The sequence below is a fragment of the Simochromis diagramma genome, unplaced genomic scaffold (genome assembly GCF_900408965.1).
Source record: "Simochromis diagramma unplaced genomic scaffold, fSimDia1.1 OVJJ01000348.1, whole genome shotgun sequence".
Classification (NCBI taxonomy): domain Eukaryota; kingdom Metazoa; phylum Chordata; class Actinopteri; order Cichliformes; family Cichlidae; genus Simochromis; species Simochromis diagramma.
The window spans coordinates 2,592,090-2,736,268 of NW_024386755.1; the positions used below are offsets into that span (position 1 = coordinate 2,592,090).

General features: G+C 40.1%; 2 protein-coding genes, 1 long non-coding RNA gene and 1 other non-coding gene across 4 annotated transcripts in view; 1 reads left to right on the forward strand and 3 right to left on the reverse strand.

Annotated features, from left to right (window-relative positions):
- The window catches only part of LOC120729632, a 14,921-nt gene extending 8,696 nt beyond the window's left edge, over nucleotides 1-6,225 (reverse strand). The window contains exon 1 of the mRNA XM_040025377.1: nucleotides 5,268-6,225. Coding sequence (XP_039881311.1) covers nucleotides 5,268-5,642 — 375 coding nt within the window. The 5' untranslated portion in view covers nucleotides 5,643-6,225. The remainder of the gene's footprint in view (nucleotides 1-5,267) is intronic.
- Nucleotides 6,226-22,406: 16,181 nt separating this feature from the next.
- zgc:153039 (uncharacterized protein LOC767698 homolog) lies at nucleotides 22,407-105,250 on the forward strand. Its single transcript, XM_040025388.1, has 13 exons — nucleotides 22,407-23,337; nucleotides 26,184-26,318; nucleotides 27,748-27,885; nucleotides 28,022-28,324; nucleotides 33,811-33,918; nucleotides 33,999-34,110; nucleotides 55,068-55,225; nucleotides 63,120-63,202; nucleotides 70,876-71,000; nucleotides 91,176-91,368; nucleotides 100,351-100,525; nucleotides 101,840-101,986; nucleotides 102,790-105,250. The coding sequence occupies exons 1-13, from the start codon at nucleotides 23,118-23,120 to the stop codon at nucleotides 103,743-103,745; spliced, it is 2,853 nt and encodes a 950-aa protein (XP_039881322.1). The 5' UTR covers nucleotides 22,407-23,117; the 3' UTR covers nucleotides 103,746-105,250.
- A 1,506-nt stretch (nucleotides 105,251-106,756) lies between these two features.
- Nucleotides 106,757-107,699, reverse strand: LOC120729657. Its single transcript, XR_005694970.1, has 3 exons — nucleotides 107,303-107,699; nucleotides 107,114-107,206; nucleotides 106,757-106,973 (listed from the first exon to the last, which is right to left on the reverse strand). It is a non-coding gene; the product is annotated as an uncharacterized LOC120729657 (long non-coding RNA).
- A 6,930-nt stretch (nucleotides 107,700-114,629) lies between these two features.
- trnaf-gaa lies at nucleotides 114,630-114,702 on the reverse strand. The gene has a single exon. It is a non-coding gene; the product is annotated as a tRNA-Phe (tRNA).
- Nucleotides 114,703-144,179: the final 29,477 nt, after the last annotated feature.

The window sequence follows — 144,179 nt, forward strand, 5'->3', positions numbered from 1 at the left end:
TTGTTATTAATCTCTGTCTCTCTTCCACAGCATGTCTTCTATCCTGTCTTCCTTCTCTCACCCCAACCGGTCGCAGCAGATGGCCCCGCCCCTCCCTGAGCCTGGTTCTGCCGGAGGTTTCTTCCTGTTAAAAGGGAGTTTTTCCTTCCCACTGTCACCAAAGTGCTTGCTCATAGGGGGTCATTTGATTGTTGCGTTTTTCTCTGTATGTATTATTGTAGGGTCTACCTTACAATATAAAGTGCCTTGAGGCAACTGTTGTTGTGATTTGGTGCTATATAAAATTGAATTGAACTGAATTGAATTGAAGAAATTCAAACTGAACAGCAACATATTATTGCTGAAACTTCCCCTTGTCTGAACATTTGTCCATTTTCATTGCCTTTTTAATCATAGTGCCTTAAAAAACCCTATCTGCCCCCTTATTGATTTGGGCTTTTTTTTTTTTTGCATATATGTCACACTTGAATGTCTCAGATCATCAAAAAATATTGGACAAAGGTAACCTGAGTAAATATATAATATAATATATAATATATAAGCATTTTTCACTGATAAGTAAATACAAAATCATCATTTATAAACTGCATTTTATGTTTACTCTTGTACAGGAATGACACTGTAGGGGTATAAAATTTTCCTAAATCACAATTAAGTTAGTAATTGTGGCATTAAACCATTAAACCTCACCAGTTAAAACCTGACTGGTCTGTATTCAAAATATAGATCTGTTTATTGCTAGTACATATATATAAAATGTTGATGACTCCACCTTTTTTCAAAGATGTTCTCCCTCCTTCTCCAACCTCACCCAATCTGTGCATCTTAGGTGACAGATGACAGGTGGGTAGTCGCTTCTCCTGACTCTTGACTTCAAGCCATTGGTATTAAAGCTTTTTCACATGACTGTAGTAGTTCTAGTTCCCAGTCTGTTGATCCATCTGATTCATCTTTTTGGTTGTACCTGTTTGTTTTTGTTTTTACTCTACATCAGTCAGACACTTTAGTCTATAGCGCCAATCTTGTTGAATGAATGGATAAGGGGATTGAAAGGGGTTTTATAAAATCAGTCTTGCTGTTTTTATATTTGCCTTCATCAGAGGCACTAGTAATAGTTAAATTACATTTCAAAAAGGTTACCAAAGGGGATTTATTTGACTGTACAAAATTAACCCATAAGAACCCACGGTGACACCTTTACACATTGAGGAAAGTTCCTGTTAAATTTTCAACGTTGACTTGCTCGTAGTTTTCCTGACACTGGACCTTTTTTTTTTTTTTTTTTTTTAAATGACATCAGAAACAGCAGTATGCGACATTACGTGATGGCAGAGCTTCAGTTCATCCTTTGTCATTTTTTTTTTTTTTTTTTTTTTTTTTTTTTTTAATAAATAGGACAGGGGGAATGAATGAGAGAAAGAGGGGGAGAGAAAGAGAGAAAACCAAAGGGGAGAAGAGACGGTGAGAAGGGGGGGGAAGAGAGAGAAAAAAAAAACCCAAACAAACAAACTCCTGGGTCACCTGTATGGAGAAAGAAAAAAACAAAAAAAACAAACAAACAGAGGAGACAGCAAACAAAAGAGCAACATAATAATAGAAAAAACAAAGCACCATCACAATAAACTAGCTAGTCATAGATATCAATAGTTACTAAATAATAAACGATATTGTGCAGCACGCAAGATAGACAGCGCACAATGTGCTTTGAGGCAGCAGCCAAGAAAGCTGTAGTCCGCGTCTGTGAATACCCGTGTGTACACCTGTGTGCATACCTGTGTGGATCAGCATGCTTGCATTCCAAAGGTTTCTCCATGTAACGATCTGCTAGGGAGTGTGGGGAGCCACAGCCCCGTCCTCCAGGGGACACTGGACCTTTTATGGGACACTGAGTATTTTATTTGGGGTAGTGTATATTGTCTATGAAACAAAATATCCAATGCCCCATAAAAGGTCCAGTGTAATGTAACAAAGCAATAAACAAAACAACAAAATACAAAAAAAGATTTAAAAATGTGCTTATCACTTCCCACAAATATGATACACAAAAAGGGTTGAAACAGCAGGCAGCACTTAGAATTGGAGATTATGTATCGGAATTTCAGGAGCAGGACCACGCCTCCAAACATGCTCCTTCCGGCTGTCATCTGGGTCCCCCCAGTCCTGCAAGCTGATCATTCTTGTTTACGTGCCCCATCCTCCCTCCCTCCCTCCTTCTTCTCCATTCTTCAACTTCTTCAATTCTATTTAGTACACGGGGCTCTGCCAGGCCCGGGAGCCATTGGCAGTCCCCTTCGAGGCCTTCCCCAAACCGCAGCTCAATTCATGTCAAAGCATTGACTTTTACCTAGTAAAACACTGTCAAAGTTAAAATGAGGACATGGGCCCAGCTAGTGAAATAATAGATTTGAAGAAGTGTGCATGAAGAGAGAACATGGAACAGCTTTATCAAGTAATAGGCTACAGCTCTGTTAAAGACACTAACTAAATAATAAATAAATACATAAATTCTACTGTAAAAACATTTCTTTAAAAGAAAAAACCCTGTAATTTTAGTAGGCCGAATCTGATCTACACAACTGGCGTCTGATCTTGTCATAGCTATGTAAAGCTTGCAATATGTCACAAATACAACGACAACTAATAACAGTGACGTGAGCAAAGTTACCAAATCTTAGGTCCAGAAAAGCTTTTGCCGTTTGTATTTGTTAATTTATTTGTTAATTTATGTCAACAGATATTTTTTTTTATAACTAGAGCCTGAGTAACATTAGCTTGAATACTTTAAACAGAATATGTTTTGACAGTAGTGCCAGTGTGACACTCAGCACTGCATGCTAACACATGCACTTGCTGTTGTGCTTATGGGAGCCTGGCTAGGCTCACAGTTTTCACATAAAGCCCATCCCTGAATGGGTAATTATCTCAACAGGGAAAAAAAAAGCTACAAGGTATCTTTTGATTTTGAAAACTAAAGCAGTGATATGTGGAGTAGCCAGACTAAGCTAGCTTAGTTAACAAAAAAAGTACATACAATAGTAAAGTACCTAACTCAAAACTCGTCATACAGTTAACTTTATTCCTGTAGATGTTTATTGATATTCATTACTTACTTGCTGGCCTTGATGTGCCATAAGAAGGCAAACAGTATAGATGTTAACTTTAGGTACACATTAAATAAGCGGTAACCTGAATTCTAGGCATGCTGGCAAGTGTATTTTGTTTTCTCTTGAAACACTCAGACTTGTTTCCATAGGTTTCAAGTGTTTCTGTGCTGAGCCAAGCAATGCTGTTTTGGCTTTTAGTGTACCTTGGAAGTATTAATAATCTTTTAATTTAATTAATCTAAATCTATCTATCAAGAGACACTTGTTCGATTACGGGTTTTTGGCTACTAGTGTTGTGCAGGTTTTGGTATCGATCCAGTGCCAAGTAAATACAAGTTCAGTATTGGTGATACTGATAATTTTAACTTATGTAAGGACTTATGTAAGGAAGAGTAGTGTGTCAAGATTTATGAATGACTGATGAATCATCATTAGTTTGCCAATTATAAACACACTCTAGGGACCATTAAATACCGGTGAATGTACTTTGTACCATACTTTGTTAATGCAACAAATTCCAACTTTCAGCTTTTTATCAGTTTTTTGAAGACCTGAAATGTAAATTTGTCTGTCTTTGAAACACTTCAAATACATAATGATAAAATAGAAATAAATAAATAAGACAGAATATGTTTCTGTTCTAATACAATAATTAATTCATTATTATATTTATTTATTAATTTAATCTACAAATGATACAATATAAAGGTAATCAGTCTGCTAAAATAACAACTATGATGACCAATAATATGTGAGTACAGAGTCAGTCTCTGTGCTGGGGTTCTAGAGCTGCCTGAGGGATATCTTTCCTCCTGTTCGTTTCTTTTGCTTTTCCTTCCAGGAAAAAACTTTTTTGTGTGCTCCTTCATATCTTTATATAAGTTAATAATGGTTGAGGGACCAGCAGAAAATTTCCTTCCATCTGCTGCGCTTTCTTACTGCAGCCTACATGTTGCTACTCAGAGCCGCTGAGTCACATGACCGCAGGACAAATAAACACACCAGAACAGGAAAGAGGGTGACAAAACAAAATGTTCAAGCATCGGTCCTCTCGTGCAGAGAACTGGTGATTGCACAGACATCTAGTGCTGTGTGATACTGCAGATTTTGGTACTGATCTGATACCAAGTAAATTCAGGGCCAGTGGTGCTGATACCAATACTGATACAGATACTGATACATTTAACCTATAAAGGCAGCATGTCATAATTCATGAGATAACTCTTAGTCAATTTGCAAATTCTGAACACATTTTATTTAACACTGCAAAATTATGAGTTTTACTTTCCACAATAATGACACCTTGCAGCTTTTCATGTATTTTTAAACTGGGTTTTCTAGAGACCTGAAATGTAAATATGTCTGTCTCTAAAGCACTTAGGGTAAGCTTGCTGTTTAAATGCTCTATATGGTATAAATAAAATAGTCGTGACAGGTAACACAAAAAAAGATCAGACATTTTTGATAGGGCATGTTTGAGGTGTATTTTTTCATAAAAAAAAATAAAGAAAGAACTTTGCAAATCAAAACAAAGTATTGATCCTATCCCTCTAGTATGAATCTTATACCAATTCAGCATTGCTATCAATACAGTTGGATAGATTTGAATTGGATAATTGGCTTTTCTTGACTGGTGTTTCAAAAGCAGTGATGCTGTGAGACAGGTCATTGTATGTTTCGGGGGTTAAGGGAGTCTCAGCACCAACTGACAGACTCTTCTGGCTTTATCTGTTTGATTTTTATTAGCGCTGTCACATTACAATTCATAATAATGGTGGTCAACAAAATCCCAACAATATTATTGCAATACATGTGTGAAATGTGGAAAGGTATAATAGATAATAAGTTTTAAAGATATTAGGTATGATCTGTAAGTATAACTGCACAAAAGCTTACAAAAACAACAGTGATATAATCAAGTCATGATCTGGGTTATAAATGGTTATTGTCAGTGCAGTATTATCTTACCAACAGTAATAACTCCCTCTTGTGAATGTAGCATTGGAGAGTTAGGAAGTGGGTTAGACAATCAATTTTTTTTAAATGTGCTATCAGGTTTATGGCTACTATCCCAGAGCCCAAAAGGCAGAGTACCTACCTAGCCTACCTAGACCACATTGTGTTTAAGTGGAAATGCCAGAATTTCCCTAAAGGACATCCGACCTGCACATGTGGCGGGTGATCCTCAGGTGAGGCCTCTCTGTTGACATGATTAGATCTCATGCTGGGATGTTTTGGGAGGCAAGATATGGCAGATGACCAGGTCAAGCACGGCAGCTCCACAGGATGCCGACAACAGGGGCACCGCACAGAGCACATGGGTTGACGGCGTAGCCTCGCTCCCTCTCCAGCTGCTACACACTGACCACACATGGTGTGAGAGCATGGCAGGATCAGAGTGATGTCATAGTCTTGTTTACAAGCTGGACAGTGGGGGAACTGCTGCAAACAATCTGTGTCTTTGTCCTCATCCTCTCCCCTTCTGCATCTTCCCACAGTCAACTCCTTGCTCGTTATTTCAGAAGAACCGTGTTTCATTGCTATTTAGGTGTTCTGTCTAAATGCAATGTCATTGTAGATACACTACATCAATTTTTTGTTTGAAATCCACAGCTGTCTGACTGTATGTACACAGCCATGGTCTTCACAAGGCATCAGTCAGTAGAAGCAGCATTCGAAATCCGTTCTTCCAAACAAAAGAGACCACGCGTGCAACGTCTGTTTATAAAGATGTCCTTTTAGCAAACCACAGAGATGTTCGAATGGGAAGTGGTATCCTCCTATGGCCTTTCACAAAGTGAAACTGCAGAATAGGAGGAGCCCAGCTGAATAGATGTATTCTTGTTGTGGTGTCCAGTATGCCTCCCAGCTGGTTATGAAGGGGTGAAACCGGTGGAAAGACCAAGCAGATAAAATATGGAAAGACAGAGAGACAGACAAAGAGAGAGAGAGGGAGTAGGAGAATATGATTAGTGGGGAGCAGGAGAGAGGAGGCCAGCCTTTTGAAAGGTACTTATTGCCTGGCGTTGCCATGGTTATGGCTCTTCCTGCAGCTGCAAGATAATGCACCACAAAAACCCACTTGTGCATGCAGGCATACACACACACACACACACACACACACACACACACACACACACACACACACACACACACACACACACACACACACACACACACGTGCACAAAAGCTTGCAAAAACAACAGTGATATAATCAAGTCAGGATCTGGGATATTATTTGGCACTAAAAGATCAGTGTTTTGTACGTTAAAACAATAATTAACGATGACAATGTGTGTGATAAAAACATCTTAGACAAGCATGAACAGACTTCTGTGATCAGTGTGATTATCTGTTTTGGCAAGGTCCCCGGTATTCCTCATGAGAATTCCTGTGAACCACGATCACATAGCTGCAGTATTGCTTAACATAATACCAGAGAAGTTTGTCAAAGCCTGTAATCTCAAAGGGCTCACACAAATGTATGAATTTGTTAATGTAGCATGGGAGAGTTAGGATTCAGAAGTGGGTTGGACTAAGCACATTTTTTTCATATTCAGAGAAGGGTTTGGGGGGCTAGTGACATATGGGTATTTTCTGTCTTTGCGGAGCAGTCAAGATATACAGGAAGGTGGGGACAGAGAGAAGGGGAAGGGCCGTAGGTCAGACCCGATCCCAGGCTGTTACGCATCAGGCAAGTGGCACATGTTCCCTCGCTCACCCACTGAGGTAATTGGCGCTCAAGAGGAGTTATTCGATTGCTCCAGTGAGCCAAATTCATACATTTAGAAAATACTACACCATCTGTCCATGGTATCCCAGCTACCATGGGGTGAGAGGCAGGGTAGAGACAGACAACAGACAACCATTCACACTCACATTCACGCCTATGGGCAATTTAGAATTACCAGTTAACCTTACCCAACTAAGTGCATGTCTTTGGACTGTGTGAGGAAGCCAGAGTATCCAGAGAGAACCCACAGAAACCCGGGGAGAACATGCCAACTCCACACAGAAAGGCCCCAGCCAGGTGGTAGAATCCAACTCAGGACCTGCTGATACTAATATATTGCGAAATAGTACCGAAGTTCACGTGTAGACTTGTTGTTATCCCATAACACTTTCAGCTATTGTACTTGTCCTTGCTGATATTTCTTTCAACAAGCTCCACCTTCTTTCTTAATGACTCACTTTCTCAACTGCTATGTGAAACAGTGAGCCTGGAGTACCTGAAAAGAATGCTCCCAAAGTACAGGTAGCACACCTGAGGACCTGAAGGTTCAAACCAGATATTCCCTTTAAAAGAACTGTCTAACAATGCGTCATGAAAATAGGGCACATCCATACAAAAACATTGACAAAATATTTAACTACATATATTTAGTTTATTTGAGAAAATACATTTATGATGAAAATATCTCTTGCTGTCTATTACACTCTACATGTGTGACTGCAGTGACAATTAAATGACCTGAGTAGTGTGCAAAAAATATTTTTGCATTTTGCTCACCATATAGAGATCACTCGGGAAAGGCGAGTAGTGAGTAGCTTCCACTGCTGAATTTTCTTGTCTGTGTTTCTGGTGTAATGGTTTACACAATCATTTAATAAAAAAAAGATTCACAGCAGGAGACACAAATCCCTTTGGGGTTGTGTAAGGAAAGGCATATGGTGTAAAAAACAAATCAAAGATGGGGAGTGGAGTTTCTTGTTGTGGTGACCTCATGTGAATATGGGAGCTGCTGAAAGTAGCTTGCTGTATTTTCCCTTGCAGGAAACATTCAAAGAATGCCACTTGAATGTAAAGTGCATTCATGGGGAAACCTCAGCTTGCTTGCTTTACCCATATAGCATGCATGTCTGTTCTGGAGAGGGTCTCCTCCAATGGTTTCATCACTTTTATTTTGGCATCTTTTCTTTCTATGATGGTGATCCAAAACAAACTGGATTCCTCTATGAGCTTGACCAGTACTGGATGTGCCAATAGCAGCAGTTGAAACAATGTTGTTGTCACAAAAGCCTTCTCTAGCCTAGTGCCTTATGACCCAAAACAGAGCACTATAAGAGCGAAATTAACTACAGTATTTCATTATGAGTTCCATATGTCTGCATCATGGTGTCATAACTGGTTACTATAGTCTGGGTCTATGTGGTGCCTCTCTGGTCTTATTTGCACTGAGGAACCAGAGTCAAATATTAACTTCGGGCTAAGTCAAATACACAGACTTCTTTCTCTAAAAGCTCACAGCTTTGGGTATCGTTTAGGTTTTATCCGATACCAGTACCAAACCGGTACTTTTGAAACGGTGCCGGTGCTTAAACGGTGCTTGAACCGGTGTTTGAAGAATGAAGAACACACACTTTGTCCAAAAACCTCTCATGTTTAGCTGTTTTTTTTTGTAAAAAAGATAACAATGTTAGTCTTTTCTGCAGCTATAGAGGATATATGGTATCACTCTTGGCTGGAAGCAGTGCCTAAACAATGGAAAAAAAACGCAAACCTTATCCAAAAACCTCTCATGTTTAGCTGTTTTCCACTTTTTCTTTGGTCATTTTAGCTTTTTTGGCCAGGGTGAAGGGAGTATCTGCCATCAAACAAGAAGACAGCCGCATGTAACTACGACGGTGTTTGCTAGTTCACCTTACATGCATTAATTTAATAACGTGGTTAGCCTACTCAACGTAAATTACACACGAACAACATTAAGCGACTCACCCAGAGAAGAACGGCTGCTGCTGCTGCCATCAACATCCGTCATCATTTCTGCTACACTGGCAGGGCTAGGGGCCAGGACTCTAATCTTTGGGTTTTTGGGGGATGTTGCTAACTCCGGGTCCGATAACAGGCACCACACCCACAGTAGATGTGCACGGTGTGAGGTCTTGCAGCAAGCTATCAAATACGGTGCATTTCTCTATGCGTCACCAGGTGTTTCATCAGATTCGAGGAGTTACCTCCTTTGCACAGTATCACCTTAAAGCACTTGTTGCAGGCTGCTGAGTTTGCATCTTTTGCTGTGGAGTACAGCCAGACTTTTGACCGCTTCTTCTTGGGCATTTTTAATCTGTAGCTCTGCTCTAAAAGAACGTACGTACCTGGGCCTGCCTACTATCCTTGGAAAGGTAAAATGATTGGCTAGAATTCAAAGTGTGTGACATCTTAGGGAAAAAAAGCACCGAAATAAAGCACCGAAATGTGCGCTGCTTTTCGGTCTGGTTACCACCATTTATGTTACCACCGGTACCCATCCCTACTCACAGCAAAGCCACAAGCCCCTCTCAATACACACTTTATTGTGGTGAACAAGTGAAAGAGAAAATAGCTGAAAGGAATCTTGATGCCAGTATTTCTGGGACTCTGCTTGAGCTTTGTAGACTGAAAAGAGACTATATGATTAATATGAAATGATTTCTGAACATATGCCCCAATTTTTATGGCAACAAAAAGAAGAAGAATGGAGGTTGAGGAACCATAGTTAAGGAAACCATGCGTCCAGGAGCGGGTTATGGCGCATAGCAGTAAGTATGCTGCTTGTGCTCGCAGAGAAGAGGAGGAGATAAAGCAACAGTGTGACTCATAGTTACAGTGGGGCAAAAAAGTATTTAGTCAGCCACCGATTGTGCAAGTTCCCCCACTTAAAATGATGACAGAGGTCAGTAATTTGCACCAGAGGTACACTTCAACTGTGAGAGACAGAATGTGAAAGAAAAATCCATGAATCCACATGGTAGGATTTGTAAAGAATTTATTCGTAAATTAGGGTGGAAAATAAGTATTTGGTCACCTCAAACAAGGAAAATCTCTGGCTCTCACAGACCTGTAACGTCTTCTGTAAGAAGCTTTTCTGTCCCCCACTCGTTACCTGTATGAATGGCACCTGTTTGAACTCATCATCTGTATAAAAGACACCTGTCCACAGCCTCAAACAGTCAGACTCCAAACTCCGCCATGGCCAAGACCAAAGAGCTTTCGAAGGACACCAGGAAAAGTATTGTAGACCTGCACCAGACTGGGAAGAGTGAATCTACAATAGGCAAGCAGCTTGGTGTGAAAAAAATCAACTGTGGGAGCAATCATCAGAAAATGGAAGACATACAAGACCACTGATAATCTCCCTCGATCTGGGGCTCCACGCCAGATATCATCCCGTGGGGTCAAAATGATCATGAGAACGGTGAGCAAAGATCCCAGAACCACACGGGGGGACCTGGTGAATGACCTGCAGAGAGCTGGGACCAAAGTAACAAAGGTCACCATCAGTAACACACTACAACGGCAGGGAATCAAATCCTGCAGTGCCAGACGTGTTCCGCTGCTGAAGCCAGTGCATGTCCAGGCCCGTCTGAAGTTTGCCAGAGAGCACATGGATGATACAGCAGAGGATTGGGAGAATGTCATGTGGTCAGATGAAACCAAAGTAGAACTTTTTGGTATAAACTCAACTCGTCGTGTTTGGAGGAAGACGAATACTGAGTTGCATCCCAAGAACACCATACCTACTGTGAAGCATGGGGGTGGAAACATCATGCTATGGGGCTGTTTTTCTGCCAAGGGGACAGGACGACTGATCCGTGTTAAGGACAGAATGAATGGGGCCATGTATCGTGAGATTTTGAGCCAAAACCTCCTTCCATCAGTGAGAACTTTGAAGATGAAACGAGGCTGGGTCTTCCAACATGACAATGATCCAAAACACACCGCCCGGGCAACAAAGGAGTGGCTCCGTAAGAAGCATTTGAAAGTCCTGGAGTGGCCTTGCCAGTCTCCAGACCTCAACCCCATAGAAAATCTGTGGCGGGAGTTGAAAGTCCGTGTTGCTCGGCGACAGCCCCAAAACATCACTGCTCTCGAGAAGATCTGCATGGAGGAATGGGCCAAAATACCAGCTACTGTGTGTGCAAACCTGGTAAAGACCTATAGTGAACGTTTGACCTCTGTTATTGCCAACAAAGGTTATGTTACAAAGTATTGAGTTGTATTTTTGTTATTGACCAAATACTTATTTTCCACCCTGATTTACGAATAAATTCTTTACAAATCCTACCATGTGGATTCATGGATTTTTTTTTCACATTCTGTCTCTCACAGTTGAAGTGTACCTCTGGTGCAAATTACTGACCTCTGTCATCATTTTAGGCGGGGGAACTTGCACAATCGGTGGCTGACTAAATACTTTTTTGCCCCACTGTACTGTCCCGATTTGCGATGTTGATAACCAAAACAAAATACCAGAGGCCCAGAAGGATGCAATCAAACAGATGAGTTTATTGAACACACGCGTGGGACGATATACACTGCAAAACATCAGATGTAGATCTCCGCCCAAAAATACATTTCAGATTACTTTTATAATGTCAGGGTTGACGCCCCTTCTTGCGTTTTACAAGAACATAATTTGTATCTTATGAACATTATTTGCATCTTTTACAGACAATGATCATTTTTAAGAGCTAAATGCAGACACCGAAGTTCCCCTCTCTAGCATCTTCTTCCAAATATGGCGATGAATTCAGGCCCTGAAGGTCCCCATGGACTTGTCCTCCTCTTTGGCCCATCTTCTATCACCTGTTACTAAGCAAACTCAAATGCAACAAGAAGCTGAATACATTCAGGCCTTCACTCAAGCCTGTTTCTAGATTATATGTATTATATGTGTTTTGTAGGCATGTATGCAGTTTTAACCTTCTATAGCTCCAAGTCACTTACACCATGGATTGTCCAGACATCGCGCCGAACGAGGCTTACAACCTTTAATTAATTGACCGAGCTTCAACTCTTTAATAAGCACAAAATGCAATGTGTATAAAATGGTTATAGCTGCACCTGTAATAAAAATGTTAATGTAATGCCAACAGCTTCAATAAATGCTTTAATGAAATGATGATTAATTTGATTATGACTTAATGCAAAGTTAATTAATGCAATGGTAATAATGATAAGTATGAGTAACAGTAAAATATTTTCCTCATCTCCACATTCCCTCTCTTAACGTCTCTTTCACCACACCGTTTGTTGTGTCACTCCTCGGCCCACTCGGCCACCTCCACGCCCATCAGTGGCATCATAGCCACCGAACTCACCGATTCAGAGTTCACGGCCCTGGTTATTACCTTCTCCAGCAGTCATCTGGCACAAGGAATGAAACAACAACCACAAGTGACCAAAATTCCCAGGAAACAGGCAACAGAAAGCATTACAGACATAACAAACCCCTTCCATTGTCCAAACACGGATGTCATCCAGCTCTCCAGCAGGTTGTCGATTCCTGAGTGTTCATGCATAGTTTTAGACAGAGTTTTCAGCCCTTCCAGAGCTCGAGTTACTGAGCCATCTGGGGCAGTGTTGTTGGGGATAAAGGTACAACACATGTCTCTGAACATGACACATACGCCCCCTTTCTCCGCCAACAACATGTCGAGGGCCATTCGATTTTGCACTCCCATTAGCGAGGTTGGACCCAACTGCTCCGCAAACCCTTCCATGGCGTCTCTGGTTAGGTTACATCAGTGGTTTCCAAACTTTTTTTGCTAGGCCCCCCTTTTTTTTACAAGAAAAATGTTCGCCCCCCCGCACACACACACGCACACATCCTCCAACCACACACACCCATATTTTGCTCCATTGCGGTTTATTTCACACCTCAAACATTTAGTAAGCCATTAAGCAAATACAAGTAATCTGCAATAAATGGCAGGTAGTAAGGAAATAAACTATTAACTCTTTTACGCTACGTCCACACCTACACGGGTATTTTTGAAAACGCAGCTGTTTCGTCCACACGTAAACGGTGTTTCGAATCACCGAAAACTGAGATTTTTTAAAACTCCTTTTTTGCGTTTACGTGTGGACGAGGAATACAGAGTTCATCACACAATGTCAAAGGTATGTGCCCTTTTTCACGTCACGCTGTGCGCCACGTTATTGTTTACATGAGATGAATTGCAGAATGGCAGATAGAGACAAAATACCGTTTCTGTTAATCTGACTATCTTCAGGTTTTCCACGCTTACATACACACACAGTTACTGTCCCTCTATTTAGAAAGGCAGAGGCGTCACGGTGTGATTATTTTACGTGTAGTTGTTTTTTCCCCTGTGTAATAATATTCAAAATTGCAATCAAATCAAAAAATGCCTCTGTGCAAAATGGGTTTAAAAACATAAGCAGCTGTAGGATGCTGTTTGTCCGTGATTTGAACCGGGGGACAAATCGTGGCAGGATCAGCCTGATATTATTTGTATCCCGCTGTAACTTTACTGTATAAAGAGCTAACATCTCCAAAATGTCAGGAGTAGTTAGTCATTACAACAAGTGTTTGTGAACTAAAAATCAAGAATGTGGGATACTGTTTGTCCGTGATTTGAAGAGCCCAGTGCGTGCTCCCGACAAAGGGAAAACCAATTCTGCAGGGGAGACCTACCTCGGCACTTGTGCAGGTGAAACCAAAGGGAAAATATGCTTCACCATATTTTCTAGTCTTTGGCTTAGAATGAAGTTGGTTTGGAAATATATTCAGCGATGCTTCATCTCCTGCTTTGCGTTTCTGTAGGCGCCCTGTGCTAGCAGTGTCCAAGAGTTTTGTTTTTTTCCCCCCTTTTCATACCGCGCCCCCCCTGCCATGGCCCCACACTTTGGGAAGGTCTGGGTTAGAGAGTCTCAGCACGTTATAGTGAACATAATTTATGCGATCAACATTCTTGTTTGGAGTTACCCAGATGAATATACTTTCAAATCCTGAAGCTACTTGGTCTGCTAGTTTATACTCATTTGGAACTCCCCTGGGCACTCCTATTGAGTCAATCCAGGTGGGTGAATTCAATCTGGGGTCATAAGCATGTGCCCCCTGGGTCCCTCTCTTTGCCAAAATGTGTCTCTTATGTCTGGCAGCTAAAGTGCGTGTTTTGTGTTGTGGTATGGCTTTTACCTGGTTTCCGATCAGCGGGAGTGGAGCTCCCAGCCGTACCTTAGCACATGTCCCTTCACTCCCCTGAGGAACCCGAACCAAAAGAGTGTTGTGTCCACAATAATAATACAACCCACTTCTAGCAGATGTTCCAATCAGAGTATTCGGGTCACTTACATTGTTTGTGGTTCTTCCCGTGAGTGTGACAGCACACCAGCTTGGGTCAATTTCTCCCAATTTGTACTTTACCTCATCCGTTGAAAACTTAAAACATGTATAGTTGCCTTGTCTTGGCATAAATGGTCCCACTGTTGTCTGCTTTGGGATTGGTGGAAAAACACTAGACAACAGAGTGCAGTTGCCAGTACTCACTGCACTTTTAGTCAGCCACAGCATACAGTCGTAGCCCCACTTGTCCTCTAGATACAGTGGTGCGGGCTCCATAAACAAACATGGTCGGGCTGAAGCACAGGCAACACAATCAGATATGTTGTTCTTTAGCATTTTGAGCCACCCAGTCCAGCCATAGGTTGCTATCACTGAAACCAGTGGCATGCTCAATTAGTTCCTGAGGCTGGACTGGTCTCCCTTTTGGTTCTGGCTCCTCTTGGGGTGCAGTTAACGACCCGTTCCTCAATTGCCCTGTTGTGTTTGTTACCGAAGTTATTGTTTTGTCAATTGTGTTTGACACACAATTGAACACAATTTGAATCAACAAACTCCACCTTCTTTCTTAATGACTCACTTTCTCAACTGCTATGTGAAACAGTGAGCCTGGAGTACCTGAAAAGAATGCTCCCAAAGTACAGGTAGCACACCTGAGGACCTGAAGGTTCAAACCAGATATTCCCTTTAAAAGAACTGTCTAACAATGCGTCATGAAAATAGGGTACATCCATACAAAAACATTGACAAAATATTTAACTACATATATTTAGTTTATTTGAGAAAATACATTTATGATGAAAATATCTCTTGCTGTCTATTACACTCTACATGTGTGACTGCAGTGACAGGAAGGAAAGGCATATGGTGTAAAAAACAAATCAAAGATGGGGAGTGGAGTTTCTTGTTGTGGTGACCTCATGTGAATATGGGAGCTGCTGAAAGTAGCTTGCTGTATTTTCCCTTGCAGGAAACATTCAAAGAATGCCACTTGAATGTAAAGTGCATTCATGGGGAAACCTCAGCTTGCTTGCTTTACCCATATAGCATGCATGTCTGTTCTGGAGAGGGTCTCCTCCAATGGTTTCATCACTTTTATTTTGGTATCTTTTCTTTCTATGATGGTGATCCAAAACAAACTGGATTCCTCTATGAGCAATGAACATGGCTTGACCATTACTGGATGTGCCAATAGCAGCAGTTGAAACAATGTTGTTGTCACAAAAGCCTTCTCTAGCCTAGTGCCTTATGACCCAAAACAGAGCACTATAAGAGCGAAATTAACTACAGTATTTCATTATGAGTTCCATATGTCTGCATCATGGTGTCATAACTGGTTACTATAGTCTGGGTCTATGTGGTGCCTCTCTGGTCTTATTTGCACTGAGGAACCAGAGTCAAATATTAACTTCGGGCTAAGTCAAATACACAGACTTCTTTCTCTAAAAGCTCACAGCAAAGCCACAAGCCCCTCTCAATACACGCTTTATTGCGGTGAACAAGTGAAAGAGAAAATAGCTGAAAGGAATCTTGATGCCAGTATTTCTGGGACTCTGCTGGAGCTTTGTAGACTGAAGAGAGACTATATGATTAATACGAAATGATTTCTGAACATATGCCCTAATTTTTATGGCAACAAAAAGAAGAAGAATGGAGGTTGAGGAACCATAGTTAAGGAAACCATGCGTCCAGGAGCGGGTTATGGCGCATAGCAGTAAGTATGCTGCTTGTACTCGCAGAGAAGAGGAGGAGATAAAGCAACAGTGTGACTCATAGTTACTTAGAGTGGTGTATAAATGTGTTTTATGTCAAACATGGTGTGGTAGTCTCGGCCCTGATTTTTTTTTAGGACTCCTGCTCTGATGTATTTCTCCAGAACCTGAGAATTTCATGCTCTTTCTTCGGAACAGTGATTCATGACATCATTGTGACTTATATAATCAGCAAGAAAAATAGAAAACTAAATGAAGATACTTAGTGCTTTCACACTTTTACTCACCCCATCCTAACTTTCACACCTAACATAAACATATGCGAGTAGAACACATGAATGGAAATGGGTGTAAGGCTTGTAAAGACGACGGTATTTGGCAGAATCAGACAGCGGCGCATAAATGGGCGGGCTATGCTGCATGCTGCTTACTTCACTGAACTTTCTGCATCAATGTGGATAAAAGAGGGGAGGAGATATAATGAAACAAACACAGATAGGTTAAATTGTGTCTGCTGTTGCATGAATGAGGTAGATGGCTCGTCAGTCATCTCCGTTGTGTGCTCCTCCAGGACTTCTGCTGCTGCTGCTGGTGACAGGAATGATTTTTACCCACCGACCTGAAGTTCATGCAACATCACTGTCTTTGCAGTTCTGCAAAAAATGTGTTAGGGATGAACTGATGAATAGATTTAAAAAGCAGGTGAGGAAATGATTTCTGCATTCTATCAATCTACCAAAGTAACATTAAAATGCTAAATGTGGGGATGCTGATAAGCAGTTTTTAAATGTACACATTTTAGGAGGCACAATTATAACATTTATTTATATTTATTTTGAATTTTTATTGAAAGACCTTGACTCTTTTTGTTTAACAAAGTGAGTCATTTTCATGAATGCATGGATAATGTGCTGTTGTTGATGTACTCAGGTACTCAAGTGCAGCGTCTCAGAGAAGCTGCCCTCTTCAGTACGGCTATGTACCGCAATACGACCCGCAGAATGGAATAATAAAACTGTAAGTACAACCGAAGTATGTTTAGCAAAAACAGTTTGTCAACAAATATAAGAGTAGGCTACCAGACATCCTACTCTCAGTAAATGTATGCGTCAGTGGCCACTGACCAAGTCTCATTTTATTTTGTCTGCATGTGTACAGTATAACTTCAGTTATTTCTTACTTTTAAACCTTTTTTTCATTTAGTTAACTGCAATAAGCTTCACCAAGAATACAGAAGACAATTAAACAAAGCAGCATTCTTGTCTTCTGTTCAAACAGCAATTTCTACTTTGTTAAAAAGTTCAGTAACAGCTTGTGTTTTTAAGGCTGCCTCAAGGGCTTAGAAGAGGTATAATGTAAATAGTGGATCACAGTCAGTTGTGTCACATGCACAAAACTAGACAGAAAAAGTTCTGGCACATACTCCACAGACTTCCATGGAAGTAATATAATCCCACTACGTTGCACTTGCCAAAATCTGCTGCTATTCCAGTCTGACAGCATTGTCAGTGTTGTTACTGGTAACTATAATAGATTTTTACTGTATATACACTCTGCCCTGACTCTGCCCATAGATTTATAGATGATATATTTGAAAATCTGCAAAACAACGAGCAACGAAGTGACATGTTTAAGGACATCAAGCAGCAATTCTGTGAAGTGTGTATTTTAAGTTATAGTCTATCACTGGTAGGGATGGGTATTGATAAGATTTCCGATTCCATTTTCGATTCTGTTTAACGATTTGATTATTTATCGATTCTCTTATCGATTCTTATTTTTTTAAAAAAAGAACACTAAGGTCGATTAGCTTAGAACTTTGTTTTATATCTTCTCTTTGAACAAGATAGAAATTTAGGAGTAACATGGCCTTACAAACCCAACAGTGAGATCTTAAGAGATCCACAGCCTGCGGCTCTTCAATGGGGTGTCACAGGGTCCCCAGGAAAATAAATTGTAAATGTAAAATAATAAAATAAATATTCTTCTGTAGCAATAACAAAGTATAACATAAATTATTCAGTAGCAATTACACAAGAATATCCAGTAATGTCCCTGCCTACAATTAAACACATTCACTTACTGAAAATCGGGGCATCTGCTGTGGCAAATGGGTGCAAGCCTTTTACCACAAACTTAGTCACTGCTCGGTGACATTCGTCTATCCTGGCCTGAAAGGAGACGCTACCTGTAGACTGCAGTGAGAACTGCCAGCATCTGAGCCAGCCAGACTCTGTCTGTCTCTCTCATCATGGTCACCTAAATGCACAGTAATGGCAGGTTTTGTAATAAGGCAGATCGCGCTACCATAATATGCACTGTTAGTTGATTATTTACCTGCCATATTAACAGGAGAGGACGTGCAAACGTTACCGCTGCTGCTGGGCTGAGATTCACGAGTCCGGAGCGGAATTAAAAAACACGACATTCATTTAAGGTTATCGTGTGTTTTGTGAGCAAATGCTTTTGCATATTCGTAGTGTTTCCTCCCTTAAATGAAATATCTACTTTGCAAGTATTGCAAGTTGCCCTGTTGTCATCCGTATAATCAGTATAATCAAACTTTTGAGCATTTGAGCCGCCATGTTTCCTGCCAGGTAAATGGCGCTCTGCAACGTGGTGACATCATTCGGGGCGAATCGTTTGCAAAAATGGCAAACAATTCCAAGGAATTGAAACAGTGGGAACCGGTTCTCAACAAGAACCGGTTTTCGATACCCATTCCTAATCACTGGTCCTGTGCTATCAGCGAATGGCACTGTGCATTGTAAGACTAGCAGTACTGTAGCCCAACTGCATCAATAGGTAGGCACCTGGGAGGCCCAGTCATGTCTCCTTGCATAAGCCCCTGCAAACACTGCTAACAATAAGAATGCGGACGTACTGACAATTTGTTCTAAACACAAAACACACCTGATTGTTGGAATTAATATTAGGTCTGCAGATATATTGCTAAATATCAAAAGTGATTAAAAGTAAAATGCTTTAATAAAAAATCATTGAAAAAGCCAACAACAAACATTTTAATCATTTCTTATCAAATGAGATTCACTGAACTGCGATAACTTCACATCAGCTGTAAGACTGACTAAAATGTGCAGTTCAAAACTCTCGAAAGAGAAACAAAGGCCATAACAGCTAAGATAAATCTGATAAAGACTTTGGAAGGAAAGAATTTAGCATGACCCCGCTCAGACTGCCTGCTGCTGTTCGCCTATGAGCGAGAGGTATGGCATGGAAGAAGCATCTAAAAATAAACTTTGCATCATTCATGTTCATTCATTCATATCGTACATGAGTGAAATTCTACTGAACTTAATTCCTTTTCAAGTCCTGAATGAAATTCATCAGAAATGGACACAATCCAAAGTTCACATTGCCAACATTAAGATGCTGGCGCGCATGATGGTGCAGACAACTGTAGGCCTTTAGTAAACACATATTGCCCAATCTGAACTTCACTGTGGGAATGATAGGAAGTAATAACATGCATTAAGTGGACAGATAGACCTGAAAGAAGGTGGCACTGCAAATTTATAAGGCATGATATTTTTCCAGCATTACTGAAATGATTGTTTTAATGATTTTTTCTGTTTAATATTTTGATTTGTAAAACTGAGGCTGCAACATTACAACTCAGGCTTCAAACGATCTTTCAGTTTGCTGATTCCAGTATAAGTTTCACATACAAAGCTTTACTATTTTCCCCTAAAAACAGGTCATCTGGATGTCATCATATGTTGATATGCTCTATTTGTATTGTTGAACATTAATGGGACCACGATACCGTCACGTATGTTGGGATTGTAACCGATAGCAAAGTTGTAATCGTTTTTGTGTTTGTGTTTGGTTTTTTTTCAAGCTCCAGGAGAAGCATGCTGACGTACTGGCATCCCTCCAAATGTTACACGACGGTTTAGAGCAGGCTAAAACAAATCAGAGCTGCTTGGTTGACCTGCGTGCTATTGTCCGCAATTATCTGATACTTGTCAAAAATAACGTTCAGGTAATGCATCATAACACTACTTTTCCTAAATGTTGTGCAAATGTTTAAGGCGATAAAAGTCAAATAAGGACCTGCACCTTCTTGAATCTATGCCACAAAGAATTAAGGCAGGGAGGAAAAGGGCGTCCAACCTGGTACTAGTAAGGAACAAATGAAGTGGCCAGTGAGTGTAGGCTGTGTATATAGTTTGTTACAAATACGGAGAATTCAAACTACTTGACAACATATACCCTTGGAAAAGACAGAGAAAAAACAGGAATATTTAGAGAATGAGTACAAAGGGGACACCATGTAAAAAAAATACTTGACTAAAATACTTGACTTCATCTAATTAATTGAAGAAACTCACTTGTTTCATGTAACACCTGAGGTGCCCTTGGTGTTGCTTTTATGATTAATGAGACCCAATGAAACCATCTTTAATTTTTCAACATACTGCGTCTTATAGATGACACAAATTTTACATATAGATTTGGACACATGCATGCTATCAGCAGCCTTTATATAGAAATGTTTGTAGTTTTTCTGAAAAAAAAAAAGCCAATGAATGCTTAACTGAGTTCTTCTTACTTACAGAGTGGTCTGGTGACAGCGTCTCCTTCGGTAGTGCAGCACTGCTCAAATGAAACCACACTGAAAAAAGTGCTGGCTGGCTCCAAACAGCTACTCAAAGGAAAACTTGAGCTCTTTGCTAAGGAGTGTCCACAAGGTTCACTTAGTAAAAGGAAGGAATCTGATCCTGATCGAAGATGTGAATGAAGTACGCTGAGAGGACCCAGGAAGAAAAGACTGGGAGTTGGAACATTGTGACATTTGCATTGAATGGAAGGATGTTTAAAGGTAACAATCTGCGAGTGCTCTGAGTGCAAATGGATGATGTAAACCTCACATGGAGGAAATGCTTCTGCAGAAAAGTTTCCAAAAGGCAACAAGAGCAGTTTTTAAAGACTCTAATTGTACAAGTGAAAGAGAAACCTACATCGGTGCATGGAGACAAGTGCTAGCATAAAGCCTAATAACATGCTCAACATCACCGTGATAACAAGCTGGAACTGACCAGGTATAATTTTTTATACACTGCTTTGCATTTGAAGAAGAACACACAGCTTACTAAGGCTGCCTTTAGTTCTGCAGATATTTAATCCTAAATCACAATAGTGGATAAATTGAAGTTTGGACCTCATGCTGGCATGAGAAAATGTTTAGGGATCACTGCAGTCAATATGCTCAGATCATCCAACTAAGTTGGGAAATGTGAGAGTGTACTCAAGTTTGGAGCCAAGCAACTGACACATCAACAGATTGCCACGCACATTGCCACGCATGACTAATATTAAGACATTCCATTCACCTTGAATCACTTGGATTTAAGTGAAGGAGCCGACAGTGACTGATAGTAGAGTTGATAGTGGTGGTGGCAGTGTGCTTTAGATCTAAAAGCCCACTGTTTGTATTTACAAAGATATATTGCGCAACCAACTGTGCCAGGAAAATTCAAATTGGCTTTTAAGATGAGGAAATCTGACTAAAGTGCTATTTACTCTCCTGGCCCACAGATGAATCATGCAAGGGAATCTGTGTAATGACTAGCTACCTACAAATGAACAAAGTCTGTCTGTGTGCTCATACTTGTTATGGCAAAGTGCAACAGAAACTGTGACTGTAGCACCCTCTGTAGGTATGAGGTTGCATTAATCGTATTGTGTGTCAATATGCATCAGATATTGTTCATCACCGTCACCACCTGTGGATGGCTCCTAACTCTGTGTACTTGGCCTGGAGTGCAAGGAATTGATTAAGTTTATGAGAATTTTGTATTCTACAACAAAAGTGATCATAATGACTGCACTCATGTCTCATGTTAATAAATAACAGATGGATGTGTATGGATGCAGAGAGTATGTGCTATTCTGCCTTATTTCTATATATTCTGCACAAAATGTATGTATGTGTTTGCTTATTTAAAACATGTAAAAGTGCTGCTCAGTTTATATATATGTATACGCTAGCCAATTATTGCTGAATGATTGCAGTGTCCATCAAAGACTTTGCTAGAGACACTTTTTTGTTATTTATTTATTGTGTAGGACTTTGGACTGTCTGTGGCAGCAGTTGGACCACTCTGTATTATGTGGATCACTTTAATTATTGATATTAAATGAACTTTTAAAACATAAAAAACCTATAAAATGTAATAGCTTTTTAAAAAAAATTACATTTTAAAATTACAGTGTAAAGTTTTTGAAGGAGCATGACTGATCTGTGTTCATCAATGTTCAGTGTGCCTTCGGCAATTTCACAAAATAATAAAGTATATAATAATAACAATAAGCCTGCATTTAGTATGTTTTCTGTCATAATTTCAAGTTTAGAATGGTAACTTTGCATTGTAACATTGTAAGACCTTGAAGGTATCCAGGTTCACAAGCGTAATAACTGGCTAACCTGATGCAGCAGGTGGCCGGAAAAATGGACTGCTGTGATTGGCCAACCCGGTCATATGACCAAAGGCAACAGGCAGGCACCAAGGGGCGCTGGAAAATCAGAAAATCAAGACGCTGCACTGATTGAAAACACAGGACAAAACCGGAAGCTGTGCACATTGCCTACAAAATAAAACATTTGTATAGTCGTCTGTGCTGGCATTAAAAAAAATCATGTTGGTCTTCATATGACACGCACACATATGAAAACCACACGGTAGCTCTTCATACACCTGCCTGCCGTTTGCATCCGGGGTAGTTGGGCATAATTACATTTCGTTCCCTGTGTTCTACTGTGGCAGTTTTAACCGGAAATCACCGCTATTAAGACAAAATGACATTCCCGTGTCACATGATATTCTTCTATATAGTTGTATGAGATGTTACGATACAACAGTCGCTTGATGTGGCATTTAACAGAATTATAACGCTATAGGAAAGGCCTACTCGTTTTAAAATGTAGGTTTAACACGCATTTGTATTTTATTTTTTTTTAATTATTAACATAACCACTGCTTTGCTATGTAGGTAGGTAAAGTTGATTCTTTTTGATGAGGACTCGCCACTGATACACTTGCTTCGGTTTTTGAAACGGTTGGAATACGCTCATTTGTACGCTCGAAGATATTCCACGAACCGGGCAGACTTCAAGAGTTAAACTCTGGTGTCTGATCGCTCAAATTTATCCGGGACACTTTTTTTTAATGAAGTTTTGAAATCTAGTCCGGGAGCAGGTTTCACCATGACAGAGCGGACTCCTCTCCTCCACTACCGCCTCTCTACCAGCGTCAATGAATCCGAGCTGCGGTCACAGGCGGGCAGGCAGGCCCCGGTTCATAACCCGGGCAGCCAAGGGCGGAGGGCTGCCCAGCAGAAGCAACAGAAGAAACTCTCCACCTTCTTCGGTGTAGTCATCCCTACCTTGCTATCGATGTTCAGCGTGGTAGTCTTTCTCAGAATAGGTGAGTGCTCATTTAGACGGACGTGCGCTAATCACCTGTTTGGTAAGAGCGATGCCAAACTCTTTAGAGATTTTTAAAGTTGTGCACTTTTCAGCAAAGTTGAGGGTGTATGTCTCGACTGTGACCCCCCCTTTTTTTTTTTTAACTTTCACGTTAAATCCCGTTATGTTCCGTTACTTGTCACTGTCACATGTCACTTCCGTGACATTCCGGCTTTGCAGTACAGGTGTGACAGCATATGTCCATTACCTGTATGCACGGCATTCATTCATTGATATCACGAGGAGGCACATCTATAGCTTTTTTAAATATTCAAACCCCAAACTGTCTCACATAGTTTTTCATATAACCTGCCTCTGTGGATGAATGACGTACGAGAGATTTTCCCACCTCACTGATGTACAGCCTTTGCTTATTTGCTAAAAGGAGCTTTAGATAGCCAGGAATTTAATGTTATACAAAAGTGAGTAGATGTAAAAATTTCCCTCAGTGTTGTTAAATGAGGGAAGGTGTAACTGAGTGTTCTGCTCCGATTAAAATCCTACAGGTTGTACTTGTTTGTGGACCAGTTGAGACGATGGATTTCTCTCTATATATCCATGAATCTACCAAAGAATTGTGCCCTTACAGTTAAGACTAGATTCTAGTGAAGATCACAGTGGGCTACAAATCTATTTAGCCCTTAGTCACGAGAGGAAAAACTATTGGTACTAGGGAGTACTAAGGACTAAGGACCCCCCCCCCCCCCCTTTTTTTTAAGCAGAGAGGAAAATGACAGAAGGATGCAAAAGAAGGTGAAATGGTCTCCAAATATTAAACGACAGATAACATCTGCGGTCAATCTCATCAGAGGTATGCTAACACCTCCTACCATACTCAATAATGCTAAAACAACATATTTGACAAATATAAAAAATAGACTATACTATATTAAGTAAGGAGCACTCTGAGGTCATCCACTGTTTACCTTGCTATGAAAATAAGCAGATATTTATAATTTAATGCACTTTCCCCTATTTCTGTGTTTAAAGCATTAAAAGAGGTCACATCTAACTTCACCTTCTCTTTTCTCTCATCACAACCCCTCATATCTGGGCATTGCTGCTTGTGTTAGTTGTTTTCCCCACCCCACCACCACCACTGTCCCCCTCCCTCAGTCTCGTGAGACGTCAGCTGCTGTGCAGTGAGGATTCCTAAAACACACACACACACACACACACACACACACACACACACACAGGGAAAACACAGTGTTGTGTCTGTTTTCAGACTCCTTGCACAGGAACTGTTAGGGGTTTCATTGTGGATGTGAAATTACTATTTTATCAGTCTTGACAACTGGCGCAGATAAGGATGAAGACTTTGACTAAAATATGCCCTACTGACAAGATAATAGTGATAAGAAATTAAAGCTGCATTCATTAACCGTGCCTGCTGCATTCTTAAAGAGATTGTAGGTCTGGTCCTTGGAGATCATGTGAGATCCACAGCAGTACTGGTCACAGTGTATGAAACCATGGTGCTTTTAATGCCTCTCAAAGGTTACAGCAGAAACTAGTGATAATGTGGTAAATGTGTGTCTAGCATGGTGTAAAGTGAGCTTAATATCCTGTCCCAAATGTATTTAGATGCACATTCATTCGCTTTTGAATATCAGAAATTTTAGTTAAACTTATTGTTGTGTAAAAACTCTAGTTTTCCTCGGAATTTCTTTCTGTCAGGAACCATTCCAACCACAGATGCTATTGTGAGAAGTGGGAATTTTCTTCCAACATGTGATTCCAGTTTCGCTTTCACTGAGGTTGGAATGTTTTGATGAGTCATTTTTTAAGCCGAAGACAGAGCTGCCTTCATTTTTCATTTCCTGAATGAGTTTTGCAGATGTGTTCATCATACAGTTGAAGCAAGCATGAATTTGTTTCTGCAGCACAAAAGGCCATTTTCATGATGGTTCCGCTGCTTGTTTGGGGGAATTATCATGTTACTCTAAATTGCTCACATTTTCGATACCACATTTGGTGGTGTCACCAGTGCAACACCACATAGGTAACTTCTGCTTTCAGACAGTTGAGCACAGGATTAGTGGCTCAGTGAGGGAAGTTCAGGTTTAAAAGTATTTTTCAAAGATGGTTCACTTCTTACTGGGGTTCATCTCCAAGCAAAGAGAATTTTGTCTACTGGCTTTACAAAAGACAAAAAAAATAAATAAAACTGAAGTCTTTGTTTTTTATAGTCTGGGTCATATTTCTCAGTGTCACTCCCTACCTTGGATGACTGATAACTGACCCAAAGCAACACATTAGGAATATGAGCCACACCTCGATTTCAACCAGCAAGTCAAGAGTTTAGGTCAGACTTTCTATGTACAGATTACAGATGTTACCAACATCTGAACAATTCTCGACAGTTACTTAAGTGCGTATCTGCGCCCTCATTTCTTCCCACATTGAGTATTTAAACTCACTGTGTTGCCTGCGTATAGCTGCACACAGCTGAAAGGGTACTTACTTTCACTGGCTTCCTGTTTGCTGCAGAATTCAACTTAAGGTTTTATTAATTACTTTGAAATCACTACATGGTATGGTTCTGCCTGATATTGCAGAATTTTTATACCCTTATGCCACCCCCACCCATACAGACTGACTTTTGTATGAATTTTTTAAAAAACTTTTCATCTTGCCCTCATTAATTTATCTGTTTTTTCCTTGCATGCTCTTAATTTATGGGTTTTCTGATTCAGGTGCCGCAGGGTAAATTAAACCATGTCTGAGAAAGAGATCCTAGATTTTTCTAGGTCTCTATTGTTTCTAGTGCTTCATCTCACCATGTTTGTGCTTTCTGACTAGGACTTGCAGTGGGACAGGCTGGGCTCTACCAGGCTATTGCCATGTATGTTGTGGCCTACATCATCATCTGTATGACCGTGCTGTCTGTCTGCGCCATCTCCACCAATGGAGCCCTTGATGCCGGGGGAGCTTATTGTATCCTCTTAAAACACACACACACAGAAACGCCATCTGCATACGACTGTAACAGTGCCAGTGGTGCAGGCACTAAAAGAACAAAAACTAGTTAAACAAATATAATCTGTATGTTGGTGCAGTTCAAGACTTGTCAGTGACATTGAATGGACCTAGGGTTGGCGATTATTTGTACTAAAGACACCTTTAAAGTATCATGTTTATTTTGGGTCCTGACCAATAGAACCATTATAGCCACATTTATGCTAAAATGTGTAAATAAGCCAGGATTACATTTTAAGTATTTTTGCTTGAAGGTAACTGTGAAAGAATAACACTATGGATTTTGGTTCATTTGTAGTATCTGGGCAACTTAATAAAGCCTTCTAGCAATTTTGCTTTTCCAATTCCAATTCGGATTTTCTCTCATTTTATTTGTGCCATGACCCTAGATGAGGCACTGACTTGGCAGGAGGAAACTTGGGAGGATCCAGCCTTCCAACCATGACCATGTCCACAGTTCTAAATGGTGCATTTCCAAGATTATTCAAAATTCCTTTTAGCCTAGCTTCAACAACTCTTTCCTACATCTTCATAGCATGGCTTATCAACTTTATACTGCAGCTGCTACAGCTCTGCCCTTCACCTGTTCACCCTACATATCTGTATATCTCCATTTCTCAGGCATTCTCTCACTTTCCTCGATTGTGTGAAACACCTGGTAAAAAGTCCACTGCCCTCTCTCCTAAACATTTCCATACCTGCACAGCTATGTTATCTGAACCACCTGCCTTTCTACTTTTCATCCTCTTCATAGCAGCCCTTACTACCTCCTAACTAATCCTCTGCACTTCCTAATTCATCTTTTTTCCATCCATCCTCTTCACTCTCTCTATTTCTTGGTTCATCAGCTCCTCAGAGTACTCCTTCCATCTTCTCAATGCACACTTTTCACTTGTTGAAATGCCCTCTGTCCTTAATCACTCTAACGCATATCCTTTTCAGATTAGTCTCTGTCTGTCTAGCCAATCGATGCAAGTCTTTTGATCTTATCTTGGTGTCACTATAAATTCACCGTAAGCCTTTTCCTTTGTCTTTGCCGCTTCTTGCCTTTGCTGTATATCTAGCCTCCCAGTATTCATGTCTACTTTCTTTTTACGGCTGTTTGTTTAAATGTTGTTAGAAGTGGGTGTTAACAGCCAGTATGCCTCAGTTTAAAAGGAACACAATCCACTTACCAGCACTCCCAAAACTCACTAACTGGTCTTTGGACAGCTTGCTACCTATTTTTCCCAGCTTGAAGTCTTTATGCTAAGCTAAGCTAATATAAACCAAAAAAACTACAAGGGAGGTAATGATATTGCCCGAAACTATTCGACTACTATCCGTAGAGAAATGCACATACATGTGAATGAATGAAACAAGTGTGCTTTGCCTTAATGGCACTCAGACATGATCAGCCGAGCACTGGGACCAGAGTTTGGTGGCAGCATCGGCATCATGTTCTTCCTGGCTAATGTGTGCGGCAGTGCTCTGATGGTGCTCGGTCTGGTTGAAGCCATCTTGTCCACATTTGGAGTCCCTGAAGGTAACTTTCACTTTCATAGTTTGTCTCATTAGCATAATTGTGTACTTTTGTTTGAAAAACTCACATTAAGATTGGGAGTGGTGTATTTAAGCTTTCTTAACATTATTAAAATGGGTCTCTCATTTCATCCTTCTAGCTGGGAATGTAGCCACTTCTCACTACCAGGTTCTTCCATCTGGCTACTGGTGGTCTCTGCTTTATGGCACTGGGATTGCCCTACTGTGCCTGCTGGTGTGCCTGGTGGGAGCCCACATTTATGCCAAAACCACCTTCCTCATCTTTGTGATTGTTATTGTTGTCCTGATCACTGTCTTCATCAGCTTCTTCGCCGTGCACCCTCAATCTATCACGCTTCCTGACCTGAAGCCCAATGCGACGGGCCCCACCACAGCCAATTTTACAGGCTTCAAGTTGGAGACACTGCTTGGGAACGTATGGGGTAAGTTAGAGGACTGCTGGGTCAAAAAGTATAAAAAAAATTATACCACCATGTTAGTATGAGCAATAAGTGTCTTTTATGCTCTTCTGTATGTTTACTGCTTGTGTACATTGTGCATAATACCCATACACTCCCTATAAAAGAATTAGCCACCATGATGTCAAATATTGGTTGGCCCATTGGTAAATGGTAAATGGCCTGTATTTATATAGCGCTTTACTAGTCCCTAAGGACCCCAAAGCGCTTTACATATCCAGTCATCCACCCATTCACACACACATTCACACACTGGTGATGGCAAGCTACATTGTAGCCACAGCCACCATTGTGAAGCCTTAAACTTTTTGGTAAATTTAGCTACTCGTCAGTCACTGGGTAAGCTCACCCAGCGATTGTTATCCTTTTTACCACAAAAACACCACGATGTCCTATTTAGAAAAACTTGAAACTACGGACTGAAGCCATCAATTCATCAGAACACTGCTTCCAGTAGATATCTTTCAGTTTTTAGTCATAACGTTATGTGCACATTGCTCAAGAGTTGTCTGCCATAGTGAACGTTTCCCTAGCCTCGGTTGCTAGGGAGATGTTTTCCCTGAATAGAAAAATTCACTAGCTACTAGCCAAAAGTAAAATTTCAGTAAAAGATTCACCTTCGGCGCAGGTTTAGCTCACTGGAGTCAGTGGTTGTCAGCTGGTCGCAGACCACTCTATTGGACTCTGTGTGTGGTGGAAGAACTCTGGCTTTATTGACTTGATCCTATGTCACTATGGAACTTCGTCTTGGCCTCACTTTGATATCCTGAAGATATCTTCATACATCTTTTACAGTCTATGAAAGAAAGCTCAAACAAGCCAGAGTGCTATATATAAGATTTAATAATAACCAGCTCAGCTCTGGATGACGTAAAGTGATCTTTGAACTGTGCAAGGGACAAAGGTGAATAGCAGGAGGTGTGGACAGAACTGATTAGCATTAAAGATACATTCATTACATAATAATTACTTACTCAGACAGAATCAAAGGGTTTGCCTGATTTAGCCCACAAAGCATTTTAGCAATTTACCTTGGAGAGCTCTAACAAATTTTTCTTTATTTTTTTCCATAGATTTACTATTATAACGGTGGTTTTCTTTCCAATATTGCCATTGTTGATTGCCAAATTTCAAATATCAAGGTCGGACCCAAAATACTTCAGAATGCTCAGTTTCAGACTGTTCTTTCTACACTTGGATGTGCATCGTGTCAGAGACAGTGCATCCCTAATAGGGTTATATTTTAGATATACAGAGGTGGCTGTGAGCACGGACGCTCAGGAACCTGCTCTTCAGATCATTTGTTTGTAATAACCAGCTAACTGGAACAAATAACTAGTTTTTAGTATCTAGTATTTTCTGCAGATATTAGAAGTATTCAAATGGTAACAGACTTGTGTTAGCACAATGTTACCTTGATGACTCATTTCTTACTACCTGAGCCCTTTCATCAGGAACAGCCACCCTTCTCATTGCTATATTTAATTTTACTGTCACTTCCTGTAGTCTTAACTTGTTAAGTGGCAGTTTCATGGAATAATTCTTCAGGAAGATGTTGTCCTGCATATATCACTCCTTATAAAAAGCTTCTGTTGGTCTTATGTAATGATTAAGCAAATTAATTTCATGGCCCATTATTTACAGGATTATAACATCACACATCAAGCACTTAAAAATATACCAACTTCTTTCCCACAGAACAATATCAGCTAAGTTAATAACATATTAACTGTTGACATGCACCCGGTTACCAGTGTCCTGTCGGGCTGGGGGCAAGGCTGGACTGGGACAAAAAATCGGCCCAGGCATTTTGACTAGAGACCGGCCCACCCGGATAAAGATTGAAAATGTGACGTCATTCAGGGGTAAAACCGCAAAGGATTCTGGGAACTTGTGGCAAGAGGTACTAGCGCACGCAGGCTTTCAATTGAACTCAGTTACACAGCGATAAAAAGAAACCCAAAAAATGGCAAGAAGCTGTTGTATTATTAACTGCAATAGCCGGTCGCATGACAGCCACAGGAAGCCGACGGGTAAAGAGATGGTGTTTTTTTTTATCGGATTACGTTGTTGAAGAGAAATTTTTTAAGCCATGTTTCCGAAGTAAGAGCCGACAGATGGTCTGGATATACCAAATATAACTTCTCATAACACTCCAGCTCCCATGTTAGTCTGCTCCAAGCATTCCCAAGGTCAGAGTTTTGTAGTAGTTAATACGTCATTTTTCTTAACATAACTGGTGATATAGGTTACAAGCAAGTTTGGCGCTGAACAGAAATTGTCGCGCTATGCTCCTTTATTTATTGTGCATAAATAGTGAATTGTCCTGACACAATATTGCGTTTCGCTTCTGTTATTACCATGGTACACTGACAAAAACATATACTTTTATTCACAGGATAAAACAGTTGTTTTGTATCACTAATTGTCCAGTACAATTACAGCACACAATATTATTGTCACTGCTACATTTCTGTAATGCTACCAGAAATTATTTCCACTACTAATTAATTACCGTTGAGCTCAAAGGTTATATTAATAAACGGTTAACGAATGTGTATTTATGACGACGATTTGTGAGACTGGTAAACTTACCTTTGTTAGTACCATGGTCTTTCGTTCTACACGGTGCATTTCAAGGTCCTGTACCCATCCGTCGGTAAACTGTACCTGGGCTTGTTGCAGTGACATGAAGTTACTAACCTTCATGAGTGTATGCACTCACTCCAAGAACCGTATAATTATAAATCTGAGCGTGGTGAAAGTTGGGCAGCACGCTAACGTCTTTTGTCCCTCTGTGTGCTCCTAAGGGTCTGACACTTTCACTCCTTTGATTTTTCCTCGTATCTTTTGTTTGTCTTTTCGTCGAGTCTGTCTTTGTACGGACCGGCATTGTTCTCCTTTTGTTTTGTACATTCCTATTTTGTGCGGCAAAGAAAAAACAAGAAGGTATGGAACCGGAGAATGAACGTTTTGCGGTGCTACAAATGCTTGCATTTGATGCGGTACTTGGATTGTTTTGCCACGAGTTCCCGACATGCAATGCGCGAAAATCACGTGATTGCTAAACAAGGGGGAGGGTGCATCCGGCCTCCTCGGCTGTAATTGGTCCAGCCCAGAGTCGATCATGACCAATTGGCCAATCCAACACCTTTCATTATATATACCCTTCCTTAAAAAAAAAAAAAAAAAATCCATCGGCCCATAAAAACAAAAAATCGCCAGCGGCCCACCGGGCAAATGCCCGGTATGCCCGATGGCCAGTCCAACTATGGCTGGGGGTTACAGTTATTGCAAATGTGAATATTCCAAAGCAACAAAAGCAACTGCAAAAGAGTAAAAGAATGCAAATGCAGATAATTGTTCCCTTATAAATAAGTTAGAAAATCTGAATGATCATTTTAATCATTCATGAGAATCGTGGGTCAATCATTCCACTTGGTCATGTCTTAATGTTATTATATGAAAGAATAATAAAAAAATCCCCATACAGAGATACTCTTTCAGTTTTACCTTTGTAATAAAATGTATCCATACTGATCTGATTTGGGAAGAACAAAAATAAGTATTTTTGTTTGATCTGGAAAACACTGGGAATGATTCACAGTGATCAGAGACCATAGAAAGTGAAGTCTATTAGGTGACCTCAAGCGACTATGGGCAAAATAACTGCTGGTGACGCGATGTGCGCAGGTCCAATGGGCAAGTGAAGAGACTACCAATCAGAGTGAAGAAAACAGTTGACGTATTACTTGTTAGTAAATACATTAGGGGGTAACCTAGGCAGCTGAAGCCTTGCATGTCCGCAAGAGACCTACTGGCAGCTTCAAAGCGATGCATAATCAGCAAATTGCTTCCACTGTGTATTCGGCTTAAGTGATTTTTTTTCTTCTTTTTTTTTCTTCATTCCAAAATCTCGGAAAATGAAATGCAGCATGTTAATAAGTGAGCTTCAGACATGCTGGTCGGCAGGTTTTATTACCTTTGGACTGATTTGACTCTATTCCCTGCAATCTCAGCCAAACATGTGAAGGTGTAAACACCAACCAGCGGAAGTCGCTGTTGTGGAGAAAATGGTGTCATTCTTCTGACAGTGGCTGCTTTCCTAAAAGCACATTAATTTTTTTTTTTTCATTTTACTGCTGACTGAAAAGGAAAGCTTCGTAATTAGAGGTTATACATGTGTCCAGGATCTTAATATTCACAGAAGCCAAACCAAGCGCTCCTCTGTGTTTGCACTGCCTTACTGTAAAGCACATGATTTGTGAGCTAATTGCTCTAACTCAGGCATGCACACGTGGCAGCTATTAAACACACATCTTTGGATAATCCCTGTTTTCAGTATGAGGACGCACATGCACGCACGCACACACACACACACACATGCACAAATGCTTGTAAAATAAAAGGTTGTGCTAGGATTTGACTGAAAATTGTTCTGCAGCAAAACATTTGACTTTTTATTCCATCAGTGACAACATCAGTACTGAGCTTTTATTTGTTGTGTACCTCCCTGAAAAGGGACCCCGTCATGCTCATTTCCAAGCGGCAAGGTTTTATTTATGGAGCCTACTATAGTGGCTTTGCGTGCCTCACAGTTCAAAATAGTGCATCACTTTCTTATCCTGGGCCTTGGTTCAGCAGCTCAGTTGATTGCCTCCTTTCTGCTTAAGACCTTTACACACCAAACATGTTAAATCTGTGCAAATAATTTGTGCATTAGAAATATTTTTTGGACTTGCCTATTAATGCAGCCATTCACACCGACTGCATGATGTCGCTGGATGAATTTGCAGCGTTTATTTTTTCGAACCAAGCTCGACATCATTGCTTGATGTGAACTTCATTTTTTTTTCACGGTTCATTTTTTTAGAATGAATGCTTTCGGTGTGTATATCCGTTAGATGACAAGTTTGCATCCAAAAAATTTGGAATTTTGTGTTATTTTTCACACGTGCTTGCTGTGCAATGGCTGTTGCATTTCTAACTAATTGGCTGCCCCTTGCAGACAGAAGTTTTAAGCAGTAGATGCGTGCTCACATTGAGCACAGACCAAATAAGTGCTATCCGCCCTCACTGAGATTATACAGAGCAAAGGCCAGGAAACCATTGACACTGAGCTTTTATATCACTGAACGGTGATCACAAGTCTGTCTTGTTCTTAGATAGGATGTGCACTCCCAATTGTTTTGTCTGATACAAATAGAGAAGACAGAGAATGGATGTCTCACAGATTGGAGCTGCAAAATTGAATTTTCCCAAATAAATCATGTGATAGATTTGATGGCGCTCAGAGAAGCGTTACAAAGGATTGCTTTCTCTAATGCTCCAAAACATGATGAAGCTGGATGGGCAGACAGGTGCAGCAGATTGAAGTTTTCTTTGAAGAGTGGTGGTGTCGATAAAAGCATTGACTCCAGGGCTGTATCTGTTCATATGTCTTCCTGCAGCTGATTACACTGTAGATTACACAACGCAAACCACGATGACCTTCGCCACCGTGTTCGCCGTCATGTTCAACGGCTGCACGGGGATCATGGCCGGCTCCAACATGTCAGGTAAGTGAACAGATGTTGTGTGTGTGCCGCCTGGTTACCTGTGTCAGAACATACACCATAAAACCTGCATTATCCATCAGGTGACCTGAAGAATCCCAGCTACTCCATTCCCCGGGGCACCATCACAGCCGTAATCTTCACCTTCATCGTCTACATCATGCTCAGCGTGCTGGTCGCCTGCACCTGCGATCGGTCAGTAAAAACGTTGGTCTGAAATTATTACTTTTGAATGGAATCTCAACCTGATTGTAATGAGATATGAGGTCGTTTGGTAATGTCCCTGTAGTGCCAGTGAACATGTAGTTTATTACCACAAAATAAATTTTCTGGAATTGTCATGGCAGCTCACACTGAAACAGGCAAACTCAAATCTTTCTAGCTTGCTATGGACCCCGTGAGGCCACAGTCACCTCTACCAGCCCTTTAAACACGCCCTCTGCATCACAGTGTTACTATTAGAGAAAAGTGCTCACGGACGTTTACAGTTCCAAATTGCAGATCAGGTTATAGCAGCCTTCATGAGACACACACTTCATATCCACTTGGACTGTGTTGGATGGAAGCAGGTGAAAAGATAGTTCTACATGTTTAAGCTTGTTTAGGTCGAGTGCTCAAAGAGTCTAGTTGGCTTTTATCCATGAAGGTTTTGATTGAACTTGGGCTGGCTGTAGCTCAGGAGGAGCTAAAATTTGAAGGTTTGTGGTTTGATCCCTTGCTGCTCCAGTCTGCATGTCAAAGTATCCCTGATACCATGTACTGTTCACTGATTTGCTCTACATTCATCGAAGTGTGAATGTTGGATAGAAAGCTCCCGCATAGGAAAAAAGCCTGTGTGAATGGGAGACTGAGGTTTTTAGTATATAGTGCTTTGAGTTGTCAAGTAGAGTAGAAAAACACTATACAACAACCACTCTATCTACCATTAAAATGCTTCACCAGTAAACATGTGACAGTGTTTTCTTCTTCCCTGCATGTAATCACTGAGAATCTGTGACAGGTACTTGTGATCAGTTAGGAACATTTAAAGACGTGTTTTAAATCAAAGCCAACTCTGTCCTGAGTAGTATAAAGACAGTATAACAGTATAAAGAATGTTGGTGACGTTAGGAAATTGTTTGTGAAGCGTCGTCGCTTTTTGCAACCAGAGGTATTGCATTTTTAGTTTAGTAAATCCCATCAAGGCTCTGGTAAAGGAACCTCTCATTCATGTAGCTCTGTTGTCTTAAAATATTGGATCAGCAGTTATCAGAGAGCTGTAAACACACAGCAACTTTACATTTGTTCTCGACCCTGGTGGCTTTGTATAAGGAAGAATTAAGGTTGCATGAATAACAACAGCAGCAATACTATGGTACTAACCAGTATGGTGTTTTTTTTACCAGTTTCACACAGTGCCTCAGTACTCATCCCTAAGTGTAACAGCCCAGTGTTCACAGAGCCGTTCATATTGCTGAAATCTTTGAGTTCAAATGCAGTGCTGTAGTAGTGGACACAGCACATTTTCCCTTCAGCGATGAAATCCAATACTCATAAGGTGTCAGATAATGCAGAGAGGGTTCATTTTCTGCTTCACCACGCAGAATTGGAGCGTCAGAGGAGGCCGATTTCAAAACCATTCATTCCAGCGAGATGTTATCAATACCAGGTGTCAGTTAATCAAGCCAACCATTGTAATGGAAACACATTTGGGATTCTCATATCTTTTATATGTTGTTCAGTATGTTTGCTCTAGTGACTGATGTTACTATATAATGGCTCAAGCATGATTTTTTTTTATAAAAGTAAAAGCATCATTAAATCCAGGTATGTTGTTAAGTGTGAAATGTTTTCATTTCATACTTAAGGTTAGATACATTAAGTTCTTGATGTAGCAATTACCACTTGCTTTTCTCTGGTTATCTGTCCTTCGTCTTCCTCACTCTAAATGTCTCGTTCTATCTGCCTTTTGCTGAAAGTCAGAGTTCAGAATTGATGCAGCTTTAAAGCGAATGTTGCCAAGGTGCTAAACTGACATGACAGGGCTATAAAAGAGCATCGGAGATCAATACTGCCACCATTTACTCTGCTGCAGTGCCCTCCCTGTATCTGCCTACCATACACATATACTTGGTGACAAGAAGCTTCTTAACACACTTTCTCTACATCTGCACTGTTGAATGTGTTTTTCTAGAATCACCAATGTTCATATATACTTTTCATGATGTAGCTATTTAAATGCACACATATTGTGTGTTGTATTATAACAAATTATGACAAAGGTAACCTTGTGTTTATCACTAGCGAAGACCATTCTCACACGACTTGTATCGGGGATGAAAACGTGTATGTGGGTGGTGACGTATTCTCTGATCTACAGTGGGGCAAAAAAGTATTTAGTCAGCCACCGATTGTGCAAGTTCCCCCACCTAAAATGATGACAGAGGTCAGTAATTTGCACCAGAGGTACACTTCAACTGTGAGAGACAGAATGTGAAAAAAAAATCCATGAATCCACATGGTAGGATTTGTAAAGAATTTATTCGTAAATCAGAGTGGAAAATAAGTATTTGGTCAATAACAAAAATACAACTCAATACTTTGTAACATAACCTTTGTTGGCAATAACAGAGGTCAAACGTTCACTATAGGTCTTTACCAGGTTTGCACACACAGTAGCTGGTATTTTGGCCCATTCCTCCATGCAGATCTTCTCGAGAGCAGTGATGTTTTGGGGCTGTCGCCGAGCAACACGGACTTTCAACTCCCGCCACAGATTTCCTATGGGGTTGAGGTCTGGAGACTGGCTAGGCCACTCCAGGACTTTCAAATGCTTCTTACGGAGCCACTCCTTTGTTGCCTGGGCGGTGTGTTTTGGATCATTGTCATGTTGGAAGACCCAGCCACGTTTCATCTTCAAAGTTCTCACTGATGGAAGGAGGCTTTGGCTCAAAATCTCACGATACATGGCCCCATTCATTCTGTCCTTAACACGGATCAGTCGTCCTGTCCCCTTGGCAGAAAAACAGCCCCATAGCATGATGTTTCCACCCCCATGCTTCACAGTAGGTATGGTGTTCTTGGGATGCAACTCAGTATTCTTCTTCCTCCAAACACGACGAGTTGAGTTTATACCAAAAGTTCTACTTTGGTTTCATCTGACCACATGACATTCTCCCAATCCTCTGCTGTATCATCCATGTGCTCTCTGGCAAACTTCAGACGGGCCTGGACATGCACTGGCTTCAGCAGCGGAACACGTCTGGCACTGCGGGATTTGATTCCCTGCCGTTGTAGTGTGTTACTGATGGTGACCTTTGTTACTTTGGTCCCAGCTCTCTGCAGGTCATTCACCAGGTCCCCCCGTGTGGTTCTGGGATCTTTGCTCACCGTTCTCATGATCATTTTGACCCCACGGGATGATATCTGGCGTGGAGCCCCAGATCGAGGGAGATTGTCAGTGGTCTTGTATGTCTTCCATTTTCTGATGATTGCTCCCACAGTTGATTTTTTCACACCAAGCTGCTTGCCTATTGTAGATTCACTCTTCCCAGTCTGGTGCAGGTCTACAATACTTTTCCTGGTGTCCTTCGAAAGCTCTTTGGTCTTGGCCATGGCGGAGTTTGGAGTCTGACTGTTTGAGGCTGTGGACAGGTGTCTTTTATACAGATGATGAGTTCAAACAGGTGCCATTCATACAGGTAACGAGTGGGGGACAGAAAAGCTTCTTACAGAAGACGTTACAGGTCTGTGAGAGCCAGAGATTTTCCTTGTTTGAGGTGACCAAATACTTATTTTCCACCCTAATTTACGAATAAATTCTTTACAAATCCTACCATGTGGATTCATGGATTTTTCTTTCACATTCTGTCTCTCACAGTTGAAGTGTACCTCTGGTGCAAATTACTGACCTCTGTCATCATTTTAAGTGGGGGAACTTGCACAATCGGTGGCTGACTAAATACTTTTTTGCCCCACTGTAAATGTGTATGTGTGCACAGTAGGAATACACATTGATTGTATACTGAATGAACACTGAATACTAGCTGAAAGTAATAAAGAAATGAAACTGATAGCTCACTGAGTTTTTGTAAGTGGCTAATATTTAATAGGGAAGTAAGAAAACTGTTAATCCTTTGTACATCCTTTTTTTGCTTTTTTTTCTTACTGCTCATCTGTTTCTGGGCTGTGGGGGGAACAGTATGAGGAGAGAGCCCAGACCTGAAACTGAAACTCTTAAACATGTCCCGGGGTTTCTTCGGGCATGTCCAACTGGGAGGACCCACCTAGGGGACCCCAGTTGGAAATGCCTTAAACACTTCCTTCAAGAAGAACCCAGGAGGTGTCCTGGTCCAATGCCTGAGCTATCCGAACTGACTCCTTTTGATGTGGAAGAGTGGTGATTTTACACTGACTAACTTGTACACGAGTACTCTCAGAGTTGCCAATTCTCATTCCCGCCACGTCATTACAATGTAAAGTTTTTAGACTACTGTGGTAAATCTTAGAACGTGTGACGTAACAAGTGTAAGTAGCGATGTTAATTACCAAAACTAAAAGTGAAGACTAAATCCTCAAAATAATTAAATGTAAGTAAATTGTTAAAAGTTGTTTGCTTAATTGACAAACAGGTTGAGCAAGCCAGTTAGAGCAAGCTATAACTCTGATTAAAGGTAAAACGTTTAAAAAGGGTCATCAAAAACTTTTCAAACCATTAGCCAAAAGAAAATCAGTTATTCAATACAAAATAACTGATGTACAAAAAAACCTCCATGATGTTATAAAATGAATAAATAACAATTAAAACAATTAGATTTGTATGAATTGGTCACACAGGGCTGTCAGGTGTGTTCAAACCAAAATGTTGGTTACTCCTAACCTAGCCTTGTACGACGAACGATGGTTATCAGTCAGTGATGCACTTGTTTGCACTTGTTTGCACTTGTTTGCACTTGTTTTTAGAAACCTGGTCATACGACTTATTTCTTCACTGTACAGAGGAAGTGCAAAGGATTCCTATTAAAGGACAGTAAAAGGAACAGATGAGTGAGACAGAAAGTGAATCATCAACTTATTTGCAGAACCGTGCAATCTGTCCAACAAAGAAGGAGACATCGGAACACGTGGTGTAAGGTTGCGTACAGCAGGTTTCACGCCTGGTAAATCATTTCTTTTATTTTCGTTAGTTTGCTTAGGATCATTTGGTTTATTGAGGTTAATATGAAGTCATTTCCTAGAACTGCTGGTATTTCTGTTCCTCCTTGTGTAGTTCAGGTATCTGAGATTTTTGACTTTAAATGTGTTTAATTGTGGAAAACATGGAAAAGGATGGTTGCTAATTTTAACTTTAAACCAGTTGCATACTTTGGCATGTTGGCTTTTCTCATCCTATTGAAAGAAGTAGTTTTTTCACGTTGTAGTCTTTTGCCTGTAAGAAGCTGGAATTCACTGTTTGTACTTTCCACAATTTATGCAATAGTCTGTGCAATCTGTGGTGTGGGGTGGGGGAGTGAATCACCAGACCAATGTTTTGTGCAAACTCTTAAGACTGTATTAATTTGCTCACTAGTTGCTACCATCAGCTAATTAGTGTGCTTGTGGTGTCAGGGGACACTGAACAGTCCATTTTAAGATTCAGCTTTCATTTTCTCATGGTGCAAACAGGAGCTTATAGACATTACCTGCTTGTAAGTAGTGAGATGCCTTGTACATCATCTCCCGCTTGCAGAAAAAACCCCCCATTTATTTTAAACCTTCACTGCTATTTCTGCTACATTAAGCTGGCTCACTCCTTGAAAAATATTACCAACAATACCTGAAGTGCATCATAAAACTTTATTGAATTTCTGCAAGGAAATTGCTGGAAGACCCATATTTATCACACTGCGAGAATTCAAGTAACATCTATTTTTCAAGTGCAAATGGTTCCAGAAATGAGGGAAAAAAACTGCCATCCATTATGAATGCAGGTCTCATACACCTATTCAGAGTGTATACTTGGTGAAAACTACCCCCAGATGTTGTGATGTAACTACAATAACTATGTCTTCATTTTATGGTTTAAAAACAAAACAAAACAGGCTGATTATTATCAAGATACCAAAAATCCTCACGAGTAATTAGTCACATCAAGTCAAAGTCAATTACACTTGTTTTTTTTCTGGCTAGCCAAATTGTCCTGATCTGAAATATATTTGCTTCAATTATCAAACACTTGATAACACTTTGTTAATAAATTATGAATTTTTAGTTGATTAAATTTGAGTTAATTGTTGCAGAAAAATTAAATAAAGTCTACTAATTGGTTAAAAATTGTTTTTTAATTTATGAACATTATCTGGATGGTTATTAAGATGGTGCAGCTATTTATTAAACTTTGTAGATTGTCAATAGGTAGTTTAGCTTAGTGCATATATAGACCTCATTTGGATGGATAATGTAATGCTGGATCTCAGGGATGTCAGAGTAGAATTTTAATTTTTCTTTTACTCTTACTAGCTTGACTTATACTACAAAACTGCATATTAAAATTTATTAAAACATTGTGGCTTTGGTTAAAACATGATGACATAAATGTCACATGATGCTAAAGGAGACCTTCTGTATATCTCTGAGACTAAATAGTATTTGCCACCTTAAGATCTAGAAAACGCTCACTAATTGATGATGTAACATTTATCCCAAAACAGCGATACCATTGCCATAAGCACCATAAGCACTGACAAATGCACTCAGCTAACATTTTATTAGGTACAACTTGCTAGTACCAAGTTGAACCCACTTTTGCCCTGAGAACTGTCTTAATTCTTCTTCGCATAAACTAAACAAGGTGGGGGAAGATTTTTGTTTATGTTGACATAATAGCATCTCACAGTTACTGCAAATTTGTCGGCTTTTCAACTATGATGCCAGTCTCCCATTGTATCAGATTCCAAAGGTGTTCTACTGGATTGAGATCTGGTGACTATGGAGGCAGTCTGAGTACGGTGAACTCATTGTCCGAGAGACCTGTTTGAGAACAGTCTTAGAAAATCAGTGTACTGTGGTCATAAAATGATGAACATGATCAGAAACAATACTTGGTTTGCTTATGGTGTTTAAATAATTCTCACTGGGCACTGAAGGGCACAAAAAGTGCAAAGAAAGTATGCCCCACATAATTAGACTATCACTACCAATTCAAGGATTCAAAGTGTTTATTGTCATATGTACAAAGAAAGCATTTCTCTGTGCAATGAAATTCTTTTTTTGCTGTCCACACACAGATGCTGGTTAATATATACAAATAGAAGAGATAAATGAAGACAAAAAATTTAAGTTTGAAGTGGATGTGTGTGCAAAAGAGCTATTAGCTTAATATACTGGCTTAATATGCAAGATGACCTAATGTGCAAAAATTATTAATGTTGTTAAAAATAGGTCAGCTGTTCAAGAGTCTGATAGCAGTGGGGAAGAAGGAGTTGTTGAGTCGGGATGTTCTAGATTTCCCACTTCTGAGCCTTCGTCCCGAGGGCAGAAGACTGAACAGTCTATGTTGGGGGCTGTGGAGTCTTTCAGGATGGAGGCAGCTCTCCTTTGGACTCTGTGATGGTAGATGCTCTGCAGAGAGGGCAGTGGAGTCCTGATGATCTTCTCCGCAGTTGTTATCATTCTCTGCAGGCGTTTGCGTACCATGCAGTGATGCAGCTGGTCAGTGTGCTCTCCACAATGCAGCTGTAGAACCTGTTGAATCTCAATTATTGATGCAATGCAGGATGGATTCATGCTTTGTGTGGTTTATGCTAAATGCTGAAACAGCATTCTGATTGTTGTAACAGAAATTGAGACTCATCAGACTCAGAGATCAAGACTATTGCCCAATTTTAGTGAATCTGTGCAAATTGTATTCTCTTTTTCTTGTTCTTAGCAACTGGAGTGGCACCTAGTGTGGTCGTCTGCTGCTGTAGATGATTATGGTTCAACATGCTGAGCATTCAGAGATGCTCTTTTGTATACTTTGGTTGTAACAAGTGGTTATTTGAGCTACTGTTGACCCCCAGTCAGTTGAAAGTATTCTGGCCATTCTCCTTTGATCTCTAGCATCAACAAAGTCTTTTCACTCAGAGAAGTGCTGCTCACTGTCTGCCACCAACAACTATGCCATGTTTAGTCTCTTAAATCACCGTTCTTCTCTATTCTGTAGAAACATGAGTAGGTCATCTTGGCCATGTCCATGTCTGGCACTAATTTGGCCAGGTTACTTTTCTTTGAAGTTCTCCAATGTCTGTCCATAAAAGCAAAAACAGAACACCCTCTGCCTGCTGTTCCACAAGTTGTCCAAAGTGTGGCAGTGACGCTCTCTCTACAAACTGCAGCTCTTCTTTGAAAGATTTCGACAGACAGACCAACCTTTACACAAAGCTCTTCTTCTAAATTGCTACCCTCTGCAAATTGTAGCTCTCCATCATAGCTTTTAAAAGCAAAGCAGTTAAGATTGTGAGTATTTAAAAGTAAATGTTAGGGAGGTGAGAGAAGGGCTGTTGAAAATGCTTCTTGATAGCTGCCTTCCTTGAGTCTGTGTGTTCCGCTCTTGCAGCATCTCTCTTGTCTTAGGTGTGAGCGATCGTCAGCGTGTGCTCATTATAACGAGGGATAAGATCATTCACCGTGGCGCTGACAGCTTCAGATGGTTCAGGCTCGGTTTTAACATGAACTAATGTATGATGTGCTTCAGCTAGCTGAACTTTTCTGTTATGAGCTGTAGGTGGAGGGCTCACAGATTTTTTTTTCTTTTTTTCCTTCCTGTAATTTCCTAGCAGTGTGATCAGTCACTTCCATGCAGAGAAAGTAACTGAGTTGGATTTTTATTTTAAGTATAAATCAGAATGGACTTGTGAAGTTTGATGGATTCAGTTATTATAGTTTAGCAATGCCACATCATTATAAAATATTTCAAAATATAAAAAAGTGCGAAGGCCTTCACTGAAAGATTGACTTTGCATATGTACTTTTTAAGAGCACATTTTGTCCTTTGCAGCTATTAGCACTGCAAAGAAAATGAAGCCTATTTAGATGGAAAAACTGTCCAACTGGTTTCCAGGTCACCATTAATCGAGCGGCTGCATTTTGTCTGTTTTGAGATTATCGCTGATGATATGCCACTATGGTAAGAGGGGCTGCAGATGATGGCGATGTAGTCTGAGGGGATGGGAGATAAAGGGGAATCTATTAACCTCATGTGACCAGCCAGCCAGCCATGACAGATTGCCCTGTCGCTACTTTAGCAAGCTCTTTTGGTAATGTGTGTTTGGATAATGAAATGCATGACAACTCAATGTGCTTTTCCAAGCTGATGATGATGGTTATTATTATTATTGTTATTATTATTATTATTATTATTATTATTATTATTGGGCTGAGTCTTAACAGGTTAAAGTCATGTAGTCGGGGTTTCTGTCTTTGCTTGATTGACGTCTTTGTGTTTGTGTGAGCGCAGCACAGTGCATGAGTGACCTGTGGGCTAATCCGCCCTATGCTATAGAAGCTTTTGTATTAATAACCGACTTGATAATTATATTAATTTGAATCTGCTGGGCCTCCTTTTGTGGTGCTATCTCTGACATGCAGCTTTGTAAATGCATGCGCAATCCATACACCCCCTGAAGTGCCTCTCGCTCTCATCTAGCTCCTCTGTTGTCCCCTCTACTCTCTCGCTCACACACGCTCACACACACAGTGTCTAATTCCCCTCACTTTTCTAGAAAACACATCTTTCTTCACAGAGCTTAATACTTTTTTCCATTGGCTATTCTTCCAAACACTTCACTGTATGTCTGCGGTCTCTTGTCTTCTCCCACGCACTGCCAATTTCCATTCTACTGCCTTCCTATCCTATATTTTAACCGTCCCTCCCCTAGCGCGGATTACCTTTCATGCTTGTGTTTACTTTTTTAATTATTCAATATCATCTCCTCTGTTGCTTCTGCACCTTCTGTGTAGATCAACTCCTACAACTCAACTTTTTCGTTTTTTAAGAATTGAGGGTTTTTTACTGTCTCCCACTAAATGACTGTGGCCTAAGGGTGGGCCACAAGCTATTAAGATAGAGTTTGCAAAAGCAAGTGTGACTGATCAGAGAATTACACAGCTCTCCATTTGAATATTGGCACCCAAGCAAACCAGCGTGCTACACATGCAATTTCAAATTTGTGCTTAAAGCCAGCACGTGTAGGATTTCAGAGTTTCGGCTTAGGTGTCCCACAGTGGAAGTATCAAGAAGACAGACACGATTTAGCCAAGGTACTCAGAGTGGTCAAGCAGAATTTCTGTTTTACATAAGGCGCATTGTAAGTTGTCTAAATAGTCGCTTTTGGATTGTGTCATGACATGGGGAGGGGATATCTTGAAATGGCATTTCAGGCAAGTGCATGAGGCCTATCCAATCAGAAGAAGTTGGCTTAAAGGGAGGGGATTTATTTAAGTGGATGAACTGAGGGGCTGCACACAGTATTACTGTAGGATTAACAAAGTAACTCTAAATTATGCAAGCATACTCATTTAGAGTCCAAGATCACATATACAGAGATGGAAACAGAACTGAGGGAGCTCAAACTAACCTAATCAAATGAGAAAGTGGGGAACATAGAGGTCTAGTCTTACCAAACAGGACATGATGCGTGTTGTGGTACATAGAGAAAATCATGCCTTTGAACTTCAAAACACCTAAAAACCATAAAAAGAGAGGTACATTTCTAGAACTGTAAAGACAGTATGATGTTGGCATATGCATTTATGGCACACTAAAAGTCCAAAATGGAAAGCTACAGAAGAATTTCATCTGATCTGACTCTTGATTACAGTTTCTTTTTTCCAGCTTTGGGCAAAACAGTCACTTTTTAATATTTAAAAAAGATACAAAGTCTCTGTAGTAAATATCAGTCATTTAGCTAATGGTAAGGTTTTTTTTGTTTTGCTTTTTAATGTTTGCCAAAATATCTGAGCTGTCTTGTATCTCATTCTGTTGATGCAAAAGTAAAAAGACTAGAAACCACAAAAAAAGACCACAAAAACTACACTTATACTTCCTAGGCCCCCTCTTTGTGGCGGCGTTGCAAAGCTAAAGTATACATGAGCTTACATATGCTTATTTCTGTAGTCTATTAACTTATTGTGTGCTGATTCTTGTGCTTGTTCCCTTTGCTCTCTGGCCTTCTCTTCCTCATTGTCCACTGTGTAGTCACTTCCTTATGCTCTTATCCTCACTCACCTCCTTCTCCTCATCCCTTTCTCCTGGTGCTATCACCCCACAGCAGCATTCTTGGCTTCCATTTCCAGTTTCTCTCTCCTCCCTGTCTATCATTCATTCATCCGTCCACACAGCTGCATTCCCTCCTTTTGTTAGTCACCTCCTATCTCTCTGCCGCAGAGATTCCAGTCACTTTCGCCCACTCTCTCTTCTTTTTCTCGCTGCCGTCCCAGTTTTTGAGGAGGTGGTAACAATGACGGCGGCACAGGCCAAGTTTTCGACAACATGTCCTCTCGGGATAAAAAGCTACAGCAATGGGAAGGAGAGACACAGGAGTAAAGGGCTTTAGACAGAGGAGAGAAAGGGAGGATTTGGGTCACAGAGAGGTGTGGACACTGGGCTTTTCATTTAAAATGGTTTGGCAGGCATTTGTGTTGTCCGTGATGGATATGAGGAAGCTCATTATAATTGATGGATACCTCACCTGTTGTCTGTGGGACGCACTAAACTTGAATTATAAATAATAATAATAATAGTTTTCTTTTACTTACACCATGGTACAAGTACAGAGGTGAAATATGGACTCTTATGCTAATATAGGATTTTATCTCATCTACTCAAAGTCCATATTTCACCTCTGTAACTTGTACCTTGCTGTAAGTAAAAGAACATTTTCACTCCGATAAACTGTTTAAGCTCATTTGTGATAATAGAAACAATAGAGCTGTTCTGGAGCTTTCAGGGTTTGTTTGAAATTGTATCTGTAAATTTCTGCTCATATTAGATTTCATAAGGAAAAGAAACAGAACTGATTTCTTTATTTTTAACTAAATTTCTATAGGCCATTGTATTGACTTTTTGAAGCTATTACAAGCAGCCCGACTTAAAAATTGTTACCAACAACAGCAAAAGCTGCAGTTCCTCAAGTGGCCCTTTGAGGTTAACTCCCAAAGTGAGTCTCATTAACATAGATTCCCATTTGAACTGCACAGCTTTATAGTAGAAACAAGTCTGGTATGAATTCCAGTTTTGGTTAGGGCCAGGGTAGGCCGGCTAGGGTTCCCTAGGAGTCATAAGGTTAACAAGGTTAACTGTTACCTTGAGTGAAAAGTTGCTGCCAACACAGGTAGCTAAATGAAATGGCTGTCTGTTAGGTGTCACCTTAGTTAATTTGAAAAAAATGGACCTCAATACCATGTTTGTGGTGTGTGGCATTTTAATGCAAATGTCTGATGAATGAATTGGCTGTTTGTGTGATTAATTGTACTAAATGTATATAGTATCATGCAAAAAGTTGTTTGCTTCTGTTATTTTGATGTATTCCTAAAATAGTAACACTGTCAGCTCTCTGTGTCTAGGCATTTCACTCATATAGTCACTGGATGCACCCTTTACTCAAGCTTACTGGCTACCAAGCTGATCACTCAGTCCTCTTGTCCATAAATGGTTACTTCTGGCCCCCCAAAAAGATGTAGATGGCAATGCCCTAAATTTTAAATTCAAGGCCACTAATTGCTCATTTGCCTTCATTGTTGGGGAACAGCAAAGTTTTGCAACTAACTGAAACAGGCCCACTCTGTAGCATCTCCTTTTGTAACAGTATAATTCCCTGTCTGGGTGTAACCACATCACAAACTGTTCAGTGAGTTTATTTAATGCACATCACTTCAAAATGTTAATTATTCACTGGAGTCTTTTGCAATCCTAAGAAAAAGGCTTTCCCTTCACCATGAACCCCACATCAGTCATGCTTTGTTAAAAGCATCAGTTGCAAATGATCGAGTAATAAAAACAAGATGCTGGAAATTGGGAGTTGGTGCAAAGAATGACCGAATAAAAAAAAAACTGAAAATTGGAAATGGAAAATGAAGAGCTGCTGCAAAAACAAGATGACAATGTTGGAGGGGAAAGGATTTGATAAACATTTTATAAAAGAAGATGACGGTTCCTGAAAAGGCTAAGATGTGCCGAGAACGTGTGAAGGGTTGGGAAGAAAGGGAAGGCAGGCGACTGAGGAATTGATAAGGAAAAAAGCGATGGAGGTTGTGTGTGTGTGTGTTTGTGCACGCAGAGGCCTTGTTAGATATTGATCCCATTTAATAATCCTTAACCACAGTCTACTCCCCTGCGGGCACTTAACCATCCTCCCCATCTCTTGCTGACTCTTACGGCCCCTCTCTTCCTCCCTTTATACTTTGTGTTCCTCTCCTTCTCGGCTGTTGCTTTGTCTCTGTGCATCTCTTTCTCACTCCTCGTGTCTCTTGGCTGTGCTGTAAAAGTACATTTAAGGTCAAGATGAAGGGAGGTTGAAGACCAACAGTAAATCCCATCTGTAAACGGTAATATTTTAATAGAAAGTTGGGGTTAAAAATGGCAGTACATGTGGATTTTGAAAGAAGTAATTATTTAGATGTTACTGCTGTTGAATGAAGGATGCTAGAAATTAAAAATCAGGATTTCTCCATTGCTCCTGCTAATCAGTCTCTCATGTAGGTTTTGCTTTGTTGAATGCAACAATTAACTTAATTTTGTTCCTGACTGAAGTGAAAGATGTTGTGCAACACATGTGCTTAAAGATCCACTGAAGTAGGGACTTGAAGTTCATGGAAAAAGGTGGATCATCAGTAATGAGCTCAAGCTGCACAAGTCCAAGTAACATAAAAGCCTGACACCTTACTAGGTCATGTGGAGAAACCTAACAATTTTCTCCTTGGGCAACACTTGGCAAGACTGGAGAGGGAAAAACTTCTTTTAACAGAATGCTCATCTGACAGAACCGAGCCAGGGTGGCTGCTGACCCAGAGCAGTCAGGTCCCCTAGGTTAACTGCTTTGAGGATGAAGAAGGAATGAGCCGCTGCCTCACAATCTGCTCTTTTTCTGTACTTCTGTACTTACAAGTCGCTTCTGCTGAAGTGTCTTAGCTGAGTGAAACACACCAAATTGTTCACTTCTGGGGACATTACCATCAGAAATGAAAGCAAGTCATTGGGTCCCAAATTCCTGAAATGGCAGGAGTGTATGAAGACATGGCAGTGTCGTGTGGGCAGAATTTGAAGGTTGGAAAACAAAAGTAAGTAGCTAAGATGTTAAAAACAGTACAAAAGTGAAGCGATTGTCTGGGGAATAAGGTTAGACATAGCCGTTATACTTGAAGAGTTTCATATCCACTTTAAAGGTGTTCTTGATAGTGCAGGCCTTGGAATTTGTTTTTCCCTGAAAACAAATTAAATTAAATGTGTTTCTGAAATCTAAAGGAATAAATAATCATCACCTATTGTCTTTAATTAAAAGTCTTAGCATTACATACCACCATCTCTGTTGCAAACTAAGAGAAGTGAATCTCTCTCCATCAATGTTACAGTGAGATTCTACAGTGATGTGCAAAAGTCTTGAACCACCCCTTGTTTCTTTATATTTTGCTTCCAGAGATCCAAAGGAAAGGAGTAAACTGCACCAGTGTTGCAGCTACACATAAAACACAACTTGGCAAAGAACCAATTTAAAATAGGCGTGTTAGGCATGTTGTTACCAGCCCCTTTTTTTGGAAAGAAAACACCCATGTAATTTCCCCCCGTTTCTTTACTTGAATCTGTGAAAACTGCCAAAGATAACAATTTTAAAGGGTATCCTGAAGAGCTATTAGCCCAAAATATGTCATATCTCAGCACAGTGTGCAGTGTGTCCTTGAAACATTTGAGGAACCTGAACAGGTGGAGGACACTTAAGGCTCATCAGAAATGGTCTCAGTGGAAGAGCTGCAGTAAAGAAGTCATTCTTGCAGAAGAGAAACAAGAACAGGTTGATGTATGCCAAGTTATACAAGAACGGGACTCCATCACTGATGAATCCAAATTTGAAACTTTTGCTGCACATAATAGTTAGTTTCTACAACCATCTAAAAAACATGGTGGAGGCTCTGCCATGTTTTGAATCCTGCATTTTCAGCCAAAATTGATGCAACTGTGAATGTGGAAAAAAAGAGTACCCTCAGACTTTAATGCACCCTGCAATGCGATCCAGAAAACATCTGATTGTCAACTGCTTCATTTTTTCCGCTTGGCAATGATCACAAACACAGTTCCAATACAATAAAAGCACAGCTGGATAGAAAAACACACAATTGAACACTATCAGCCATGGACTGGCCTCCCCAGAGCCGAGACCTCAACATCACTGAAGCAGTGTGAGATCTTGTTTACAGAGAATATGACTGTGTTGGTTTTAGTCATTCAGGTCATGGTAGGCTTCCATGTCTGTTAAGCTATGGTAGTCTTTACAGGCCATCACCAAACAGATGTGTTGACACCAGTTAGCACCAGGACCAGGTTATTCTTGCTCTGGACATGGAGGAAGTGCAGCTGCTTTTTGGGCCTTTTTCCCAGGGCATTTGTGTTGTGGTTCCAGGTGAGGTCAGCAGAGATGTGGGGACACAGATTTCACTCATTCTCCATTTCTAGTGAGAGAGGAGTGGACCTGTGTGTGCCGCCTGAAGTCCATTATGAGTTCATTTGCTATAAGCACGTTCAGGTTATTTTCTGAGCACCAGCGGGACAAGTCCTCTACCTGTCTCAGTTCCATCAGAGACGAGCTCAACCATGGTGGTGTCTTTGGCATACTTGAACGCAGCCACTTTGTGGATCCGGTGCTGAGTGACAGTGGTGGGGGGAGAGGTGGGGGCTGAGTTGGAGTGATTGAGGCTGGTTGGCTATGTTTTTGATCCAGGAGCAGGTGTCACAGGGGACCTGAAGGTGTTTCAGTTTGGTGGTGAGGAAGTCTGGACACTGAGCTAGTCCACAAAGAGCATTCTTGAATCACTTTTTCACACTGGGCCATATAGGTTTAGTGTTATCTTTGTCTAATATTCGAATGTGTTTGATGATGTGAAACATTCAAGTGTGACAAACACAAAAAAAGAGGAAATCAGGAAGGGGGCCACCACTTTTTACACCACTGTACTGTGCCAACTATACATACTTCCCATTTCCCTAGCAGAACTTAAATAAGTTAGTGGTGAATCAAGATTTATTTCCACAGTACTGTGTATATTTTTTCTAATGCACCTTTGAATCTTATAGTGAGTGGAATGATTGACTTACAGGACCGTCACAGCTATATTTTAGACAAGCAAATGGCCACATAATGGTGCAATGAGCATAAAAGTGATGTTAGCCATAAGCTAAAGCCATCTCAGTAACCAACTCTGATTTCATCTGAGTATGTATTGAACATTCTCGGGGATCATTAAACTAGATGATCCTCAGTGGTTACATTACTCCTGATGAGCGGTGACCTCGGCCTCTGACAGCAGCATACACAGCATTTGTGATAGCGATGCCGCACTCATGTCATAATGCACCGTAACACACACACATGTACCCGCTCCTCATGTCAACTCATAATTTATCATCCCATTTGAAAAATCTCAGATAATTAATCCATAATGTTAGATTAAAGGTGAATTTAATGGTGAATTATCAGGAGCACAACACGTGAAATGATGGATTAAAAGATGAATGTGCATGAATACACAAATGAGGGCATGAATAAAAAATGGTAAACAAATAAGCTGAAGGATGGAGCGGACTGGGAGGAGTGAGAACAATCGACCAGCAATCTCTGTGGGCTCCTTTTAGTCATCGAGCTTTGTTTCCTCCTCTTTTCTAAATGAGTTCCTTTAATCTGTCACTCGCTCCCTTGTGCTTTTGTTCTCCTCTTTATTTCAGTGGCAGAGCTCATTTCAGCAGGGTGATCTGATCAATAATTACTATACAGGCTACACACACAACAGTCACACAAAGATATACATATATAGTACTCCATAGGTAGCGAATACACAGCCTCAAAAGCAGTAGAGACTTATTTATCCATCCATTGTCTATGCTAACCAGCACCCCCACCCATTCTAGGCCCCCACTGATCATATGTAGGCAGTTTATTAAAACTAAATTTTAACTGAATTTAATTAAATATGATTTTTATACTTGTCTATGGTGATCCTTGACTATAGCTATTTCTTTCATTGTTTTCACATTGATGGGATTTTTTTGTCCAATTTGAACCAAATTCTTCACTATTTTTCTCCTTCTGTAACTTATAGTTATGTTCATAGTGTTTTTTTACTCCTGCTGTACTTGATTGCACTTGAAAACAAATCCACCATCACAGGTAGAGTCAGGCTGGCTGATGATGTAATGATTCAGCTTTTCAGGTGGCAAACTTCTTATAGATTTGATTCTGCTGTGATTCACACAGCAGTGTTGTGCTACTGATCCTTAGATTGACCGTTGAGGTGTGGAAGTAAGAAGTCAGAATTGATTGCCGGAGGTTTCTTCCCATTATTTCCTCTTACTGTCGCCAACATGCTTGCTCATAGAGGGTCAGCTGATGGTTGCTTTTTTTTCTGTGTTATTGTAGCATCTTTATCTTACATCATAAAGTGCCTTGAGGTAACTGTTGTTGTGATTTGGTGCTATATAAATAAAACTAAATAATATAAAACAAACACAATGGAAAACTATCCAGTGTGTACCCACTGTCTGTGCTTCTCAGGGCTGCTTTTTCATAATTAGATGCTATCTTTGTGTCTCTTTTGCATCATGGTATCTTTTTGGAGGAATGCATGCATGCTAGATGAATTCTCCCAGTCAGTTTCTCTCAGCAGCTAGAGAACTTTGTGTGCAAACACTAGTGGTCAACCATAAATTCTATTTAAGCAGTTCTAGATGCAGCAAACTGATGTAGGGCGTCAGGTTTTGTGGTCCCTGGATCTCATCTCTAGTTTTTGCAGGTAATGTGGCTCTGTTGGTTTACCCTGTAGCTTGCACTGGGGTGGTTGGTCAGGGACCCTAAGCATGAACTTTATTAAGAACAAGTTATCATACTCCATCTTTCCTGTCCAGTCATCTGTTAATGATAGTGATGTACGTAGTCACAAGGTAGAATATGTCAACAAGCCCAACTCCACCCTTCAAAACGTAGCTGGTGTCTAGTTTTCCACTTTTGTCCTGCTGAGACAGTCTGTCCCAGGACTATCCTGCTGCCAAGGTCGTAGTGCTTAACAACTGCACCAAATTGCTGTCTTCCCCATGCATAAAAGTATGAATGCAAAATGCATTTGCTGCCATTCTATTATGAACCAACTCTCTCTCTCTCTCTCTCTCTCTCTCTCTCTCTCTCTCTCTCTCTCTCTCTCTCTCTCTCTCTCCCCCTCTCTCTCTCTCTCTCTCTCACACACACACACACACACACACACACACACACACACACACACACACACACACACACACACACCCCATTTGTCATCACTGTCATTTCACTGTGGCTTTGTTTTTGGGAGTCAGTTTGGAAATGTCAACCTTTTTTGAGATTTATTTTGTTGCTGCCACACGTCAGAGAAATTAATAATCAGTCTATAAGTTCTGACCCAAATCATCAGTCACCTGTGTTACACATGAACATGCATACACACACACACACACACACACACACACACACACACACACGTGCCCACACATTATTTCCTCATCATGCATGCATCTTTTTCTGTGAAAATTACACGTGCACATTTGAGTATCAGCCCAATGAACTTTTTTCCCGTTTTTCCTGTGTTATGAAAATGTCATGGAGTCTGATTAAAGCAATGGTTCATCAACTTTTCACTGCTGTGCTCACCCCACGCCACATACAATCACACACAAACACAACCACACACACACACACACACGCGCGCCATAAACAAAGTAGTTGGCATTTCCTAATTTCGAGGGTGATGTTAACTTCACTGCAGAACCTTTTGTTTAGTTGATTTGTGGTAATGCAAAAAAACCTGCGCGTGTGCGTGCACTGACTGCGTCTCAGGCTCCATGTGAAATAATAGTGTTCTCAGGTCTGTGGATGGAGTGAACAATACTTAATAGGCCCATGATAATAAGTATTAAAATCAGCGGACCTGAAAGAAAACGTGATGGGACACTTAATTAGAAGAGAAAGATGGAGAAAAACAGATAGCGGACAGTGGTACATGTAGATATAAAATGAAGATGACTGAGCAAGAGAAGCAAGAAAAACCTCTTGAATGGGTTTAAAAACACCATGATGAAAGAGATAGAGGGTAATAGATGGACTGTGTGTGTGTGTGTGTGTGTGTGTGTATTAAGTTACAAAGAGAGACTGAGATGGATCAGGAAAAGAGAGAAATACTTTGCACTCTAATTCTCATCTCTCTTGCTGTGTTGTATTGAAAATAGGTGGGGGGCTGGCCGTAATCATGCGCTCCCTGCTGATTTTTTTTTTTGTACTCTCTGATCTCTCTTTCTCCATGTCTATCTTGCACGCACACACAAACACACAGTGTAGTGGGCCCGCTATTTCAGGATCTCATCATTAGGCACCCTGGCATTGTAATCATCACCTCCTCTTCAATCTTTTTCTTTTTCATTGAACATCAGCGCATTTTGGACAAACAAGTTTGAAATGATAAATAACCCTTTGAATTACTTGATTTAGAGCTCCTGATATAAACAGAATACGATTAAAATGAAAGTCTCTGGGTTGATGGAAGATCATTCTTTTTTCGTACTAGGTTGTAGCAGGTTACCATTTTGTCTTCACACCAAAAGTCAGTGCAGGTCTGTTACAGGCATCGAAATCATTTTAGATAAATAGTGAATTGGAGTGAAAGCTCTGATTCATACTTGGATTTTTCTTCAGCATCGATGAGTATCAGAAAACATGAAAAAAAAAAATGACCACGGGTCAGTTCACCTGATTGCCCGTTATAAATACCATAACACATAAATTAGCAAACAGATAGTATTGGCTAATAATCTCTGTTGGGGTGGGTTCTGTTACTTGGTTATCATCGTATACCAAAATGGAATTGTGTTAGGATTTTGCTGACATTTGTGTTACTATTTCAGAACTTGTAACTGACAAAAATCGTTTTAAAGGTGTTAAGATTATGTTAAAGTTTCAATTTTGATATAAAAATTCTAATTTTGTCACAGCTGTTTAGTGAGGCAGCTGGGTTTGTTTTTTTCAAATATTTGCAATTGAGCTATAAAAACAATGGGACAAGTATTTAAAGCTACATTTTGTAATTACTCTTTGTAGAACTCCACAAAAGCTTTCACCACCAGAGGGAAGCATTTTACTGGTTGGTGTGTTGAATTGTTTGTCTGATGTGTACTGCTACCTTTGGTATTTCCTTTTAACCCTTTTAGTTAACCTTTATAGGACCTATAACTGAAGTGTGTTCTAAATGAAGTTGTGCCTACAAATGTTATAATGTCTTTCATTTCAGTGTTTTGCAGAGACGTGTTGATTACCAAGTGTATTTATCCAAAAATAGCAGCTCTGTTGTGTTCTCAGACTTTATTGTGGTGCAGATGTTCTGTCATTTGTTTAGGCGACAAACATAATGAGGAGTATCTGATGCATAATTATGCAGCTGTGGTATGTTTATGTAGTGTCAGAGATGTACCAAAAGCTGTCTGGAACGTGTTCATTAAAGAGTTCACAACTACAGAAAAGCAACAGCAAGTGGATATTTCACACACACAGTTTTTCTAGGACCAAGTTGTACTAAGATATACTCTGTTAATCTGAAAGGTTCGGAAAATTTCTGACAACGGTTTTGAAATTCCATGATGTTCCTGTCGACTTCTTTCCTAGTTTGTTAAATGGGAGGGGAAAATCATTCTAATTAATCAGCAACTCTAAAACATAGAAAGCACTAAGAAAGGAGTCAAAACTGAGCACAATCTTTTTTTTCCCCAAAAACTGTGCTTGAAAATGTTCAAGAAATCCTCAAGTTATCAACTTAACAGTGTTCAGTGCCATAAACCTCTCCCAAAAATCCCAGTGCTTTGTTAAAGTACTTGTCCTATATAGTTTAATATTCACTCTGGTTCCTCCTATCTGTCAATTTTATTCTCCAAACCGTTGCAGCCTTCTCCTTCAGAGGGATTACAGTTTCCTGAGAGACATCAATGTTTGGCACCCCTTCGTCCTCATCGGAGTTTATTCCTCCACGCTGTCTGCTGCCATGAGCAACCTCATCGGGGCCTCACGCGTCCTCTACGCCATGGCAAAGGATGACCTGTTTGGTAGGTGGCTCTATGTTTTTTTGTTTTTTTTTCCAAGGGATGCAAAATCTCGACTGAAACCATCGTTACTGACATTTCAGTGTTTAAAATATGCCAGGAACACAGATGTGATTTGTTATATGAAAATGCCACTGACAACAGAGAAAACATTGGTGTCTGTTTCATAGCAGTGCTGGCTGCCAGACAATCAACTGTATACCTACAGCTGCAGAGAAATAAACACTCTTTAAAAATCTTAAGATGATATCATTTAATCCTGACTGTAAAATTTGTATTGCTTATAATAATAGCAGCAAGGCGATAAGATGGATTATAGTTGATGCAGGTGAAATAATCATCAATATCATCAGCTTTAATAACTAGAGCCATAATTACCCTTTCAGATGGAGTATTTTTAAAGCCTTATATAATCTGTTATTTTCATAGTATTTGTTAAAAATATTAAAAAAAAAAAAAAAAGTATTTTATATATCCTGATTTCTTTTTTTGCATATTTGCCACCAGTTTCAGATCATCAAAAAAAGTCATATTAGATAACTTGAGTAAATTAAAAAATGTAGTTTTTAATGATGACTTCATGTATTAAGTGGAAAAAAACTATAGAAACCCAATTGGCCCTTTGAAGAAAAAAACAGTCATCAGTCATGAATGAAGTGTGATTAACCATAGTGTTTTGAAAGCAGAGTTGTTTCACTAACCACACTCAAGCCTAATTACTGCCAGAAAATCATTTAAATAAAACCTATGTGACAAAAAGAATTTGAATAAAAGAGCTCAAAAAGCAAACACATCATGACACGATCTAACGAAACAGCTGAGAAACACAGTCATTGATCATTCTCAAAAGATGATCGATGACTGGGTTACAAAGACATTCCTAAGGATAGGTACTCCAGCGAGTACCAAAAATGAACACAAGGGCTCGTCTCATATTAGGCAAAAACATCTTGTTGATCCTCAGTGCTATGATGACATGGAACTATTTGGAAGGTTTGAGTCCTGTTACATCTGACATAAAACCAACACAACATTTCATAGAAAGAACATCACACTAGCACTCACACCTTAGTTGGTAGTGTGATGGTCTTGGACTGTTTTGCTGCTTTAGGATCTTACTTATGAAACTGTGAGTTCTGCTCTCTGCCAGAAAATCAGGAAGGGGACAAATACTTTTGGCAGCACTGTAGTTCGTGTTGGAACATAAGGTTCAGGAGACTTTTTTTTTTTTATTCCTTCTTGATATATATTTTTTCCAATTTAAATGAGTTTACTCATATTTTCCTCTAATATGTATTCCTATTCTGTGGAATATTCTTAACACGTTCACATTCACCTGCCCCAAGTGGAGAAGTTTAAGTATCACGGGTTCTTGTTCATGAGTGACGGGAGAAGGGAGATCGACAGACGGATTGGTGCTGTGGCTGCAGTGATGCGGATACTGTACCGACCGGTCTGTTGTGTAGAAGTGAAGCTGTCAATTTACCGGTCAGTCTACGTCCCTGCCCTCACCTATGGTCACGAGCTGTGGGTAGTGACCGAAAGAACAAGATCGCGAATACAAGTGGCAGAAATGAGCTTCCTCCGAAGGGTGGCTGGCCTCTCCCTTAGAGATGGGGTGAGAAGTTCAGCCACCCGGGAGAGGCTCAGAGTAGAGCCGCTGCTCCTCCACATCGAAAGGAGCCAGTTGAGGTGGTTTGGGCATCTGACAAGGATGCCTCCTAGGTGAGGAGACAGTGCTATGTGAGATGCCTCCTCACCTCCGGTGTTCCAGGCATGTCCCAGCGGAAGGAGGTCCAAGGGCAGACCCAGGACACGCTGGAGAGATTGTATCTCTTGGCTGGTCTGGGAATGCCCCTGGGTATTCCTGAAAGCATTAAATTTACTCCTACAGCAGGGGGGTATCAGTGTGGTCCTCTACATGAGGCTCATCTGGTAGATGCCCGTGGAATATTGTTAACACGTTCACATTAGGCTCAAGACAAATCAGACCCACAGATTACAATGTTAGAACTGCTTACTGCCTTGAAAGTATAAGAAAAAGTCTTTGGTTGTTTAAGTTATTGTAGAGCTGTGGTCACTCTAATCTTTTGAGCTGATTGTAACCTACAGCAAATACTTTAACTCAGTGTCATCTGACAAAATTATACACCTTTGTTAAACATGATAGCTGTGTGGTAGTGACTCAAAGTTAGAAGCAACGCAACGTCTGTCAGTCTTTTCTGCTAGGTTGTTATTTGAGGAAAAAGTTGCTAAAGAAATAAGAAAAGTAACTAAATGTTGAACTAAGTTTGCAACAGTGAGGTAAACTGAAGCTCTGATCTCAGTCACACAAGATGTGACAGTTTCTATACAAAATTTGAAAAAAAAAAGTGCGCTCTGTAATCGGCAGGCTTGTGTCTGATTTTTATATCTGCATCATCATCTGACAAAGACATCACACACATAATGTTATGTATACAGAGATCAATGGGAGAGAATGTTAGAAACAAAGTTGTTACTTTGTTCTCATGTACACCTCCAGAGAGTGAACAGTGGGAGCAAGTGATCTGTTACAGAGCAGTGCTGACTATAGACTACATAGTGTTGGAGTCAAATTGTTAAATGTTGTCATTGTGTTACTTAAATTTGTAAGTCTTAGTTCAAGCATGATCAAAGACATTCCTTTGTCTCTGACCACCTCTCCAACCAGTTTGTTGGTAAATGTATTTATATAGCGCTTTACTAGTCCCTAAGGACCTCAAAGCGCTTTACACTTTCAGTCATCCACCCATTCACACACTGGTGATGGCAAGCTACATTGTAACCACAGCTACCCTGGGGCGCACTGACAGAGGCGAGGCTGCCGAACCCTGGCACCGGCGGGCCCTCTGACCACCACCAGTAGGCAACGGGTGAAGTGTCTTGCCCAAGGACACAACGACTGAGACTGTCCAAGCCAGGGCTCAAACCGGCAGCCTTCCGATTACAAGGCGAACTCCCGACTCTTGAGCCACGATCAAGAGTTGGGAGGCTGCAGTGTTTTATTATAGGCACATCCTATCTGAAGGTTCTGTTTTCTTGGTTAGTAAGCTTCCTGCTTTTATGACCCTTTTGGTGAGCAGGAGGTCACACAAACGCACCCCCAAACACAAACACACACACTCACATGCATACACACACACATACACACACATACAGATGCTCGCACATACATACACACATAGTACCTTATCTTTTGTAACCATAGGGGGGTTTACAATGGGAGGTGCTTGTGTGTACTGTAACTGTTTTCAATAAAAGGCGGCAAGGAAGGCTTTTTATTTGATGCTGGCTAGGAGACAGGTGAGGAGCGTTCAGCTCCAAGAGCCTGGTTCCGACCAGTCTCCCTTGCTAGCAAGTAAAAGCTGTTCGTCTTGTTTCCTTGCTTGTCATTAACGGGAATAAGTTTCTAAACCAGCGGGGCCTGTGGAAGCGCAGACCCAACACATAGCTGTGTTTACATTTTCACATTTAAAAAAAGAGTGCGTAACAGAATTGTAAAGTATGTGATCATCTAGAGTTTGTTGTATCATCAAAAGATTCAGGTATCTGAAGAAATCTCTGTGTGCAAGGGATAAGGCTGTGATCTTCAGGCCTTCAGGCAGCTCAGGGGGTTTAAGCATTAAAAACCGTCATGATAGTGTCATGGAAATCAGTGAATGAACCCATTTTCTGGGATCATAGTTCACCATGCCATCCACAAATGCCTGTTGAAGCTCTTTGACAGTGGTCCCCAACCTTTTTTGCGCCACGGACCGGTTTATGTCCGACAATATTTTCACGGACCGGTGTCGCAGATAAATACAACAAAATAAAACCAGTACCTGTACCAAAAAAATAAGATTTATTCATAACACATGGGAAAAGAGCCAGGGAAACAGAGTTAACGATAAAAACGATTTAAAAAAATAACGCTAAAAACCGCTAAAAATCCTGAAAACCATAAATTTCACACCCGAGCCTCAACTCTCGTGGTACCAAATGACTCACGGACCGATACCGGTCCGTGGCCCGGGGGTTGGGGACTGCTGCTCTTTGATACAAAGTAGTCATATTTCAACATGATGCAGAAACACTGCTATCTTCTCTGAGCCAAAGTTAATTTAAAATGAACTGCGGAAAACTGTTCTGTGGTCAGATGAAGCAGAATTTTAAATTCTCTCTAAGAAAATTGGATTCTTCATCATCCAAACTAAAAAGGAAAGGGACCAGCTGGTTTGTTATCAGTAAAGCCTGCATCTCTGGTATGGAGATGTATCAGTGCCTGTGGAATTGGCAGCTTGCATATCTGGAAAGGCTCCATCAATACTTAGAGGTATGCACAGGTTTTAGAGCAACTTATACTCCCTTCGAACAGTGAAGGCCTTGCATGTTTTAGCAAGACAAAGTTAAACCACATAGTGCATCTTTTACAACAGCATGGCTTTGTAGTAGAACAGTGCAGCTGCCTGCCTGCAGTCCAGACCTTTCACCAGCGAAACAGAAAAGAAAACACAGAAACAAAGAAAATATGACCCAGGCAGCTAGAACCCTCTATCAGATCAGAATGGGACAACACTCGTCTTCCCAATCAGGATGTTACAGGCTGTTGTTTAAAGCAGATGGGATGCTACACAGTGTAAACACGGAGCTGTCCCAACGTTTTTTTTCGCACTCCCAGAAAGTTTCAAAATGAGCAACATGAAATAGTAAAAAGACTCAGCGTAAACATTTGATATACTTGTGTGTTTTATTGTGAATAAAATGTGTTTTTGAGATTTTCAAATTACTGCTTCCTGTTTCTTATTTAAATTTTACACAGATTAAAAGACAAACACTTTGTTTGTACCTTCACCGTGACAGGAAATCCAAAAAGCAGTCCTAATATCCAGCAGAAACTTTTTGTCATGTGTGTAGGTCCATGTGTAGGCGGGTGGTGTATTTCAGGGATCAGTGGTGCTTATTTCTTTTCTTAAAAAAAAAAAAAACTCTGAAAAAACTGAACACAAACCCTCTGAGTCAAAGCCATTCCCATATCAAGCGAGTGCAGCGTTTGTGTGATTTCAATCACTTCTCTGTGTGAGTCGACGCTGCCTGCTGCTTTGTCGTTATTAATGACTCTGAGCAACTTCCTTATCCCGTCCTCTCCTTTTTTTGTTAAGTCTGTTGCAAATGGATTTGGCCCGTTTCTGTCTGTGTGTATAGCCGCACTTCTGTGCGTGTGTGTGTCAGGGGAGATAAATGGCCGTATTAGTCAGAGTTCCTCGATGAAGTGATCTGATGGAGCAGAGGCAGACGACTCTGGTACGAGTCTGTTCACTCACTGACACCCAAAGGGTTAACTTAAGTTAGATTAATGTCTTTAATTAAGAGTCAGTGACTGTGGAACCATAAATGTGTAGTGTGTGTGTGTGTGTGTGTGTGTGTGTGTGTAAAAGGGACAGTAGGATCATGACGTGTGTGTTGTTCTGGTTGTTGTCACTCATGCATGCTGCTCACTGCTTAACCTTGCCACTGTCCTATGCAAACTAAGTGATGGATGCGTCAATTTTTCCCAACACACACACACACACACACACACACACACACACACACACACACACACACACACACACACACACACACACACACACAATCACACTCAAAAGAAGTTCTTTGTTTTTCCTCCCTCTGTCCCACACCTCTTCCATTTCTTTCTCCTCTCTAACTTGCTAATCTCTAACTCCTTCACCTCTGCCCTGCCTCTCTCTCTTCATCCTTTCCATCTCCCTGCTCTGCCACATTGATTTGACTTTAAAGTCGCGCTGATTTAATTCCAGTCCTTTACCATCTGTGAAATTTACTCTTAAACTCAGATCCCCCTCGACCGCCCGCCTCGTCCCTGCACCTCCTGTCTCTCCACCGTGTGAGCCTCGTTATCGTCTCCATAGTCTTTCACCAGTCTTACCTCTGTTGTGCTCAGCCACCACAGGGTTCAAAGCAAATACCATCATCGCCACACGATGAAATGTCGTGCAAGCTATGAGATGTATGTAAATGTATGTAAATATCTTTCAATAGACCATACAGGCCTGTAAGGTATTAAATAGAGTGACGCGTCGTTTGTCTCCCTCGCTGTCGCCTGCCCACTCGCTTTCCCTCTCTCTCGCTCTCCCTTTTCAAAGCAGACATTTAGTTAATTACATAAATTTTGTGCAAATGTCAGTAACGGTAGAAAAAACCATCCCCAGTGAAAATCAGATCTGTTCTGTGCACTTTACCATCATCGGTTATTATTTATATCTGTTGCTCTTGGAAATAAAATAAAAAATGGAAAGAAAGCAGTAACAGAACCTAGCGAGTCGGAGCGGGATTGGCTGTCGCTTCCAGGAGGAGTTTGCTTTTTAAATCTCATACTGTGTTAATATCTCCCTACTTGAGTGTAATGTTCAGAATTTAAAGAGTGACAAATTAGATCGTCAAAGGGACTTGGATGTACTTTCAAAGCAAAGAAAAATCTTGTTTATGGTCATTGCCTCGACTGTTGCACATGCAGACTGCGACAGCCGCACCTCCATTTCAATGTACTAATGGCTGCGCTACACACCCCAGGTTACGAAAAGCGAGACGTACACAACCATACAAAACAACACTAAAGCGTGGTGCACACCAGCAGTTATGACTTAGCTTTTCACGTCACTCACATTCACGAGGTCGAAAAATGGCACACATAAACTAAGCATTAGACCAAAGGCCTGCAACAGGCACAATGACTGACACCTGTGGGGTATACAGCGAAGGAAGTTCAATACAGCCAGGCTTTCTTTGGATCAGCTGCTGTGACAAAACCTGAAACCCAGTGAGGGATAATGGATATCACAACGTTGGTTATCAGCGTTTTCGGCTATCCAAGCTTTCTATTTCTTCCTCACATGAAAAGAGTTGTTTTGTGCACCATGTGACTCTTCTTCCACACAAAACAATCCCTGTCAGTTCTGCCTACGCCAGTCAGAGATGATGACGATGATAAAATGGTGAAGTAGAAAAACAGTGTTTTTTAAGCTGTTATTTTTACTGCAGTAGTTCTGAAAAATCAAAGCACAGATTAAAAATGATGAGTTTGCTCATTAGAACCTGCGCATTAGTAACACAACTGAAACTATAAACTGGATATATTTAAACATCAAACGTTACTTTCATAGTCTATCAAAGGTGTGTAAATTGCTTTAGTTTGTCAGCACATCAAAATAAAATTAATTATTCGACGTATTGAACAGGTCTTCTTGGTGTGTGAATGTATGTAAAACATTTATACATTTTTGCATCACTTCCATTGACGGTGTTGGGCTTCATTTGGCGGTGTTAGTAACGTGTAACTCAACAAACTGCACATGTAAACTGTATTTCCTTAGCAGAGAATCTATACTGCAGAGAATCAGTGAAAACATGAAGCTTCCTGCTGGTTTTGAACTGAAACTTAATATAAATAAAACTCTGAACAGGTTATATGTTCATAGGCATAAGTTACCATGGTGATTTAGCCAGTTTAAAAAAAGGATACATTTTTGTGACACTGAAAACTTTAAGCTCAACATAGCTTGCTAACCCAATAATCATGATTCTTAGTACACCCCAGTGCTCTGCACTTGCTATTTAACTTCCCCAGATATCGACACTGTGTCAAGCTGTGTCCCCTTTTCTGCTTCTACGAACACATTTAATAGATAACACTGTCTATTAAAACCGAGAAAGGCCATTCGTTACAATCTTTCACTGATTAAGCTGTTCTGTTGACACATGCTTTACTGATGTGAACATGGAAGACTGTTGTTACGGTGATGCTGCTGATAAATATTTTAATACTAAGATTCAAAAGGTCACTGTCTTTATTGTTTTTGTTTTTTTCTCACCTCTGCAGGTAAGGCGCTGTGGCTGGCTAAGAAGACATCTCGCAGTGGCAACCCCTGGGTCTCAGTGCTGATCTCCTGGTTCCTAGTGCAGGTTAGTAGTGATAAGCAAATCAGTATCAGCAGATAAGTGCAACTTTATATCACGTCAAGCAGTACTGCTAAATAACTGTGAGTAAATGTTTTGTAATCAGTGTGTGGGCTGAGGAGAAAAGAGTCTGATGTTAGAGTTTGTCCCGTCAGCTTCATGTTTTGTACAAATCCAAATGAGGAAACATGTTTTGAATAGCAAAATTAAAAGCAAAGGAATGCTGTGTCAAAAATAAGAGCTTCAGTGATCAAACGTCCAAACAAGACAACACTAGCCTTAGACTTGGCTTTCAATATTTCACTGAAATCAGTAACATTCTTCTACAGGAGATATAATTCTCAGTACATAAGGAAGGTGGAGAACCTTCAAACAAGCCAATATTATTTCTGTATAAGTAATGCAAGGTTGGCAAGGTAGAGGGACAAAATCATCGGGAATTCCTGTTGTTTGGATTGTTCAGTGTTTTTCAAAGAAACTTTCCTCAGGCAAGAAGATCAGAAAGTCCTCTCTCCCTTCAAACTAAACTTATTCATTCACCAGTTCAGCCTGAGCAGTTTGATGTCTTTGTTTTCTATCACCGCTCAATCTGCATCCACGCACACCTGTCATAGTGCTGCTTAAATTTGTGCATTTGCATTAAACAAATGGCACCTGAAGTCAGTTATTCTGTCGACTAATGCGTTCCAAAGGCGTGCTTCTGCATCACTAAAGTCTCTTTGGTTTAATAGAGTTCAGTGAATTTTCCAAAAAAGCACAACTTACTTACTTTAAGTAGTTTTACTGTGTTGATTGGTAGGTGAGGATGCTGAAATTTCCTTTCCTTCCCCGTCTTTTATTAATAACACTTTAAAATTTTTGATAGACAAAGAGATATAAATAAATAGAGAGACAGGCAGACAGGCTGTGGGATTTGCAGAGGATAGCAGCTGGAAGGAAAATGGATCAAGATGAAGTGCGTTCACTTTTGTAACATGGTTACAGACTGCTACCACAGAGGCAGTATCTGTCAGATATCTGACAGTTTATAATGTTATTCATAATTGCTGCAGGCATTTATGTCCCTTTAGATTAAAGTGGACCCATTATGTGTTTCTTTATTTTTCTGTCATATATATTTTGTTACAATGGTGGCTGCCAAAGTTTCAAATCGGGAGGCCAGTGGATGTAGATGTAATCCCTGTGAGCCAAAAGGTCAGGCTTCAGACTTCTCACTTCATTTCTCCAATCTAGGAAGAATATCTATCCCTCCGTCTGCTCATTTTTTTTTGCCACTTTTCTGGATCCAGGAGCACAAGTCTAAGCAGAGAGGCAGAGAGCTTTCCTCCCTCAGCTCTTCTGAGGGGGCTAGCAAAAAAGATGTAGTCCCTCCAGTGGGTCTTGGGTCTGCCCCTGGGCCTCCTCCCAGTTGGATATGCCTGAAACACCTTGCATAGGAAGGACAAAGGAGGCAACCTAGTCAAATGCCTGAACCACTCGAACCCCCTCCTTTCAGTGCGGAGGATAACGTCTCCACTCTGAGCTTCTCCCAAATGGCCGAGCTCATCGTCCTGTCTCTAAGGGAGTGGTCAGCTCATGGCCATAAGTGAGGGGAGGAATGCAGATCAACTGTTACATGGACAGATTCACCTTCACTCTCTCTTCACCATCGCACATTGAGCCCATCTGTCGATCTGTCAATACAGCCCCCCCCCTTCACTTTCCTTTCTACTATCATTAGCATGGTGTTAATCTTCAAACCAACAACCCACTTGACTTATAGTGTCACAGTTGTAAATAAAACACAACCACATTAGTATGTTGTAACATGCATACTTATTTCTTTAAGCTGAAACATAAAAGCTATTTCAGACACGGTTACTCAGGAGACTACAATACGAAGCTGCAGCTGACAAACAGGTGGCAGGTGGTCGCTGCTGTTACATTTTGTCTTTCTTCACACTTGGACCAATCTATGACTGCATGGATGAACCTTTCTTCAGCCTGATGGGGCTCACATTGAGTCTTTGCTGTTAATTCCCACCGCAAGCACCAATATCATACCAATAGCGTGGAAGTGTGCTTTTTAGGGCTTTGTTAAGCAGATGTTTAGTTCAAGTTAATCAAGATAATCAGGTGTAAAAGGCTGTCAAATGAATTCAAAACCTTTAAGTGGAATTAACATTATACAACTTAATCCTTTCAATTCCTTTAAGCCTTCAGCTTCACAGTATAAAATACAAACTATTTCGAACTGTCCAAGAATAAAAATAGGGAGGTGGAAGACATTAAGAAGCATTTTTGACAAGCAAAATTATAACTAAACAAGAGTAACTTATCATCTAATCGATTCACTTCCCATCTGGGTTCATTACTAGCAACAACCTGGTGTGTAGGTGATTAAAGTATAGAGGCAGCGCAAACCGAACAAGACTGAACAATATCAGAGCAGCTGAATGGGAAAAACTGGCACTTTTTTCCCACTCTGACCAAAAGACAGCACATAGTGTTTTTCTCTTCTATTGTGTCACCTAAGTGGAGGAAAGAAGCCAATTTAGACCAGGAGAAAATATTGGCAGAGGAGAGGAGGGTGGGGATAGAGATGAAGAGCAGGCGGAGGATCTTAGGAGCAAATAGGCCTGACTAAACCATCATTATCAGAGGTGAGTGTTAAAGGCTGAATGGCTTGTCATTATTTGCGCCCTCTCTTTTTCTCACTCGCTGTCCCCCTCTCGTCCCCTTCTCTTCATCTCCGGCACTCTCCAGGAGCGGAGGAGGAGCAATTAGATGGAAATCGTTAGCTGCGTCGCTGCTGCTGCCATCATCAGAAATCATTGACTCCTGTCCTCTTTCTCTCTGCCTCTTCCTCCACCATTTGAATGATTCACTGATGACAAAAGTCTGATTGTAATCTTGCCTTAAACTCTCATGTGCTGCGGGATTGAAAAGGAAGGAGGAGGGAAGAGGGAGGCAGGGGCCTTGCTTTATTGGACTTCTAAGTAAAGGAGAAATGGTCGGGGAATGCAGGGAGAGAAAAGTATAAATGGTTGAAGAGAAGACTGAAGAGCATAGGGTTGGATGGTGATCTGACAATATACTGTAGGCTGCAACCCAAGAAAAATAAATGGTATGTATGTCACTTCCAAGGGACGTCAATAAACTTGGCAAAAACAAAACAAGATGAACCGGACAAAGCCGCAACAGCCTGGCACTTCCTCCTTATGCTGGTCATCAACTTTGTCACACACTGCTGTGTGATGGCGTCCCACTCTTCAACCAGCATTTGTCATATGTCAACCAACATGGTTGTGTTGAACACTCTAGCTATAACAGTACGCCCAAGCTGATCCATAGTTTTGATTCTACTGTCCAGCACTAATCGGGCACTGATGTGTTGTTGGGACAACTTAAATTGTTGTTGTTGGATTCAGTTCCAGCTTTCATCACTGTTGATGCTTGACTAGTCATTTTTACACTGCCGGTGATGTTTGTTAATGTTTGACCACAGTTTTAGGCTTAAGTTTTAGGCTGGTCCTACAGGCCGGGCGTTTGGTTTCAAATAATCTCAATGGAATCTAAAATCTTGTTAAGAAACGTGACAGATGTGAACATTTTTGATGACTCGTAGGAAATTCAGATGGATACAGACCTGTCGATAGCCACCAGGTGTTCTCCAGCCGGTGATCGTGAATCTTGAGTTGGATATAAGAGTTGAGGGGGGCTATGTTATGGACATGGATGCAAATTGAATCTGAAATGACTGCTGATGGAATCCGTGTTAATATAAGTTTTTTGAGTCTTTAACAGACGATGGGAGAAAGCAGAGCTCGGTACAACAAACATCTTTCCCCTTTGTTGGTGTAGAGGAACATTGCCTCCTTGCCTCTGTGATGTCTTTGTTTTTGATGCACAGTTTGACTAATGTCAGTTATTCTTTGCTCCCTGGTTACCTTACACACAAGGAAACTCCAGAGTTTGGGACCAGTACCGGTCCAATCGTTTGACATTCTAGTCTGTATTTGAGTGTTAACGTAATAGGATCATTTTACGTTTTATAAATACTAATATAATAAATTGTAGACTATGTCTTCATAGTCAAGTTATTTTATAACCCTCTTGAATGAAAGGTGAAAGTCTTTAATTCTTGATTGTTTTAGTTCAAATTCACTGTGGTGTTGTACTGAATTGTCTCTGTCCTAACTGATGGACCCGGCTTTCTGCATCTGGACTCAAATACACACTCTAGAATGTGCTGTATGATTGTTACCTGCAATGCTTAGCCATGTCTGGAAAAGCACAGTTCTGTAGTAAAAAGCATTACTCAGCTTTTTCCACTTTATTCTTTTTATTTAATAGAAACGTGTGTGTGAGCCCTTACACTGCAAGGACCTGTGTGGCAATTAATGCACACTGCTCTCCAGTAAAAACAGTCTTTTAAATCAGCGCATAATAGCGGGATGGTGTGTGTATGCACACACAAACGCAACTCATTCACACTCAGTTGGTGTGCTGTCAGAGCGGTTGTACATGCAGGTCTGTGTCTGAGTTAATGGCTAATTAATGCTCTGGTAGAGCCAGCTCCCACGGGTGCACTGAAGAGACACCCACTGACTTTGACTGTCAGAGGTCAGCAGTGCTCCCTCACACACTTTCTCTTTTTCACTTGTCTTCCTCTCTCTTCTTTGTCTTCCCCCACTTCTCCAGCCTCACTGCTCCCTCGGTGCATCTGGTGACCTGTTCTCCCCGCCTGTCAATAATGTGACATCATTAATTTCAACTCCCCACCGTTACATTTTCTCCCCCCTCTCTCTTCCTCAGTGTACATCTGCCTTATGGTGGCTGCTATCTCCCCTCCACACATACCAATAATATATCCTTGAGCTCATGAATATGTTCCCCAACTCTGGAGAAGTTTCTCAGTAGCAAATCATAAAACACACAATAAAAGGAGAGAGAGAGGCGGTGTTCTGTGTTTGTACAGTACAGCAGTTACCTCCTTGGTCTGTGCAATCAGGCCCTGCAGCTCACAAACACATATAAAAAGCTCACTCCATGATGATGAAACGACTGCAGGAAATGTTTCATTCGGCACAGAAGAGCTAATGACGGTCTTTACCTGAAAGATTTACATGTGCTGTTCCTCCACCAAAGTGAAGGTGAGGTGCTTGAGGAACGGAAGGTAGCAGTGGGGAAGATATCCATTTCTGACAATTTAGTCGTGTTCGCGCCACAATTCAACAGAGATTGTTGCAAATGAGTGTAATTTACACACTGAATGAACAGCTAAGCTATGGTTTGTGTGATGGTGATAATGTGTTGTGAAAGTAGCACACATGTATTACTGTGACATTAGAGTTTTGTTCAAATGAGGGATAGTTGAGCTGAGGAGGGGGGGGGGGGTGATCATGTGTGTTTATTTTTAAAGTGTAGTTTCACGTCAAATACATCTGAGATATCTGCTTGTAATATTCTCTTGGATGTGGATACAGTTGATATTTACAACCATGAAGTACAACATAGAATAAATTAAATAAATGTCACACATTGAGTGTTATTTTATAGTTTTGATGTCCTACATGTTGTTGCAAATAATAAAATAAAGAAATGGACAAGTAGTTTCCATCTTAAGAAGTCTCTCAAAGTAGAATGGGAGCCAGAACCTGAACCATCCTGTAGCTGTGCTACTAAAGGCTCAGATTGTTTGCCCCCCCCCTTTTCCACTCCTGTTGCTCAATGTTTCACTGCCCCAGTTGGCCGTCGCAGACCCTGGTTCTGCAAAAGGTTTCTTCCTATTAAAAGGGTGTTTTTCTTTCCCACTCATGTCAAGTGCTGCTAAAAGGAGATCACTTCATTTTGGAGTCTTCTTTCTAATACTGTAGAGTGCTTAGCTTGCAATATGTACTGCTGTAAGGTAGCTGTTGTTGTAAATTTTCTCTTTATAACTAAAACTGAATTGAAGTGAATAAAAAGTTTGAAGCATTTACAGAAAGAGCAGGAAACCCTCAGAATTGAGTTTTCAGTTTAGCACAGTTGTCTGTGAAGCTTTTAGCTACTTATAATTTAATAATGATTTGAATTTCTGATCTTAAACTTTGCTATCAGCATTTAGTGGCACATTCTGCAACTTGTAGTTTGAGACAAGCAAGTAAAGTGAGTATTAGTCTTATAATTGACACATTTTAATATTTACTCCTAGCAGCTCGTGGCCCAAAGTCAAGAACAACATAATTTGGTATAAAATTCAAATTGTGCTGTAGCTTTGTGCATATAACTTAGCCTTTTGCATTTCTGGTCTAAATGTAGGTTTTTCTTTTTAAATAAATTTTTGGTTAGATGCCTGAAACTATGACTGCTTTAGGCATTTTCACATTTTATTTTCCACCATTTAATAAATATGTAAATACCCCATTTTTGGCTTTTGTGTTTTAGGGAATAAGATGGCTAACAAATGGCTAAATGAGCGTTCATAAGTTGTCCGGGATATTCTACATCATCACATCTAACACAGAGATGACCTGTGACAGTCATTCAAAAAATAATGTTTTTTCTTTCACGGCTTAATAGTAGTGTGTTAATTCTAGGTTGATTACAGGGTACTGGTAAAACGAGGGAGAAATATATATTTAAAAGAAGATGCATATGCAGCAACAGTCTAATACTCCAGTATCCAAAATGACCATTTCTAGTCCAAACATTAAGCTATGTTATTGTGATTTATTATGCTAAGTAAACTGTTGTCAGGTGAAACAGTCAAAGCTTTTACTGTCTTTATTCGTGACTTCCCCGTCCAAACATTACTCGCAGTGAATTGCATGGAGCCTTGTTCACACATTCTGATATCAGGGAACATGGCAGGGAGCAGGGCTTATAATGAGGTCATCATTTCCCTGCTCCATTAGAAGTCAACTAGTGCACCTCTGTAAGAAAGGGTGAGTCTCATACATCTATGTGCTGTCATTATTATTAGATGTACGGCTCTCCCCCTGAATCGGCCACTGAGAATATAAAGTGCAAGCGGATGTGGCTGTTTTGTCACGTAGCTGCCATAGCTAACATAGCTGCCTGTCTGAACAGCAGGCTTGATACCATCTTAATTAAAACTCAACATTAGCCTCAGTAAGTGGCTCCCAAAGTGGAGCCAGATGACCACCTGTGGTCCTTCCAAGATCCCCAGAAAAGTGTAGAACAGTTTAGTTTAACGGTGTCTTGCTCCCTAGATGCTAGTCTAATCTATCCTTTATGTCACCTCTTTGCCACAGTGGAGCCAGATAATCATATCTCACAGCAAAAAGGTTTCTTGGGACCAAAACTCAATTATCTAGGGATCCTTGGCTTGAAAATGTATGGAACCTCTGCCCTTGTTAAGACCTCACTTTAAAGCCTCTGAGACGTTTTAGCTCCAACAATTCTCTGATTGCTGGTATTATTTTATATATTTATTTTTGGTTATTTTATATTTTTGGAAAATATCCAGCTAAGAGGCAAACAAAGCTCAGATGTATCAGAGCAGCTGACATGGCTTTAACTTCATATTTTAGATTTTTGGAAGTGAAAAGTTGTTAGGCGCTGGAAAAAAGTCATAAAAAAAGAATTAAAATGCACTGTTCTGACTGTAGAATGTAGTATAGCTCTAAATGCTAATCTCTTCTCTGTTTGTCTTCCCCCCTTCTTTCCCTGCTTCTTTGTTTCGGTCATTCTAGCTGGTCCTGTTTTCAGGGAAGCTCAACACCATCGCCAGCATTGTGACCATTTTCTTCCTGCTGGTGTACGCTGCTGTGGACTTGGCTTGCCTCGCCCTAGAATGGGCCTCGGCACCTAATTTCAGGTACACACACGTCTGGTAATTTACACACACATGTAGACAGAGATTCTGTGCCATAATAAAAGCTTATGGCTTTCTTGCACATGTTCTCCATCACTTTTTCCTGACTCACTGAGCACACTGCGCTCCCCATTGTATTTTTTCCCTCTGCTATTGTTTATGTATATGTGTATTTGGAGGTGGTTGTTTGCCAGCTGGATGCTGCTATAGCGACGGTGTACTAATTAAAAGACATAAAACTGGCCACTGCTTATAGCCCCATATTGGACAGGGACTGACAATAAAACTGTTTGTTTTTGTGGAGGCGCAGCCTGAACTGGATGCTCAAGCTACAGCGTGTGGAGATGCTTAGAGATTTAAATTTACAATGTTTGTGGTGTGTGTGTGTGTGTGTGTGTGTGTGTGTGTGTGTGTGTGTGTGTGTGTGAGAGAGAGAGTGTGTGTGCTGTGTTTGTATTCCTAGGATGCTTGCAGTGATTCTGATTTATAAAAGCTCCTGGAAACCATTCTCACATAACAGTAGCACAACTCTGTGTGTGTGTGTGTGTGTGTGTGTGTGTGTGTGTGTGTGTGTGTGTGTGTGTGTGTGCATGCACATCCCTGTCTCAATGACATCATGACACAGCCAGGCATTTGATTCGATCTGCAACTTTTTATGACTCATTTCATATTTTCTTTGTGAGGTGTTGATGGTGTCACACGAAAAATCTCTTGGAAAATCCAATAACCTGTATTATTGTGTTTTTTTGTTTGTTTTTTTTTAAAGATTCATACTTTCTCCGCTGGCTGTGAAATACATTTTCCAACGTGTTAACTGCCACTGTTTTTATTTGTTATGGGGGAAATGGAACTGTTTAAAAACCACACATTGCTTTATTGTTGTGACAGATTGCCTCCAGCGCTGCATTTGCCGTTATATATTCCTCCGCAGTGATAGTTGGAAATGAGGCGGAAGACATGTTAGAACACTTCTGCCCATATCAAGGACACATCAGTCAAGTGAAGCCGAAATCGGGATACAGCAGCAAACGTCAAACATACTGTATGTGAGGAAAAACAAAGAGGTTGATAAGTAATTCTTGTAATATTGGATCTGTGCGCAGTGGGATTTATTCAGCTGTTCTCTGAACATTTAGGTGCACAATATGAGTGGATTAAACTGATGGCTGCATATTGGAGCTGAGCACCACAATTATACTCCTGGAGAGCAGTTTAGGCATTGAATTCGTCACTTAAGGACATTCACACAGAAAGAGAGCACTTGTAAGATGATGTTCTTCAACAACAGTTGCTTCTATTTTCGATATTGAATGGAACCATTTATTCGCAATAGAACTATTGATCGGGACTCGGTGAAGGTCGAAGATGAAGCGATGCCTAGGAAAATAACAGAGAAGTATCATTAGGTGCCCCTTCAGTGAGTCTGTCTGTCCTGTGGATGAACTCCCAACTCCATTGTACTGCATTGCAATAACAGTAGCTATGCTAATTGTTGTTCTGTTTTGCAGTATTGGTTCACATGGCGTAGCAACAAATGAAGCGGGCTTTCACTTACTGAAGCTCTTGTTCGCTTGACCCTGCAGCTTGCATTAAATCTTGTATCTCTAAAGCAGCAGAGATACAATCATTGCCAGCTGTTGTCCATGATGTTGGTGTTTGAGTGTGTCCGACTACAGTACAGCATCCTCTAGGAAGACAGCTGAGCTGTAAGGATTGCCACAGACTTTATCAGGGGTATAAGCTAGCTAGAAGCTGGCTAGTTAACAAAATAATTGCATGGGGATTTTTCACAAATAAACTGATTAAAAAAATAGAAATAAAATTTTACTAAACTTTTTGCCAAATACTAATAAAAAAAACTGATATGTCAGGAATCCCTCTGGTGATATTGTTTAGAGGCATGTGGCATGTTTTTTTCCAGCTTTTTCTTGCGTGCATACAATGTGTATTTACCGCAATCACAACAGAATAAGTCCATATCTATAAAATACCTAAGAATGTGTTCATAACTGCTTTGAATAGACTGATGTCCAGGCCCTTAAAGTGCAGAATTAAAAGTCCGTGAGAGAAAATTTTATTTGCCAGCATGTTGATGATTTTTCTGTAGGTCTCAGATAACTACAAAGAAGCAGCAGAAATATAGACAGATAGCAAGTGTCTTTAGTAACGTGTTTGACCTTAAAAATCTCAATCTGAAATCCCCATTTCTGAATATTACCTGCTGAGTCAAATGAAGTCAGTATGGCACAGAAAGGTTTTAGAAAGCTTCACGGATATAAAAGCATATTAACATGAAAAAAGGCAAGAAATCCAAACAAAGATTTTATATAAAATGTACATAAACAGAGACCCTGAGAAACAGAGACATGAAGCGAAAGAGAGACAGAAGCAGAAAAATGCAGAGAAATAACAGAAGGCTGATCTGATACTGATGAAGAAACTGTGCATCTGCTCTGTAGCTGTCTGCTCACTGAAGCTAGCTGAAGCTTCTCCTCTTAGACTTGGTAATAGCGACTTAGTAAGAACATCAGTTAAAAATGCACCTTTAATAGCTTCTTGTAAGTATCATTCAAGTTTGCTTCCCCAATATTTTAAGTTTGGCTATATTCCAGAAAGATAAAAAAAAAAAGCTACTTCCTCTTTTTATCTCTGGAAACTGCTGCACGACCAACAGTTCAGCACTGGAGGATCTAAGCGTGTGAGTCGGTGCATAAACATGACAGACTGTCAGAAATGTATCGTGATCTGAGGCCATTTGAGGTTTATATTCTGTAGGATACTTAGAGGTCAGTGAAACTCTGTTAAAATGGAGCTGATGTCCTCTTTATTTTGGTAATAGCCTTACTACAGAGTTCTGAATAAGCTCCAGCAAAAGCTACTGAAGCTTTGGAAAGTCACTCAAAAGCATGTCTTCTATGGGGGAAAGTTTTAACTTTGTAATTTGGCAGAAATGTTTCAAAGCTGCGATTCCTTCATCGGTATTCTTCCAAATTAGCAATGGCTAACTGCCACAGGAGTGCACTGTGGACACCAGTACACACTGTATACTTTAGTGAACAACGGGTTGCTCAAAAGTGAGTGTGAGAGAATAAGTAGCTTTGAGTGTGCCACACTCAGTACCAAGTGTTTCCTCTGGTGCCCTCCATGTAGAGTGCTGTGTGCTATCTGCTCATGCCTCGTTATCAATATGTGACCGCTGGCAAAGGCTACAGGACACAAAGTTAGCCTCAAAACTTTTCCCACTATCCCCTCTCTGTTGGCCGAGGGGACCAAGGCCTCCGGAGCTGATAAGATGATGTGTGTGTGTCGCCCCCCCCCCCACTGTTAATTCCGTTAGTTCACTGTTGCTGTGTCACTGGGCAAATTTGAACGCCAGTTGTTTATGTGTTTATTCGTTCAATTTTTTTTTGTCTTTCTCTGTGCTCTCTCTCTCTGTGCTCTCTGTCTGGCTCTCTCCCACATCTCTTTCCAGGCGAAAAGAATTAAAAGCCATTTAGTGCTGTCTCTCCCCCTGAGAACTACTGTGTAATTAGCATAACTAATTTAGCAGAAATATTTCCCTTTCCCTTAAATTTGCTGTTGCGTAGGGGAGGGAAGGGGGCTGCAATTATGATGTAGCGGAAAAGATGCCTGCTTGTTAAGTGTGTCTGTGTGTGTGTGTGTGTGTGTGTGTGTGTGTGTGTGTGTGTGTGTGTGTGTGTGTGTGTGAGCGCGCGCGCCTGTGTCTGCACAGAGAGAGTTAAGGTACGCAATTTTAGAGCCTGGGTGTTTGTCTGACATCCCCGTCACGCTTTCTGTTTTGTTTTTTTGTTTTTTCTGATCACTGATGTGTGAGTGCATGTGTGCGCTTGCTTGCATTCCCCTTTATTGGTGTGTGTTTGAAGCTTTATCTTTATTTATGCGTTTTTGTGGGAAGAGGCTTGTGTTGGCCGCAGCTTTATCAGCAATGGCCCCAGCTGCGTGGAGTGGTCCTGCTGCTGATGCTGCACAGGCACCAGCCACTTGGACTAGTGGCTTAAACGCGCATGAACACATGTGCATGTAAAACACACGCGCGCACACACACACACACACACACACACACACACACACACACACACACACACACACTGTATGGTAGGGTCACTGGCCAAGAATCAGGACTGGACTGTGTGCTCTGCATTGATGCCAAAGGGTGTTTATGGAAGGCATAGAACTCACAGATGCAGTGACCTTCAGTTAGACAAAAACAAACTTTTACCAGCTTGTTGCCATGTGATGCCCAAATTACAACTGTGTTCTCTTTAATCGTCTTTGTAATAACGTGTAAATTGACAAGCCATCAGCTCCAAAAACAAAAGCTGGGTCAGTCTTTTGTCCAAATATGAGTCAGCCTGTGTTATTAAATGAGATTGGGGTAGTGTAAAAATCCAGATGGAAGGTCTGGATGAATGAGAAAAAATAGGTTGTTAGAGAGTCATTATCTGTTAATGGAGGGATCTGACTTGGTGATGGTCCAATATAAAGTTGCCTTACAAAATTCAGTTTATTGTACAAGAATAAAGCATAATTTGAAGTACAGTGGGGCAAAAAAGTATTTAGTCAGCCACCGATTGTGCAAGTTCCCCCACCTAAAATGATGACAGAGGTCAGTAATTTGCACCAGAGGTACACTTCAACTGTGAGAGACAGAATGTGAAAAAAAAATCCATGAATCCACATGGTAGGATTTGTAAAGAATTTATTCGTAAATCAGGGTGGAAAATAAGTATTTGGTCAATAACAAAAATACAACTCAATACTTTGTAACATAACCTTTGTTGATAATAACAGAGGTCAAACGTTTACTATAGGTCTTTACCAGGTTTGCACACACAGTAGCTGGTATTTTGGCCCATTCCTCCATGCAGATCTTCTCGAGAGCAGTGATGTTTTGGGGCTGTCGCCGAGCAACACGGACTTTCAACTCCCGCCACAGATTTCCTATGGGGTTGAGGTCTGGAGACTGGCTAGGCCACTCCAGGACTTTCAAATGCTTCTTACGGAGCCACTCCTTTGTTGCCCGGGCGGTGTGTTTTGGATCATTGTCATGTTGGAAGACCCAGCCTCGTTTCATCTTCAAAGTTCTCACTGATGGAAGGAGGTTTTGGCTCAAAATCTCACGATACATGGCCCCATTCATTCTGTCCTTAACACGGATCAGTCGTCCTGTCCCCTTGGCAGAAAAACAGCCCCATAGCATGATGTTTCCACCCCCATGCTTCACAGTAGGTATGGTGTTCTTGGGATGCAACTCAGTATTCTTCTTCCTCCAAACACGACGAGTTGAGTTTATACCAAAAAGTTCTACTTTGGTTTCATCTGACCACATGACATTCTCCCAATCCTCTGCTGTATCATCCATGTGCTCTCTGGCAAACTTCAGACGGGCCTGGACATGCACTGGCTTCAGCAGCGGAACACGTCTGGCACTGCGGGATTTGATTCCCTGCCGTTGTAGTGTGTTACTGATGGTGACCTTTGTTACTTTGGTCCCAGCTCTCTGCAGGTCATTCACCAGGTCCCCCCAGTGTGGTTCTGGGATCTTTGCTCACCGTTCTCATGATCATTTTGACCCCACGGGATGAGATCTTGCGTGGAGCCCCAGATCGAGGGAGATTATCAGTGGTCTTGTATGTCTTCCATTTTCTGATGATTGCTCCCACAGTTGATTTTTTCACACCAAGCTGCTTGCCTATTGTAGATTCACTCTTCCCAGTCTGGTGCAGGTCTACAATACTTTTCCTGGTGTCCTTCGAAAGCTCTTTGGTCTTGGCCATGGCGGAGTTTGGAGTCTGACTGTTTGAGGCTGTGGACAGGTGTCTTTTATACAGATGATGAGTTCAAACAGGTGCCATTCATACAGGTAATGAGTGGGGGACAGAAAAGCTTCTTACAGAGGACGTTACAGGTCTGTGAGAGCCAGAGATTTTCCTTGTTTGAGGTGACCAAATACTTATTTTCCACCCTGATTTACGAATAAATTCTTTACAAATCCTACCATGTGAATTCATGGATTTTTTTTTCACATTCTGTCTCTCACAGTTGAAGTGTACCTCTGGTGCAAATTACTGACCTCTGTCATCATTTTAAGTGGGGGAACTTGCACAATCGGTGGCTGACTAAATACTTTTTTGCCCCACTGTAGATCTATATGTTTTATGTTATAAATCTGTATCAGAAAAGAGTGTGTAAGTTACACTTTAAAATTAATACATTAAAGTTAGCAGGCTAACCCCTGCATGCTGCAGGTATCACTGTTAGAAATAGACAGGGTGGCTGCTGTCAGCCTTCAGCAAATTAAAAGATATCTGCCAAATTTTAGTCTGTTTTTAATTTAGTTGAGCTGTTGCTTTGTAAAACAACTGGGAGCTAGACAGGAGCACATGAACAGATACATTTTCTTTAGTTTTAAGTCAAGTCAAGTGGCTTTATTGTCATTTCAACCATGTGTAGTGGTAGAGTACACAGTGAAACGACACAGTGTTCCTACAAGACCATGGTGCTACATATGACATATAACAGACAATCAGCACAGGACTACATAAATTGCTATGTGCAAAAACTGCAAAAAAAAAAAACAAAGCAAAGACAGTGCAGACACAACAGTGCAACAGAAATGTGCAAACGACTGAGCATTGTGCAAAAGGTTACTGGGTGTATGAAGGTGTGCATGTGTATGAGATGAAGAACAGTCAGTTTGCTTCTTAGGTGAATCAAAAGGTGGAAACGGTGTGACTTGCCCAAATGGGCAAGCAGCTTTACACTCAACTTGCCCAACATATTTTTTTTTACAGGCCAACGGGCACTGTTTCATTTATTGTGTTGAAAGCTGACCTGGGGCCTGTTCTTCGTACGTCGCTTACTACATCCAAGATCAAATGACACATCCAAGATCAAATCATCGCGCTAACCGTGAGCTCGCTAATCCGGTTCCCCGAACACACCTGCTGTTGACGATTACTACAGCTGGATGAAGTAATGCGCGATCACTGGGTGTCGTAAAAGGGGCTACGCATCGATAGCAGAAACAGTGATCGGCAAGCCTCTGATTGGTCGGCGAAAATGTCGAAGGGGCGTGCTCGGTATTTTCCGGCAGCAGAGCAAGAACTCATGAGTGCGGGATCTCAGGAGTTTCAGAGTTTAATTAAAACGCAAGGGAACACTGCAAAGGCTGCAAAAGCAAGGAGAGAGGGCTGGCAGAAAGTTGCTGACAAATCAAACTCGTAAGTAATTTAATAATAACAATAATAATGGAGTGGGTTTATATAGCGCTTTTCAAGGCACCCAAAGCGCATGACAATACCACTATTCAGTCACTTTATCATTTAGCCTATTCATAGATTTATTATATTACACTATATTATCCAATATTATATTACATTATATTATATTGTCATATTATATCCCCTTTCACATTAGAGCCACAACAGGACCCACTAGAACATGGGAACAAGTAAAAGTGAAATATAAGAATATGCTACAGAATGGTAATATTTATCACTTATATTGCTTTTCGTCTCTTGGAAAGAGACCCTGAAATAATCTGTTAGTTTGTTCATAACAGCAACCAAGAAAAGGGCAGAGCAAAAAAAGACAGGTGGTGGTCCTGCACCCCCTCGTCAACAAGTTGGTTAAGTAAATAATATCCTCACGGGAAACTCGATATCTCTCTATGAGCACACTGTCGCGCTGAGCTAAAGGATCCTGTCTGTCCCGCAATATACGCTGAATTCTGAGGACTCTCCTTATCAATCTTGCACCTTCCGCAATGGGCTGCTCGCGTATACGGACAGGACATGGCTGCGACAGGCTTCCCAAATCCACCTTCGCTTTTATAGCCGTGGTCTCTCATCTTGATTACACGAAGTAATTTACAATTGCTACTCTGAAATATGAATTACATCTGTAATAATCACATACATGTAATAGAATGTTAATAGTACATTTCCCTTTTTTAGTGAATGACCTGTATGTATCTGTGTGACATCAATAACAGGATCAAGTGCTGCATTATCTTTGGTTACATTGATGTTATTTATTTGTGGTGAAACGGTGGCGGAATGTCGCTGTTGCTTTCGTATGATGACGCGGACATACCTGCGTGGCCGCGATCTAATCCTGTTTACATAAAGTAAACCTGCTCCCGAGCAGGTTTACGCTTACGGCTCTGTTGCTATGACAGCAAGTCCCGGATGAGCTTCGGGGAACCGACTGATCCAGGATCACGCGAAATCGTCAACAATCTAATCCAGCTAACTTACTTAGCGAGGTACGAAGAACGGGCCCCTGTACTAACCTTCTACTGTTTGCCCTTAAATTCTATGGCAACCATTTGTGGTTAAACTGCATTTCAGGAGTTACAGAAAAGGAACACTGTCAGTTTTAAAGGAGACATGAAAAGTAAATGGACTGATTCGTATATAGCACTTTTCTACTCTCCTAGAGTACTCAAAGCGCTTTGTACAACACGCCCCATTCACACAAGCACTGTTTTCTATACTTGTCAGTGCTTTCAAATGAACACTCATGAACATTCATAGTCTGATGGGTGCATCGGAGAGCCAGTGGGGGTTAGTATCTTGCCCAAGGATATTTGGCATGCAGACTGGGGGGGAGCCAGGAATCGAACCACCATCCTTCCAATCAGCTGATGACCTGCTCTACATCCTGAGCTAGAGCCACCCCCTGCTCAGCTATAAAATTGTTAAATAGTATCTTAAAATAATCAACATTTAACTCTATGGCATATGAAATGATACAGGAAGGATTTAATATGGAGGGGAATTGAGGAGAAACCTCGAGTAAATATTGTTAATAAGTCAATAATGAATTAACAAATATTGCAGACTTTAAGTGGAAGTGCCCATGTAATGCCTTTGATTTGTATATTTCAGAGCTGGTGGCATATTTTAAACTATATTGTATTCTCAGTGTCATTTGGGTCCACAGAGGTGTAACAGGGGACAGAATCACAAAGCATAAAAACACTATTTGCTGTTTTTTACTCTCAATTTTAAGTATGCTCTCTGAATCAACTTTCATAGCCATATATATCACAAGAAGAGCTCTTTCCCTGAACATTGTTCCCTGCACAGTGTTACATTTATCATACTCCCAGTGGAAATAATTGTTTAAACTTGTTTAACTTCTTCAAATGAAGGCTGGAAAAAATAACCCTTGCCACTTTTTGTGTTTCTTAGCTGAGGTCGAAGGACTCTTCTGATATGTGCCGAGAGTTACCAAATAAAATTCAGTTACATAATGACAATAAAGGATTCTTCTTCTTCTTCTTCTTCTTCTTCTTCTTCTTCTTCTTAATGGATTCTAACTTGGATATGGCAAATGAAAGGACACGGGGAGGAGCCAATGTAGGGGGGAATCAGTCGGAAACCTCCAGAGCAGTAAGATGAAGTTAGCATGGAAGTAACAACCACTGTAGTTCCTCTGGGTTTTGCTTGAGGCTGCGTTAAAAAATGTTTTATAACCTTTGTCTATGCTTTTGCACACATGCAGTTTATGGATGCAGCTTGCCATTCAAGCTTGCTTGCATTAACTGTTAACTTAGCCATCCACCTTTTCAAGGTGCAAGGTACCTTCAAGCTTCAAAACAACAATATGGCAGCGGCTGAAACACAATTTTTATGATAAGATAAAGTATTTTGGAATATGTTTAAAATAAAAGGTTACGGTATGATCAAGCTTCAAAATGTGAGTCCAAAACTAGCGGGTAACATAATGGCTACATCCATGTTTTTTCCTGTATATGGACTGAATGGTACACACAATTCCCAGTACATGTTTTTTATTAATAGAAAAAATAGTTTCTACAATAGGAAATATTCAAAAATGTATGTTTGGTCATAAACCTTGGTGAAACAGCTGGGAAAAAAACACAAACCATGACAAAGTAATTCAGAAAGGTATATCTAAAACATGTCTGTGAAGGTTCTCAGTCATCCAGGTCATCGTAGTCAAAGGAGCTTGCAAAGAAAAGCGTCTGGACTTCTTTAAGTTGCTTGAAGACGTTTCACCTCTCATCCGAGAAGCTTCTTCAGTTCTAAGGCGACTAGAGGATCATCAGGGGGTCCTTTTGTCCCTCTGTGGGGGGTTACTCCCACTAGGTTTATATCTGGGACTCTCCACCATTTGACCTTAGAACTGAAGAAGCTTCTCGGATGAGAGGTGAAACGTCTTCAAGCAACTTAAAGAAGTCCAGACGCTTTTCTTTGCAAGCTCCTTTGACTATATCTAAAACACTTTGCAATTGCCGGCAAATATTATGTGGAAAGTTTATTTGCTGGTTTGTGAGTCATGTTACCGTCTTGCTAGTGTCACTTGGTTTTATTTAACTTTGGCTCCCATACTATCCTAGGCTGATGAAACTCAGTATCAGTAAGCAGCTGTATAATCATATTTTTAAAATGCAAAGTGGATTTCCGAGCTGGATTTTAAATGCAAGAGGACCTGGGAGTTTGGTGAAAATCTGTGTGAAACCCGGCCTGTAATTATTCCTTGGGTGGAGAGGGTGTAAAATTTCAGACATTGAAATTGCAGACAAAAGCAGGTAAGAGGGAAACACCCCACCACCTCTGAAAATAAAATCCTGTCCGAGGGAGACTTCTGCGAACGATATATTGAGGTATACACTTTGATGTTTGATCCGTTTCATCTTGAGTTTTATCAAGTGCTCCAATTTTCGATGAAAGGCTGATGCTGTAATGTACAGTGGATAACCTTTTGTAAATTGCCATTCATATTCAGCGACTGTGGAGTTCATTCAATTTTTATCAAAGCTACAGAATCCCATCACCATTCAAATGCACTTCAGTATCAGTAAGTGAACACATCACACTTCATAATGCCGTGACACTCTGGCTCTGACTCTAAACCCCTTCAGTGGAATAGTAAGTGGTGCCTCCGCCTGTTGTTGGTTCAGGCCATTATGCTCATTTCAGTACAAAACCAGGTCTAGCCAAGCACTAGAAATCCATCAGCATAGCAGTTACCTATTTACAAAAGCATTATTGCATTATGATTTGAAGGCTCTCTCCTGTTTTACAAATAACTGTTGCTCTCTAATTGCAGAAACATGCAGGACTCCCACATGACTTGGATAGCTTGTGTCAGAATTAGCTGGAGAGAAAATGATCTTATGTTACACATTTCAGCTTCCATGTTGCTTATTTAATTTATGTAAATTCATTCAAAAGTGATCACAATTAAGCTCATCAAGTTGCTTTCAGACAACATTAAGGGGAGCTCCTCTGCTGAATGCTTCCTTTTAGTTAGTGATGATACTGATTCAGTATAGTCGATACTCAGTTTACAGATGTTTTTTAAACTGATATTTGTTCATACATGAACACCGTCACTTTGTATCGTACTTTGTGAAGTCAAGCCCGACATCACTAGTTTCTCTCGGCGGCCTTTTCAACCTGCGGAACCAAACTGTACAGTAGGATATCTGCTCTTCCTGTACTCAAATTCAAACTACATAATATCAGCCTGACCCAAAAGTCTTGCTGATTCAGAACTGAGTATGGACAACAGGGACAGAAACTGATAGTGATTTGCTGTGACATATGTCAGAGTGTAGGATTTCTTACAGATAGGCAGAGGCCTGTAATATGAGGGGGATTCAGAGCTTGTTGAGGTGACTTCAGCTTTAATCCTTGTTTTTCATCTTATTGAGGTGCATCGCAGTGGTAACTTGCGTTCTGGAGCAGGTTATGTATGGATTAAGAGATCAACATACCAAGCCTAACACCTACTGACCGATCAGTTCTCTGAAAGGTGACCTCACTATTCTTGAAAGATTCCATAGACCCTAATGTGCAGGCAGTAAGAAGATCTATAGGATTTACAGACCACCCTTTCTGGTTCTGAAGAACAACTGTATTCCTTGGATGTTGTTTTTTTTTTTAATCTTAAAATGCAACACCTAGGGCTTGTATTGGATGACCTTTTTGTATAAAGTTCATTTAACAGTTTTATACATAAAAGATCGTTTGGACTTCACATTGCACTAATTAATATAGCTGTTACTGCTAATTGTGTGGCGTGTTAGGAAGAGCAGCAGAGCTGATTTATACTCTTTGTCTGGTTCTTTACTCTTTTAACATTTTTACAGTTGCTGCTTATATTTCTAAAAGCAGTTAATAGAAGAACTGAGGTAATATAATCGATTGGAACTGTATGTTTATAGAGACTGAGATACTTCCAAGTAAATTAGCCGATAGTATTCACAATGACAGAAGTTATTTTTATGATAAGATAAAGTATTTTGGAATATGTTTAAAATAAAAGGTTACGGTCTGAATTTTTTCTGCTTGTGCTATTATTGTTTAATTTGACAGGAAAACCAGAAGAGCTTGTTCACACGCATGATCTGAAGTTCTAGATGTGTTTGTAGAGTACAAACAAATTCAGCTATGAAATATAGCTGAATCATAGATTTGTACACCAGTGTTGTCCAATGTTTGCAGGAGATTGTCATTGGCTCCCCTTTGCTAGTGATGTTAGGTTATGAAAGCTGCAATTGATTGGGAATATTTTGTGATAGGACTTCAGACTTACTAATCGTGAACATGTAGAGACAAAAGATAAAACGGTGTGTTTTCTAATGAAGGTATTCAACAGCAGAAGAGAAAAACCTTAGTAGGACAGGACATACTATATTCCTTTCAAAGAAAATAGAAGAGATTTTAAGAAAAATAATGATGCAAAAAACTTATCCTGCCATGATTCTCTTGTTAAATTGCATGAAGAGTTTACAGATAATATTCTGACTTCTGGTTGAACCTTTGCTCAGGTATCTCATATATCAAGCACTAAGAGGAAGCGGATGCAATTTACCAGGCTGATCCAATATCAAATGATCTAAGGTTTCTTAAGGTCAGTCCCGTCCCCACTGGTGTTGTGCCAGTGTTGGGGTGCTGCATGACGTAACGTCTCAAACTCACTGACCTCTTACTTAAAGAATCTGGCATCTTCTTCTCGCCTCCCCTTGGGAGTGTATGTGAGGAAGGATAACATTTCTGTCCCTACTTCTCCTCAATTATGACGTGTCTTTTGGCTAAAGCCTGGCCCTCTCCCCCCCCCCCCTCTCTCTCTGTGTTCATCATTCTGCGTTTCTTAATGTCTCTGGGGATTTGATTGGCAGCATTTTGCTGTGTCAGCTAAGTGACATCAGTTGCTTGAGAACAAGTGAGGCGGGGAGAAAGGGGAGCGTGCGAGGTGACTGTACGAGGGGACCGTCGTCGCTGATGGTAAAGGGGGGAGGCAGACCGGGTGGGCAAGCTTTTATCGTAATTACACCAACTCTTCGATGAGATGGAGAGAAGGATTAGATGAGACAATTGTGGGCAACGCTGATGCTGAAGTGATCAGGTCAAGAGGAAATAAAAGCAAAGTTTGAAGACAGAAGGCCTGTATGGTACAACACTGGGAACAAACTAGGAGGGAGCTGAAATATTAAGAAGATACCGTCCTCCAGCAAGTTCAAGTGTTTTACTGTTTCGTCTTCAAAATGGAGACTTAACTTTTCCTAAAGTGTTAGTCATTAAACTCTAATGAAACCAGCGTTTTTGTAACTTAAACAGTTGCTAACCAGCCATCCATCAAATTCGGTGTGAGTTTCAGTTCCCCATGTTATTTCATTGCTCTTTTAAATGCTTCTGAGAATAGTATGTGTCGCTTTCCAGTGAATGAAGCCTTAGCTCGACTCTCCACTTAGTCCCTTTTTTTCTTATCCAAAAATCTTTCCTTATCCAAAAATGTCCAAAACAGGTACACAGTAACTGAATCCGGAGTTATCGAAGGCTTACAAAGTTCAGTTAAAATGGATGCAGAGATTTAGAGGTCAAAAAACTGTGTGGCTCCACTCTGAACTCGCCTAACTTCCTGTCTCTGTCAGACTATCAAAATAAAAGTATACATTTTAAGCACAAGAAATTAAACTACAAACTTATTCCATTATTCCTGATATGTTAATCTGTAAGTATTACTTCCAATATAATACAACACTAAGCAAGTCCAAGATTCTTCCGCCGCCACTCCGAGCTGGCAGTATCAACACAGAGTCCTTTTTTCTTTTTTTATACCAAATTTCCCCTTGTGGGACAATTAAAGGATTATTCTATTCTATTCTATTCTATTCTATTCTATTCCAAGCTATAACTTTATAGTTTTAATCATTAACCCAAATTATGTTAATCATATAAACTCCACAAACTGCATCAGCAACTCAGCTGGTGTGATGTTGAGCGTTTCATTATTTCTGTTCTCACCAACCTGATGTGCACCTCATGACAAAAACCATAAACATCTTTCCCTAAAATTAGTTATGTCAAGTTATTTATTTACTCGCTTACCCTCTACCCCTGAATCAGCTGTTTGGAGTGTTTCCAACGGAGAAGTTGCAAAGTTCTTTCTGGTGAACAAAACTGAAGGATGTTTCTTCCATCTGTTCTACTTCTGCTTTTTAAATTTTCATTTATCGGCTGTTGTAAATCCCGCTCATAAATTGGGCTTATGTTACTAGTGTTTTAGTCACGAGTATTTCTGGCAAATAGGCTGGATCTACTGACTCAGTTACACAGTTAAAAACTGTCATTATTGAGCCAGTACTAAGAAAATTTTTGCCTTAGCAATTTTTGGCTTTGAAAGATTTCACTGTCAGGTTTTTAATCTTAGACTTGTACACATTTCGCTTTGCTCCTTTGCCTTTAACAGCTTGACCAACAGAAAGACTAATGACTACCTCATGGCTGCTTCTTTCAGTTGAGCTCTGTGTTTGTCTTCTCTTTTAATTTAGCTTTCTGGTGGGCCCACCCCCCTGCCCTTCTCTCCGTACTTTAGCACTTCGCTGCATCGTTGTGTTCAGCAGTTGTTGCTTCTGTCTCTTACAAAGAGTCTAAATCTGTAAGTGAATCCAGGAAGGAAGCCCGCCGGTCATTTGAGCTGCTTTGTGTAATTACAGCTGGGACTATTTTAATGGCTGTTTATCCGCACAGCTTCAGTTATTGCAGGGAAATCGAGGTCAGTTACATGCTCCTCCAAAAATATGAGCATTTCCATCCTCTGTGCAGTTCCCAACTCCATGACCCTCCAACTCATTTCCACTTAAAACTAGCACAAAAATTCATGCAAGTATTTGTGGACGGAAGCCAGCTAATGTGTCCTTATGCATTCATGCATTCATATAAGAATTTATGCCCGATCACACAAACACTGAAAGGTCTAAAGCAGTAAGCAGCAGCAGCCTATTATCTATGTGTGCTGTTTGTTTTAATTGATCTTGTCACAGCATTAACGCCACATTAGTTTTGATGCTGCTGTGAAGTCACACATTAGGGAATGACTCTGATGTTTAATTATGGTTTGTCTAACAGTGAGAGTGAGACATCAATTTTGGTTAAAAAAAATATCCTTTAAAAAACACTTTAGCAAAATTATGGCAGATATTAAGTTGGCATAATTTCTAAAATATAGATATTGATTGAAGATTTTTCATTATGAGGTTTACTTAGCCAAGTAATTTAACCTGACTTAATTAAGGTAGTATAATCAAGGACAGATAATAGTATATTGCCCCCAAGAAATTTGCATCTCAAGCTGTTGGAGCATCAGGTAGGAACACAGAACCGAGGTAATGAGAGGCAGAAATTAAAATGTTATGTCAAAAGCTAAGATAGTTGCATAAAGACCTTGGTGATAAACCCTAAGGAGCACAATTTATTCCCTGTAAATTTTGTGTAGTTGATTTCTATAAAATTCATACTTTAAATGTTAGTGTTTTCCAAACAACTGGTAAGCATTCATGTATTTCATGTCTGTCAAAGTATAAAAGTCTCAGCAAGTGGGAATTCACGTGTCACTGAAATTCTCCAGTGAAACTCAGACAAATTAAATTCTTTTATGGCCGTAGCAGCTGTATAAAAGATTCCCTTAGCAGTGGTAAAAATGTGTCCAGTTTCCAGATGGCTGTTTCCCAGTTTTTATCTTCTTTGATACGATATACAGTGGGGCAAAAAAGTATTTAGTCAGCCACCGATTGTGCAAGTTCCCCCACTTAAAATGATGACAGAGGTCAGTAATTTGCACCAGAGGTACACTTCAACTGTGAGAGACAGAATGTGAAAAAAAAATCCATGAATTCACATGGTAGGATTTGTAAAGAATTTATTCTTAAATTAGGGTGGAAAATAAGTATTTGGTCACCTCAAACAAGGAAAATCTCTGGCTCTCACAGACCTGTAACGTCTTCTGTAAGAAGCTTTTCTGTCCCCCACTCGTTACCTGTATGAATGGCACCTGTTTGAACTCATCATCTGTATAAAAGACACCTGTCCACAGCCTCAAACAGTCAGACTCCAAACTCCGCCATGGCCAAGACCAAAGAGCTTTCGAAGGACACCAGGAAAAGTATTGTAGACCTGCACCAGACTGGGAAGAGTGAATCTACAATAGGCAAGCAGCTTGGTGTGAAAAAATCAACTGTGGGAGCAATCATCAGAAAATGGAAGACATACAAGACCACTGATAATCTCCCTCGATCTGGGGCTCCACGCAAGATCTCATCCCGTGGGGTCAAAATGATCATGAGAACGGTGAGCAAAGATCCCAGAACCACACGGGGGGACCTGGTGAATGACCTGCAGAGAGCTGGGACCAAAGTAACAAAGGTCACCATCAGTAACACACTACAACGGCAGGGAATCAAATCCCGCAGTGCCAGACGTGTTCCGCTGCTGAAGCCAGTGCATGTCCAGGCCCGTCTGAAGTTTGCCAGAGAGCACATGGATGATACAGCAGAGGATTGGGAGAATGTCATGTGGTCAGATGAAACCAAAGTAGAACTTTTTGGTATAAACTCAACTCGTCGTGTTTGGAGGAAGAAGAATACTGAGTTGCATCCCAAGAACACCATACCTACTGTGAAGCATGGGGGTGGAAACATCATGCTATGGGGCTGTTTTTCTGCCAAGGGGACAGGACGACTGATCCGTGTTAAGGACAGAATGAATGGGGCCATGTATCGTGAGATTTTGAGCCAAAACCTCCTTCCATCAGTGAGAACTTTGAAGATGAAACGAGGCTGGGTCTTCCAACATGACAATGATCCAAAACACACCGCCCGGGCAACAAAGGAGTGGCTCCGTAAGAAGCATTTGAAAGTCCTGGAGTGGCCTAGCCAGTCTCCAGACCTCAACCCCATAGGAAATCTGTGGCGGGAGTTGAAAGTCCGTGTTGCTCGGCGACAGCCCCAAAACATCACTGCTCTCGAGAAGATCTGCATGGAGGAATGGGCCAAAATACCAGCTACTGTGTGTGCAAACCTGGTAAAGACCTATAGTAAACGTTTGACCTCTGTTATTGCCAACAAAGGTTATGTTACAAAGTATTGAGTTGTATTTTTGTTATTGACCAAATACTTATTTTCCACCCTGATTTACGAATAAATTCTTTACAAATCCTACCGTGTGAATTCATGGATTTTTTTTTCACATTCTGTCTCTCACAGTTGAAGTGTACCTCTGGTGCAAATTACTGACCTCTGTCATCATTTTAGGTGGGGGAACTTGCACAATCGGTGGCTGACTAAATACTTTTTTGCCCCACTGTATACTTAAAGAATCCATGGTAAGTAGCACAACTATACACTAGGCAAAGCAGAAGATCACAACAATTATCAAGCAGTCTGAGGCCTGAGATTTTACTTCACAGCATATACACTCTTCATTACACTTTGCCAGTAGCAGGTTTGAACCCCTTTTGCTTTCAGAATTCCCATAATTTATCATGACACAGATTCAAGAAGGTACTGGACACACCTGAGAGATTTTGGATCATTTTGGTATGACTGGATCAGGCAGATGTCCACCACATCCCAAAAGTGCTCCTGTGGATTGACATTTGGAGTGTATTTGAATACAGTGATCTTATTTTCAAGTTTGAGATGATTTGAGCTTTATGATAAAATGTGATATTCTGCTGGAACTAGCCATCAAAAGATGGTACACTGTGGTCATAAAGAGATGGAGATGGTCAGCAGCAACAACATTCAGGTAGGCTGTGACATTTAAATGATGCTCAGTTCATACTAAGGAGCCCAAAGTGTCCCATGAAAATATCCCACCAGCCTGAACCATTGACACAGGGAAGGATGGATCCACTCTTTATTGTTGTTTATGAAAAATTACTTTTTTAATGTTCTGTTCTCTCTTTGTTTTTGTTTTTTTTGCTTTTACAACTGAACACAGCATTCTTATACAAATTCAATTGTAAACAATTACTAGCATATGTGGACTTGTAAGCATGGAGACGGAAAAAAAGAAAAGTACAATAACTAAGGAGGTAAAAGAAAGTAGAAAAAATAAATATATATATGTATATAACAATAATGAATAAATAAATAATTGTTCTCTACTTTTAGATGAGTCTGTGTGAATTATAGCCTCAGTTTCCTGTTCTTAGCTGACAGGAGTGACAGCTGGCGTGGTCTTCTGCTGCTGTAGCCCATCTGCCTCAAGGTTTGACATGTTGTGCATTCAGAGATGCTCTTCTGCATGTCTTGGTTGTAACGAGTGGTTATTTGAGTTACTTTTGCCTTCCTATCAGCTTGAAGCAGTCTAACCATTCTTCTCTGACCTCTTGTATCAACACATTTTCACCCAGACAACTGCTGCTCACTGGATAGTCCCTCTTTTTCAGACCATTTTCTGTAAAAATCTTGACATGGCTATGTGGTAAAACCCCAGTAGATCAGCAGTTTCTGAAATACTGACTCAAATCACCTTTCTTCCCCATTCTGATGCTCGGTTTGAACTTCAGCAGCTTGTCTTCATCATGTGAACGTGTCTAAACGCATTCATTGGCTGTCATGTGATTGGCTGATTAGACATCCTTTAAAGTATTTATTTAAGTATTAAAAGCATAGTTGCTGTCTGATTAAATCAGCAGTTAGCAGTTGCTAACTCTAAAATTAGCAACTGCTAATTGCTAATAAAAATTGACTGGAGAATGGGAGCAGTACGATTCTGGCTGAGAATGTAATTCTTTGCTCCTGCCAGACATTACTCATTCAGTAGGGCCTTCTCTTAGTTATCTTTCTCAGCCCAAGTACATGTACAGCCATGTTAGGAGAATCTTCATTCCATTGCAGCTGCTGTTTCACTAAACTCCTTGGTGGTTTGTTAAATCCTTCTCATTTTAAAGAACATTCTGACATTTTGGGAAATCTTTCTTCAGAGGTGTGAGACGGAAGCTGGTCACTAACAAAAGGTTTGTCTGACTGTATCCTCTGAAGGAGTCCAATCAAACAGCGACGCACAAATGGACCATGCTGTTTATTACGTGGGATTCAGAATTTTACAGACATGTCAGATGGTCTGTTTGTGTTGCCCTTGTTTATAAAATGTCAATTTTAAAGTGTAAAGTAGGCCTTCGCAATGTCTGTTTTTTCATACATCAAATTTCACTGGGCTCTGCAGTAGAAGCGTATTTGCATTTTTAAAAAGCCAAACCAAAGCTATGCTGCTATTGATAGAAGTTATTGTGAAAGGGAGATTGGCCGTTTAAATCTGTACCCCTTACACAGCCAGAACTTTGTAGAGCTCACCCACCTTTATTTCAATGCAACTAAACTTTAAATACTCTGAAACAGTTTACTATAGTTGGTTTACAAGTGTCTACTTATTTGTTTGGTTGGTAATTTCAGAAAAACCTTATACCCTATAGTACCATCTGAACTTAGTTTAGATTATGTGAATGCATTCAGTGCAGACCAAGCACACTTGGTCTCCTTTTGAATGAACTTGGGAAACAAGTAAAAAGAAATAGGCATAGAGCAGAGAGTTAAACTGCGTTTGTTTCCTGCAGGGTTTTTTCTCTCGTTTCTCAAGGCTTGATTTGAAAGCAAAGCAATATCTCATCTTTAGAATATTAGATGAGTCAAAACCATTTAGTTAGTAAGAAAATAGTAAGGAGTATTAAGTTAGAAAACAATTTTTTAAAAAAAAGCACAAATATCCCTCCAGTATTGAATGACTTCAGAGGTTTGCAGTCTGTTTGCTGCAAACCTCTGGTGGGGGCTGGTGGGGGGGTGGCTAATATTCTAATGTGGTGCTCTCTTCACCACCCTTGTTTTCTCCCCAGGCCCACCTTTCGTTATTTCACCTGGCACACATGCATATTGGGCATCATCGGTTGCGCCATCATGATGTTCCTCATCAATGCCATCTACGCCTCGGCCAGCATCGCCTTCATGCTCCTGCTGCTTCTGCTGATTCACTACCTCAGTCCCACCTCCAGCTGGGGCTACATCAGCCAGGCTCTCATTTTCCACCAGGTCTGACACACACACACAAACACACACTCAGTATTGCCTTGTCATTACTATAGCAACTAAAATCTCATCCCCTCAGCTTTACAAGAGCCCGTACCTCTGCCAAGCAACCATTCTATCAGGTTTATAGAGACACACAAACGAATACAAACACAGACAGTTCTCCGCTGCCTCTCCTCAGCCAATGATTTTGCATTTAGCAGACAAACACACACATTTTCCCCTCTCTCTTTTCTCACACATGCCGCCTTGTCATCCCTACAGCAGCTATCTGTCACCTTTATATCAGGCTTAGCAGACACACACACACACATCTACATCTATTCCCCCGCAAAGCTCTTTACATTTATGACACTGATACACACAAACAGAGCTTTACATCATCCAGCTCTTCATGTCCTCTAGCGGGCCAGCCTGTTGCTCTCAAGGAGACAGCCCACCGTTGCCAGGACGGCCCACAGCCGAGTGGGGGAGTCATTGCCAAGGCTGCAGAGAGGGTGTCTGGGTTTGCCACTCGCTTGTCAGGAGGCAGAACATGATTACAACCACTTAACTTATTGCACTTTTCCTCCAAATCCTCACCACCCCCTTTTCCCATTTTCTTCTAGTATCATCTCCTCCCACTTCTGCAGTTTCTCTTACACAAGACACAACACTGAGGCAGCAGCTACTCTCAAGTAATTCAATTGGCCACCCTTGATAGCTCTGTTTACCAGAATGGTGGTGATGGGTACGGATGAGGGCTGAAGACTGGTTTATTTAAACCTGCACTTAGCTGGTCAGTTATATTACTGCTTTGTCAGTAGTTGAATAATATTTAAAATGTATTTTAACATATCATCAGTCAATCTATGAATCTCTATTCCATTTTTAAACACTCAATCTATGTGTAGTTATTATTATAATAATTATGTAAAGTCCTTTGTTATAGTTTTTAATCCATATAATAGCTACCATAGCTTTTTACCCCTCAGCTGTAAAAGGCTGATGGGCGGGCTGTTGCCGTTGACACCAGAGTTCATCAGTGTGATAATTTGAGAACCAGGTGGTGTACGATTTTCAAATTAGTACCATAGGTACAATAATCTCAGTGACTTCAACTTCAAGGTTAAAGTTAGAGGTCAAATTTTCTAAAACTCTGAACACAATAACTCAAACGAGGTGACAAAGGATTTTCATCCCACAGGTGAAGCTACTAGAAATCTTAGACATGTTCAAATCCCACATGGGGGCTGGCCATTAGCGATTGATATTGCATCACTTTTCAGATCTGGCAACTACATCCACTTTTTGTTTACAGTCTTTGGCTGTAATTCATATTTTTAAAAACAGCTTGGCTGACAGTCAGTTAGAATTCCAGTGTTTTTGTTGTTGTTTTGTTATGTCATTATAAAATTAAGTGACCTGTTAAATCACAATGTGTTTCAACATTTATCCAGCGCAAAATTGATTTGACACTCTAGATAAACATTGCCATTGCGAATGTCATCTTTAATGCCAATAGGCTGCTGGCAAACAACGAGGCACTTATATCAGTGCATCCGCACTTATTTCCAAATATCTAAAATGTAAGTCATAAACCCTTTGAATACTCATTTCACAAATGAGCCTCAGCTTGGCCCTCCGAGCTTTCAAACCTCCCCAGGCAAAGAGCGCAAATGATTATACTGATGGGCTCAGCAGAGGAGACCATATATGCACATTTACTGAGCTCATGCATACACTTGTCCAATGCTCCTGCACCCTCGAGTAGTAACCAGTGTGGCGGTCTGCCAGCTGGGTGACATTGAAGCAAAGCAACAAAAACAAAACACAGCATTCTACAACGACAGCAACAGCAACAAAAAAATCTCAATTGGAGATAACAAGCAGCTGACAACAGAGTTTAGGAAAGAAAGTGAGAGGAGAAAAAGACAAACTGAGGCACCAAAGCCTGATGGTATCATGGGAAGAGAAAGAAGGAAGCAGGAATATAAGGAGGGAGTGGGGTTGAGTGATTGAGAAACTAAGTGATGGATGAGACCGAAGCGACAGTGAAATGATGATAGTCTGATGGATGAGAAGATGGGAAAATGGAGAGATAAAGGAAGACAGATGATTAGATGAGTGGAGGCAGTTGGACGCTGCCTCTGGGACCATGTTTTGTGTGTGTGTGTGTGTGTTTTACAGCAAAAAAAGGAAAACAAGTGTGACAATCATGATATAATAATGCTGGTTGCATCCTCAAGTTTTGATTGATAGTCATGTACACACAAACATAAACTCAGCAGCTTGAGCTGAACTTGGATTGTTAAGACAGTCGTTATTGTCAGAGGCCTTTTCGAGGCCTTTTCAGGCTAAACCCCAGCTGCAGCACAAGAGTGATTATAGTCCATAAAATGAAGCACACCCTGAAAGTACTTTTAAGTGGAAGCCATTTTAACTATTTTTGGATATTCTCAAGTGAAGTTTTCCATTTGTCTGTTTTATAGTCACCCTGCAAGTGTCTGAATGTATTTAAAGCTTTTTAAACTATTTTTTTCCTCCCCAACTTTCCTTTTGTACCAGGAACACCAATGTTAACCATAGACTGCAAATAAAAGCTACTGTTATGCCATCGATTGGCATTTTGAAACTTCTACAATAGCAGCAGTCGCTGTTGCCATGTCCGTTTTTTGGAGCCAGAATATTTGGACCAGAGGGTGGTGTGCTAAATAGAGATGTTCCTGGCAGCTGACTAAACGGGGGAAAAAAATTAGACTAACCGACTAGTCTAAAACTAAATAACACTCAGATATGGGCGACCGTGGGTCAGGGGGTTGGGAAGCGCCTCTGTAACCGGAAGGTCGCCGGCTCTCTGTCCTGGTCATTGTGTCCTTGGGCAAGACACTTTACCCTACCGCCTGCTGGTGTTGGCCAGAGGGGCCGATGGCGCGATATGGCAGCCTCGCTTCTGTCAGTCTGCCCCAGGGCAGCTGTGGCTACAACTGTAGCTTGCCTCCGCCAGTGTATGAATGTGAGAGTGAATGAATAGTGGAATTGTAAAGCACTTTGGGTGCCTTGCAAAGTGCTATATAAATGCAATCCATTATTATTATATCAAGCTGAATTTGTGAATCGATTAATGGAAAATGTCAAAATCAATCTAAACAAAGGCATTTGAAGCCATTAATCACATTCTTCAGTAATGAATCATACTGCTTAACTGAGCGGCACCTCGCGTCGCACATTATCAACATTGCACGTTGTATTTCAAACAAACAGTCTCTTTGTGAAATATGATATTAAATTGATTTCTTTTTTTTTGTGATCAACATTTTATTGATTTACAACAGGGTTCGGGGTGTACAGACATATACAGCACGACTGTAAACTGCAGTAGCAAAGCAAACATTGGTCACAAGGCATGGGGACAGGAAAGAAAAAACACACAGTTAATACCAGTTCTTGCCTCTTCCAGGAGATAACTTTGGATGAGAAGATTTTCCAAGCTTCGACAGTCGTGGGTCGAGCTTTATTTAATTTTACTGTGGTATGTTCGAGATTAATGATATGGATAAGACATCGTATCCAGAATGATTCCATACAAATGTCAGGAGTGAACCATTGCTTTGTAACTGTCTTCTTTGCCGATGTGAATCTGGCGAACAACAATTTTGCATTGTATTTGTTTTAAGGAGATTTCAGAGGTATCATTGAGGAGACAAAGACCAGGATTGGGATATAAAAAAACTTCCAGCACCTCAGATAAGACAGAGTTCACAAAGACCCAAAAATTGGATATAACTGGATAGTCCCATAACATGTGCAAGAACGTGCCTGGTGACGAATCATTGCATATGTGACAGTGATATGTATCCTGTAGTTTCATCTGGAATCTCTTATAGGGTGTAATGTATGTTCTGTGTATGGTTTTGAAATGAATTAGTTGATGCGCCTGGTTCCTAAATCGATTTCTTTACTATAAAAAAAAGTTCATGTATTTTAAAAATATCCGAAAAACTGATAAACTGCGGCTGAAAAGTGTTGTGCATTATGAATGCTGTTCAAAGATTCATGACAACTACTGTCTAAAACAACAAAATGATAAATCATCCACCTGTTTTCTTCACCCATCTGGAGTTGGGTGAAGGGCAGCAGCCTAAGCAGAGAAGCCGAAACCTCACTCTTGTCAGTCCCCTACTCCACCTTATCTGGAGGAACATCGAGGCATTCCCAGACCAGATGTAAGAATAGATGTAATCTCTCCAGCTTGTCCTTGGCTAGCCCCTGGCCTCCTCCCAGTAGGCCAACCCTGGCTAAAACATCTTAACCTTATGCCTCAGCTGTCTCCTTTCAATGTGGAGGAGCAGCAACTCTGCTCTGAACTTCTCTCGAATTATTGAATTCCTCTTTCGATAGCCCCTCTACCCTTTGGAAATCGCTTATTTCGCTTATATCTCATTTCTCAGTGATGCTCCATCTGGTGGCACATCGCTGCATAACATTTAGAACACAACAATTTAAAGTAATTCAGCATAAATTAAAATGATAGTAATCGGATTAAATGCCAGTAGGTCTGGTACTGACTAGTGACAATAATAGAATAGAATAGAATAGAATAGAATTCAACTTTATTGTCATTGCACATGCACAGGTACAGGGCAACGAAATGCAGTTTGCATCCATCCAGAAGTGCTTTAGTGATATAGATATATTACAATATATATTAGCAATAATATAGATATGTAAGTATATTACAGAAATGGGTCTATTATGGTATGTTATAATGTACACGGTATGAAGTATGTTATGAATATTCTATAACTATAAGTATGTACAGGCTGTAGTGAGTACAAGCTATGTACAGGCTATGAACAGGATATAAATATGAAAAACTTTACAGAAATCTGAGATATACAGCTATACAGAAATGTGAACTATGCAAGTTGTAAACAGTTGTAGGATTAAAGATTATCGAATGTACAGAATGATTATTTACACAGAGCTATACAGTAGTGCAGTTAAGATAAGTGAGGGTGTAGATAGTTTCTACAGAGGCTATATAAAGTGCTAGTGGTTGTGAGTGGTGGTTCAGTCCATGTTATTATTGTGTGTTTGAGGGTACAGTTGTCCATTGTGGGTGTGTGTATGTTCAGTCCACGAGTTTAATGTGGGTCAGATGTCAGGAGGCAGAGTTCAGGAGTCTGACAGCTGTGGGGAAGAAGCTGTTCCGGTACCTGGTGGTCTTAGTCCGGAGGCTCCTGTAGCGCCTCCCAGAGGGCAGGAGGGTGAAGAGTCTATGTGATGGGTGACTGGGGTCTTTGATGATTTTCCCAGCCCTTTTCAGACACCGCTTCCTGTAGATGTCCTTTATGGCAGGAAGTGGTGTTCCGGCGATGCGCTGGGCAGTTTTCACGACCCTCTGCAACGCCTTCCGGTCCGAGGCAGAGCAGTTCCCGTACCAGACTGTTATACAGTTGGTCAGGATGCTCTCGATGGTGCAACGATAGAAGTTCACCAGGATGTCTGAGGACAGGTGGTTCTTCCTCAGAATCCTCAAGAAGAAGAGGCGCTGGTGAGCCTTCTTGACCAGCTTGGAGCAGTTGGTCGTCCAGGTGAGATCCTCGGAGATGTGGACTCCCAGGAATTTGAAGCTGCTCACACGCTCCACAGCCGTCCCCTTAATGTGGATGGGTGGATGTGGGTCAGCATTCCTCCTGTAGTCCACGATGAGCTCCTTGGTCTTCTCTGTGTTAAGCAGCAGGTTGTTTCTGTCGCACCACTCAGCCAGACGATCCACCTCCTCCCTGTAGGCGGCCTCATCGTTGTCACTGATGAGGCCAATCACCGTGGTGTCATCTGCAAACTTAATGATGGTGTTGGAACCATCAGCAGGTCTGCAGTCGTGGGTGAAGAGGGAGTAGAGGAAAGGGCTCATCACACAGCCTTGTGGTACACCGGTGTTCATTGTGATTGTTGATGAGCAGCGGTTATCCAGCCGGACATGTTGGGGGCGGTTGGTCAGAAAGTCCAGTAACCATTTGCAGATGAGGGAACTGATGCCCAGGTCTGTCAGTTTCCTGATGAGTTGTGAGGGGTGGATTGTATTGAACGCTGAACTGAAGTCTATAAACAGCATTCTGGCGTTGATGTTGTTGTTGTCCAGGTGTGAGAGGACAGAGTGCAGCGTGATGGAGACTGCATCCTCTGTGCTCCTGTTCTGACGGTATGCAAATTGGTGGGGGTCCAGGGTGGGGGGGAGACAGGATTTGAAGTGTGCTAGGACCAGCTGCTCTAAGCACTTAGTGATGATGGGGGTGAGTGCTACTGGGCGGTAGTCATTGAGGCTAGATGGGTTGGAGTTTTTGGGTATCGGGACGATGGAGGTGGATTTGAAGCAGGCCGGTACCACAGCGTGGGCCAAGGACAGATTGAATATGTCTGTGAGCACTCCTGCAAGCTCCCCAGAACACGCTCTGAGAACACGACCGGGGATGCCATCAGGACAATAGCGTAGTCAACTGGTCTCATACATCCCTAGTTTTAAGTTATCCACTAATGTTGGCAAGATTGGTTTATTAGGTGCATCCATAACCTTGACAGGTGCAACATACATAGATGTGTATGTGCTAATTAGTGTTAAATAACAGATAATAAAATACTATAACTTCACTCACCAGAACTGAAGCACAAACATTTTTCATTTGTTGTATCGCACACCAGTCCATAATATTTGTCAGATAATTAGAGTACACCAGTCCTTCCTTCAGGCTTTGTTGGTGTCCAAATACATAGAAAGAAAATTCACCCACCTTATACTTTTTGAAGGTGATGATATCTGTACAGACCCAAGTATTTCTTCCTTTCTTTCTTTTTTTTAATCAGAGTGTAATCATTTCTATTTAATGCTGTGAAGTTGGGCAGTGACTGGAATGTCTTTGCTTTTTCAGCCAGCCCCAATTGGTCAGTAGAGGAACAGCAGTCTTGTCACATTTTCCTTTTCAGCCCTGAAATTGCTCCTTGGTTTTAACACTCAAAAGTCCAAAAAGTCTGAAGAAAAGCATGGAATTGTCCATTACCATTTCTATCATAGAGACAAATTGGGCTGCGTAGGATGCAGCTTTAACATGTCATCAGAGTTAATGATCAATATGTAGTCAGCGTTAATCATTGCTGTTTAGTCCTAATGTTTGGTTCTACTCAGCTGCATTTCCTTAATGGTACCTTGAGCCAATTTTATCAACGTGAATCCTGATGATGGCTGCATGATTGCTTGCATTGTAAAATATAATAATATATATAATATATATAATTCTAATACACTCTGGCATTTAAGTGTACATTCATAAGCAGCAGCACATGGGCACATTTTTCACAGTAACAGTCTGAATGACACACATCTATACATGCATATAAACATCTTAACATATGTCTGACTATTCAATGGATGGATCTGACTATTCAATGGATGGATCTGGACTAGTGATTATATAGCCTTTTTCTAGTTTTAGAGACCACTTCCACCATACATTTATAGAGTACTTTATTCTATACACTATAAATACTTTATCTACCTCTCATCCATGGCAACAAAACCATGGTAGTGTCTGGTACAGGGACATGTGTGGATCAGGCTTTAGTTGAACTGGGATCCCTGGTCCTGTGGGAACTTCATCACTGGTCACTGCTACAAGCTGTAGAACAGACCTTCCCAAAGTGTGGGGCCCCATTGCAGAGGGGGACGCAGCATGAAAAGGGAAAAAAAAAACAACGCTTGGACACTGCTAGCACGGGGCTCCCACACAAACGCAAAGCAGGAGATGAAGCATCGCTGAATATGTTTCCAAACCAAGCCAAAGACTAGAAAATCTGGTGAAGCATATCTTCCCTTTGGTTTCACCTGCACAGGCATTTTTTGAAAAATGTATTGATAGCAATGTTGAATATTATTACACAGGAAAAAAACAAGTACATGTAAAATAATTACACAGTGACGCCTCTGAATTCTAAATGGAGGGACAGTAACTGCATGTGTGTATGTAAGCGTGTAAAACCTGAAGATAGAGACAAAATACTGTTAATCTGACTATCTGCCATTCTGCAATTCATCTCATGTAAACAATAACGTGGCGCACAGCGTGACGTGGAAAACGTTGCGTGACGAACTCCGTATTCCTCGTCCACATATAAACCCAAAAAAGGAGTTTTGAAAAATCTCAGTTTTCGGTGATTCCAAACGCCGTTTACATGTGGACGAAACAGCTGCGTTTTCAAAATCACCCGTGTACGTGCAGACGCAGCGTAAAAGAGTTAGTAGTTTATTTTCTTACTACCTGCAGATTACTTGTATTTGCTTAATTGTTTACTAAATGTTTGAGGTGTGAAATAAACTGCAATGGGGCAAAATATGGGTGTGTGTGGTTGGAGGATGTGTTTGTGCGTGTGTGCGCGAGGGGGGCAATATTTTTCTTGTAAAACAAAGGGGGGCCCAGCAAAAAAAGTTTGGGAACCACTGCTTTAGAAGAAAGCCGGCTTCTGTTGTTGAAGAAGTTGCTAAAAAATCTTTCTAAAGATGACTGCCTGTACAGATGGTAGAGGAATGAAATTCATAGTTTCTGAAACCTTCATTAATGTACCTCATGCTAAATCTCAGGACCAATAAAAGTCAATTTTCCTTCCTGCCAAAAAAAACAGACACAGAAAAGTGAGCAAAACACATATATTGGCAATTTCAGCTTGAAGTGTTGTTTTTTTTCCCCTGCACAATATCAAATATTATGGAAATTAACATTAAGTGAAAAAACTAAAATTTAGGTCATTGCAAGTTCAGTCACATCTGGATATTTATTTTGGTGGGACTCAAATGGACTTGAGCATGAGACAGCTGCAGATACAACTCAGATTTAGTGAAAGTCAAACTAGAGGCTTCTGTGGAATGCAGGTTTAGTGAAGTAGGAGTTTATGGGGTTAAAAACGCACAGATTCTCCAACAGCTCTGCTTACATGTCTCTCTTCAACCTTTAGGTGCGTAAGTATTTGCTAATGCTGGACGTGAGGAAGGACCACGTCAAGTTCTGGAGACCTCAGATCCTGCTCATGGTTTCCAACCCTCGCAGTAGCGTGGGCCTCATCACCTTCATCAACGACATCAAGAAGAGCGGCCTGTACGTGCTGGGACACGTCCAGCTCGGAGACCTTAGTAAGAACACCAAAGTTCGATTTAAACCTCGAGAAACTTTTTTCATTTATTTCATCAGCTTCTTCTCCAGTGACTTTTGCATTAGGAGGATTCGAAGGCTTACTTCTGCACCATTTCTCATGTACACCCACTCAGTGTGAGAGAGAGACTGTTAATTATGAGCAAAATAAATATGGGATGCTGAGAAGATATTGTTTTTGGAGGATTTTAACATGATTATGATATTTAAAAGCAGCAGAGGCAACAAAAAATCTTCTTTCCCTGAGAACTTCAACTGTATTGCTATAAAATACATCAAATATACCACTATCACTAAAGTCCTTTCATTTTGGTTCAGTTTAAAATGGCCAAATATGGAAAGTATATGAGTGAGAAATGTGCCTCTATGTTGGCAATGCAGTCCAAAGTTCCAGACTGAGCGGTTCATTGTTTAATGGACCTCTTCAGAATGCTAACCCTTTCTCTTTGACATCGCCTCATCTGCTGCTGTTGAGGGAAGTAATCGCACGCACAAAGCTCTGGAGGCACCTCCTTTCTACACACTTGCAGATTTTCAAGGGGCAAGGTCATTGATTGTCTTTTTCTTTGTCTTCCGTGGGGTGTAAAGGGGTGGGGGAGATGATGGCAGACTGGGACTGGCCATGAATGGAGTGCTCCCAGTCCAAATCCTTTGTGTTTCACAGTGGAAAAAAATGATATGTTCATTAGCCGCTGAAGGGCCCTTCTCTCACTTGACGAGCCACTTGGTCTTGAGAAATATGAGCGAGCTATTCATTCACATAATTACACTGAAGTGGAGTTTGTTGTTGAGGATTTGCACATTGCCCTGCTAATCTATTTTGAGTCTACCCATTTATACTTACAATTGTGCAGCAGCTGTTTGCCTTAAAGCTGAATGGAATACATGGCAGCTTCTAGCACAGTTCAAACAACCACAGGAAGCCTGTAGACGTGGCCTCTGGATGGCCCTCTACATACATGCTGATGCTTTTTTTTGGGATGACTGATCACCTGCTCGCCTGTTTGTGCTTCCCTGTATCTTTCATTCTTTATCCAAGTCTGTCTACACTGTCATTTGCGCTTGCATCTTTCTGTTTCTTCCCTCTCCTCCATATCTCAGCATGCTCTCTTGCATCTCACTCACGCTCTGCCTCTAATTCCAGCTCTGTCAACTCACTTCTCCACTCTCTCCTTTTACTTTTTGGCTTTCCTGCTTCTGGGTCCATTTCCTTCTCATTCTCTGAATCTTAGCACACTTCTGTTCATCTGTCAGATGTATTTCTAGTGCAATTCAACTTTATGCTTTTTTTCCAGACACTTTGCCGTCTGACCCTCTGCAGGCCCAATATGAGTCCTGGTTGTCCCTGGTGGACCATCTAAATATCAAAGCCTTTGTCAACCTGACCTTAGCTGATTCTGTACGTCATGGTGTCCAACATCTCCTCTTCATTTCAGGACTTGGTCAGTACCCCTATTAATAACGCACATTGTCCTTATTTGTTATTAAATTCAAAGGCAAGTATCAATATACTAATATGATTTTTGTTCCTTCCACGTACTTACATTTTGATTAAAGCCAATGCCTAATGAATGTTTTTACATTTACATTATATTATATTATTATTTAGACTGTCAAAAAAATAGCTCCTGCTCTTCAACCAGTGGTTTGGTTACTATGTTTACTCAAAGTTTCAAGTATTGAACTAAACTGCCCAAACATCCAGAAGCAGACACGTTAACACTCTAAGATGATATGCTGTGTCGGTTATTGAGCTGCGATATCCAAACTGCTATTTGCACTTTTTATCTATGTGCCCAAAATGCACTTGATTTTAACTTCTTGTAGTTTCTATGTAAATGTGTTTATTTAACATGCCTGAAATGCACCATAACCCTAATCCCGCCCCAAGGGCAAGGACTGGCAGCATATCAAGAGAGTCACATTTGATCAAAAAGGTCTTTACAGAGCCACAAAACATACAGTACTGCGCAAAAGTCTTGAGTTACTCACTAGTTCTATATATTTTGCTTCCAAGGAGCCAGATTTTCTTGTTATTTTGTTCAAGTTGTCTTAAGTAATAGTTCTCCAGGCTTTCATAAGGTCTTTTAAAAATTTTCTTTAGCCATCGGTTGCTCTTTTGCTCACTTTCAGTCCAGGCCATGTAACGGACATATTGTGAATCATTCTAAGTCTTCCACTCTCAACATTATAGGAAATGAATGATGGTAATAAAATAAATAATTTGTGCCTTTCCTCTTCCCAGGTGGGATGCGTCCTAACACCCTTGTCCTGGGTTTCTATGATGACTGTCTTCCAAAAGACAAACTGATTGATCCGTCAGTGTCGAGCACTCAGTCCACGGATCCCTCAGGTCCTTCTCAGGAGCCTGAGCAACCTCCTCTCTTCCACTTTGTATCCCTGCGGGGCTCTAGTAACAGACTGGACTATGGTGAATTTGGAGACGGAAAGGTTCTAGGGTCCCAGGAGTATGTAGCTATCATTGCTGATGCCATGAAGATGCTCAAGAACGTGGTACTAGCTCGATACTTCAACAACTTTGACAGAGCCCAGGTTCTCTCACCTCCCTCCTGCACTCCCGGGAAGAGAGCTGTGTATGTGGATGTCTGGCCAGTCAACCTCCTACGCCCAGACAGCTGTAGCTATGTGGATACCTGCTCTCTATTCCTGCTGCAGCTGGCATGTATCCTTAACATGGTGCGGGACTGGCGCAAAGCTACACTGCGTCTCTTCCTGTGTGTTGAGGAGGGCCGAAGTGTGAGGGGCCCGGAGGAGAAGCTCAGCCAGCTGCTTAAGGAGTTGAGAATTAAGGCTCAGATCCACCCCGTGCCTTGGGATCAGCAGGTGGCACTACACTGGCAGCGTCAAGGCAACTGGGGGAAGAAACAGCTGGATGCTACTACGGAAGAGAAGAAGCTGCAACCTGAGGAGGAGGAGGATGAGGAGAACGAAGAAGATTACGTCAACAGCTTCCCAAGCAACGCCACACGTGTGTCAGATGACTACCTTTCAGCTGTCAACAAGCTGATCCTGGATCAGTCCCGGCCCCAACCCGCTGTGCGTTTCTTGTACTTGCCACGCCCCCCAGCTGACACCCGCCGCTATACTGCTTACCTGCGCCAGCTGGAGCTGCTGACTCAGGACCTTGGCCCTACGCTGCTCATCCATGGCGTAACACCAGTCATCACCACCGACCTTTGAAACGGCACACTCGATGAAGTGTGCTTCACACACAGAGTTTTCTTGAATTCACTGAAGGTGTGTGGACCTCGGAGCTGCCTTTGTCTGACCTGTCCACCCAACAGTAGTTCAACAAAACACCTCGTCACTCACAGAGACCGTCTGCACTCCCTTGCACATTTTACACTGACACAGAACAAAGTCGTCAGTTTCAACTTGACTGTCTACATATTTACCATTTCTTTATTTTATATGTGCACTCCAGTAAAAATTCTAGTATTCCAATCAAGCCCCTGAAGGCACCATCATATTCCATTTATGGACCTCATTTCAATATAAGATGAGTACAATCAGATGATGATTGGATTTACCAAAATAATGTTTTCAGGGGAAAAGCAGGAGGTGAATGTTGAAAAAGTAGAGCCAGTCAATCAAAACCACAGTCAAATGGCACAATTGTTCTCACTTTTCACCAGTGTTACAATAATGAGCTAAATCGCTCGCAGCAGGCTCAGCTAGTTTGAAATTTCCTCTCTCCTAGAGCTTCCTTCCCTGTTTTCTTACAATAATCATTCTATTTTAGTTTTTTATTTTTCCAGATCAAAAAGTGCCTTGCTAGTTAGGGAGCTGGAGTTGGACTGTTAGACCTTGACTCGTGAAATCTGCATTTTTTGCCTTTACAAATGAAACACCCGAACAATAACAATGGTGCTTGATGCCTTTAAGGTTTAATTCCAAACATCTTGCGTGTGGGATCTGAGAAACACACTCCACCTTTTATCCAAATACACTTTTGTCCCTCCACTGCCAAATAGCAGCCTTCCAACATTAATTTAACATGTTTACAATGCAAATCGTTACTGTGATTATCTATGTTTTATTGATATGTCATTTTTGGTACGGCGTTGTTGGCCAGGCTTAATTGAAGTAACTTCTTTGCCTTTTACCTAAACCATTTCTTTAGCGAGTCTATGTAGCTTTTGCTAAACTGTATGGACAAATTTATGGGATATTTGTAACTGCTAGATTACCAATATACATAGTGTGTCATCACTGTGTGACCCAGCATTCTGTGACAAATTGGATTTCCATTCTTTGGAAAATCCCTCTCTTTTCTGTAAAAATCTGAAGGCTAGGGGTCCATAAATATTTCATGTAAAATAAATTAATTCACTTCAACTTACACTTGAAACTCTTTTTCACCCTGACTCCAACATGCCTGTGTGGTACTTGAAGAGAGGTTGGTGCTTGGTTTTGGACATGGCTTGAAATGTTTGTTTGGGGTTTTTTTGCAGTTTTTGGAATGACACATATTTTTATTTCTCGACCCACTGGGTCCACTCTGTTGCTACAGCTGGGTTCCCTTTTGGACACTACAGCCCCCAACAAGCAACTGATTATAGAGTTCTACTTTGTCCTGCAAAAAAAAATAAATCACATGCTTTATTGAAAGAATGAAATGTTTAGAGTTTGATATATACTTTTAAATTGAAATGGCAGATAAATAATAAAATGTTTGTATTATATGTCCTTTTTGTTTTGTTATACCTGCTCAGATTGTTTGCAAAAGCCAGATCAAACTTAACTACTTCTCCAAATGTCTGCACTTTGTTTCCTTCAGCCTTAGACCAGTTTATGCGTCTTTGAGAAGAGATCTGAGGGGTTTTTGTGAGCGCTTGTTTGTGTGAGGTAAACTTTGGAAATAGGGCTGAGATAGCTCGGCAGCTCAGACAGAGAGATTCTAGAGGGTGCCAGCCAGCCAAATTACTTTGTCCTACAGTCACCCTCGCTGCCAACCAGGCAGAAATGGATTCCATCTCCGTTCTGAGGTGAACAACAGATTGGAGAAATAAGCCCAAATAACCATCGATATCTGTTCAGGAGGAGGGAGGCTGACATTTATCACTGAGGGAAAGACGTGGGCTCTGAGAGGATTGGGTCTGCGTGTGTGCAGAGAAAAAAAGATCGCAACTTAGTTTTCTGACGTGCTTGTTTATTGGTTGCACCATTAATGGCAAGTAATTAGTCTTAAGAAAAATGCAATTTGTAAGTAGATCGAAACAAATACCAATCAGTATGAATCAAACAAACTGATATATAATCCAACATGAATCAAAAATACAAAGGCGTATGCTCTTACAATTTACAGTTGACAAGCAGTTTGATTAGATTTTCCCTTTCTCTTTGTCGTAAATATACTATTACACTCTAAAAACTATTGTTTAAGCTCAACAAAAAAAATTAACGCAACAGTTTCCATTACTCTTTTTGAGTTATGATAACTTGCGTTGAAATTAGATTGAACCAACAAACTATATTGAGTTACGGGAATTAAATTATCCTCCATAATCAAAGGTGATTTTAATTACCATTTACGTAATATTTGGTAGCTTAAAAACATATTTTTAAGTTGTTTACTCATAAAAATTATGTTCCTCCGATTACTTTTTCCACATTATTTGAAATGATTTTTAAGTGTTATGTAATTAATTACAGCAATTACAAAAACAATTTTTTAAAGTTCATTATTTAAAATATTAAGTTGCTGATTTTCATCATTATTATCATCATTTTAGCTTTCTCTTATTTTTTTTTTATTGTAATAGCTTTTAAGAAAGGAAGTCATTCAACATTTTTTTTATCAAATAACTTTTTTATTTAACAGTAGGCATTTCAACACTTTGTATTTAAAAAGTGAAAATAGACCAGAAATTTAGATTTATACCATCACAGCCAAGTTATAGAATATGCCTTTATGTATTTAACACCACAGAAACAAATGTGTTCAATTGGTAAAAAAATCTACTTAGAAAACATTTTGTTGCAGTAATACTTCCATGCAAGTGTTCAGTAAATGTTAACTTTCAATGCCTACCAAACTTTACAAGATCTTGCATCTTTCTATTACACAATGCAGCAAACACCTTTAAGATCAATTTTACAGATACAGGATTCAAAACAGTTAACAATTTTTGAAACAGAGTCAACATCTTTAACATAATGATGGTTCCATCAAGGTCACGGAACAGCTTCTGAACAACTTCAAAAGTATATTTCAGATCCTTGCATTAGCTCAGATTGAGAGCATATATTATGCCCATGAGCAAAACACAGCACCTTGGGAAATTCTGGCCCTCCATGATTTTTGTTTCCTCCACCACAATGGTTGCAGTCTTTTGGTTAGATCCAGGGGTGTACCGGTCACTGATGATGGCAGTTTTCATCACCTGCCTTAAGTTCTTCGGTGTCCTTGTAAAGCAAATTTTAAAAAATAGGTTAGTGAATTATAGATTAGACTTTTATACTTACTGAATCTTAATGAATTCAGATGATCAATGGAAAACACACACACACACACACACACACACACACAATGCTGAATTACTTACACCAAACTCCATGAAAAGGTCCTCGTCCTTCTCTCCAAGGAAAGTGATAAGGCAGCAGATGGCTACTTCTCTGCGTGTTTCAATTGTATTGTGCTATTTAAGAAAAAATAAAGTATGAGTATAAAATACATGGGTGACTGACAACAAAGTGCATTTCAAAGCTACCCAAAGTCTAAATAGTTGTCCTACCTCAAGAAGCATGTCCTTGATCTGCCTGATTCTCACTCCCTTAGCTCCTCCCCTTGATAAAATGACATCCATCAGTTTTGGGGTGCAATGGTCAAGTGTAGCCATTCAAGGCTTACAGTGGTTATTCTCTTGAACTCCTCCTTTATCTGTAGACCACACAAACAGAAGAATTAAACCTTGCAGACTATTAGCTATACTGCATTAATGAATGCTGTAATACATTATTTAAAGAGGATAGAAGTGATCTAAGGCTACCCCAAGTTTTGAGGGAACAAAAACAATCTTGGTGAAGACAAGGGAGACTTCCCCACCATAACCGTGGTGTAATCTCTAATGTTTTAGCAACCCTGTTTTTGCAGAGGTTTCGAATTTACACATTGTTCACTCCCAGCCCATTTTGTAAAAAAATGTGTCCCAACTTAACAAAGCACTAATGACCCTAGATTATTACACTATACTAACTGCTTACATAAAGTCTTAATATTAAGTAGATTCACATAGCCTATGCCAGAATAATGCTATTGGAATGACATTAACAATATTTCACACAATCTGATTTTTTAAAAACAAAAAACAAAACAAAGATAGCTACAGCTCTTAAGATCAAGAACAATACTTACTTTAAGCTGTATCACAATACTAACCAAAATCATTTACAATGTAATATTATGTATAGGTCATGCAAGTTTTATAAAGACATAAAATAGGTGAGCCAGATGGAAAAAAGAAGCCTCTAGGTTATCCCTCTGACAAAACTATTCACAGTTTAAGGCTTCTAATTTTGGTAAAAAGAAAAACAAAATCAGCCTAAGATCGAAATTAGATTGCACTGTGTAGCAAAACTTTAACCAAGCTTTTCCTAGCCACAGTTGCACTCTCTAGCTGAAGACTTGTCAAATGAAACTTTATAAGTCTTATCCTCTGCTGTGCTAAAGTTTAGAATGGCTAGCATTAGCTACATGTGGTAGTGCAAAGTATTTCCTTATCTGTATGAGCATCACATCATACACAAATCCACTACAGGTGACTAGCACAAATGCTTTGCTTTGGTAGAACTGTTATTTGTTAATGAAATGTTACTTACCTTGAAATGTCTTTTACAAAAACTTGCACCATGCAACCCAACATGTGTGAATTTGCCCGGGCTAGTTAAGTCGGTAGGGGAGGGAATTTGAAATCAGAAGTTACAGTGGAAAAAAAATAAGTTATCTATTCAATTTCTTTAAGTAATTACAGCTTGAATTTTATTTTGAACCCACTAACATTGGGATTTAATTTCAAATTACATATAAAATTAATTTAATGTAATTACCAACATTATTATTTCAACACAACCCAAAAAAATAAAGTTTGCAACTTAGAAGGTCTATCTTAATCAATAAATTAGAATTTTTATGTTGCAGCCATGGATTTAATCAAGTGGTGGTAAAAGGCCTGATGAATTACTTTTTAGAGTGTAGTTTTACAATGAAATCATCCCATGTACAAATAATCCCTGAGAGCCAAAAGCTCAGACAGTTTCTGACTGTTGGTAAGAGAGGATATTCCTAATATGGTCATCTCAAGCACACTCCTCTAGCCTTAAGCACAGAAGCTCCACCCAGCTGTACAAACCTGTTCATGAGAAAGACCCAGTTAGAAGAACGCTTGCTTGAATCAGACATCAGGACGATTTTTGGGGTGGCTGTAGGTCAAGAGGTTGAGCAGGTCATCTGCTAATCAGAAGGTTTGTGGTTTCCTTCCTGGCTGCTCCAATCTGCGTGCCAGCCAACATATTTGTGCAAGAAAAATGTGAACCTCAAGTCTGATGCATTCATCAGAGTGTGAATGTTAGATACAGAGCACTTGGGCTTAGAAAGTGCTTGTGTGAATAGGTGAATGAGGCATTTTGTATAAGTGCTCCGAGTGCTCAAATAGAGCAGAAAAGCACTGTATAAGAGCCAGTCTATTTGCTGTTTATCTCCTGTGTGATGCACTGTGTTTAACAAGCTACTGAATGCCTAAATTCTCTTTATAATTAATAAAGTATCTATCACTTGAATCTATCACTGCTTACTTTCATTCTCCATACACATGATTTAATGAAAGAAGAAAATATAGACTAGCAAGTCAGAAATTTTGCTCATTAAAAGAAAAACTGACAACTAACTATGTTTGGGAATGTTTTTCAGCTGCCTGAATGGATAGCATATGTTGTGTTTTAGACTCCAGAATTCGTCTCCTTTAAATTATTATTATCACATTAGGAAACAGGCAGCGAGAAAAGGATGGCCTGTACATGCACTGCATCTTGAAAACAAATGGTTAAAACATTTTCACAAATATGAACACATTTTTTGAATTTTGGCATGAAAAAAAATGTAAATGATACCAAAAAAAAAAGCCAAAAGCAACCATCAGTGTGATACAGAAATGTGCTGCGAATGAAATATTACTGTATACACAATGAGTAGCAACCCACACAAAAACATGTAACCCAATGAGCCACTATTATAAACACTGGAAATGCAAATGTAATGAGTATGTATACATTTTTTTTTTATTATACAGTTATTATTATTATTACTCTGACAACCCTGCTCTGCCACGTGTGCAGCCCTGATCAGAGGAAACCTGTCACCTCTACAGTGTGTCAGAGCTCTAACCACTGGGGATCCCATCGGCACACACCACCGTACTTCATCACTTCTAATTTCTACAGCACTTTAAATTTCATCTCCCTCTCTACATCTCCAGATCCACTTAATTGTACATGACACGCAGATTGCCAGAGTCATCAGATGGATCGGAGAGGGAGAGAGAAGACGGGAGGAGAGGAGGAAGGGGGGTGTCAAGTAGGATTTGGTCATGCTGACACCCAGATTCAATTACTAGTTAAGGTTTTCGGAGGCCAAACAGGCCGCTGGCTTTTCCTGTGAATCATGTGTGCATGCAAATGTGTAGAAAGTGCATTCTCACATTTTAAGATTTTGAATAGCTAAAGCTCTCACATTGATACAGCAGTCTCAGTGCATTTGAGATGTCTTACATACTGAATGCGTGTTGTCCACTTTTAGTAGGATGATATTAGGATTGTTCAGTAAATGCTCAATATTAGCTGTTTTGATGATAACAATCCTTAAGGCCTGCACATCTCATGCAATAATAAAGTGAGGCTTAACATGTTACTTCTTCATGGCAGAGCTCTATTTTCTAAGCAGCTATTAGCCAGTTTGCATTTCACTGGGTACTTTTCAATCATAGACTATGAACAAACAGTGTTTTTCCAAAGCTTGACCTTCTGAGATATTGTTGCAGAAAATTTCATGTTTTTAATGTTTGATGTTTAAAAGACATTCAAGGGAGAAAAACAATACCTTGTGAACTCACAGTTAGAAAAATAGGGGGCAAAAATTATAAATCTGTAAATATTGGACAGATGCCAGTAAAAATGTCATAATTGTTTTGGGGTTTTTTTTTTGTGTGTGTGTCATCTTCTTTCTGTTTTCTTCTTGTCTGCTCTTCTTTCAGTTTACTTGCCGCTTTACTTTTAGGGTTACTGTTTTCACTTTCGTCCTTTGTTCTTTTCCCACACTAGTATCTCATTGTATGTGGCTGAGTTGACCTTATTTACCAGCTCTCACTTGGGTGTATTTGGTATCAATTTGTCATTGTTTGGGGCAAATGAATAGTCCGTTTGTTTGGAAAAAATGAAAAGAGACCTGAAAGTCTCTTTCAACTCTCTTGCGTGGCAGCTGGTCGAATTTTTATGAATACAAGGGGGTCTAAGAGTTACATCTTTTTAGGTCAATCAGTATGTGTATGTATGAACAAACGCATTACATAAAGTGGCATTTACTTTTCCATTTCACAAAGAATTTCTTGGCTTAGTACTTCAAATCAAATCAAATCACTTTATTGTCACATCACATGTGCAGGTACACTGGTACAGTACATGTGAGTGAAATTCTTGTGTGCGAGCGTCACAAGCAACAGAGGTGTGCAAAAATACAATAACATAAGAACAAGCAAAATATAAGAATGGTAAATGGCCTGTATTTGTATAGCGCTTTACTAGTCCCTAAGGACCCCAAAGCGCTTTACACAACCAGTCATCCACCCATTCACACACTGGTGATGGCAAGCTACATTGTAGCCACAGCCACCCTGGGGCGCACTGACAGAGGCGAGGCTGCCGGACACTGGCGCCACCGGGCCCTCTGACCACCACCAGGCAACGGGCGAAGTGTATTGCCCAAGGACACAACGACCTGTCCAAGCCGGGGCTCGAACAGGCAACCTTCCGATTACAAGGCGAACTCCCAACTCTTGAGCCACGATCGCCCCAATGTAGTGATGGTCGCTCGCAACGAATAGCCTTAAGCGATCTTTGACAACGACCGAGCCGGCTCCTTATGAGAGCCGTACATGGTTTTTTTTTTTTTCTCTCACCCTCTCTCTCGCAATTTTTTCCGCTGCACTCGCACGCGAGCCTAGTGCTTACGCTGGCAGGGGGGGGGTGGGCAGTTACAAGGCACGAACAGAGCCAGAGGGAGAGAGAGAGAAAGAGAGCCAGGGCAACACATCACATTGTATAGACATATTTTGGTTGCCTGAAGTTTATTATGCGGGCCCATATACAGAGAATATGCGTGTTCTTTTGTTTTCATATTATAATTTACATTTAACTGTGTTGTGGTTTGCAGTGTTTTGTGTTGTTTTCACTTTAAATTTGTAAAAGGAAAAAGCTGAAAATTTAAATAGTTAAAAGTTGAAATGTAAATAGTTGATTTTTGTATTATATGATTTATTTATTACATTTTATGTGGAGTGTTAAATAAAAGTATATTTACGGTGGCCCCTAGAGACAAAGCACATACAAACTTCAAATCACATACGAACTCTGAAGCATGTACGAACTCCAAAACACTCCAAAACACGTACACACTCCAAAACACGTAAAAACTCCAAAACACGTAAAAACATGTACAGACTCCGAAGCACGTAAAAACTCAGAAGCACATTAAAACTCAAAACACGTACAAAAGACAACAGAAGTGCTCCAGGATGCTGGGCGCAGTGTTGAGCTTTTGTTATCTTGTGGCTACACAAGCCAGCAAGTACCAACAACCAGATTTGGTGTGTGGTAGTAACAGGTAAATGGACTTTTTTTTTTAATTATTTGAATATATATGAGTGCCTGTGTATAAATACACAAACAATACACACATGCTTTCAATTGTGTAATTTAAGTGATCTAGTAGCTCTGCTTTGGAAGTTCAGTTCATGCTAGAAATGTGTTTTGGAGTTTGTACGTGTTTTGTCTCTAGGGGCCACCGCATATATTTATATATAAACATATATAAATAAAACCACTTTTTTTTAAATTAGTAATTCCTTTTGTGCATAATTTTATATTATTGTTAATAATAAATTAATTAAAGCAACAAAACAACCTGAAGAGCCTGTTCGGAGCCGAAAGAGCCGGCTCTTTTTAGTGAGCCGAACCGAAAGAGCCGGATCTCTAAAAAGAGCCGGAAATCCCATCACTACCCCAATGGGTAAATCTGAGAATTATATGAATAAATATATGTACAATATAAGAGTATATGCGCATTACTGAATGTGTGAATGTGTAAATATATCTACGTGTGTGTGTGTGTGTGTATATGTAACAAAAATGTATATATATATATATATATATATATATATATATATATATTTTTTTTTTTTATTAAATAGAATAAATGACAAAATAAAATATACAGAGGTTGGCAGTTGGTAAATGGCTGTTTCCATCTTGAGCTGGTGATGTCACCCATCCACTTTGATATTGTAATATTGTGGCCCTGCCTTCTGACAGACCTTCAATCTCAAGGTGAAAGCACAAGTAATCTCTGAGTAAAAAGAAGTTAATAGATATTTAAGAATCAAAACAACTAGCAAGTATTAGTTATTTTTATTTTGGGAATTTAGGACATACAATAAGGATTCACAGCCGCCAAGTTTAGTAAATAAGTAGATAGTGGCCTCATGTCACTATCCAACTGAATTTAGTTCATGTTGATTTAGTCAAAACCAAAAATAAATCTGATCAGTATGAGCTGTTGGCAAATAACCTAAACTTGAACTAGGGTTTAGGTGTGTTCCTGCTTACCCTGGCATTCACGCATTGAGCTGCAGACTCTCGTAACACATCCGAGTAGCTCTTCCCTAGACACATCAGAAGCCTCAGTACATGGATTATCCACATTGTCCCTTAGGTGAGCAACCCAAAAGAATGAGGGGTATTCCCTGTACTGAACGCATAGGTCAGTTGCTATTTTGACAAATCTGAATGCACTGTGAAGTCACAATTTGAAGACAAGCAGGAAAACCCATAAAACAGTCCCCACTGTCTGCATCAGGAGTGAAGGCAGCAAATGGAGAAGGGCCTGTAACAATGCACAAACTTGCAGAGTAGGCCCATACTAACTCCAAAAGCTTTAAACAGTAAAATAGGACAAAATATAAGATTTAACATCTCAGGTAATAAACTGAATGGTGGCTTTATTAAATTAGAACATAGAGAAGGATGCAGACTCCTACTTGGACTTACACTCTGAGGTGAGGAAAGGAAAATGGGGAAAAAAGCATTCATAAAGCATAGATTGCCACATTCTGGGGTCAATAGTAGGAACTTGTTTATAGATGTAGGGAGGAAAGGGAATGCAGGGTATGATTCTGTTTAAGACCATAGTAAAGTTCAGAGTAAAGTTGAAATAGCTTTGTGTACAACATTGCAATTGGCACATGTTGCTTTGGTAAAAAAACAAAATTAGTAAGGAACTGAACACTGTTGGAACACGAGTTGTCTTGTGATTGACAAAAGAGTCTGATGCTCTTCCATCTGAGCTACCCAGGCTCCAAAAGTCACACTTTTGTCATCTGGTCCACACATATATATTATATATATTTTTTCTGTTCTGTAAAAATGTAAACTTTTAACCTGTTATTTCACTGTATGTACTAGCGAGGATTTGCAGTTAGATATTATTAAATCATTATGTCAGACAAAAGCCAACGCAAGTATTTAATTCTAGGGGGAGACATGCCCCCCTAGGCTGTATTATGAATTGAATTGAATAGGAATTGGATTACCAACCCTACCAAGAGGTAGGTCAATCATATAGTGAGTGTTCTGCAGGGTGGTCTTCTACAAATGCTACCTGCACTTGATGGACTTTGCTAAGCTGCACCGTCTGTGTTTAGTTTTTGATTCAATGTGAATGACCCACTTAGTTGTAGGCTGTTTTATGAAGTCCTACCAACAAACCTACCAAGTGCTAGATGGTGATCAAAATTACTTTGCCGAAACCCAGGATCGAACTAGGGTCCTTTAGATCTTCAGTCTAACGCTCTCCCAGCTGAGCTATTTCGGCACGTTTTGCAATGGAAAGTGCTCAAAAATTGCATTCTAATGACCAGTCAGGTCTACAGCTGGCCAAACTGCACTACAGCTGCCCCACTCATACTTTTAAGCTTTGGATTTAACAGTGAACACAGCCATGTGATGAACTTTGCTCTCTTAATTTTTAACTGGCTTTCTCTCAGTGGACTACAGTGCCAACCGCCATGTTTGACCAAGATGTGCATTATAATTGGAAACTGCACCAAGACAACCCAGGTGGAAATGTTCTGGCAAGGATTTGCAGTTAGATTTTATTAAATCGTGATATCAGACAAGAGCCAACGCAAGTATTTAATTCTACGGGGAGACATGCACTTAGCCCTAGGTTGTATTACATAGTTTGATGACCAACCCTACCAAGAGGTAGGCAGGTCAATCATTTAGTGAGTGTTCACCAGGAGCATCTGGATGAGTGCTTTCTACAAAGTCCAACTTCACTTGCTGGACTTTGCTAAGCTGCACCGTCTGTGTTTAGTTTTTGATTCGATGGGAATGATCCACTTTGTTGTAGGCTGTATTATGAAGTCCTACCAACAAACCTACTGATCTGCCGATCAAAATGGCTTTGCCGAAACCCAGACCCCCTTAACGACTTTTTTTCTAAAACGCGACTAGTGACAAATCTGCCGTTATTAGAGACTTATTTATGACGACTTTTAGACGTGAAAGCGCGTATCGCTCTTACTCTAAATAAGCAGCGGGTAGCCTACTGCGGTGGGCACCTCGCCCGTGCCAAAGCACTTACAGGCGGAGGATAGTCCTCCCCCAGCTGCTATCAGGGCAGGGCTGACTGTAACGCAGTCTGTTCTTCTTTTACTGTTATGTTAGCACGACCAATTATTCAAATTAGGCGATGACATCATTTAGTGACTTCTAGCAACTTTTAGGACAACCAGTAGCGATTTTCCTTACTGAGGAGTTGGCAACACTGGTAGTGATGTGTCGGTCGCGAACAGTGTTGCTAATAGTGATGGGTCGTTCGCGAACGAAATGGCTCTTAGAGCCGGCTCTTTGACGTGAACGACGCGAGCCGGCTCCTTATCGCGAGCCGTCACGTGGGTTTTTTTTTCTTTCTTTCTCTCACCCTCTCTCTCGCACTTTTTTTCCGCTTCACTCTGCACGGGAGCCTTGTGCTTTACGCTGGGCAGAGGGGGGAGGGGCGGTAGTTACACTCAGTAGCACAGGAACAGAGCCAGAGGGAGAGAGAGAGAAAGAGAGCCAGGGACAACAACGTCACATTAGAAAGGTATAGTAATCATCCTCAACTATTTTCGGTTGCAGATGATAAAGGATTCAGAAAGTTTATTCATGCAGGCCCATATGACAGAGAATATGCATGTTATTTTTGTTTTCATATTATAATTTATATTTAATTGTGTTGTGGTTTGCAGTGTTTTGTGTTGTTTCAATTTAAATTTGTAAAAGGAAAAAGCTGAAAATTTAAAAAGTTAAAAGTTGAAATGTGAATAGTTGATTTTTGTATTATATGATTTATTTATTACATTTTATGTGGAGTGAATAAATAAAAGTATATTTACGGTGGCCCCTAGAGACAAAGCACATACAAACTTCAAATCACGTACGAACTCTGAAGCATGTACAAACTCCAAAACACGTAAAAACTCCAAAACACATAAAAACACGTACAAACTCCAAAACACGTAAAAACACGTACAAACTCCAAAACGCGTAAAAACACGTAAAAACTCCGAAGCACATAAAAACTCAGAAGCACATAAAAACTCAAAACACGTACAAAAGACAACAGAAGTGCTCCAGGATGCTGGGCGCAATGTTGAGCTTTTGTTATCTTGTGGCTACACAAGCCAGCAAGTACCAACGACCGGATTTGGTGTGTGGTAGTAACAGGTAAATTAACTTTTTTTTTTTAATTATTTGAATATATATGAGTGCCTGTGTATAAATACACAAACAATACACACATGCTTTCAATTGTGTAATTTAAGTGATCTAGTAGCTCTGCTTTGGAAGTTCAGTTCATGCTAGAAATGTGTTTTGGAGTTTGTACGTGTTTTGTCTCTAGGGGCCACCGCATATATTTATATATAAACATATATAAATAAAACCACTTTTTTTTACGTTAGTAATTCCTTTTGTGCATAATTTTATATTATTGTTAATAATAAATTAATTAAAGCAACAAAACAACCTGAAGAGCCGGTTCGGAGCCGAAAGAGCCGGCTCTTTTAGTGAGCCGAACCGAAAGAGCCGGATCTCTAAAAAGAGCCGGAAATCCCATCACTAGTTGCTAACTCCACAGTAAGGAAAATCGCTATTGGTTGTCCTAAAAGCCGCTAGAAGTTGCTAAATGACGTCATCGCCTAATTTGCATAATTGGTCATGCTAATGTAATTGTAACCTACGTTGTTGGAGAGAGAAAAAACATCGTGGAAGAGAGATAAAGTCAGTAAAAAACGTCTTAAATCCATTTATAATTTATATCTTTTAGCAATTATTGTTTTTTTAATGTCACAATTCCAACCCTGCTCCTTTATCCGGGCTTGGACCGGCAAAAGTGACCCGAAATAGGCACTCTGGTGGAGTTACTTTGTGTGTGTGTGTTTATAAGTATTTTAAAAACTTGTGGTCCACAAAACAATATATAACACATAACAGTAAAAGAACTGACTGCGTTACAGTCAGTGCGGGAGCAGCAGCTTCGCTCATGCGCGATTCATTTGCAGTTTGGACGCATAGGTTTGAACGTCTCCTGCCCTGATAGCAGCTGGGGGAGGACTATCCTCCGCCTGTCAGCACTTTTGGCATGGGCGAGGTGCCTAAATTTGTTTAAAAGGAAGAAGCTGAAAATTAAAAAAATTAAAAGTTGAACTGTGAATAGTTCATTTTTGTATTATATGATTTATTTATTACATTATGTGGAGTGAATAAATAAAAGTATATTTACGGTGGCCCTTAGAGACAAAGCATGTACAAACTTCAAAACACGTATGAACTCTGAAGCACGTACAAATTCCAAAACACAACAGAAGTACTCCAGGATGCTAGGCGAAGTGTTGAGCTTTTGTTAGTGGCTACACAAGCCAGCAACTACCAACGACTGGATTTGGTGTGTGGTAGTAACAGATAAATGAACATTTTTCTTAAAATTATTTGAATATATATGAGTGCTTGTGTATGAATACACAAACCATAAAAGTATGCTTTCAATTGCGTAATTTAAGTGATCTGGGTAGCTGTGTTTTGGAGTTTGTACGTGCTTTTTCGAGTTTGTACGTGCTTTGTCTCTAGGGGCCACCGTAACTATTTATATATAAACATATATAAATAAAACCACTTTTTTTTTACATTAGTAATTCCTTTTGTGCATAATTTTATATTATTGTTAATAATAAATTAATTAAAGCAACAAAACAGCCTGAAACCAAGCACACCATTGTTTTTCTTGTGACATTACCAATAAGTTTGATGTGTCACATGGCCCTCTTCCTATTGAAAAAACAAAAGTTGTATCCAAGATGGCCGACTTCTAAATGGCCACCATGGTCACCACCCATCTTGAGGAGTTTGCCCCCTCACATATACTAATGTGCCACAAACAGGACTTTAATATCACCAACCATTCCCATGTTATTATGGTGTATCCATATAAATGGCCCACCCTGTACATTCAGTTTAAGATGTGAGCTCAGCCGGTCACTAACTGGTGGTGAGTTGAATCAAGGGGCAGGGCAGGATTGTTTATAGGTCTGGTATGCTAGGATTATCTGGAGGAGGCCTCTGTCTTAGAGCTACAATTCCCACATCGTCATGCCACCTAAAGTCGATGGACTCAACTACATATGATAATGGGGTCACAAAATTATCATGAACAACTGAGCTTTTCTATTAAGTTGGTGAGAGGTGAATGTTGGCCAAGACAAGGACAGTGCTTGACATTACCTCCTGCCCGCTCCATGACGTGTAGCTCAGTCAGCGAGAGGCTGAGATTACCCAAATGCAACACTGAACAACACAAGAAATCCTGTCTGTGGCCCTCTCTCTTTAAAACTCCACCATCTAATGTGGTTTAGAGTAGAATACCAATCATATAAAATTTAATCTAGTAGAGCTATTTCTTCTATTTTGTAGCTTACAAGTATATGGTATTATTTAATTTAGTTAGGTCTGTTACTGCTAAAAAACCATCAAAAGATGGAAACTAGCGAGACCATTCTCACTGACGTTGAAATATTTGGTGTCTGGTAAACCTTGAGCCGATGGGCTATAGTTACATAGTGAGGTTTTAAACACTGAGTTTTAAAACGTGCGTCAGATGAACAATGATATGAAAAAACCCCAGAGGCCTTCAGTGATGACTAACTATTTTAGGGGCTTGTTCAGATTATATAGAACAAGATACATAGCATTAAAACACGTTTAAAAGACATCAGTCTTAAGGAATGCAGTATAGTTTGGACCCATAAGTAGGATTCATACGCCATCACTTAACAACCAGATTGTCTTGGAGCAACTGTAACAATATAATTTCTTTAGGGATTAATAAATTATTCTGATTCCACTTGCACTGTAACTGATTTGCTGAGACAGTGATGCAATGTGAAATGAAGTTTTTTTCATGCTTACTTGGTTGAAATATCTGAACTGAGTGTCCCTTTTAAAGTGTCTTCTCCCAAGAACTGTGCAGAACTGACTTTGCCTAAGCTTCAGGGAGTACATCTATGTAATTCTTGTCACAATAGACTGCAGGGCCATGCAGCGACAAATTTGACAAGGGGATGTTTGAGTAACATAATAATCTTTTAACAAAAAACTGCTTTCATTTTTATTTTTGCATTGAAGTACAACTGTGCCCCTTTATTATTTAAATTAATTTCAGTTAATATCTTTAACTGCTGCAAATGACTATGATAATTCATTCATAAAACAACCCCAACAATAGGATGTCAAATCCTATCTATTATACACCATTTCATAATCAATTTGCTTCTAAAATGTTTCAAATGAGAGGTACAAAGCTACTTTGAGTAAAGGTTTGCTCACTTTTTAAGAATGTTATTTTTTAGAAGACAGTTTAAGTTTATTTATCCAAGACAAAAAATTGCATTGTCAGGACCTGAATTTAAATCTCAACATTTATGACACAAGGCAGAATTGCTACAAACTGTGCTAACAGTGTAGCACAAGTACTGCTAACTGTATTGATCAAGTTGCTTGAAAATAATAATTAGTTATTAATTACTGATTACTTCTCCAAGAAAGTAATCCAGTTACTTTAGTGATTACTTATTTTCAAAAGTAATTACTTTATTGCTTATTTACTTTTTAAAAACATGATACACAACCTGAGTATGTAATAAAACAATAGACTTTTAGCCCAGTTCTATTTTTTCTGCATAATCCATCATATGAAATTGAATCAAATGAAAATGTCTATTTTTAAAACTTGTTTTATTAGTTTTAATCTTTTAACTTTATGCACATTGCATCAAGCAAAAATTAAATTGTATGCAACTGTCTTTGACTGGAAGAACTTTGTTTAACATTTAAACCTATTTTCTGCTTGCTCAGATTAGAAGTTTAATTTTTTGCTGTAGAAAGAAGTTTTCTTCCCACGCAGAGTGTACAGCCGACGCTAATGTTTTTGTCACTTTTTACAGAATCAAACTCAAAGTAATGTCATTACTTCTAGGCTTTAAATACTGCACGGTCGTACTCTGTCCCGTACTCCATATTATCCATTGTTGATCTACACACATCTGTTGCTACCACGAACCATTGTCATGAGACACTTTCACAAACAAAATCACGGTTTAGTAATGCAGCGTGCTTACGGGAAAGTAACAGTAATTTAATAACTTGTTTTACAATAGTAATCCCTTACTTTATTCATTACTTGAAAAAAGTAATCGAAATATAGTAACACATTACTTTTAACACGTTACTGCCCATCTCTGATTGCTAATTGTGTTAATTCTACAAGAGTGCATTAACATGGCTAGTATTGATATTTTATAAAAGGACTGGTTTAATTCAATTCAATTCAATTCAATTTTATTTATATAGCGCTAAATCACAACAAAAGTCGCCTCAAGGCGCTTCATAGATACAGAGAAAAACCCAACAATCATATGACCCCCTATGAGCAAGCACTTTGGCGACAGTGGGAAGGAAAAACTCCCTTTTAACAGGAAGAAACCTCCGGCAGAACCAGGCTCAGGGAGGGGCGGGGCCATCTGCTGCGACCGGTTGGGGTGAGAGAGAGAAAGAGAGAGCACTTTTGTAAACTGATTTAACATTGTAGTTATCGTATTCTGATTTAACAGCACCTTATAATCAAGATTGCCTATCATCCACTCATGCATTCTTTTCCTAGCCCCTTTGAATCTTGACTGGCTAAATAATTAAAGAAATAAAAACACAAAGCAATGTTAATGCATTATTATCATGTTAACTTTGACAGCCCTAGCATCAAAACATAATTCCACTATGGATATATTCTCGACATGGGGAAACATGATCAGATGATGGAGGTCAGCTGTTGGATAGCCAGATACCATCCGGTGATCCGGGCGTGTTATCCGTCATGTGATGGAGTCGCTGCAGCGGGGCATGATCTGTACAGATGGTGAAAGGGCAGCTCAGGGGGTAATAATAACAAAGACAGTTGACCACCCAGCAAATGGCCAGGCACTCCTTTTCCACCATACTGTACCTAGCCTCTGGATCTGACAGTTTCTTGCTGATATAAATGACTGGGTGGTCGGCCCCCTTACTTGCTGGGATAAAACAGCCGCCAGCCCTCTATTTGAGGTGTCAGTCTGCAGAACAAAAGGGAGGAAAAAGTTAGGAGAGTGAAGTTGGGATTTCCCACAGCGAGCCCTCTTCACCTGCACGAGCGCTGCCTGGCACTGCTTTGTCCACTGGACCAGATGTGGGACACCCTTTCGGGTGAGATCAGTCAAGGGGCTGGTCAAGTCGGGCATGAATCGGTGGTTGTAACCAGCCAACCCCAAGAACTGCCTCACCTTTTTCGGTCTTTGGAGGCAGGTAGGATGCGATTGCTGCTGTCTTATTCATCTGTTGGCGCACCTGCCTTCCTCCCAAGTGGTACCCGAGATTCTGTGCCATCCAGCTGCACACTTCTTCGGGTTGGCTGTGAGCCCCTCCTGCCTTGGGGACTTCAGGACCATGGCCACCCGCTGCATATGCTCCACCCAGGTGTCACTGTGGATGATGACATCATCTAAGTAGGCTGTCATCCAGTGTTGTAAAAACCCAAGCAGTGCCTAACCAGTCAAGGAGCTTGTTGAGCTGGGGGCATTGGGTATTCGTCAAACTGTGACACCTCATTCACCTTGTGGTAGTCAACACAGAACCATATAGACCCATCTTTCTTCATGACAAGAACTATGGGGCTACAATAGGCACTGTGTGACTCTTCTTTTACTCCCATCCCATTTTGTTTAGAAGGATTTTCAGCCAATTCTCTCTGAACAATTTGTCTCTTATGCTTATGCACTGAGACTTCAACCAGCTTAACTTTTTAAAAACAGAGTCCATTTGTTCAATGGTGAAATCTTTGATATGTCTATAACTGAGCTATGAAGCCAGTACACACACACACACACACACACACACACACACACACACACACACACACACACACACACACACACACACACAAATTAACATAGTTTACAGTATCAGCAGTGTGTGTGCTGAGTCATGCTGTGATCCATGTTGTTCATTTGAATATGTGTGATGCACTTGCAGAGCTACAGGTGGAGACGAGCATGCCTTATTCTCTTTCATGTTTGACCTTCTCTGTAGCATGATAGTCCTTCATTTCCACACACAGGTCATTCAATATAAGGTGAATAAAGATGGCCGAATTTCATTACCTTTTCAATTTGTTGTCTCACCATGAGAGTCAGCTACCTTTGCAATGTGTGTGAGTGGGTATGTTTCTTTTGCTGAGGGGAAAGATGGGGAGAAAAGAAAGAATTATGCTGAAAAAAATGGACAAAACTGAGGCCCTCACAGTGGTAGAAATGTTTACATAACTCAACTTTTTTGGAGAAATGCTTCAGAAAGGAGGCATTTGGACTGAGTAGGATGGATAGGACTCTCAGTCCTATTCATCAATGGCCTTTAACCAAGCTTAATATTGACATTGCTTTCCGAGGCTTGTTCTGAGGTTGGAGTAAGATTAGGTGCCCTTGCTGTTTTTTTGGGATCACTTTGAGAAACCTGTGTGTCACTGAATCAAGGAATGAATACGTGCCACTACCTTGGCAGATTCCATATTAATTCCATGTAATTTAATCAAGTCCTGTTATCACTAACTTTTCAACATCTGTTTCATACTTTTCTCCTCTTATCCATTCTTGATTTGTTTTATCTTAGCCTTCTGCTTTTTTCATTTATACACTGTCCAGATCTTTAGACAATTTCACCATCGCTTGTTTTATTGGATTTGTTTTTTTCTTAATCACACCAAACCATAACAAACTGGCAGCACAGTTACTCAGTGATTAGAACCGTTTCCTCTCCACAAAAGAAAAAACAACAACAAAAAACAACAACCTTTTGTATCATTTGGGAAATAATGAGGCCATAGAAATAGCAAGCAATCTTAGACTATATCCACATGCACACAGGGATTAAAAAAAAAATATAGATATGAAACTGGAAATGCATGCCAAAGCAACCTGTTGCAATATAACTCTAACAGTTTAGAAATGATTACCGATCGGATGCTGACAAATAATATTGTGACTCACAGTCTGATGTCACAAAAGGAGACAAAAGGCACGCACCTTTAATGTAGCAAGACTAAATTATTATGGTACTTCTTCACATCTAAATGCAGAAAATTAAGTTTTTCAAAAGCTATGTTTTCAATTACCTAAAAATACTCCATGTGGACAGAAAGCAGAAAGCTAGAGATACACCTAAACATGATGCTAGTCCATAAGCCTATTACTACAGCAATTACTTATTTACATTGGGCTAGCAGAAATACATAACATTATGCAGATTTTCACAAATTTTAAGATGCAACACTTTGCAACGTTTACACTTAAAGGCAAAGTCTGTCTTAATTTACAAAATCAGATAAAACCATTCTGTTGCTCCTTAACATGCAGTCCCACCACTGTGATTAAGTGCACTTCTAATCAGACTGTAGTTTTGTTTCCTTTGAAACTGTGTTATAGCATTGTTCACAAAGCTCAAAAATCACTCTCGTAATTAGGAATTACTGTCCAAAATTATATGAAGTGACCCGAGCTGTAATTAAGTGCAATTTTCATATAATCTAAGTGTGCTATTTTTTTCATAGCTTAAATTAAAATCAGTTATATTCTAGAACTTTTTCAAGTATTGTAATCAAGGTTGAAATAAAGGCTTCGTAAAATATTTAACAAGTCTTAGCTCAAGCTGTTTTGAGAGTTGGAGTCCAGAAAGAATGTAAATAAACTCAAAACCAGTTCAAGGCCAAAAACCAAGGCACTAAATATTTTGTTTTGTCACCCATGGTGGTCCTGACCCATATTAATGTGAGCCATTGCCGCTGCTGGAAGCTGGAGATACTACCGGACAAAAAGAAGGAGCTGATGATATCTTTGTGTCTGGATTTAAGCACAATGGTCATGACACAATTCCGCTGTCATGTCGTCAAACTTGAAATTATAACATTTCTCTCTGTAGTTTTCACAGAGTGCAAATTCCATTGGGTATGCATATAAGAATTGAAAAAAGATTTTATTGCCTTTTTCACTTGACCAAAATAATAAAGCATGTTTCTTTTTTGCATAAGTCATATGAAAATAGCATAGTAGGTTATAAAATGACCAAGACACATTTGTGTAACTAGAAACAAATTTTTTGACACTGTTTCCTTGGAAATATTATAATATTCTGAGTGGATATTACAGTTTGATCGTCTTGTAATCCATTGAAGCTCAGCTTTGTAAGTAACTCACAACAGTGCAAATTTAATCATTCTCTATCCATTGAGCTCTAGTGAACCATTGATGTAAATGGTAAATGGACTGGTTCTTATATAGCGCTTTCTACTCTTCTGAGCACTCAAAGCGCGTCTAATGTTCCCCATCAAACTGCTTAAACAGTGTTAAGAAAAAAGCACACCACTACTCATTTTGTCTCCAGTAATCAAAGCTGTGGCCCAAATGAGGAACAAAAAGAGGTGAGAGACCTCATCTGCTCAGTTCTACTTCAGTCTTGCTGCTTGTCATTATCTTTCCTCCTCTTATTTCACCTACTGTCACCTCGTACCTTCTCCCCTCCTTCATCCCTTTGCTCTACCCAGAGATGTAATCACATCTATTCAGTGATGAAGATTAAATTTTCCTCTCCCTCCACCTCCTCTTTCACCAATTCCTATTTGAGCCTGGTCAGATCTGGTTATCCTTTTGTCATCAAGGGAACAAACAAATTATGTCTTCTTACACAGTCAGGACAAGAGCGATCACTTGAATGAAATAAGACAGAGAGCACAAGGAGTGAGGCGGGATGGCTGTGGCTCAGTAAAATTAGCACGGGAAATGGTTATGAGTGTTTGTCTTTGTGTGTGTTTACAGCAGTAATTAGTGTATTATGCTTTGAGTAAAATGCTCAGGCTAGCCATGCAGTGGAAATGGACAAGTAATGGAGTTACGCCAAAGTACACCCAATGGGTTCATTGAGCACACACAAACACACACGTAGTAGCAGGCGCATCCACTAAACACAGAAACCAAATGTCACAAAAGTTAATTGCAAGTGTTTATTTGAATGATCACTCTTGTGTGTCTTTAATCAGATAGCAGAAGTTGAAAGACAACTTGAAGTCATGCGTATGAGCAGGACTGTTGTTAGAAGTAGACCAAGAATTCTATAATAGTGAAGCCAGGGTCAATGAAAAGACCAACACTCTGACATTGTTAGGGCAGGGAACTAGTTCCTAATGAGGCCAATCAAGCCACAAATGGATGCACTAATGGCTCGTTAATGTACCAGGATGAAAAGGTCTCTCTAACCTTTGCTTCCTATTATATAGGGCAATATGTTTAAAACAACAACAACAATAACACACAGACACACACACACACTCTCAAAATACAGGTTTGAAAGCATCAAATTAAGAAAAAACTTTATTTCAGGAAGGAACATTAACAAAAGTTAATGATGTTTTATTATTAGAAGCCCTCACTAGTTAAGTTGTTAGAGGACACTAATATCCCTGTGTATACTCTGCTCTGTGGCCTCCATTTGTTGTATTGCTGCAAATTTGAATTAAGTAAAGTCTAACTAAATGGTACCTCCACTGGTCTTTGTCTAAACCACAGACTATATACAATCCCGATCCAAAGAACACTTAAAAAATGGCAAAAAATCATATTTTGCATGGTCTGAGCTTAACAAGGTTCCAAATCGAGCTTCAACATGCAACAAGAAGAAACGGGAGTGAGAAAAAACATTTGAGCATGCAATTTATTTGCAAACCATGCTTAAACTGAAACATGTGGTTTTACAGCTGATCAAAAGTTTAAGACCACATGCCTTTAACCTTTTCGTGCATGAATTATGACAATCTCAATCAGGATTTTTTCTTAAGTATTTTTATTCATCTTTAGGCATGAAAAAAGATTTTTGAATTTCTAAGTAGTTAGAGAAATTAAAATTTTAAATTAAATAAGACATTTTTTGTGCACTTACACTGGCTGAAAAGTGGGTGGCAGGGTATGAAGTACCTCAGTGTCCAATGTAGTGGTTTATGTGCAAGTATACCATCAACACTGACACAAATATAAGAAGACAGCCTTTAAATAGCTGTCCACTGTGGTGACAACTCTGTGTGAAAGGGTTAAAAGGCCAAATCTGTGCAAAAATGTGGATTCATTGTCATCAGGACTGCCTGACAGAAAATGACAATGAATCCACATTTTTTTTGCCTTTCATGACGTTCTGATGGCAAAGGCAAAAAAACTTTCCCTTTTTGAGGGACTTCTTCCAGGAGAATAACATCACTCTTTTGGACCATCCTGTGCACTCCCCTGATCAAAATCCGATTGAGAACCTTTGGGTATGGATAACAAGGGAAGTTTACAAAAATGGACAATAGTTCCACATAGTAGAAGCCCTTCAAGGAGCTGTCTTCACCACTTCACCTCAACGAATTTTTGAAGTGATCAACAATAATGGTGGAGCTACTCATTACTGAGTTTATGTTTGGTACTTTGATTTCTGGGTTTTGTTTTTCCATGTTCCATGTTTTGGTTTTTTTTTGGGGGGGGGGGGGGGGGTTACAGGGTTTTTTTGTTTTTTTTTTACAGTTGTGGTCTTAAACTGTTGATCAGCTGGAAACCAGCCTGTTTCAGTTTAAGTGTTGCATGCTTATAAAAATGTTCTCTCACTCCCATTTCTTCTTGTTGCATGTTGAAGCTCTACTTGGAACCTTGTTAAGATCCAACCATGCAAATTATGATTTTTTTTTTTTTTTTGTCATTTTTCAAGTGTTCTTAAACTTTTGATCGGGACTGTATAAAAGATGAATGGAATATAAACAAATATATAAAAGATGACATCATGTGTCTCCTGCTGTTAGGCCAAAAGCTAAACCTCTTCACCATCAGCTTTTAAAAACCAGATACTTCATAGCAAAAAGTGCAGAGTAACTTTTTCTTACATCAGTTTAGCTATGAGGAGGAATTACTAAGTATAAATCTTTTTTTTTTTTTTTACATTACTGCTATGAGTCACAATCCTCCAAATGTTGGTTAATTTTATCTTTATAGTTGTAATTTTTTCGGCATGTAATACTTTAATATAATGAATTAATCTTCTATTCTATCAGTGCTCTAAGTGCATAAGACCCAAGAGCAAAGAATATTATCAATTATCAAATTGTTAACCAGTAATATTTGGTTAGGTGGCTGCTAAAACTGGTGTGGCTGCTTTACAAGATTGTTATTAGTCTATCAAGTCTATTGTTTATCAATCAGTGTCACGGTTCCTCTGTCCTTGCTGGTTGACTCGCTGTTCTCTATAATTGTCTTGTCACTCTCTCTCTCTCTCCCTCTCTCTCTCCCTCTCTCTCTCTCTCTCCTCTCTCTCTCTCTCTCTCTCTCTCTCGCGTGTATGTGTGTATTCTGGTAAAAGTCTCCAAACCTTGAGTTATTGTTTCCACTTACCTGTGAGAGAGATACAAACCTGTGTTTTTCTGTGCTCAGGTTTGCCTGGAGAATCCCCTGTTGTGGATTGGTGAGCAGTTTTTATTTGGATTTGAGAGAGCATCTAGAAATTGTCATGAAGCTGTAGAGAGCCATTGTGGAGTCTGGATTGTCACAACTGTTTTGATAATTTTTTTTAAATGTTATTATTCACTGTAAATACTTGTGTGATACTGTGCTCCCAGTCAAAGTACATTACTTGGAGCCCTGCCAGTCCTACCTGAACTATTGTGTGCACCTGTGTCCTGATCAGGACAGAATAATCCAGAGCATCAAGGTGGGGACAAACCGTTTTAAAGTTGATCCCAAATCTTTCCTTTTTATAGAGTTTATTAACATGGGCTCAAATCCAGATGTGACAGCTCACAGAGGGTAAGCAAAGTGTGGCAGATTTCTTCACAGACTTTTCGACATTGGCTACATAGACTTGGGCAATGGTAAATGGCCTGTATTTGTATAGCGCTTTACTTAGTCCCTATGGACCTCAAAGCGCTTTACACTACATTCAGTCATCCACCCATTCACACACAGGTGATGGCAAGCTACACTGTAGCCTCAGCTGCCCTGGAGCACACTGACAGAGGCAAAGCTGCCGGACACTGGTGCCACTGGGCCCTCTGACCACCACCAGTAGGCAACGGGTGAAGTGTCTTGCCCAAGGACACAACGACCGAGACTGTCAGAGCTGGGGCTCGAACCGGCAACCTTCCGATTGCAAGACAAACTGCCAACTCTTGAGCCACAATCGCCCTAGGAAATCCTTCCACAGAGCCTTTTTGCATAGTCTTACTAATGAACTGAAATGGGAGTTAGCAGCTAAAGACCTCACCACTTCCCTTGATTCACTGATTTCAATGTGTACTGGAATAGATTATCATATGGAGGAGCACCGGCCGGGAAGGAACTACTCCCATAGTGCTTCGGTTACCAGGAAGTAAACCAGCAATTGAGGGAAATATTTCAGACAAGCAGCCTGTGCAACTTGATCGGGCCCATCTAACTCAAGACACCAGACACAATTCAAACAAAGCGCTGGTTTCTTTGAATTGTGGCACTAATGGCCATTTTGTCCGATGAAGTTGGACACAACTTCCAAAAATTCATCCCTGCCGAGGCTCGTCATTCCTGCAAAAATCTGTTCATGCCCAGACACAATCTATTGAAGTGGTGGCTGCAAAATTTAATTTACCAGCATGTACGTTTCAGCTATGAATGGTTCCAGTCTACCAGATATCCACAGACATTAACTCGAAACACTGACCTTCTCTAGCATCTGGGTAGAACAAATAAGTTTGTTTCTGTTCGAAGCTCCACACACCCCTTTAGTCCATGTTCAGCCCTGGCTCAGCTCCCACAACCCAAATACTCACTGGAGCAAAAACAGCATCTCCGGATGGAATTTAAACTGCCATCAATTATGTTTAAAATCTCCGGTATAGCACACTGCCAAGTGACCCGAAGCTCCTGATCTCTCATCTGTTTATCCCGACTTCTCCCAAGTCTTTAGCGAGGACCTTGCCTTCTGGCCTCCACCTCATCGTCCTTATGAGTGCACTATACATTTGTTACCTGGTCAAATCCTGAATGGGAAAAGATCGAAAAATACATGACACGAACACGAAACCCATGTCCGTTTGGTTCTCCAACGCATCCTGGAAAACTGGCTCTACATCAAAAGTGAAAAATGTGAATTTCATGCAGAGTCAGTTTCATTCCCTGGTTTCATTGTGGAGAATGGACAATTAAAAGCAGACAGTAAAAATCAAAGCAGTTTTTGACTGGCCAGTTCCCACCGACAGACAGCAGCTCCAGATGTTTCTAGTTTTTGCTAACTTTTAGCATAGATTTATCTTGGACTTAAGTAAAATTGCCTTGCCTTTAACAATTCAATTGAATTCTAACAAATCTCATCTCACCCAAGGTCTCGTTCCAGTGGACAGTTCTCCTCTTCAGACAGTACCTCTGAGGAAAAAAACCCAGATCTCATCTCCACCCTGTGTTATCTGCTCTTTGTTTTGAGAGATTGAGACCTTGGTCCGAAATGCCCAGAAGGAACCAGCTCTATGCACTCACAAAAGTCTGCGCTGAGGTAATCCATCGGGCTCATACAGCCAAGTTCATGTGTCATTCTGGTACCAAACAGAACATCTCTTTCCTACAATGTCTGTTCTGGTGGCCATCATTGGCCAAAGATGTTTGCACGTGCTTGCTTGTTCAGCTTGTACCCCGAATAAGCCGTCCAGCTGTTGAGACCCCTTCCTACACCTGGTCACCCATAGCCCCATATTGTGTTTGGCCTTCCTCCCTCATCGGGTAATCAGTTATACTCAACATTAATAGGTTTTTCAAGAGCTGCCCATTGTATCTCTACCAAAGCTTCGTTCTGCCCTAAGAACAGCTCAGTTACTCAACAAGCACATCTTCAGTTCACATGGCACCCCTTCCGACATAGTCTTTGACTGTGGCTGACAGTTCACTTAATGCATCTGGAAAGAATTCTGTTCAGCACTCAGAGAATAGGTTAGTCTGCTCTCTGGTTTCCACTTGCAGACAAATGGTCAAACCAAGTGTGCCAAAATGGAACTGGAGGCTGTTCTTTGCTGCATCGCTTCATCCAACCAATGAATCTCGAGTTTGCAGCTGGCATGGGCAAAATATTCCCATAATTCAGTGATGTTCTCTGAATTATGGTTTTGAAGTTTTGAAGCCTCATAACTTCAAAAGTTGAAACCAGAGTTTCAACTTTTGAAGTTATGAGGCTCCTCTGATTCCTGCAGTCAAAGGTGAGCTGTCTCAACTTCTTTCACTGTAGAGTGAACAATTCTTTCACATTGTTACTGTTGTTGTTTAAATTTTCTTAGCGCTCTGTGTGTTTCCTCAAACGCACCGAAAGCTTTGATAGGCGAGACCTTTTTTCAGAAATTGGAAGGTAGTGTTTTAGCAAATCAGAAAAAAGTCCACAGGCTGCCATATTTTGAACTTTACTAAAAAAGAGAAACATGGCTGTCTGTGTTACAGCCAAGTGGCCAAAACCAGGTGAATGGACCCAAATGCAAAGACAGAATGGAGGCAAAAGGTTCAAACATGATAACAACACTTATTTAAAAAAAATAAAATAAAATAAAAAATATTACTCTGACACTCAGGTGATGGCTGTGAACTAAATCTTGAATGTGAGCAATGTCATAAACACACGAGCTATGAGGACAACTCAGGGAGAGGATTGTGGCTCAGGCAGGGAAGGTCTGTGGCACTGGACCACAGAGAGAAATGTAAGTGATGGTGGCGATTGGTAAGGTAAGATAGTAAGTAGTAAGTAAACTGGAAGTGTTTCACATTTTTTGCAGGTGGAGGCTGACGTGAGGGGAAGGCAGTCAAAGTTGTCCGGGTGAGCGTCCAGAAGCTGAGGGTCCAGAGGGAGTGTTTTCCGTGAATCCTTTGAGCATAGGCGGGGAGGCAGGCAGGTGAATGGGAATCCAACAGAGCTTGGCTGTGACCGTGATTACCAAAGTGGTGAGAATTGCAGAGAGTGGAATGGTAGACTGGAGGATTCCTGAAAACCACAGGGAGAAAAAACACCAGGTAAGCATATACCAAAAACTATGATGCATAGGTACAACTTGGTGGCCTCACACTAATGCAGGTTAGCAGAAGAGCTGGTGAAGACTCATTGAGAGCGCTGGTCTTAGGCAGCCCATATTGGCAACAGGTGCAGATCGTGACTGGAATGAGGTAGCTCCACCTAGGGATGGAAGCTCCAGCTTCATGGAAAAACACAGCCACTCACCCAGACCATGACAATATGATTTATGATTTATTTTCAATAAACTTTCAGGTGCTTTCAGCAAACTAATGCTAGGTGTTGTTCTTTTAAAATTCCATTTGACTGTCTATTTTTCATGTGTACTGGGTTTTGCAGCAGCTTAGGTAGGCAAATCATCTTGAATAATGTTTTTTACACTAACCGAAATGTCATGTTTATCATGTGCACTGCCGTCATGACGTGCTGTGAACATCATTCAAAAGTTTGGGGTGCACACTCGCTGAAAGGAAGGCTGTCATCTCTCACCCCATTCAAATTTCATTCATGTCAGGACTCATTCAGCCCAAAATTTAGAAGTCACCGGGGTCACTTTCTCTTCACTAAAAATACAAAATTCATTCAAGAGAAATGATCGCTCGCCTTCTGCATATCAACCCTTGGCTAGAAACGGCCCAGTGTGTGGTTGATGGATGAAGTCATCGTTTGCTGAAAAATGCATGGTCTGAATATAGAAAAGCAGCTAGGGTTTGTTTGTCGAGGCAGCCAGAAAGGCAGTGTCTCCTGACACTTTAACTGCTTAGTGTGTTTCTTGCCACCTCTGGAAAATAGTGCTGTTGTATAAAAGTTAATCGAGCAGAACAGAGTTTATACTGGGAAGAAGAAGAAAAAGAATTGGACATATGCATAGAGAGGGGAAGGGAAAGAGATGGCAGTGAATGGGACACAGTGATCTGGCACGGCAAGCTGCAGAGCAGGAGGAAATGAAATAGGACATCTTCATTTAGTTTTAACATCTGCCTAACTCTGCATTGCAACCTGCTCTGCTCAGGCAGAAAGCAGCAGGCTCAGTCTCTCATACTAGCAGATGGATTTAGACTTTGAGACTCATATGCCTGGCAATATTCGCTGCCTCAGGTGAGATTTTAGAATTTGGTATTGAATCAACCGTATCAAACTGGTCTCAGGATATGAAAAGTCGATGCTTAAATGGGATTTTCTTCTTTAATTAGCAGATCTCCCACCTGTATATCTTCTGCCCGGAGGGCTGTGAATTGTGTATATTTCTCAATTAACTGTCATGAAAAGAAGGAGAATGACAAAGTAAGAAAGAGATAACAGGAAGAGGGAAGTGACAGCAGACTGCTGTCACATTTGACTCCTGCACTGAATAACTGAGACCCAAAACACTCCTATGTTACATCTACACTCTGTTGTTCTTGTTATTTAAAATGCGATTGTCCATGTTGACACTTTTATTTAGTTGATATTCTATTATGGTAGCATTAAAGGAAAGGTTGTGTTTCTGTATTTTACTTAACAGTCTATTATCTTTCCCAGGGTCCCAGATGTAACATATCCTGATGTTTATTCAAGAAGACCTTACACTGTCATACTGCAAGGGTGTACAACCAGCTCATAATTTTCTGACGTACAATGTCTTGTATAGCATTTTGCCTGCAAGGTTGCCCTTACTTGATAGATTTAAGAGTGTTTCACAAAGCAAGCTTTTCCCTTCTGAAAAAACCTGCTTGACCATTAACTGGGTAAACACATGTCTTGTGACAATGACAACAGCAACAGAGAACATTTACCTGAAGCTTCATGGTGTTTGCTTCGCCTTGACTTGGCACCATTAAGTGATAACTTGGTACTCAGAATAGGTCTGTGGCTTCTCAGACCTATGCACAAGGTGACCTTTGCATTGGTTGTCAGTCTCAACTAGTCTAATATGGATATAAAACAATTATGTCTAAACCTTCTAACCCAGTGAATAAAAAAAAACTATCAAGTGAAAACCAAGCCAAGTACAAACCAAAGTGCAAAACACATAGCTCCCTGAGAAGAGATTATGAGTGTTTTGGTAACAAAGTTAGAATCACGACCATCCTCTGTCAGGCAGATGATTTGTCATTATGTCAGGCAGTGTTAGCTGTCTGACCTATGACACCTTGGCTTATCTCTAAGATGCCAACAATATCAGGGAAAGCATAGTGTGTTCTACAATTTATAGTTCATTGCAATTAAGGTTTCACAAATTATGTCAGGACAAGTGCAAAACAAAATCCATACACCCCCACATTCCAGGATGAAGAACCCCAAAACAGGACTCAAGACAACAACTTTTTCCTGCTGGAAAAAACTAACATTAAATACAAAACTAAACAAAAAACAGGAAACAAGAAACTTTAACTAGAAAACAAACCAGGATCTGTAAACTTAGCTATAGCTGGAAACACAGAAAGAAACACACAGCATAATAAGGATACGACATGACAAAGGACAAAGCAAAACACAGGGTTTATATACACAGAGAGATAACGAGGGTATGAGACAGAGGAGGAGAGCACAGCTGGGAGTAATCAGACCTAGCAAGACAAAGGAAGAAAAGCAGAATACAAAAACAGACTGTCAAAGTAAAACAGGAAGTTAACACAGAGACACAGACTTGAAACATGACTTGAGGCATGAACCGTGGCACAGGGGGAAAAAGGCACAAAGTAGACATAACACAGACACAGGCTGAAACTAGAAGCTAAAGCAACAAAATATATCCTCAAGAGAACTAAATCCATGAATAACAAATAATCGAGAAATATAAATTAAATACAAAACACTGGGTCACACCCACAACCATGACATCATTAATGTTAATTTCAAATTCTTCTTAATACATATATTGAAGCTGTTGCAGTTAGGCTTCATTGGAAATTTCGTTGATTTTGCAGCATAGCTGTGTGGGAATTAAATTTCCCTGAATAGTGCTGGACAAGAAGGTAATTAATATTCAACTGTTGTAAAATCTGTCCCAACCACAAAAACTGAATGATCCACTAATCAATTAGTGCCACACACCACACAGATGCACAAATTGTCACTGTGGGCTTTCTGCCACCTGCCTGCTTTCAGTATGAGCACGGTGAGTGTCCTTGTAAAGAAAACACATAGGGGTTGGATTAATTCATGGTGAAAAATTTAAAATTTCATTGGTCCACTACCTGGTGGCTCCAGGAACATTAATAATCACATATTAACTATCACATTGGGCTCATATGTCCCATGTTTATCCAGAAAGTCAGTACTCTTAGAGTTTTATCAAGCAATGGCAGAATTTCTCATTATAGAAGTATGGCCAACCAATTTCAGTGGGTGAAGAAGTACAGCTATGTGCTTTGATTCTCCAGCAGTCCAGCGTTGACTTAAAAAAAAAACCAAAAAACAAGCAAACTACTCTGTATTTCTTTGTGTATCGTTAATCTTAAAAGATTTGTAAAATATTTTTACTAATCCTGTCTTTGCACTTTTTATTCTGCAAGCTCTCAGATTTTGCAACATATTTACCTTCATAGGGGAACCCTCCATTACACTTTATAATCAGGATGGGAAGATCCCATTTTAAAATAAGGATCTATTTGCCATTTAATTATCAATAGCTCAAATAAAGACCTTGACAACCAGCAACATTTAGGAAGTGAAGGTAAGCTTATTGTAGCTGTTTGAGAACAGCCTAAGTTGTATGGCTTAATTTTTCTTTTAGACAGAGGCAGGAAATAAAAGGAGACAGCTTAGAAAAAAATGACAGAAATCACAGAACATCCTGGCAAATTGGGAAAATATGTTACTCCCCCAAGTCCCAGTGGCTGTCAGGGCCAACTATTTAGCTGTTAGGTGCAAATATTTACATGTATATTTACTAAACCATGTATCTACCTTAACTTTGATTGGTGTGAATGAGCTCTCGGAATTTTTGCTCTCCACAGAGTAAATAACTGCAAGAGTGGAGAGAAGCTGTTGAGCTCTGCTGGATCTTTTGAAGTGATGAATGGCCAAACTTGCAAAGCCCAGGTTCACATGCTAGGGAAACAGGACAAAAGACACTGTGAAAGAGATCCAGAGATTCATAATAATTAATGATTAAATACAGGCTGGTGTATAAACACATAATAAGTGAAAAGAGGTGAGTGAAGACAAAACATTTAGTGCATCATGGGAAGCCCCCAGCAGACTAGGCCTACTGAAGCATAAGGGAGGATTCAGGGTCACAAGTAAACCAGCAGTCTAAGAGCAAACTGCTTTATTGTATTGATATAGTAGTACAGGACCTTTAAGATAATATGGGGCATGATTATTCAAGACCTTTCATGTGAGGAGAATTAAAAATAAATAAATAAATAAATTCTGGACTTAACAGTGGGTGAATAAAGAGAAGCCAGTAGTGCTTCTGCTCTGTCAGTACTCCCTGCAGCATTTTGAATCAACTGAAGCCATTAGTTTATGTTAGCTAACTAGCGACAGAATTGAAAACTCAGAGGAAAATAAGAACACTAATAGTAAAAATCAGTTTAAGAGGATCACTTTTGTGCTGTCCTCGACTGCAACAATGAGTTAAGAAACCGAGGGTATACTGTCTATTTTCACTGTCTGGCTGTTTAGCAATAAGTGGCTGTTCACTGTTTGGCTAGCTGCATTCAAATGGAAATATTCACCTGTTAGCCATAATGTTTGAGTTTGTAAAGCACTTTATAGATATGAACAGTGTGGATGTTTTTAAGAGCAGGGCTCGCTAGCCATGATAGGTGTAGCGTTTCATGTTCCCTTTAAGGTTTTATTTGCTTCTAGAGACCTATTTCTTTGCAAACTCGTTTCATGGTCGTTTTGCTTTTTTGGGATGTTTTGAGTTTTTTCTCATTTTTAATTATATTTGGGTTATTTTTCTGTGCTCCTTTTGTTTAGGTCTTTAGGTTCATTCCAGTTTAAGATGGGATTTGTGCTTCAACTTGTTGATTGGGTTTGTTCTTTTGTTCCTGTTTTCTTTATTTTATACATTTTTCGGCAGTAACACTGTTTGAGTTTCATATTCTCTTTTTCCAAGCCCTGACTTTGGGTCCAACTTTGCATGCCATGCAGCTGTACCTGGCAATTTGTGCCTCCAGTCCAAACTGATAGACCAAAGTTGGTGTATCTGTATTTAATTTTAGACATTTAAGTTAAAAGTTACCACTACACTATCACAGAAGTTAGACTTCCTTTTTGTCAACTCAAGTGAAAAATTAATTACTTAGAGCAGTTAGCCTTGAAACAAGTGTAATAACAGAGTGCATTTGGTGCCTGACAAGATTATCTTTAAATTTCAAAAAAGATTTAATCAACCTGAAAGGAGATATTTAAGACTTTATGAAATTGTGCTTTTTTTGCAGTGCAGAGATTAACTGTGTGAGACTGGATGCTGTTAATGGAAGGCTCCCGCAAATAAAGTAATACATACTCTCGCTGTGTGGGTTTGTGTTTAGCACGCTGCTGAAGTGTGTAATAAATCTCCAGGGCCAGACCAAGAACGAGAAGCAGTTGTAACTTACCCCTCCTGTCATCAACACACACACACACACACGCACACGCACACACTGTCTGTCTATACAAGAAATGCACTTTATCAACTACACATCAGTAGTAACTCAGAATCTGCAGCTCACTCCCATCTCCCTTTCTGTGTATGTGAGACCCTACTGTATGTTTGTGTTTTGTTCCATACTTCAACCTGTGGGACCATTCAGACTAAAGTTATTTGGCTCCAACTGAGAGAGAAATGTGTGTATGTTGTATATGTGTGTATTGTAGGGAAGGAGAGGGAGGACAAGGAGGAAAATAAAACAACAGATAGGAAGAAAAAAAAAAACAAAGGCTCCACTCTGATTGAATCTGTTGAGGCGTGGCATTGAGATAGATCAGAAACAGTGGTGTGTGTGTGTGTGCAAGACACTTGATCTGGCCAAAAGTGGAGAAAGATGGAATTTTTCCTCTATTTCTGAAAGATGTCTGCCAGTATGTTTTTGTGTGAGTTTGTATTTCCTCATCTGTGTGCATTTTGCGAGTATGTGTTTGTGTGTGCATGATAAACACATTAGTGTGTGCATCAGCATTCATGCAGCCCAGTGTGCGTGATTAGATATTTACTCACTGCTGCAGTGGGTGATTAAGTGCAGTTTGAAGCGGTGGTTTTACGCTACACTGCCTCCTGGACTCTGCAGTCACCACAGCACACACAGGTAGAAAGAAAAGCACATAAGACCACTACCCCATTTCATATGTTATTTAGAGGACTTCAAGGTTTACTCCATTCATTATCTTAATAATTACTATTACTTTTCTAATGATGAATAATGATAAATACCCATTCTCTGAAGAAATATACATGCATCCATATTTTTGGTATATTTAATAATTACATTGATGCTTACAGGTATTCTCAGTGAGGTAATTTTGAGACTTGGTGTAAAGTGAAAAATGGAAATTACAGACACTGCTTTCTCATGCATGGTTTGGCTTTATCTTCTTTGTTGAAAAAGGGTTGAGCTTTCACACAGAGGGTGACATGCTGTCAGTTATGCTACCCAGAAGTGGAAATGTGCAAGGAAGAGTGCAGGTGTTTTTGTCTGTTAGTGCAGGTAATTACTCACAAGCACCTGCACTGATTTAATACGTTCATAATCCAGAGTTAAAGAGGGATTAGGCAGGTGAGGGAACCCTAAGTTCCAGTCTAACAGTGCAGCATGATGAAATGAGTCACTTAGAAATAAGTCACACAATAACTTCTGTTATGAGTTGTGAGCTCCAGCAAGTTTGTTTTCTTTGTGTTCAGGATATAATCATCTGACCTGTGCTGATTTTGAGGTTTACTGATCTTTATGCATTTAACCATCGGTTAACTCCATGAACAAATCACTCCCTATTGTATTCCCTTTCACTGAGCACATTGCTACCAGCTCTTCGCATTTAGGCACACTTTAAGTGTTGCATAAACTTGCTGTTTACTGTTGTTTTCAAAAAGTTAAAATAAGATCATGATCTGGGCAACAATGCAACCTTTTAAACGCATGAAAATATTTAGTTAGAAAGTCCCTGTTTTGTTGCCATGGTAATGATTTCCTTTGGTATAAAAATGATGAGACTGGTACACGGTCAACATGGATTTTGTCCTCTCTAAAAACATCAAGCTGTACAGCAGTTAGTACCAATGAACTACCTGTTCATTTTCTCTTTTTTCCATCTCCTACCTGGTGGTAGACAGGATAAACAGTGCAATAATTGCTAACCCCTTTAAAAATGTGCATAGTTTTGCCTACTTATGTTATGGTGGGATCTGTGAGTTAAGCAAACATAGTTTCTAACAAAAACACAAAGCTCATTTAACACTCTACCTTCAAACATGTTTATACTGCAAACTCCAAAAAGGCTGGTTATTTTCTTCTGGGCTTTTTTGGTTTTGTTTTGTTTGCAATGGAGGTAAACATCAGTCACTGTAGAAACAGCCACTGGATATCTTTCAGGATTTTAAACAGATTCATGTATTCAGGACTTTGTTTAAAAAAAAAGGAAAAAGAAAAATGTGTGGAAATGGCAATGGCTTGTCATTTTAAAACCAGTTTATTTTCTCTGGTAACAGCTGTGTATCTCACTAACAGATAAATCACGACAAAGCATCTGAAGATATGAAACTCATCTACTCACTGAAATTACCAGCTTCAAAATGTCTCATTCAAGTGGGGGTCTCTCCTGCACTACAGTGTTAGTCCTGATGTGTTTACACATATACCCGGAGCCAGTTTTGATTGACAGGTGTGGCCTCTTCACTATTTTTGTGAAAACTAATACCAAAGCCCACCCTTGTAGTCCAGGGGGGTTAAATAAACCTTCTCACTTAACACTGACGCACCAATTTCAAACCTCATTTTCCCATCCTTCTCTTCATCTCGCTCTCTGCCCCTGTGGGTGTATGAGATTACTTCTTAGGAGCTGCTGAAATTCTAAAGCATGTCAGCATTTGTGTGATTCACAAGAGACATATTATGATGGATTTATAAGCCATTCACACATGTTGAAGCAATCAAGGAATTCCTCCTCCTGACTCATATTCTCTCATTTAATAAAAAAAATAAGATAGAAGAGAGAGTGGGCGAGAAAAAGAATGAATGGAAATGAAAGAGATAAAGCTGAAGGATGAGACAGATGAAGAAAAGAAGAAAGAAAACCTGGACAGATTGAGAGTTGGAGGAAAAAACAGTGGGAATGAAATGTAATGGACAGTTGCCAAAAACCCTTGTTATTTTTTTTTTTAGTATTTTAGAAAAAGGAAGTATGGATGAAAAGACAATATAAGAAATGTGGAAAGCAGAGGAAAACAGCAATGAATTGTGAACAATCATATGGGAAAGTTGTTTGACAGAGTGTGGGGAGGGAACGAAAGAGCACGATTTAATGTGGCGCATCTTTATGAGGTTGTAAGTCTTGTCTTTTTTGGGGGGGGGATGAAAGTGATCTGTAGTTTATAGCTTACCCCCCACACCCTCCTCTTCCTTTCTTCTTCTTCCTTCATCATTCAGCTCCTCTGGCAAATTATATGGTAAAATATGTCTAGAAAATATAAAAAGGAACAATGTTTTTCCTACCATGGTCAATATCTCAAATGTCATGTATGCTTTTTTTTCATACAATATTGGAAAATCAAACAATTCAGTGTTTGTCCCTGGGACCTTTCATCAAGGGCAACTTTAAAGTTCTCTGTTGAATATTAACAAGGCAGTGCCTCTGAATGCATTGACTCTTCTGTTGACTTTATTGGAAATGGACTTTATAGTTTAATATAAATTTATTGAAGAACTTAAGAAATTATCGCAGAGGTTTTGCATGATAGTCTTCAACAGTGAGAGGTAACTTATTATTGTAACCTGTTACATTACCAGATTTTTTTGGCCATGTTATGTTTTAGCTGTGTTTCCAAAATATTGTGTTGAGCCACACTGGAGGATTTTTGTGCCCACCCATACCTTATTATTACAACAAGTGATAAATGGAAATTTGCTTTATTATGTTAGTAAACAACAGAACCCGATTAATAGTGAAGAGGAAATTTGTGAGGGTTGATCATTTTCTTGTGTGAAGAAAACCACAATTACCTAATATTGCAAATAACCTAACAACTAAAGAAAAGAAAAAACTCAACAAGAGCAAACATGCTCATCTGAAGGATTCAAAATGGAACTTCATCTGGTACTTTTATCCTGTGTAAAAAACAAACAAACAAACGACTACTTGAGATGCAAAGCTAACATGTTAAATTACACAATAAAATGAAGATGCACTGGTCTGTGCAGGTTACTTACTAACAGAAGTTCAAACAATATAGTATTTCATACAGGTTCTAGGTTTGACCATAGTCATAACAGCATTTTACTCTTCATCTCGCTGCTTATGTATGTGTCTGTATGTGCATATACTGTCTCTGTGTGTTGAAATGTCATTTGGTTTTATCGGTCATCAATCATCAGCTGCTGCATGGAGTGCCAGACCTACTAAAGCCAGTCCCATCAATCTTAATCATACTAATCAGAGAGGATGAAGGGCAGATATATTGGAATATATCCTTCCTTTTTTCCCCAACTGAAACTGGCCACCCCAGAGATCATTGTCAGGGAAGCCATATCCCTGATCTAATGTGGCAACTCTGGCCACAGATGTTTAGTACAGAGCAAATTTATTTCTAACCTGACAGCCCGAAAGCTTGGAAATATTTGAGGGGCCCATTATGACTTGTTTTTATTTTCTGCATATTTTCTATGACAAATACCAATAAAGTAATTGATCCATCTGTTTTTTATTAGCTGTAATCTCAGCGTTGTCAAAGGGCCAGATAAACAGATTTACTCAGTTTTATGTATCACAAAGTGGGCATATATAACACGTTCTTCCTGCTGAGAACTTATTTTGCCCTTAGTGAGTACTAGCAGCAAAATAATTTAATTTTGAGTCTAAACTCCAACACACACCTACTCCGGAGCAGGTTATGTGTTCATCATAACTTACCAAGGTGATATAGCAAAACTTAAACAGAGCTGCCTTTGTGCAAACTCTGACTTTAGCTTAGCAGACATTGCTGCTTCATTGCTGGTTCGTATTACAACCCTCTGCAAACTGCCCAGTCTGAGCAAGGGTTATATTCCATTAACTCAACTTAGGTAATGCTAATTATGCCCTGGTCATCATGCTGTGTAACCTTAAACAGAGATGTTTAAAGCAGACATTGACAACTCCTCTTTCACCTGCACAGCTCAGTTTGAAAGCTCCGAGGACCACAGTGGGATGGAGAGGCTGAACACACTGCTGTTTACAGTGAGAAGTTGAATTTACAGGGAGTACTGTGTAGGACTGGGACTGTCCAGGACAATACCTTCAGACACTTTTCAAGAAAAACATCAACAGCCTGTATTGCTTTGCAATGCCTATTCCAGAGGGTTTTGTTTTTTTTTTTTTTGCTTTTTTTTTTGGCTCAGCATGAGTGTTAGTAGGTCAGAGCCAGGTGGGAGTTTATATTATTTATACACCTCACCATTCTGCCTTTCTGATTATTCTGACTTTATTCTGAAGTAGCAAGTATAAGAAAGCCCATGATATTTAATTCATCTGGCTTAAAATTGCATCAAGAAGTCTATGGATACCAGTGAAGTTGGTTTGATCATCTATAGTAAGGGGGTTGAATGTTTATAATTCATAAAGGCCTGCAATCTGTCTCTCTGTCAAGAAGAGAGTTCACACATGAAAAGACGTTCCAGATATAGTGATATTTTAATTCACTTTATCTTATGGCCTCAAAGAGGGTTTTTTTTATGTAGTACTTCTATGATCTGATGTATCATCATTATTATTATCTTCTTTTATTATCATCTTCTATAAATTTCATCTTGCCCCTTGTACCTCATTCCCCACCATTAAAACCCACCGTTTTTACAGCAGAAACTGTATTTTTACTCGAGTAAAAACTTTTTTTTTTTTTAAATAAAAACCTCTGGGATCTGCTGTCATTGGCGATAACCCCAACCCTCCCCTATATAATCCATGTAACTAACTAATTATTTACTCTAATAATAATTAAACAGTTTAATGCCTCTAGAACTTTTCATATCTTTTACAAAAAGAGTCAGTTTTCCATTTCTACAGAATAAATAAATAGGGTAGGATAACTACCTTGGGCAACATCCAGCCCTTTGGTTGTCCCTGATTGTTAAGCATTAGGTTGATGGGAAATAAGAATACTCACCAAATACTCACTGAACACTCATTAAACTCGCCATCTTACTGTTGTGATTTTGTGGGAAATCAAAATACAACTTTGTTGCATTTATTTTAAAAGCAAATGCAAATTTTTCTTCAGTTTATCATTGTATGTGGGTCATTCCAATAATTCTGTGACATTCAAAGTCTTAGCATTGTTAAAAAAAGACAGGAAAAAAGTCTGATTTTCTATATTTCATTTCATTAAGCTCAGGATATTATGTTATAACAGTTTTGTCCAAATTCCATATATGACACAGGCCAAATGTCCTCGTTGCCATGGGACAATCTCATCTCAAATGTTTTGAATGTACAGTGACTTTCATATTTAAATTGTCTTATTGTCATGGTTGCGGCTGTGTGCAGGCAGGATGAGCGATCTGGGTGATCATGGCTCAAGAGTTGGGAGTTCGCCTTGTAATCGGAAGGTTCCCATTTCGAGCCCTGGCTTGGACAGTCTCGGTCGTTGTGTCCTTGGGCAAGACACTTCACCCGTTGTCTACTGGTGGTGGTCAGAGGACCCGGTGGCGCCAGTGTCCGGCAGCTTTGCCTCTGTCAGTGGGCAGCTGAGGCTACAATGTAGCTGCCATCACCTGTGTGTGAATGGGTGGATGACTGAATGTAGTGTAAAGCGCTTTGAGGTCCATAGGGACTAACTAAAATATAGGCCATGGTGAGAGCACGGACATAACGTGCTGGGGAAAACATGGAATAAAACACAAGGAGGGGAAACGAGGGTTTACAGATACACAGGGGGTAATCAAATAAGGAACATCTTAACAGAACAACCTAGAAACCAGGGCATAAATAAAGAACAAAACACACGAAAACTAAGAATGCTGGGCCAACATGGCCCAGGATCATGACACTTATGGCTAAAATGTCCCTGTCTTTACTCTGCAAATGTATTTTTGAGAGGGTGTTAATAAACAAGGATTATCAAAGAAAAGTCACGATTATTTTGAATCAAGGTTGTAATTTTAATCAAATTTTGTTAATTAAAAAAAAAAATTATTCCATTTTAAATATTCCATGTTCCAGTTTCCATTTTATCATCCATTAATCGCTAAGATACTGTATGTATAATATTAGTTAAAAAAACAACAACAACAAAAAAACCCCCACACAAGTTGAACAAGACATCACACCAGTAAAAGCTTGCCCACCCAATTCATTTGATTTGAGTGGGCAAGCACTCATTTGATGAAAATAAATCCTTTCTAATATACCGCCCTTTCAACCTCATGTCCCAATCATCCTTAGTTCACCTTATTTATGGAGGAAAAATCATTACAGCATAGTACTAGCAATATTTGCCTTTACAGCAACACCAAATATTGATAGTTTATTAAATCAACCAAACACACA

Excerpts from the sequence above, each read along its gene's own strand:
- zgc:153039 (XM_040025388.1), top strand. The coding sequence starts at position 23,118 with ATGACAGAGCGGACTCCTCTCCTCCACTACCGCCTCTCTACCAGCGTC. Across the intron at positions 34,111-55,067 it reads GTCGCCTGCACCTGCGATCG|CCTTCTCCTTCAGAGGGATT; the intron begins GTCAGTAAAAAC and ends AAACCGTTGCAG. Across the intron at positions 91,369-100,350 it reads AGGCTCTCATTTTCCACCAG|GTGCGTAAGTATTTGCTAAT; the intron begins GTCTGACACACA and ends TTCAACCTTTAG.